General features: G+C 38.4%; 1 long non-coding RNA gene across 2 annotated transcripts; it reads right to left on the reverse strand.

Moving 5' to 3' along the window:
- Window positions 1-20,179: 20,179 nt before the first annotated feature.
- On the reverse strand, window positions 20,180-75,097 carry LOC139078433 (uncharacterized). Of its 2 annotated transcripts, none has more exons than XR_011531364.1 (3): window positions 46,488-46,620; window positions 25,626-25,671; window positions 20,180-20,353 (listed from the first exon to the last, which is right to left on the reverse strand). It is a non-coding gene; the product is annotated as an uncharacterized lncRNA (long non-coding RNA). The 2 variants fall into 2 exon arrangements; XR_011531363.1 differs by lacking the exons at window positions 20,180-20,353; window positions 25,626-25,671 and adding exons at window positions 37,248-37,879; window positions 74,962-75,097 and having other exon boundaries at window positions 46,488-46,782.
- Window positions 75,098-144,179: the final 69,082 nt, after the last annotated feature.

Consider the following 144,179-nt stretch of genomic DNA (forward strand, 5'->3'; position numbering starts at 1 on the left):
TGGCTGTGCTCAGTACACACTTGCAGATCTGATAGAGAATGGAACCCTTTCAGATTCTATCTGAATTCTTAACTAATATGACAAGTTTTCTCTTGTTCTTTAATGGAGTTCTGGCAGAAGACTTTTCCACCTGCAGAGATCACACATGAGATACACCAGTCAAACATTTTGTGCATTTTCTTTTTTGATGTGTGCACGGAAGAAACCTTTTAACATAATTGTAATACCAGGAAGTTTTTACTTATTGGATACTTAATGTGTGCTAGGCACAGACAATATATTATCTCAATTTCTCATCCTCACAAGAACCATGCGATGTGTTTGCTGTTATTCCAGGTTTACAGAAGAAGAAAGGAAGCTCAGAGAAGCTAAGCCAGCTGTGATAAAGAAGCCCACAGTTGTAAGAAGGGACAAGGCTGAGATCTGAACCCACTGTAAGCTGGCTCTAAGGTCCTTAATCTCCCCCCTCTATTGTGTTGTCCTCTTTCTTTTTTATTATAACCTTATGAAAAACTTGAGAAGTAAGGAAAATTGTCTACTATAATTCCAACACCTCATCACAATTTGCTATATACGTTTTGCGTGTTATCTTCTCGTCTTCTCCATTTGCCTATTTTCCATCCTTGATATCATAGTAGACTCACGATTTTGTGACTTGCTTTTTTCATCACCTCAAGTGCTTTTTCACCACATATTTGTCATATACCATGCACCAATTATCACCATTTTTCTTTTTCTTTGAGTGGCAAATAAAATATGTGGCCAATCAAATAAAAATCTTGGTATGTTGTTCGTACTCACCACGTCTTGACCTAATTTGGAAGATATTTTTTCCTTCAAGGAAGAAGGAGAATTCAGGGAAATCATAAATGAGAGCATAGCCGTAGATGGAGACAAGTTAATCTTTATTCTGAACTCTGAAGTGATAGTTTCCTGTCATTGTCTGAATAATATTTTCACCTCTTAAACACTTCTGGGTATCATGCTCTACAGAAAAGCCAAAACGGAACAAACTATCACACAGCACACACACACACACACACACACACACACACACATTGAGATCAAGAGGGAAAGAAAGAGAATAAAGATCCCAACAAAACTTAAAAGAAAAATAGAAACTACTGAATCTGTTGGGTTAGCTCTATTACAAAACTGAACATAAATTGTTAGACACACAAAAGGAAGAGAAAATCTTAATCTGTGCAGCAGGTAACTTACTGAATTATGATTTTTGACTTACATGCACTACTAGGAAAAAATCAGGAAGGCTGCGTGCTCTTTGTATTTTTCCTTTTTTCATGTCAAGACCTTTGATTCAGGGGCATTTGGAAAATAAGAAGATATTTGAGGACAAACTCTTTTCTAGGCTTGGTAAAAAAAAGCCTAAATCTATGGAAGACATTGTGCCAGGAGACGCAGAGAGAGGCAGTGCTCTTCTGGGGTGAGTGGAGGGGAGAAAAGAGTGATGAAAGCCAGACGGTAAAGAGAGAGGAGAAGGGAAGGAAAGGGAGGAGACAGGAGGTGGGACGGAGGAGGAAGGAACGGAGAAGATGCTGCCTTTGTGGTTCTCTACTTTCTTTTGAGCAGCTCCAGTTAATCAAGATCAAAACATGTTCTGTTTTGAACTATATACACACTATATATGTAATTTTAATTTTCATTTTCTAGTAGCCATACTGAAAAAAAGGAAGATGAAACGGGTGAAATTAATTTTAATAAGATATTTTATTGAACCCAAAATATTATCACTTCAACATGTAATCAATACAAAAATTAGCAATTGGATATGTGATATTATTTTTGTCACACTAAGTATTCAGTATCAAGTGTGTAAGTGTAACCTACACAAGATTTCAATTCAAACTAGCCACCTTTCAGAACCACATCTGACTAGTGGTTATTTTATTGGACCACATAGCTCTTTGTAATAGATATCTGAATTTTTAACTCTTAAAATTACCCTAAAGATTATTCTTAATCTAATTATCGCACTTTAAAAGTGAAATAAAGGGGCTGGCCCAGTGGCACAGTGGTTAAGTTTGCATGCTCCGCTTCGGCAGCCTGGGATTCACCAGTTCAGATCCGCGGTGCAGACCTACTCACTGCTTATCAAGCCATCCTATGGCAGGCGTCCCACATATAAAGTAAAGGAAGATAGGCATGGGTGTTAGCTCAGGGCCAATCTTCCTCAGCAAAAAAAGAGGAGGATTGGCAGCAGATGTTAGCTCAGGGCTAATCTTCCTCAAAAAAAAAAAAAAATACTTAGGTTCAGCAATTAGTCCAAGGAGATGAAGCAAGATAGCTTAAATCCGAGAGTCTGGGGCTACTACTACACAAGTCTATTCAACCCTGGAGTATGCCATGTTTGCTTCTCTTTTGCATAAATGCTGCTAATTCCCTATCAAATATCCCTTCTCCTCTTCTTTTTAATAACTAAACTGTAATATTGGGGAGGGGAGAAGTAATATGCTCAGGATAAATCTACATTTCTCAGCTTCTCTCGTGTGTAAGGCTGCTCATGAGACAGTTCTGGCCAATGAGTTAAAAGCAGAAATATGAAGGCAATTTCAGAGTAAGAGTCACTTTTCTGAAATAATGCCTCATCTCTTGTTCGTTATCGTTTTCTCGTTATAGAATGCAGTTATGAGACTAGAGGTGAGGCTGCCATCTTATGACACTGAGATGACCACGGGCCTGAAAGCCACACTCTACAGGTGATGGATGAGAAAGATGGAAGGAGAGTGTCGATGACACGGAGCTGGTGTGCCAGCCATAAACCCTATGCTATCGAACTTCATATTATCCAAGTATAAACCCTTGTTTGGCACTTACATGCCATACACGTAATTCTTGACTGGTATTTTCATTTCAAACATCGTTATTTCAAGATCAGTAGACTTTTACAGTAAAAATTTCAACCAAATACTGATCATTCTCTGAAGGCTAATATTTGTTAGTAAATACGCCAAATATAGGAACAAAAAATAAGAGAAAGATATTATTTTCCCTTTGTAATATACAGAGGTCTCGAAAAGAATTTTTTTAATCCTCTATATTGCTGTAAAGTTTATTAGAACAAAATATGTTTATATCATAGCCGTGGTACAACCCCATGTTCACGGACGTTAATGCTTATTAAAATAGAGAAGGAGCTGTCTTCTGGAATGATGACTGATGGTGTACTAGGAGTGATGTTATCTTGGTTCTTTTCATGGTTCTGTCACAAACAAGTTGTCTTTGGGCAATTCAGGTGTAAGTCAATTTCCTCATCTGTAAACCACAGAGTAAGGTAGCAGCACCCTGAGCTCCTGTGCAGCTTTAGCGTTCTGCGCATCCATAGCGGCATTTCTTCCAGGAGACAGGATTCACAGGCTGATTCCCTCCATGTTTGGCCTTTGGGGCTGTGCTAGTTTAAATTGTTAGCTGAAATTTTTGGCAGTGATAACTCTTAAACATCCACCATTTGCAACTCTGACAGTATTCCTTCTGCTACGGAACCTACCCTTTTAGAAGACTCAACTTATTCAGTATTGCATAAAGCACCTTCACAAAATTTCAAACGAAAAGGATTTCAAGGAAGTCAGATTTAGTACCTATTTTCTCTTTCAGAGGTTCTGGGAAATTATTTTTAGTGAGCTAAGAAAACAGGGACTATTCATACAATTTAACATACTCCGTGTGTGTGTGTTTTAAAATATTAGAATCATTTCTTTAGTTCTATTTACTATTAGGCATTATTGAAAATTCTGCTTCTTTTCATTTGCTCTTAAAAAACCCCCAAAGAGTCTTTTTCCAATTTTAAAAACTCTTGGCTAAATACTGGTGCTATTTTCAACTTAGAGTAACTGGCAACCTCACATTTTGTAAAGTTCAAGAAGAGCAGAAACTCAGCTTCCGAATATGCTGCTCTGTCAGCCAGTTAGGATGAACAGGAAGCAGACAAGGGAAGACAAATTTCTGGAAGCCAAACCTTCCTTTCCTGTGAAGAGCAGACTCAAATGAGACTGGTTTTCAAGTCTCCTGTTTCAGATGATCATGTTGATGGGAGGGTGGGACCCACTTCTATTCATTCTTTTTCCACCCGGGTCATTTATTACACTTCTCCTTAAACCTTCTATTGTACTTAACATTATTTTTAAAGCTATTGCTATCAAAAAACATGTATTTTACCTCACAATATGCCTGCAAACCATGATTCCAAGGAGGCAGAGTTGCCTAATGGTTAAGAGTGGAAGGATAATGGAAAACCAGATCTGTCACAATTAAAGAAATCACTCACTCTTTCCTAACCCTCAGTTTCCTATTTTCCACTGAAAAATGGGGATAATTATAGTCTCATATAGGATGATTGTGATGACTCTGTACGACAATAACATGTAGAACATTCAGTTACTCTTGGTCATGGTCAGTATTCAATAACTGATAAATGTATGTCAGTATCATTATTAGCTTTATCATTATTGTTTGAAGCAGTAATAATATTTCTTAACATAGTTTTCCTTGGTGATACCATTAAATACTTCTCTGCTATTACGCAGAGGAAGTAGATTTCTAGAGTCACCCCAATACATTTAATTTTAGTGAGTTTTTCCCCCCTTTTTGGCTTCCTGAAATAGTCCATGCAGGATTCTTGAGAGTGTGGACAAGGTTGTGTTCATCATCGTATGTTCAATGTCCAGTGCAGAGCCTCATGAATAAACGTTCATGGAACAAATCCCTTTTGGGTGAGAAGCAATAGAAATGCTTTCTGGTGGCAACCCTCTGCATTTTTACTCTATTTCATAAAAAACTATCTGTTGAGGGGCTGGCCCCGTGGCCGAGTGGTTAAGTTCGCGCGCTCCGCTGCAGGCGGCCCAGTGTTTCGTTGGTTCGAATCCTGGGCGCGGACATGGCACTGCTCATCAAGCCATGCTGAGGCAGCGTCCTACATACCACAACTAGAAGAACCCACAACGAGAAATATACAACTATGTACTGGGGGGCTTTGGGGAGAAGAAGGAAAAAATAAAATCTTTAAAAAAAAAAAAAAAAAAAAAAACTATCTGTTGATCCTAAAGTAACAAAATGTTAAATGGGACTCTTTCATTGTCTTATAACTGACGCAAAATCTCCAAACCGAGAATAACACATACTAAGTACCTCCTCATTCGCAAGAGAACAACGATCTTAAAAACATCCTTGGAGTTCTCATTAAAAGTAACAAATCTGATACTGTGACCATTACTGCCTGTCTTCTCCAAGCCTCTGTAAGAGACCGTACAGAGAATCTGAGAGAACGCTAAAGGCTTGAGTCAGAGTACCAGGGCACATGCACTTCCAGGAGGAGGGTCCACACCTCCCAATAAGCCGAGGGAGAGGTCTGCAAGGGACTTACTTGCAGCGACTGATGTTTGCTAGAAGGTGAAATGGGCATCTCATTCCCTGATAGGTGTCTGCTTAAACAGTGGACCTTCTGTGCCTTCCTCTGCCCTATGAGAGAGAGAAAGAGGAAAAAAATAGAGATAAACTGTAGGGCGAAGTGAAAGAGGAGAGCAGCAGGCTCCATTATCACCTTCTGACAAGACAAGGCATAGGAGTTTCCCATGAACCAAACGGGCCCCTAGAAAGTGACCCACCTTGAGCCATCTGCTGATGCCCCACTCAGGAGGGCTCCAACTGTAAAAATTGAGAGTGGGGAGTTTCTCAGTGACCTGGAGCTGAAGAGGGTGTCTGAGGAGGACAGCTGGAGAGCATAGTCACAACAGGTCCTGTGAAGGAAGTGACCATTCTGAGGAACCCACCTCTGGCAGCTGCCCCTGCCAGAGAAAGCAGCCCTGGGATGCTGCCCCAAGGGGAGCACCAAGTAGTGAAAGACTGGCTCTTTGCTTGAATCCTCCTGATCTAACCCCTCTTTCAGAGGGGCGGGCAGAAAGAAAAGAAGAGGCAGAGAGCCAAAGGGCAGGGAAGAGAAAAGGCTTGAATTGGCTGTAAGATGGAGGTTTTAAGACTGGACTGGAGTTTTTTCATACTTCAGTATAAAACGATGAGACTTAACCAAGGATGACTGGCTCCTTATGGAACACGCTCGATGTTATCAAGGGCTGTGGAAAGTTCGTTCAAAAAGAGCAAGGACGAAGGCAGTGATGGAAGGAAAAATGAATCTCTTTCCTATGTACCCTTGTGTAGAAAAGGCTGTGCATTGCACCATTTACATTCACAACCCTGTGAAGTAGCTAGGTGGGTAGGCAGGCCAGTCAATGGTCGCTGTGAAATGCACCCCCTATCTTTACAAAGTGAGTTAGCACAAGTGGGGATTCTGAAGCAGAACCTCTGATGGTGCCGAGTTCTCTTTGCACTGAGCTGCCCTGCCTCCTCTGTAAGAGCTTCGCGTCTATCGCACTTTGAAATTAACGAAGCGCTTGGGTGAACCACTGCCTTGCCAGGAATGTTTAGTCTGAACAAAATTCTGTTTAACAAGGTGTCAAAACACCCATTAAAGATGTTTCTAAGAGCATTATCTTCACACCGCAGGGAGTTGACGCGATGTAGAGAAAATACAGGATTGGGAATCCGGAGGAGGCAAGCATCCCGGCCACAGCTCAAGGAGAAGCCCTGCAAGAGGGCCATGGCCTTCGGAGTCAGATCGAGATCCAAATTCTGGCTCTGTTATTTAGCAGCTGTGTGACCTAAGGCACAACTGTTAACCTCTTTAATCCTTGGTTTCTCCACGCATACGATGGGGAAATGGCACCTACCTTATAGGACTGCTGGGAGGAAGAATAAGATGAGAGGAAAGTGACTGGAACAGAACCCAATAAATGTCCAACAAGGCATGAGTTTTATCAAATCCTCATCAGTACATTTTCTGCTCTGCCGAACTAAGAGAACTCTTGTGATGATGAAATACAGCAATACATACGAGAAAACTTTTTAAAGCGAAAGTTATTTTAAAATATTTATTTTTCTTGTTCTCTTCCTGGGAGGTATCTCTCTTTGAACTACAGGGACACAGGGTGAAGATGAAATGGGGAAATTCCTTCTCCTCTTCTTAGAAAACAAATTCTAATCTCTCAGAACCAATTTGCTTTGTATTTCCTAGGCTACAGTTACTTTTATTAGTATTTATATATAGATATCATTTCTTCTCAATTTTAAAAGACATGCATATTCATTGCAGAAAATGTGGGAAATATTACAAAGTATTTCCTTTCAGTTTTTTTCTAGATAAGAATATTTTTAAGAATTGGGCTTATGTGCGTATACAGTTTTGCATCCTGCTTTTTGAAAGTTAAGCATATGTAATAGGACTTTTTGATTAGGATCATTTGAAACTTGGTTTAGTATCTGAGCCAGTAAAAAATAAAAAGCAGAACTGTAATTCATTAACCAGAAATAGAGAAGGTGAAGACAGTTCTTGAAAGGTGTTTATTATTGTGAATTATACAAACTCACAGAAGAAAATGCAAAACGTATGTGTACAATTTATAGAAATATAAGAAGCCAAACACCCTCTGTACCTGTCTCACAGATTTGGGAATAAAACATCTTTAACTCTTTCGAAGGCCACTTAGATATTTTCTCCCCACTACACCCTTCTTCCGTACAATCCCCCAAGAAGTAACCTCCGGCCTCAAGAATGAGACTCAAAATGTTTAATAAGTATGTGGCATGTCATTTGTCACTGCCAAGGGTGGTTTCTCTCCATCCAGGGTCTCAGAGGCCAGAGGCACCAGGATGTAGGAGCAACCTCCCTGCCACTTTTCCTGTATTTTGGTTTTGCCACATCATTTATTTAAACTTCATATTTAATTGAATTAGCAATCTTTTCTCTATTGCCTCTGTTTCTTTAGGAATAGCTAGAAATGCTTTCTCCACAGCTAGGTTATAAAGGAATTCACTGATGTTTTCTTGTAGTACTTGTATGATTTCATTCTCTATGTTTAGATCTCTGATTGATTCGCAGTGCATGCTGGTATATGCTGCAAGATGTGGATAGAATTTTCTTTCTTCTCAACCATTTGAGATGACACTCTTATTATAAATTAAATAGCTTGGGTCCATTTCTATATCTCCTTTTATGTTCGTTATTATGTTTGTCTATTCATACAGCAATACCATTCTGTTTTAATGATAGGGACTTTATACTATGTTTTAATATCTGGTGGAGCTAATTTCCCTTATTGTTCTTTGTGAGAGCTTTTCCAAGTGATTTTTAAAGTTTATTTTCCATCTGAACTTTATAATCAAGTTTTCTAACTACAAAACAAAACCAAGTGAAAAAAGCAATACACGTTTGTGTTTTATTGAGATTGTGTTAAATTCATATATTAACTTGGGGAGAACTAACTTCTTTGTAATGGTGAGATGCCAACTAAGAGCAAGATAAATCTTTCCATTTATTCAAAGCTTGTTTTGTGTCTTTCAAAGATGTTTTGAAGTTTATGTCTTACAGATTTTATCTATTTCATGTTAACTTTATTACTTAGAATTGTGACTATTATTCAACAGGATTTTTCTTCTGTTATATCTTCTAAAGGGTTATAGTTTATCCATAGTAAGGCTAATGATTTTTTATTAATTTTACAGTATACTACTTAGTGATTTGTTTATTGTGTCTGTTAATTTTGTCATTTATTCTCATGGATTTTCTAGGTATACTGTCATCTCATGTACAAATAGAGATAATTTTACTTCTTTTCCAATTCTCACACCTCTAATTTTTTATACAGTAGTAAAGATAGTCAGTATCCTTGCCTTTTTCTTGATCTTAAGAAAATATTTCTAGTATTTCCCTATTAAATTAGATGCTGGCTTTAGAATGAATAAAGTTAGCTCACACACACATATGCACACACAAATCTGTATACCAATCTTAGATGTGCATATATGCAAAATTTTTAAATAAAATATTAGCCAATGGAATTCAACAATACATTCAACACGTGTATTTTTCTATAAACCAGGAATGGTTCAAATACAGAAAATCCTATGATATATTTACCATACTTATAGCTTAAAGAAAACGGTCATATGATTAGTCCTCTAGATGCTGACAATAAGTTCAATAAAATTCGACCATAATTCCTGATAAAATGACTCAATAAAAATAGGAATTTATGAATACTATCATAATGTGATTAATCTATCTATATCTATAGTTATATTCACAGATAGATATAGATATATAGAGAAATAGGAAAATAAAGCTCAGCTCTAAATGGGGAAATACTAGTTCTCAATGGGGAAATACCACAGACATTTCCTTGAAGTCAAGAATTATTGTTTAACATTGTGTTAGAAATACAGCCAATGCAATCAGATGGGGGGTTATGATATTATTTAAGCCTAAGTAGCTTGAATTTATGGAAATATGAGCAATTATGACTGTTTCATCTGTGGGTTGGTTACAGGTTGGATGATACCATGTGAGTAGTAGTAGAATGGGGATGGATTTATTGTGAAACAAAGGAATGTTTCTACCTTCCACAGATTAGAAGAACAATTCATTCCAGGATCTAAATCACCCAAGGAGCTTATATATATCTGCTGTCGAGTGAATGTTTGTGTCCCTCCAAAATTCATGCTGAAAACTACACCTTAATGTGACAGTAATAAGAGGTGAGCCTTTGGAAGCTGATTAGGTCATGAAGGCAGAGCCCTATGAATAAGATTAGTGCCTTTCTACAACAGACCCTAGAGAGCTCCCTTGCCCTTTCCGCCATGTGAAGACACAGTGAAAAGATAGCTTTTATGAACCAGAAAGTGGGCTTTCACAACATGCCAAATCTGCCAGCACCTTGATCTTGGACTTCTCAGCCACAAAAACCATGAAAAATAAATTTCTGTTTCTATAAGCCATCCAGTCTATAGTTTTTTGTTATAGCAACTCAAATGGACTAAGATAGAAATTGGTACCAACAAGTGGGATGTTGCTATAACAAATACCTAAAAAATGTAGAAGTGATTTTGGAACTAGGGTAATGGGTGGAGGCTGGAAAAGTTTTGATGAGTCTGCTAGAAAGATCCTACATGGCTCTTAACAGAACTTTAAAGACAATGAGCTGTAGAGGAAGCATCAATCTTCTTACAGAATACCTAGGTAATCCTGAACAGAACGTTGGTAGACGTAAGGATCACAAGGCTAAACTGGTGAGGTCTCAGATAGCGATGAGGAACATGTTATTGGAAACTGCAGGAAAGGTGATCCTGGTTATAAAGTGGCAAACAACTTGGCTGAACTGGGTTTGTGTTCTAGTGTTTTAAAAAAGGTCGAACTTGGGAGTGACGAAATTGGATATTTAGCTTAAGCTATTTCTAAGCAAAGTGTTAAAGGTGTGGCTTGGCTCCTCCTGACTGCTTACAGTAAAATACAAGAAGAGAGAAATGACTTAAGGATGGAATTTTAAGCAAAAAGCAAGCAGAACTTAAATATTTGAAAAATTCTCAGCCTCTTCATATGGTAAAAAATGAAAAAGTATGGTGCGAAGACAACATTAGGGGTGTGGCCAAGTGACCATTTGATAAGGAGGTTAGTGTAATCAGCCATCTCAACAGAAGCTAGGAACCATTCTCTAAGACAATAGAAGAATAACCCCAAAGGCAATTCAGAGACGATCAGAACTATCTCCTTGGTTTCAAAAGTAGAAGACCATGGCTTAGTTTTCAACAATCCAGTTGACCCCCATCCAAAGCCATGGGGGCAAGGCTACCTGGCACCTTGAGGGGCCCAGCTCCTGGATGGGTAAAGCCGTGGAAGCAGAACCACTACCCCAGTGGGTCCAAAAGGTAAGACCTGTACCACCATGGGCCTGTAGGGCAGAGCATGGAGTCAAAAAGAATTTTTTTTGAGCCTTAAGATCTCATGGAATTTGCCTTTTAGTTTGGACTTACTTGGGATCAATTATTCCTTTCTTCTTTCCTATTCCTCTCTTTTGGAATGGAAATTTCTACCCTATGCCTGTCCCACCACTGTATTTTGGCAGCTCATAACTTATATGATAGTTTCATAGGTTCACAGCTGGAGAACAATTTGCCTCAGGACAGATCATACCTTGAATCTCATCCATATCTAATTTAGATGAGATTTTGGATTTTAGACTTTAGTTGATAGAGAACAAGTTAAGACTTTTAGGGTTTTGGGGATGTAATGAATGTATTTGCATGTGAGAAGGATAGGAATTTAGGGGACTAAGGGTGGAATGCTATAGGTTGAATGTTTGTGTCTTCCCAAAATTCATAAGCTGAAACCTAACCCCTAAAGTGATGGTATTAGGAGATGGAGCATTTGGGAGGCGATTGGGTCATGAGTGTAGAGCCCTTATAAATGAGATTCTATAAGAGAGACCCTGGAGAGCTCTGTCATCTCTACTGAATTGTAAGGACACAGCAAAAAGACAGCCGTCTATGAACCAGGAAGCCAGTCCTCACAAGACACCAAATCTGCCAGCACCTTGATCTTAAACTTCTCAGCCTCCAGAACTGTGAGAAATAACTTTTTGTTTTTATAAGCCACACAGTCTATGCTATTGTTATAGCAGCCCCTAACAGAATAAGATAATGTCTATATATCATATGTCTCATATCTGCAAGTACAGATTTCCAGACCTGATCACTGAAGAAGTAGGTCTGAGAGGCTACCTTGGAAGACCTATTCTTACTGTGTATTTCAATGGGCAGGCATGGTTTTAAATACCATTATGCTACAAAGCTTTACTTATTTGATTGATTGTTTGTTTATTTCCCACCTCGTTTCAGAATCAATTTAAGGTGGCTTACTGGAACACATAAAACATAGCAAGATCAATTTAAAGTAAACTTAAAGAGAGAGAGAGAGAATTAAAACTATGAAGTGAAATGTTGGCATAGATGAAGCTAATACAAACATGTCTACACCAGTGAACTAGAAGTACCAGGGTTATTTGCAGAGGTTGGGACACAAAGCCAATCCTCAGGTGTTGTGTGGAATAAATTGCATGGCACTCTCTCTCTCTACAACTTGTAGTGTTTGCACGTGCATAAAATGGTTTAAAATAAAAACCAAGAGGGGGCATAAAGGTTTATCACAGTCTGAGAAGTGCGTGTGTGAAAGACTGGAGGAAATCCCCAAACCTTGGTTGTTAGACAGGGGTCTGGAGCCTGGATCGTGGGCATAACACCTTAGATTTTTATATATTCAGTGTTTTAATGTGGGTCAGCAGGGTCAACTATTTTATCTCCAGGGTCTGTATCTATGAAGCTTTATTTATTATCTGTGCCCTATGGATACTATACAGAATTTAAAGAAGGTTAAATGACAACAAGCACACAGACGCATGTGTGTATATATACACTTAGAACACAACAATTAATATACAGATGGGAAAAGCAATCAGAAATCATTAAAGCAGGGGGGCCAGCCTGGTGGCATAGTGGTTCAGTTCTTGCACTCTACTTCGGTGGCCTGGGCTTTGCAGATTCGGATTCCAGGTGTGGACCTAGCACTGCTTGTCAAGCCACGATGTGGCATCATCCCACGTAAAATAGAGGAAGATTGGCAACAGATGTTAGCTCAGGGCCAATCTTCCTCACACACACAAAAAACAAATCATTAACGTAGGGAAAGCCAGAAAAATCTGCTAGATATTCTTCATACAGTTTTGACTGCAATTGATTATTATACGTAGGTTTTCATTGGCTAGCCACTAAAGACAAAAGAGAAACGCGATAGAGATTGTTCTTCTCTGATAAAAAGAATCTCGAATGTCTTTAGGAAAGAGTTTTTTTTTTTCTCCTATTAAATCCTAACAGGAATTTATCAAATGGAGTAATCCATGAACAGTATGGCGGCATAGTCCTATAGCCTTTGCCACCCTCCAACATATTAGGAGACTGGCTTTTATCACACTGGTTTCTAGTTGGGCCTTTAGTTAGTTCATTGCATGTTTCTCCTTATTTAGATAAGAGCTCTCTGAGAATCAGAATATGTCTGTTCATCTTCCCGATGTTGCACTTTTCTTGATATAGTGTCACTACTAAATGCTTATCAAATGAATGAATGGATAATGAGTGAATAAATGAACAAGCAATGCTTTCTGTGTCCAGCCAATTGCACCTTTCAGCCCTTACCCAAAGAACTGGGCTTGGGGGCGTTATTGAACAGCTCATTTATTTACCAAGCCTTTATTGAGCACCTATTGTAAGGCAGGCACTATTTATACTACTAGGATGTGGACAGTAAATGAAAGAAGTTTAAAAAGTCCTTCATTCATAGTGCTTATATTCTAAGATGGGTTGGGGAATACGTAAATGATTAAAAAAATCTAACAGGTTAGGTGGCAAGAAGTGCTCTGGGCAAGAAAAAACTGACAATGCAGAAAAGAGGAATAAGAAGCTCTGGGCTCTGTGGAAGTGTGTGTGTGTGTGTGTGTGTGTGTGTGGAGATAGAGAGAGAGAGAGAGCCGTGTGGAATAGAATCCAGGATAAAAGGCATTACTGAGGGATCCTGGCTTCTTATGGAGACTGATCTACATAGGAATAAAAACATAATGAGTTAGCTCTAATTTTTCCAAGGCAGGTAATAGTATTGATGGAAAGAGGTTTAACTTATATCTAGAAACAGAGGATTATGGGTATTTCTTACTTTGATGACCAGAGAGACTTTGCGTATATTCAAATCATACCAAGCTGGTTAAGTGCACACATTCTGGAGAGCAGGCTGGAAAGAGTGGCTAGGGTGAAAGCTAAGAGGAAGAAGAAATTCTTGGGCACATGAGGACTCCTTGCAGCTCTGTAACAGTCATCTTTTTCAGGAAAGAACTTGAGAATTAATTTCCAATTGGAAGTCTAAGTGTAATTTAGGTAGGCAAAAAGTAATTTCCTGGGTTGGATGTGGGCCAGGGCATTGGAATTAACACCTCATCTCTTACAAAAATTGCCAGGGGATCCTTACTAATCACAAGCAAGGCTGGCCTCAGATTTACAGCTCCAGTGTAGGCTGATATCTTCAGAGAGCAGAGCCACTTAGCACTCTGAACAAACTCCAGGTGATGAATGACACCTAAATGCCACTTACTGATTTACATGCACTCTGTGCTCCCAACAGCCCCTGTATTTTTCCTAGAGAGCTCCTGTGCCTAAGGACCACCAAGACTTTGCTCTGTCAACTAATACATGATCAGATCAACTGATACGAAAAGACCTATGCAGCTGAGAAAACTAAAAAATAAAAATAAGTCCAGCAATTCTTGCCGAGGTGATTATTATTTTTAAGCAGGTAAATACATCAATTTGAATATTGCAAAAATAACACAGGTGGTGAACACTGAATTATGAATTCCAGACTGAATTTCATCTCTCCAACTATGAAACTATTTAAAATCCAGCAAGTCACTTCACCTCTTGGAGCCTGAGCACCCTTGTCCATATTCACCAAGGATGAAATCCAAGCAACTTCCTTGTCCTAAAAAACCACCACCTGATTTATCACCTGATGGTCTCTCTAACTTTACAAGCTGTCCCTATTCCCCTCTTCCTGTGATCCCAGCCGCACTGGCCTTCTTTCTGTTCTGCAAATCTGCCACACTTGTATGGAATCAAGCACTCACTTTTCTTGCCATGTGGAACTCTTTCTTGTATATCTTTCTCACCAATCTATTCCCAGGATTTAGGACAGTATCTAGTGGAGAGCAGATCCTTAGCAAACATGGCTGAATAGAGGAGACCGGACTCCCTGATGTCTTGGGCCAGCCCAGCTCCAGGAGTCTGGGGGCTCACACATCTCTAACTTGGATAATTCTTAGCTCCAGGCAATACCATGGAGCTAGGGAAGTTGTTTTTAGTTCTTTCCCCACCTGTCTCCACCCCCCACCTACTCTAGATGTAACCTCTTTCTCCCGGAGGCACTGTTCTCAGTCACACAGAATGGAAGATTATGGGGTGAGGGTAACATGAGATGGAATGAATTAAAACACCTAAAACAGTGCCTAGCTCATTGTAAGCACTCAATTCCTCATTTCTCTCGACTTAGCAATGGTGACATTTGACATAAATTTTAAGTAAAATGTAGAGTAGTTGAGTATGTTTTCATAAAATAAGAGTGAAAACTTTATGATAACTTTCAAAATAATGAATTTCTAATAGATGATTTTCAAATGCCGTACATTTCTCATGATAGTATGGGGAAAATAGCACTTGAGGAAGAATGAATGGGGTTGAGAATAAGGGACAGGACATAAGGGTGGTAGGGTATTAACTGACTGGGGGGTGGGGTAGGACCCATGAATCCATGAAATTCAAGGCAAGAATGTGACTGGTCATAGTGGTGGGAAGGGTGGCAGAGCAACAATGGGAATACGGAAGACAGGCAGGTGATTGCTTCTTGCCAAATGGAGCAGTCAAGGAAAGGTCTCGAACTGGCAGCCCAGAGGGTCAGATTTGGCAACGGTTGTGTTTGGTGTGACTCATATGGAGTTAAAAACAAAAATTGAATTACCTCTAGTCAAGGCACATCATTTTATCAAGATCCCCTCCACCACCTTTTCACTGACTTCCATTATTTATTGTGCCTGAAGTTAGTTCCGATTGTAACTATGCGGTTTGAGAGTGGTGCAATGGCAAGCCAGCAAGAGCAAAAGTCTTACAGTCAGGCACCTCTGAAGGCTGGAGATGTCAAAGGAGTGAGATAAGACAACAACAGCCACTGTTTCCATTAATGAGATTTCTGGAGCAATGCTGTCTTTTTAAGCAGTTGGTCTGAATATCTAGCCTTATCTCTGTTCTGTCTAAATTTGCCTCCTTCGTCTTAAAAAGACACTAATATCAGATGGGTTCTAACAGATTTAAAGTGAAGTCACAAGAGACATTTTGTAGGGAATAGGAAAGAAAGCAATTACATCTTTGAACCCACCTGGACAACTTCTTCAGCTAAGGGAACTTCCATATGCCCGTTTTATTGGTCGGAGGCCATCCAAGAAAACAAAGCTTACCACACTAGGTAATTCAAAAGGGTTACTTGAATCTGGGCAATTGCTTACTACAGGTTAGAAGAAATGGAAGATCAACCAAGAGAAAATGAAGGAACACAGAGATGAGCAAATGCAGGATGTTGCTACCACCTGAGCACTGGAGAGTCGAGGCAGTGTGTCTGGAGCCCAGGATCCTAGGCCATAGATGGATGTTGGAACCATGCAGATCTGTGGCATGGGCTAGAAGGTGAGCCAGAGGTGTGTTGTGCTACCACCATTGTTGGATAAATGCCCGAAGCAGAGAGAAAAGAAAAGAAATCTGATGTCTATCTTCTTTCTGTTGTCCAGCCTCCAGCCAGTACTCCCCATGCCCATAAGGAGGCAGACACTAGCTGGTAACAGAGACTGGGAAGCATAGCGCAGGCGGTGAATCCTTATGATACAGTGGAAGAACAGGAAACAGATCTGAGAGCTATCAGCTCCCACAACGGCACAAGAGAAGGCTGAAACACTGGCTCTAGTTCACCAAAGCGTAGTCTGCCCACAGTTGGCTGCTCCATCACCCCTCAGGTGTTCTCTTTTTTGTTTACTTGTTTTCATTTATAAGATGCTTTTTGTGGGTACGCTGTCAGCACAATATTGCCATCTCACTTTAAAAGTTTCCTTCTCACATAAGTGAAACCATTCAAGGCCATTCTACCTAGATAGGTAGTTTCTTTCAATGCCAATTTATTTTCATAAATATATATGCATTTGAAACCAGGGAAGAAAAGAAAAGGAACAAATTGAGAAGAGAGTGGAGTGCTAACACAAACCAGAAATCCATTACAGTGTACTTTGCAAATACTGTAGGTAATTAAAGACTTTCAAGGGCAACTACAGTATTATTTACTTGACAGCGGAACTCTTACAGGCTATTATGTAAATACACATTGAGCACATTTTAAAAGTGCATGCTATTTACTATTCATAAGTGTTGTTAATATGTATTTCATTTAACCCTAAGGAGCCATTTCAGTCTCTTGTGTGAATTTACATTTATGAATGTTTTTATAAAATGCATACTATTTACCCAATAGGCAGCTCTGCCATAAGAAATGCTAGAGCTGATTGCCAATTTAACTTCACATGAGTTTCCATGCAATTGTTCCTGAGGTCTGCCTGCATGGCTGGGCATCCCTAAATAGCCCTTCCTTTCAGAATCCTGCAAGTCAAGACCCATGAGCTGTTTGAATGAAGGAATTTTCCAGTCTGTTTTGGTGGTTCCGGGGATTTTAGTATCACATAAAAAAGGCCAGGATATGTTTCATCTTAGAAAAATAAAAATTTCAGCACTGAAGATGGCAGTCTATAAAGTATATGTGTGCGATCACCTTTTTTGCTCTGTGCACTGATGTCAACAGCCACAAAATAAAGATGAGCGGGCTCTAGAATGAGATACTAAAAAAGTGAATTTCTTTCCTTCCTTCTTTTCTTCCTTCCCTCCTTTCTCCCTTCCTTTTCCTTTCTCCTTCCTCCCTTCCTCTCTCCCTCCCTTCTTTCCTTCTTTCTCTCCTAACAGGGTGGAATCCTTCCTGCCCCAGTCATTCTCACTGAGACACCAATATGATCCGCCCCCCCCACACACACCATATGCGGAATTTACAAAGGGAATAAAGGTTCCCTGCCAATACACACACCATATGCAGAATTTACAAATGGAATCTGTTCCATGACTCCTGCACCCCTCAGCCAGATCAAAGACATTAAGAAGGATCGGAAAAAAAAATGAAAGGGAAAAAAAATTAGGAGAGAATCTCTCTAAGCTGAAAGTCCCTACTCCTTCCTTTGAGAGAAGAGTGGATGATAGCGCCACTTCCTGACCCAAAGCCTGGAGGCACACACTGGAAGCTTTGAAATTTGTCCAAATGGGAAAAACAGAGCCTTGGTGCTATTCTTCTGACCAATGAAGCTAACATAGATTGAGAACTGAGGTCTGAGTCCCATCCAGGAAATCTAGAGGGCAAGAGCAAGGCTGCTGAGCTGTTTTGGTGGCAGATTCCAGAGACTGTTGCTGTATTGAGATTGTCTTGCAGTTTTGGAATTTGTAGAACAAAGACAGGGTAGTGTATTCTACCGACCTGATGGGGGCCATGCTGCAGAGAGAGAGCAGGTATCAGGCTGTCTTGGGCTCTATTCAAGAGGCTAGAGCTATAAAACTGGATGCCTGGGGCCAAAGGAGAAACTATAATCAACTACCCACCCTACAAGTGCCTCTGGCCAAGGTCAAGGATGAGAGAGATCCCTGGTAAAAATAACCACTGAGGGGCCGGTCCCGTGGCCAAGTGGTTAAGTTCGTGTGCTTCGCTGTGGCGGCCCAGGGTTTCGCTGGTTCGGATCCTAGGCACGGACATGGAACCACTCATCAGGCCATGTTGAGGCAGTGTTCCACATGCCACAACTAGAAGGACCCACAACTAAAATATACAACTATGTACTGGGGGGATTTGGGAAGAAAAAGCAGAAAGAAAAAAAAATAGATCGGCAACAGTTGTTAGCTCAGGTGCCAATCTTCAAAAAAAAAAAAAAAAGAACCAGTGAGGGGGACCAGCCTGGTGGCGTAGTGCTTAAGTTTGCGTGCTCTGCTTCAGCGGCCCAGGGTTGGTGGATTCAGATCCCAGATGCAGACCTACACACTGCTCATCAAGCCGTAATTTGGTGGTGTCCCACATACAAAGTAGAGGAAGACTGGCACAGATGTGAGCTCAGGGCCAATCTTCCTCACAAAAATAAAAAAAGAAAGAAAGAACCACATGACTGTGTCACATATGAGTCAACTTTAACTATCTGCCAGATCCAGGCAAAGAGAAGCCACCTAGCTGAGTAAACACCCATCCCCACACCTCTCTTCCCTCCTTTTTTGACCCTGGCAGAGAATGTATAGTAGCTAGAGAAATGAAGAAAATATGAGAGGGCAAAAATATTGAGTAGAAGTTCAAATTCTTTGTGGTAGATTGTAAAATTGGCTGCATATCCTCCCCCTTGAAATGCAATATTGCAAATCCTCTTATCAAAAGGTGTGGTCTGTTTCTCCACATCTTGAATCTAGGTTGACTTGCTCTGGCCAAGTCTGGAAGATGCATAAAGCATTTGCACATCAGGGGCTTGTCCACTCTTGCTGGTCTTGGAAATCCTGTGATCACCAACCCATGAATGAACTTGAGTCAGTCTGTTGGAGGATGAGAAATATGTATCACAGTGCCCCAGCCAATAGCCAGCCAACAACCAGATGTGCAAGTGAAGTCATTGACCACCAGCGGACGGCTGACCCATGAGTGAACTCAGCTGAGAACGTAAAAGAACCACATCACTGAACCTCGTCCAAACTGCTGATCCACAGAATTGCGGACAAGTAATGATTATAGCTTTAAGTCACCAGGTCTTGGGTCAATGATTATGCAGCAGGAGGTAACGGCTAGAGCCTCTCTCTCTCAGGCAGATTTTCAGTCTAAAGCAGGCCTGAACTGGGTAAAAAGAGAAGTTCAAAATGTTTGTGGGTCTACATATTTGAATTTCTGAATTGAGACTGTGTTATGACTTAATGTGACTGTAGGAGCATCTATTATCCTGCATGAGTTTTTGTGTACGGGCAGGGGAAAATCAGTCCCAGTGAATAACGTTCAGAGTTGCTAAAACACAAACTTAAAATTGCATTTTGATGAAAATCTACATGCAAGTTTGTTTGGTACCTTGATTACACTTTAATGAACATGTGTTACATGCCCAATATAACATATTCTGCATGACTTCAGAACTAAATGCATGGCAAGTCAGAACTTCATTAAATTGAACAACTTCATCATTCACTTACTGTTTATCATGAGGACTCAAATATGGACTTTTCTTCAAAGATACTGGAATTAAAATGGACTGTGTAATATTTGACATTAAGGCTTTCTAGCTTATTATCTGGGTACTTGGTAATAAGAGAGGTATCTCCATCTACAGCTTTTAATGTAAGGATTAGAGTAAGCCACATGGAATCGTCATTTTTATAAATCAACAATGTACAGATATTAGAAATTTTATATGGTGCAATCTAATATAATACTAACAATGCTTAGGTTGCCCAACATGAGAAAAAATAGAAAAGAAAAAGAAATGAGTGAAATTTGGCAGACATTCTTCATTTGTTGATTGGTAATCCAACACTTTCCCAGTATTTCTCCACCTCTTCCCTCTCACACTTCCTACAGAGTTTGGAAAAGAAAATTTACCTTTTCAGCCATAGTCAAGTAGAGTCATATGACATTTTTCTGACATATACAACATAAGCTGGGGCTTCTGGAAAGACATTTGTTCTCTTCATAAAAGGGGTGGATGAGGTTGGTACCATGCTGTCCATTCTCTCGTCTTCCTATCCTGGGTTTGATGCTGTAGCCGTCAGCTAACTAAAAGGTTAAAAATGCTATCAGAAGGATAGAAAGAAGCTGGGTCCATGATCGCATCATAATACCATCACTCCTGCCCTGGGCTTTCTACACCCAGACTTTTGACATGTGAGAAAAGCTGATCTATATTTACTTAAGCTATGCCTGCCTGGGTTTTCTGTAACATACAGAGGAAAAAAGTCCTAACCAATACAGTAGTAAACATTAATGTGTATGTAGACACACACAAGAAATTATCAGGGCCTGAGTAGGTAATTGGAGACAGGTTTGTGTGTCTAAACATATCACACACACATACATATATATCTTGTATATTTTATAAAGATTCTCTTTAGACCAAACCATTTTAATTTTCAGGCCACACTAGAATTTCTTCAAAATGAGAATTTGAAAAGTAAATCTCAGCTTATTAAATGCCTGTAATAGTGACACCATCCTTGATGAGACATTGAATGGCATTTTATTGGTTATTTATTAATTTGTATTAAAATACAATAAATATTATTAAAGTGGGGTTTTAAAATAATACACTTAGTTTTGAAAGCTGTCTGGAATGTCAAACATAATGCATTTTGCATTAGTTCTATATACATTTTCATTGAAATCAAACTTTTAAATAAATCTTCCAATATCGAATGCATCATATTATCAAAGCACAAAAACCATTATATGATTATAAGAAGAACCTCAGAACTCACTGTCTTCAAATTTAATGGACTCCCAATGCTTTTCTTCCCCCTGCAAAGACTGTTTTTAAGACATTTCACAGTATTTTATACATTATAAATGGATTCCATTCTTGGCTTAGTAATTCACCTAATGGACAATGGATACAAAAAGCTGTAACTCCAGGGACATTAAATTGGTTCTAAACTCTGAAAATTACAGCTTTTACAAAAAGAAGAGAATACTAAAAACATGTCTAATGCAACACTGCATCTAATTTTCCACTACCTCCAGATTGTGTCTAAAAGCTCCTAAACTTCTTAATGACACAATATGTTAAAATTGCGTTCCTGTATATTTAGATCTCAGAAAGATCTCATCCATTTTATAACCCCAAGGAGGGCTTCCCAGCAAGAAGGGCATGTGTGTGTGTGTGTATGTGTGTGTTGGGGGGCAGAGAGAGGGAGGAACAAGTGTGAGGTGCCACATCGACCCCAGAGACTGTGAATTCACATACTGAGGTAGGAAACTAGCACCCTTGTATGGCATCCTTTCACTCATCATGGCAATTACAAATCCAAATTCCTATTTTAAGCACCGATCAATGGTATCTCAGTAAAGGAAGAGAAAGGGAACAGAAGAAAATGCTTTTCTAGACATACCTGGTGATCAACGTCAAGACTTAAGACCAGCTTCTAATCTGATGATTCTGTCATTTAGATCCTCATCCGTTCAGAGAACTTGAGCAATTCTCTCTGAAGCTAAACAACACATTCTAGCAGTGGGGGTAGTTACTACATTGAGCTTAAAAGCAAAATGCTTCACATTTTGTGAATTCACATTTGACTAGAATAAAATATGGCTAGCATCTGAATGCAGAGTCTATGAATTGGCACAGATTTTAATAATGCTTAGCATTGGGTTAGTTAGCTAAGTTCTTCTAATTTTTTTTTTTTTTGATGAGGACGATTAGCTCTGAGCTAACTTCGTGCCCATCTTCCTCTATTTTGTATGTGGGATGCCACCACAGCATGGCTTGATGAGGGGTGTTGAGGTCCCTGCCCGGGATCCAAACCCACAAACCCTGGGCTGCCAAAGTGGAGTGCACAGACCTAACCATAATGCCACCAGGCTGGCCCCAAGTTCTTCTAATTTTAAAGAGGACACTTCCCCACTCCCTTTGACCTCTCCCTGTTGAAGAAACAAGTGAACAGAATATTATCACTGTAACATAACTCCCTCCATTGAAACCATTTATCTTTTTCTCTACCTTATTTTGGGATTAGGAAGTTTCTTTCTGGATTTCTCCCACCCTGTCACAGTTAACATAGGAACAGTATGGAGCGATGCCTGTCTTAAATGTTCCTCTGATATCTTGGGCACTTTACATGGATTAACTGTGTTTTAGAAAGTGCTGTTTCGTTCGGGTTTTCACTCACTCCATTTTAAGCGTTGATGGATCTCTGCCAAGGTTTGCACATTTTTTAGAAAATTGGTGTTTCTTTTAAATTAGTGCCTTTTGACCATCTAAGTAAATAAAAACTTCTCATTGCCTAACACCTTTTATTACTCCAAATCTGACCTATTCTAACAGAAATTTACCTCGTCCAGGTCTTTTAGCTGCCTTGACTTCAGTCCTTTGTCCTCCTTGTAATATGTGGATAGTTTTCTAATCGTTTTTTTTTTCATGCTAAAGAAAGAAATCTTGGCAAGCTTTAATTCCCAGCTTCTCTCTTAATTTGTACCTATTCTTTCCTTAAAGGCCGCATATCACCCTCAAGTTCTCAAGGACAGCACTTGATTTTAGTGAGGAATTACATATTTTTTGTTAGAGGCTTACTCTGTTCTTCCCTTGATTTGGTCTGAGAGTTTGCCACAAATGAATTCTTCATCTTGTTTCTTAAAATTTCTTGGATATCTTTCATCATCAGCCACACTTGCCTCAGCTCCACGTTATGTGAGAGAATTGTGGTAAGCGTTTCCCACGATTTTTATAAAAAATATTTGTGTGACAATAGATCTTCGTTTCTCTTTGTTCTCTCTGTGCCCTAGTCCTGAATTCATCACCCATCATCTAACGCTTGCCTGGATTCTCTTGAGTCTAAACGTTTGAAATAATTTCACTGTCTCTCATCACCATCCAACAATGTCACAAAAATCCTGTGAATCCCAGCCCCTGCGTACCTCTAGAATCTGTTCCCTTTGCCCTCTTCCATATTAATTTATGCACCTATAATGATAACTAACACATACTGCTATTATAGTAATGTAGTAAATCTGTTTTATTTTATTCTACATTGTTTTATTTTATTGCATCAAGTCATTCTACCATTACAACAACTCTATAAAGTAGCGAATCTTACTTTCCTACTCTACAGATGAGGAAATGAAAGTACATGTATATGAGGTAATTGTTTGAGGTCCCCAAACCAAGGGAGAAATCAATGTTTAAACCCAGGCCAACTGATTCCAGAGCCTAAGCAACATGGCTCTCTTCCTGCTTGGATTACTGCCAGATGCTCCAAAGGGCTCTTCCAAACTATGGTTTCACCCTCATCCCTTTAATCTTCCACAAAGGTGCTAAGCTGACTTTCTGAAACCTAATTCTGAACAAATCATCCTTCTGCTTGAAACACCTTAGCAGCTTCCCACTGTCCATAGGCAATGCTCAGTCTTTTTGGTGTGCATATGAGGCCACCTGCAATCTGACCTAACCTCTCCCACCCACCCCGTTCATCCAACTCCTTCCACCCCAAACTGATGCTCCAGTTATTGAAAGTGCTGATGCTCCACCCTTCCGTGTCTTTCTGCCTAGAATCTGCCCTCTGCCTCTGAACTAACCTCCTTGCACACTCCTGCTCATAATGCTGCACTCCTTGTGCACGCCTGGTGATAAATGTCACCTCTGCTAGGGAGACTTCCTGAAATGACTTGTCCATCGGGTTGTCTGAGAATTTTCTTCTTAATTCTATTGGAGCACATACTTGTGATCTCTTTCCCTTGATTATGAACATGTCAAGGGATAAGATCACATATTTAAGATTTTTTTCACCTCTCCAGTGACTGCTATATAATGTGGGTATCCAATAAATATCTGTCAAATAGTGCCCGAAGCCTTCTTCATCCCTAACCTTTTTAATACCATTATTTTTTCCTTAAGTAAAAATCATTTGCTTGGAGACATTATCCAGGGATCTTTAATAGAAATACCAAATTTCAGCCAGACGGAATTTACACTCCAAGGGATGCTATTTGATAATTTTTCTCCCTTGGATCGTTTAGAGTTCCTGTGGCCAAATGTCCTGATAACCTTCCAGTTACCAACGCTGCAGCACGGCAGTTCTCAAAGTGTGTTCCAGGGACCACTGAGGGCCCTGAGACCCAGAAGTCTGTGAGGTCAAAACTATTTTCAGAGTAATACTAGGAACTTAGTTGCCTTTTCACTCTTATTCTCTCATGAGTGTCCAGTGAAGCCTTCTAGAGGCTACCTGACACAGGATGATGTCAATCCACAGCTAACAGAATGTGTGCTTGGGTACGCTTGAGTTTTAAAAATTTCTCAGTTTTCACTTCTAATTCAATAAATATTGACAGCTATGCTCCTGCATAAAGAAAATCTCTTTGGCCTCTTCAATGAGTTTTTAAGACTATAGAAAGGTCCCCAAATCAAAAAGTTTGAGAAACCCTGCTCTAGCCATATGCTGACCTACAGCGAACGCTAGGGTGCTAATAAGAATGGCACATAGAACAGAATCAAAATTCTAAAGACTGCATGTACAGTTTCACTGCTTATTTTTAGTGTTGTAGTATTTCCTGAAATACATTTTTATCATATTTGAACGATGTTGCTAAAAATCTACTTTCAGGAAAGCGATTGTGCCCCAGGATGTTGTGCTTTTATAGAGGATTACAAACTACCCCATGATTAGTTCCAGTGTCTGCCCAGGTATTAAAGTTAAATTGGCTTCTCTACAAGTATAAGATGTGTCTGTTATAAAAAATAAGGATGCATGCACATTTTCTTTATTCAGGCTCTTAGAGAATTCAGTAATAGTAGATAGCAGTTCTTTCTTTCTTTTATTATACTAGTTCCTAAACTAGTGTCTGTAATATGTAATATCTGTTTATGCAACAGAGAAAACTTTATAATTTCCAAAGTTTTCTTTCATTTAGGCTAAATGTACAGACTTTTCTCAAGGTTATATCCATTTCAACCAGCTGCTTCAGAGTCTACAATTGTGCACATTTGAAAGTGAATTATCCCGTCCTTGTGTTCTTATGCTTTGCTAAATGTAGTAACAAGAATGAATATGTGAAAAACTATCTATTCTAGGATGAACACGTATGCTTTCTTTCTAATAATCCAGATTAAAAATTTGTGATTTTTCTTATGTAATGTCTTCTTTCACTAAGGCATACACAGAAAGAAGTGCTAAGAAAGATTCCTACTTATTTCTACTTTCTAAAAATATCATGCATGCATTCATGTTGGCTAATCTTTCTGCAAGTAGTTTCAGATAGATTACTTCATAACATTTTAACTGTAATAAAAATCCTTTATGAATTTTTACTGATATTAAACTCATATGAGACATAAAATGCTTACCAAGGAGTGTTTGTTTCCTTTCCAAGTGATCCATTATAAACTTGGCCTACATCAAAAGATAATGTGACAGAATTCAACAAAAATAATGAATAATTAGAAAACCAATGTTTGATATCTTCTGGGATTTGGGGGAGCCATCAAAAACCTGTGTATTGATTCCAGCACAAAAGTAAGAAAATTAATTTCCTCCCACCACCTAGCATTCTCACGGAAATATCTAACTTTTGAAGATGCAGCTAGATAGGGTAGGAAAAACATCTAAAAATCTGAAACCACGTTGAGATAAGTCTTGTCAAGTCTGAGCCTTCCAGGATTACACCTAATTCTCAAGCTCATTGCCGTGGTATACTCTTTCACACATAGCTGCCCTTTAGGGCTCTGCCCAACCCCATATAGACACCCTGTTGTTTCTCACATTTTCTTGTAATTTGGAGAGATAAATGGTGCCAGCTGGCTCCTGTTTAACTCAAGGCAAGATGATATTCAGCTCTTCAAGAACTTGGTACACACCTCAGAAAACTTGCCAGGAGAAATGAGGAGTGATGGGTGTGTGTATTCTATCAGGGAGGGAGGAAGTGTAGAGCAAGAAATACCTGAATCGAGTTGCTGTACTAACATTTTTTGGGGATTTAGTAGCCAGATTAGCAATAATGCTTATAAATCCTAAGTGAAGCATATGGAGATGGACTGAAGTTCAATATATAAATGTGAAAAACAAATATCTAGCATATTTGGGAAAATTTTACATCAATTTTACCTGATTAAATCACTGATTTTCTCAGCTGGACAGATCAATTGGGGAAAGAAGGTGGTAGAGAGCTGTAAGTATGGTAAATCTTTCAATTGCTTTTCTCATAGGAAAATCTATGTTGAAATAAATGAGGATATGTGCAGTCGAATATCAACAAATAATAGCTGACTTCTTGAGTGCTTAATATGTGCCAAGCACTCTTCTGAGGGGTTTGTGTGGAGTAACTAAATCTCACAAACACTCAAAGTGGGAGTAACTATAATTATCCCCATTTCACAAATGAAATGAAGAAATTGAGGCAAAGAGAGTTTTAGTCCTTTTCCAGAGAGTAAAGATAGCAAGTGGCAGCACTGGATTTGAACCCAGGAAATCTTGCTCCAGAAATAATACCCTTAATCACTTCCTATTGTCTCAAGACCATATATAATGTCAAGATAAATTTCTTTTGCAACTTTCTTATAATGTGTTTTATATTCTATAATTTCATATGTTTGAATACTTATTAGTTTTAAATATTCTTTATTGTTCTCATTTTCATCACTCGGATCCTCTTCCTTCTTGTGTTGAACAAATCAAGAGAATAAGCCATGTAAAAAATTCCACAGGAAACTCACAGACTAACTTGTATACAATTGTGGCTAGGAATCCATTTTGTAGTGATTAAATCCGAGCTTAGCTCTCAACACCATTAAACAAGTGTTCTATTATGTCTTCATTCACACGTGTTTTTAAAATTAACATTTAAAAAGTAAAGTTAACGAGTGACGTCAGTGACATGGCAGAGTGAGCTCACCCGGGACCCTCTCCCCTCCAAATTACAACCAAAAAGAGCAACTGCTTTCCAACCAAAAAAAATCCTAATAACAGAAATCGTCAGAGACCCACAGCAGCCAAATGACAGAGGGCGAAGAGGCTGGAGCCACCCAGGGAGGAGGTGGAATGGGGTAAGAGAAAACTTCGCTCCCTCTCCTAGAGACTAGGATCACTGCCTCGTGTGAGGGAAGAAGCAGCAGAGGGGCCACGTGTCTGCAGGATCTTCCAGGATTCCCAAAGACCCTGCAGTGGAAACCCTCTAATGGGGGAAAGCTCTTCTGTGGGGGGACCCCATCAAGCCAGAGCCCCGGGAGACCAGAGAGCAAGAGTTGAACAGAATCCAGATGTTCACGTGAGAGAAGGTTCCCCTCCTCCCCCAACCCACACTTCATGCTGCCATCGCAGCTGAAGGTGGATGGCTCAGAACATGTGGCTCTCAACCCCCATCTACTGACATAGGCTGTAACTGCAACCAAATAATAGCATCATGCACAAAAACCGCTCCTATACCACCCAGCAATTTATAAAAGTTCCAGTCCAAAAAGGAAAACAATAAAAACACAGAAGTATGTCCTGAGGACTTGGAAATAGGTAAACTAAGTGAAAATGAGCTCAGAATAGCTATCATCAAAAAACTCAATGAGGTAAAGGGAAATATAGAGAAACAAGTCAACGAGTTCTGGAGTTACTTCACAAAAGAGATTGAAACTGTAAAGAAGAATCAATCAGAAATACTAGAGATGAAAAATACAATGGATCAGATAATACAGAATATGGATTCCCTGAATGCCTGTGTAGACACCATAGAAGAGCAAATTAGCATAATCGAAGATAGACAGGCTGAATGACTCCAGACAGAGGAAGAAAGAGAACTAAGAATTAAAAAAACTGAAGAAAATCTCTGAGAAATAGCTGACTCAAGGAGAAAATGCAGCTTAAGAATCATCGGAATTCCTGAGGGCATGGAAAAGGAAAATGGAGCAGAAAACGTGCTCAATGAAGTAATAGAAGAGAACTTCCCAAATCTAGGGATTGAGAGAGAAATGTGTGTGGAGGAAGCTTTCAAATCTCCTAGATTTGTCAATGTAAAAAGACCTACTGCAAGGCATATAGTAACAAAAATGGCAAAAATGAATTACAAAGAAAGAATACTCAAGGCAGCAAGGCAGAAGAAAATAACCTACAAAGGAACCTCTATCAGACTTTTAGTGGATTTCTCTACAGAAACCTTACAAGCTAGGAGAGATCGGAATGACATATTCAAAACTTTAAAGGATAAAAATCTTCAGCCAAGAATACTCTATCCAGCAAAAATATCCTTCAGATATGAGGGAGAAATTAAATCTTTTCCAGACCAACAAAAGCTAAGGGACTTTGTTCCCACAAGACCTCCACTACAAGAAATCCTCAAGAAGGCTCTCATACCTGAAAAAAGAACAAAAAGGAGAAAGGAGTCACAAAACACAGAGTAGGGAGACAAACAGAATCAGAATAGGACAGCAAATATGCAACTATAGCATTAGGATAAAGGGAAAGAAATCACCAAAGCAAAGGCAATCTTATCACTCTAACCACAAACTGACAACACAAGTTGGAATAAGAGATGAAAATAATAATTTAGGAGGGGAGAAGGAAAGGGACTGAATCAGTCTAGGCTAAGGAAGTAAGAGACCACCCGAAAATGGACTATGTTATACACAAGACTCTGAATACAAACTTCAGGGTAGCCACTAAACTAAAAAACAGAACAGAGACACAAAACATAAATAAGGAGAAATATAAGAAACCCAGCATAAGAAATTGCAGAAGTCAATGGGTAGGCTAAAACACACAGGACGAGAAACAAAGGAAACACAGGAAAATTGGAAAATGAGCAGCAGAATGACAGCATGAAGCCCTCATGCATCAATACTCACCCTCAATGTAAACGGATTGAACTCTCCAATAAAAAGACACAGAGTGGCAAAATGGATTAAAGAACAAGATCCAACAATTTGTTGCCTCCAGAAAACACACCTCAGCTCCAAGGACAAACACAGGCTCAGAGTGAAATGGTGGAAGACAATACTCCAAGCAAATAACAAACAAAAGAAAGCAGGTGTCACAATACTTATATCAGACAAAACAGACTTCAAGATAAGACAGGTAAAGAGAGACATAGAGGGATAATATATAATGATCAAAGGGACACTTCATCAAGAAGAAATAATGCTTATAAATATCTATGCACCCAACACAGGAGCACCAAAGTTCATAAAGCAACTATTAACAAACCTAAAAGAAGATATCAAAAATAACACAATAATAGTAGGAGACCTCAACTCCCCACTTGCATCAGTGGACAGATCATCCAGACAGAAAATCAACAAAGAAACAGTGGAGCTAAATGAAAAGCTAAAACAGTTGGACTTAATAGACATATATAGAACACCCCATCCAAAAACAGCAGAATACACATTCTTCTCAAGTGTGCATGGAACATTCTCAAGGATAGACCATATGCTGGGAAACAAGGCAAGCCTCTACAAATTTTAAAAAATTGAAATAATAACAAGCATCTTCTCCAATCATAATGCTATAAAGCTAGAAATTAATTACAAGAAAAAAGCTGAGAAAGGCACAAGGATGTGGAGACTAAACAATATGCTATTGAACAAGCAATGGATCATTGAAGAAATTAAAGAAGAAATCAAAAAATACCTGGAGACAAATGAAAATGATAACATGCCATACCAATTCATATGGGATACAGCAAAAGCTGTATTAAGAGGAAAATTCATCGCAATACAGGCATATCTTAACAAACAAGAAAAATCCCAAATAAGCAATTTTAAACTACACGTAACTAAATTAGAGAAAGAAGAACAAACAAAGCCCACACTCAGCAGAAGGAGAGAAATAATAAAAATCAGAACAGAAATAAATGCTATTGAAATAAAAAAGGCAGTAGAAAGGATCAATGAAACAAAGAGCTGGCTCTTTGAGAAAATAAATAAAATTGACAAACCCCTAGCCAGACTTACAAAGAAAAAAAGAGAGAAAGCTCAAATAAACAAAATCAGAAAGAAAGAGGAGAAATAACAACAGCCTCCCCAGAAATACAATGGATTATAAGAGAATACTATGAAAAACTATATAACAACAAAATGGATAACCTAGAGGAAATGGATAAATTCTTGGACTCCTACAATCTCCCAAAGCTTAGTTAAGAAGAAGCAGACAATTTGAACAGACCAATCACAAGGAAAGAGATTGAAACAGCAATCAAAAGCATCCCAAAGAATAAAACCCCAGGAACAGATGGCTTTCCTGGGGAATTCTACCAAACTTTCAGAGAGGATTTAATACCTACCCTTTTCGAGCTATTCCAAAAAATTAGGGAAGATGGAACACTTCCTAACATATTCTATGAGGCCAACATCACACTGATACCAAAACCTGACAAGGACAGCACAGAAAAGGAGAACTACAGGCCAATATCGCTGATGAACATAGATGCAAAAATTCTCAACAAAATTTTGGCAACCCAAATTCAGCAATTCATCAAAAGGATCATACATCATGATCAAGTGGGATTCATACCAAGGACACAGGGATGGTTCAACATCTGCAAATCAATCAATGTGATACACCGCATCAACAAACTGAGGAATAAAAACCACATGATCATCTCAACAGATGCAGAGGAAGCATTTGACAAGATCCAACAGCCATTTATGATAAAAACTCTGAACAAAATGGGGATAGAAGGGAACTACTTCAACATAATAAAGACCATATATGACAAACCCACAGCCAACATCATACTCAATGGGCAAAAACTGAGCACCATCCCTCTGAAAACAGGAATGAGACAAGGATGCCTTCTATCGCCACTCTTATTTAACATAGTACTGGAGGTTTTGGCCAGAGCAATTAGGCAAGAAAAACGAACGAAAGGAATCCAAATAGGGAGGGGAGAAGTGAAACTCTCGCTGTTTTGCAGACAACATGATCTTATATATAGAAAACCCCAAAGAATATATTGGAAAACTTTTAGAAGTAATCAACAACAAAGTTGTTGGGTATAACAGCAACAGCAAAGTTGCAGGGTATAAAATCAATTTACATAAATCAGTAGCTTTTCTACACTCTAATAACGAACTAACAGAAAAAGAACTCAAGAACACAATATCACTCACACTCGCAACAAAAAGAATAAAATACCTCAGGGTGAATTTAAGGAAGTGAAACACCTATACAATGAAAATTACAAGGCTTTTCTGAAAGAAATGGATGACAACATAATGAGATGGAAAGACATTCCATGTACATGGATTGGAAGAATAAACATAATTAAAATGTCCATTCTACCTAAAGCAATCTACAGATTCAACACCATCCCAATCAGAATCCCAATGACATTCTTTACAGAAATAGAACAAGGAATCCTAGAATTCATATGGGGTGACAAAAGACCCCAAATTGCTAAAGCAATCCTGAGAAAAAAGAACAAAGCTGGAGGCATCACAATCCCTGACTTCAAAACATACTACAAAGCTACAGTAATCAAAACAACATGGTACTGGTACAAAAACAGGTACACAGATCAATGGAACAGAATTGAAAGCCCAGAAATGAAACCATACATCTATGGACACCTTATCTTCCACAAAGAAGCTGAGGGCATACAATGGAGAAAAGAAAGCCTTTTCAACAAATGGTGCTGGGAAAACTGGAAAGCCACATGTAGAAAAATGAAAATTGACCATTCTTTTTCACCATTCACCAAAATAAACTCAAAATGGATCAGAGACCTAAAGGTGAGACCTGAAACCATAAGGCTTCTAGAAGAAAACGTAGGCAGTACACTCTTTGACATCAGTATTAAAAGGACCTTTTTGACACCATGTCTTCTCACACAAGGGAAACAATAGAAAGAATAAACAAATGGGACTTTGTCAGACTAATGAGCTTCTTCAAAGCAAAGGAAAACAGGATTGAAACAAAAAAACAACCCACTAACTGGGAAAAAATATTTGCAAGTCATACATCTGACAAAGGGTTAATCTCCATAATATGTAAAGAACTCACACAACTCAACAACAAAAAATCAAACAACTCGATTAAAAAATGGGCAGGAGGCATGAACAGACATTTCTCCAAAGAAGATATACAGATGGCCAATAGGCACATGAAAAGATGTTCATCATCGCTGATCATCAGGGAAATGCAAATCAAAACTACACTAAGATATCACCTTACACCTATTAGAATGACAAAACTAACTAAAACAAATAGTAACAAATGTTGGAGAGATTGTGGAGAAAAAGGAACGCTCATACACTGCTGGTGGGAATGCAAACTGGTGCAGCCACTATGGAAAACAGTATGGAGAGTCCTCAAAAAATTAAAAATAGAACTACCATACGACCCAGCTATCCCACTACTGGGTATCTATCCAAAGAGCTTGAAGTCAGCAATTCCAAAAGTTCCATGCACCCCAATGTTCATTGCAGCACTATTTACAATAACCAAGAAATAGAAGCAACCTAAGTGTCCATCAACAGATGATTGGATAAAGACGTGGTATATATATACAATGGAATAGTACCCAGCCATAAAAAAGAACAAAATCGTCCCATTCACAACAACGTGGATGGACCTTGAGGGAACTATGTTAAGTGAAATAAGCCAGATAGAGAAGGACAATCCCTGTGTGACTCCACTTATATAAGGAATTTAAAAATGTAGACAAACAGAACAGATTAGTGGTTACCAGGGTAAAAGGTGGGGTGGGGGGTGGGCACAAAGGGTGAAGGGGTGCACCTACAACACAACTGACAGAGAATAATGTACAGCTGAAATTTCAAAAGGTTGTAACCTATCGTTAACTCAATCAAAATAAATAAATAAATAAAAAGTAAAGTTGACTTTAGTTTTTCCTAATTATAAAAATATTGCATGTTTATTGCAAAATTCATAGAAAATACTTAAGTGGGAGGAAGAGATCCCATCCTGAAAAAGCAGCCTCCGCTACTATTTGTTGGTGTCTACAAAGAAATGTCTAAGAATGAAGACTGGTCAACAGCAGGTTGAAGAATGAGCTCAATGCTACTGGAAGCAGAGCCTGAGAAGGCAGGAGAACACTTAGCCCATTTGTAGGTTACATAGTGTCCATGGGGGGCTGGTAAACTGATCTCGGGGTGTCGGGAGAATCCTGATTTCTAGTGATTGCTAATTTCCAATGGTGTGAATACTTCCACCATGGCCGATTTCAAGACATCAACATACTGAATGTGGAGTTAGGCTAGAGGCACACATCAGCTCTTGAAAACCAGTACGAGCCAGACCCAGTACAACATGGATAGTGTTCTCTAAGATTCTTGATAACTCAACTGTCTGGGACTCTTTTAGCCAAGATGTTATAGCTCACATCTCCTGATGAAGTTCTTTTCCTTCTCTTCTCACCAGGACCACTGCAGTGTCCTCAAAATTGGTTCACCAACATAAATCTTGTCCTCTTCCTATTTGTCCTTCACAAGGCAATCACAGTGAACTTTTAAATACGCAAACCTGAACATGCCATTTTTCTTGCTTAAACAAACACAATGGCTTCTATGGTAAGCTGAATAATGGCCCCCATTGTCTTCATCCTAATGATCAGAGACTGTGAATATTGTCTTATAGGCAAAAGGGACTTGCAAACGTGACTGAGTAAGGATCTTGAGATGGGTAGACTATCCCGGATTATCTGGGTGGGCCTGAGGTAATCACAATGGTCCTTATAAAAGAGATTCAGGAGAGTTTGGGGTCAGAGCAGAAGGTGATGCGATGACAGAAGGAGAGATTGGGGTGATGCACTTTGCAGATGGAAGAAGAGACACAAGCCAAGGAATACAGGCAGCCACTAGAACAAGAAAATGCAAGGAAACGTTCTTTCCTTCCAAGGGATTCTCCTCTCAGAGCCTCCAGAAAGAACCAGACCGGCCACCACCTTGATCCTAGCCCCGTGAAACTGGCTTTGGACTTCTGACCTCCAAAACTACAAGACACTAAATTTGGATTTAGGCCACTAAGTTTGTGGTAATTTTTTACAGTACCAAAGAAAACGAACACAGTGCTCCTTCCTGGGAGGGAAGACAGAATCCTTTCAAATAGCCTGTGCTCCCCATATAGTTTTTCCTGTACAAACCCTCCCATATCAACTCATAACACATGCTCTTGTGTTCTTTCTGCTCCAGTCCCACTGTATTTGTTTCAGTCCACCGTATTCTCCACGCCTGGCTGTCACAGGGCTTTTTCCTATGCTGTTACTTCTGCCTTGGAACCTCTTTCCTTTAATTTATTTTCCTAATTAGTTAATTTCTAATCTTTGTCTATTCAAGCATCACTTCCTCAGAAGGCATTTTCTCAACTGAGTGGGTCAAACCTCTGTCTGTGTACATATATGATAGAAACACACACACACACACACATGCACTCACACACACATGCACTCACACACACCCCTAAGAGTATCTCTCTCCTTCACTGTATTTATAGCAATTGGAATTTTACATGTGTTTGTATGATTTTTTATTAATTGCCTTCACCTGCACTGGGGAGGGTCCACACTAGTTCTTACCTTTGTATCCTAGGGGCCTGACACGTAAGAGACACTTAATAAATGTTTGATATGTGACTGAATATTTCCCAGCTCATTCCTCTCTAACAACTGTGGTCAATACGCTCTCTGTTCTTTTATCATGCATCCAACCAACATTTACCAAGAGTCAGCTTTACACAAAGCCCTGATCTCATACATTCACACAGTTTCTTAAGAAATTGTAGATTTCTTTTGCAATAATAAATAAATAGTAAAGCAACTAATATCTACTGGGAATTTACTTTGTCAAGCACCACAATAAGTGCTTTAAGTATACAAGTTCATCCTACCCTTGTAAGATGAGTATATTACAATTATTTTCACATCAGAAAAAAATAGTCCTTAAAGCATTTACATAACTTCCAATAGACCATATGGCTAGAACCAAATTTAGTATGGAGATCTGGCTGACTAAACCTTTCTTTCTTAGCACAATATTATCCTTTGTCCTTTCAAGGCCCTGTACTTGTTTACAGGAATTATTTATATATTTGTGCTTATTCATTAATGTATTCTCTTTTAGCCCATTCTCATTCTCTCTCTTTTTTCTTTTTCACTCAGCATTCTGTTTTTAAGAACCATCCATGTTGTTGGAATACACACAGTTTATTGATTCTGTTGCCACATTTTATTCAGCATTATATATTTATCATAATCTTACAATGCCAGAGAGGGCTGGTTCTTTTCCAATATCCATTCCTCCTTCTTCCTTTAGTAGTAGTGGACAGCTGAGAACATGGCTATCCAGCTAGAAACTACATTTCCCAGATTCCTTGAAGCTAGATGTGGCCACGTGACTTATATTCTGAATAATGACATATGAGTGTCAGTAATTTGTCCTTTCCCTTTTCCCTACCCTCTTTCCTTTCCCTCTTCCCACTGGCTGAAGCCAGAGCAATTATTTTAGACCACAAGGCAGAATAAGTCTTGAGATGGCCAAGAATCAAAATAAAAGGAATATTTGCCATAAACACTATGGAGCTGCCATATTAGCCTTGGAGTACTGAGACTCAGATGTCTATAAAATGGACATATATGTATATATATATAAGATACATTCTGTCTTGTTTAAGCCTCTATTATGTTGTCTTTTCTTAGCTCAGTTGTACTGGTATTCAAACCAATACATTTATTCAGTCCTCAGGTGAGAGACATTGAATTTGCTCCACTCCACCACGATACTAACAACACTGTATAACATCTTCATACATTCTCCTTATGAATCTATATGAGACTCTATCTAAGCTAGGTACCCAAGAGTAGGAGTCACGGCTTATAAGAATACTTAACTTGACTAAAAACTGCCCGATTGCTCTTCAGAATGACATTTTGTTCTTAATCATTAGTCTATGCTTCCTCCCTCTGAAATACCCCCTCAACTCAACTCTTTTATTTTCTTTCAATGTACAATGTTAGTAATCCCAACCACTGTTTAGTTTAAGCTCTATCAGGGCACAGGAAAGGAGGAGAGAGTAAAGTTTGTGGGAACACATGAAGAAGCGATAATTTTCAAAGATTGGACATAATTTTTAACAACCGCAAGACAATCAAAGAGACATTGGTTTCTGAGAGTAAATTCAGGTTATAAAATTATAAAGAATTATAAAATTAGCCTGTTCTGATAATAAATAGCATACTCATATTACATATTCCTTCATTATAAGATGCAAATCTGAAGTCCAGGCTACTGGATAACATTTCCCCACTAACCAAATGAGACTCATTTGCTTTGATTGTCTTGGGTTGTTAAAAACTATGCTCAGGGGCCAGCCCAGTGGTGCAGCGGTTAAGTTCACACATTTCACTTCAGCGTCTGGGGTTCGTGGGTTCGGATCCTGGGTGCATACCTATATACTTCTTGGCACGCCATGCTGCGGCAGGAGTCCCACATATAAAGTAGATGGGCAAGGATGTTAGCTCAGGGCCAGTTTTCCTCAGCAAAAGGAGGAGGATTGGTAGCGGATGTTAGCTTGGGGCTAATCTTCCTCAAAAAAAATAAACAAATAAAACTATGGCCAGTCTCCACCAAGAAGATTTTACTCTATGAAACATCACATACGATGAAGATTTGTGGTCTTGGGATCAGACTGAAGAGCTACCCCTGCCTTTGCTACTAAGTGGACAGAGGAACTTAGATAAGTCCCTCCCATCACTAGCCTTTATTTCTCTCCCCTATTCATAACAGAAGCAGACCCAAAAGATCTCTATGCACATATTCATGAATGCTTCACATTAAAAAATAAAATGACCTAAGTGTTCACTAAATCCCAAACACTGTGCTAAGTGCTGGCTATGCCAGGATTAATTTGATATAGCCTCTCCCCTAAATGGTCTTATCATCTAGGGATCAATATAGTAAAATGAACAAGTAATTCAGTACAGCATTGTGTCAGGTATTTCTTGTTCCTCCTCATTTTCCTATAAGCCTCACCTGAGCTCTGATTCAAGCCATGGCCGGGCAAAGAGTTCTATGTAGATCTGTTGTTGAGATCATAGAAATGTGGATTCTGTGTTTCATATTAGTGATCACCTCAGGTCATCCAGTGCAGAGAAGTCATTAATCAGGTACACAGGATAACTCTAGAGTCATCATACATAATACCAGCTTAAAATAAGGGACCTATTTTATGGCAAAGAAGGTGAGCTATTGGGCACGTGATCGCAGGATCCACTAATCCAGCTGTACGCTACATCATCAGAAGGAGCTAACCTATAATAAAATGATGACTAAGGTGCCGGCTTGATAAGAATAGTCTGCAATGTTGGTTCTGTCTTCCAGATGCAGCACAGCTTGAGGCCAATGGCCAATATCCAGCACTCTGGCCCCAAAGGCTAGGCTACATGAATCCAGGAATCAAGGGATAGAGGTTGCCTATTTCGCTGTTGCTCTCAGTCACTTGAGGAATTGCTGCTTCCTGTCCCCACACCTTAGGATCTTCTCAATTAGTCACCATAGGTCCCAGGGAAGGAAGGCTTCCACCAGAAGATAAGGTAAGCATTCCATTGAACCTGAAGTGGCAACTACCACCTGGTCACTTCAAGGAACTCATGCTGGTAGATCAGCTGTCAAAAACAGAACAAAAACAACAACAACAAAAGGAGTTACTCTTGGGTGTAGTTGACACAGACTGTCATGAAGAGTGAGGGTTGCTGCTACAAAACAGGGGCTGACAGAGCATGTCTGGAACTCTTCACAGGGGTATTTCTTGTTTCCATTCCTGGTAGTGGCAATGAGCAATGATTACAGCAAATAAAGTCAAACAATGGCAAAGAATCTAAATGCTCAAACACTTTGGGAATAAAAGTCTGCCTCACCCCACCAGACAAATAACTCAGGCCAGATGAAGCAAGGGAATCTAGGATGGGTAATTGAGGATGGAGATAGTTGAATATCTCTGATGGACTTGGGATGATTTACAGCTGTAGAAACTGGGACTTGTTCCACTAATCCTTGTGTGTAAAGTATTTGCAGAGATTGAAGACTCACAGGCAGATTTGACTTAATGTAAGCATGAATGAGTACGAGCAGTGTAAAGGTTGGACTGTTTCAAACGCCTCTTTACCCTACCTCCTCACTTTGGCCTCCCCTTTGCTTCCAGCCACGGCTTCACTGAACAGTTACATGTGAATTTCAACGAACAATGCAATGACAGCATCTTGCTGTTACTTGGTAAGAGTGATGTGCATCCTAAGAATAGGGAGCAGAAGCCAATGTATATCTGCATTTCCCTTTCAATACTTAAGTGGAAGCTCTGAAAAACACTCTATAACCTTCTCAGAAAATACAGGGAAAATTGATCCCCAAGTGTTCACCATGGTTGTCAACTTGATTGTGCATACTTATGTTGACTTTTCCCTCTTCCTTGTTCTACTCTCTCCATTCCCTCACTCCAACTACTGGGGATCATCTCCAGCACACAAGTTCTTGGCTCAGGCTTTGCTTTTGGAGACAACTCAAGCTAATTGATGAAAGTGTATATAACGAAGGGTCCCAACAGCCCTTATCACTATCTTAGTAATTGTGATCGCCTGTATGACTGGTGATAGAATGGACGTTTGCTGCCAGTGTATTTAATGACTGTTTTCCTAGTGCCTAGAAGCTACCTAAAAAATATTAGTTGAATGAAAGAGTGAATAAATGCATAAATGAATCCTCAGTTTGGAGACAATAACACTCTAAGGAAGAAATACCTCAACAGTTCATGCAGCAGATGAAGCCTTAGATAATCTGGTATGAAAACAATGTCATGAGTCTTGATCCTCCTAGAAGGGGCCAGAGAAATAGCCAAAGCCAGAGTATATGGACTTCAAAGGGCTAGATGGATAAGGCCAAGGGGTTGCTCAGACATGAATTGTATGGAAAGACCACTGAAGACCCGATGAGAAAACAGATCCTCAGGGACACCTGTGTGAACTGAACCACCTGCCCTGATGCTTGGTAAAAAGTCAGTAATCAGAAGTTAGACCCGAATCCAGCAGAATTGGCCATCCATTTGAAAAAAGTGCTCTTTCCTTTGTCTCAGTTTTCTCATCTGTCAAATTGGGAAGTGAGGAAAATTAGACAAAGATTAGAATAGCTCTTAGAAAAGCATCTGGAACATGAGATGATATGTGAGGGTTTGTTAAGTGAAATAAAACATATCTCATTATATCCAAGATATTTGACCCATTCTGTGTGTAATACAATTATTTTAAAAAGGCAATCTAAATTTTATTAGGCAATACAATGAAAGGACCATTTAACTAATTCTTACTTTGCCTCATTCTATTGAGGCAAATAATTATTGTAGTTAAAAAGTTTGCAGGGGCCAGCTCCGTGGCCGAGTGGTTAAGTTAAGTTCGCGTGCTCCGCTGCGGCGGCCCAGGGTTCAGATCCTGGGCGCGGACATGGCACTGCTCTTCAGGTCACGTTGAGGCAGCGTCGCACATCCCACAACTAGAAGGACCTGCAACTAAGATATACAACTGTGTACAGGGAGGGTTTGGGGAGATAAAGCAGGAAAAAAAAAAAAGATTGGCAACAGTTGTTAGCCCAGGTGCCAATCTTTAAAAAAAAAAAAGTTTGCAAATAGTCAAAAAAGTGAGCTATTAATCTAATAACCTGATTTTTATAACATCTCAAACCTCCTAGTATTTAGGAAACAAAACAGTATTTCTGGTAAGTTTGCATTGGGAAGCTAATTGGTTCACACAACCTCCTCAGAGGATGTTTCCACCCCTTCAGGGGCTCAGCATCCCCAAGTTATCATTGAGATGCTAATGCTGGAAGCTAGAGAGGAGGGGATAAACTCCTTGTTAATCTGATCATGAGGCAGGCCTCTGTACCTCATGCCTGCAGTGTCACACACACAGAGCTCCAGTTGCAAATGGGTTCTAATCACTGGGCAATAGGCTGGCTGCTTCTGACTGAGCTTTGCTCAAAGGAGAAAGCCACGCTGGGAGAGAATTTTCATGCCATTAGTGGCCTGGGTTATAACTCAGTTGGAGGTGATCAAATAGACCTTTCTAGGACTGTGTGATAGCCTCCAACATCTTGACCTCATGCCCAAAGACTTTTTTTTTAAACAATAAATAGGATTTGACTCTACCATAAAGCTTCACACCAGCACTTCCCCAAGGCCGTTCAGTGGTTATAAAAAGCTTCTGTAGGAAACCTCCTGTAATAAAAGTTGTGGAAAGTTCTGATTTTATAAATGAAAACAGGCAATTCCTGTCTCTCTCCATATGGAAGGCTCACCTCCTTTGAGCCCCACTTCCAAGGCCCACAGTGATCTGCCATTATCCTCTGTATGGAGGCAGATTTGCTCCTCCTTGCTCCAAATCCTTTCATTACTATTGTCTTGGAATGAATGTACATTTTTTTTTACATTATAACCTTTTTATACCCAGCTCCTGTATACCTTTCCAGCCTTCTCTTGCCAACCCTGCCTGCGACCATTCCTCTCCCACCCCTCCAGCAATCCTAACCAACTTGAGGGTTGTCTCAACTTGCCATGGCTTGACCTTTCTCCCTTCTGAGCCTTTGCACATCATGCTCCCTCTTCCTGGAATGTTCTTTCTTACAATCTCCCACCCCTCATGCTGAGCTCAGTTCTATTTATCACTTGAACTCAGGGAGAAGGGTCACTTAGGAAAAACCACCCAACTCCTACCTGAGTTCTGAAGTGTGAGTCTGAGCATTCAGGTCTCTCCCAACCCAGACAATGTATTAACTCTCTCTCAGCACAAAGGGGTGAATTCTGCTCCAAGCAGAACGTGTCCTCTTTGTAACTGTTTCACGACCAATACAATTGTGAAACCAAAGAAAAGTCTAGTGGTAGATGAACGTTAACTCTTCTAACACACATTCTGAACACCTGGACAACTGTTTTATTTTCCTGCTGAATCCTAAATAAACGTAACACTCAGGCTGATATTCAGCAAGTATGCACTGATATTGAACTACTCCACACCAGTTGGTAAAACCTGCTATCCTGGCCCTGAGTGTCATCCCCCACTGTTGCTTTGGCTGCCTTGACATCTCACTTCAGATACTTCCAAGAACTCTCCTATGGCTAAAGGGTGAAAGCCTGGCCCAGTGGGGGCCCTCCAGAATTCAGCGCCAGGGGCCCTGGAGATATCCATTCTAACTGGTTGGTGCCACATTCCTTGTTAAGATATCTTGAATCTCACTTCTGCAGATCAACAAATTTATTCAAGTTCTGAGGGTGCAATCCCAGGGATACTCTGTTGACAGGCATAATAACAATGCACAAGGAGATAAGCCTGGTCGTGACCAAAAACCAAATTTTCAGCTAGAAAAATATTCAATATAGCATCATGTCACGAGCCAAACGGATCCAAGAATCACATTCGAACTACCCAGGAAAGGCAGCTCGGATTGGGAAAATGAATGTTTTAAATCTCACATCTGAAGTGGTTTAATTGAAATCATCAAACAGGATACATACCTTTCATCAGCAGAAACTTTTATTTACTGCAGCAGTTCACATGTGTAGGTGTTAAAGCACATTTTGGTTTAGTATTTAATAACTTGTCAAATGCATATTGAGCTTTTGTGAATTTAGATGCATCTGGCATACACAAGAGATAATAATTACAGAGAATTTACTATTGGGGCAGTCTCATCATGGGGCTTATTGGCATAATTAAGGATAGTGATGAAAAATAGAAGAGTTGGAGGCACGATGAGGTACAGAAAGATTGTAAAGACAACTTTAAGCCATACAATAACACTTCTGATTCTTGGAGATGTTTAATAGATAATGTTGCTTCCATTGTCATATTATTTGTGAAAAATAGAAAGAAATATGTGACAAATATACCAGAAATGAATAAAATGCAACAATAACACATACACACAGAGAAATGAGATGAGTTGATAAACAAACGTTCTAGAACCCACGTTTATTTAAATGGAATCTACACTGGCACTGGTGGGAGGGGAGCACAATTAGAGGAGTGTGTGAAAGGAAATTTTATCTCAGAACACTATTTTCTGAAAGTGGGGTCTTAGGAAAAAGAAGTCAATGGATTGGTGAAGAGAGGGTGGGACTTTCAGAGCCCAAGAGGACATGTCAATTCTCGGAAGAGTTACTGAGATGCTACTGTGCACCGGGCACTCTATTCTGCAGTGAGGGATAGTAGGATCGTGCAGCACGACCCTCAAAGAATCCTCAATTCTGTAGAGCAGACAAGGAAACACAAATCCTTATCATCTGTTCAGGCTGTAATGAGCGAGGCAATAGAGAGCTATGAAGACACACAGAAGTGAGTCATTCATTCAGAGTGAGAAATACTGGGCAGAAGGGACATTTTGAGTATTGATAGGAACAAATGAGAACGGGCCTTGCTAAGCAGAAAAGGCAATATGTGAGTCAGAGATGTAAAAGCATTTACTCAGAGTGATGGTGAACTAATCCGTCATATATAAAATCTATGCAAACTAGGGGAAGCTTAAAGAAAGCTTTTTTTTTTCTTTTTTCCCATATCATGAGAAAAAAATCAAGGTAAGTTTCAGAGTATTTCTACTATATATTAGAATTAGTGCCATCCAGAGACTAAGTAGTCTCTTTGGTCATAGTCCCTATGGCAGCACTTGCCTGGTGTATCCATCTTCGGGACATCCCCCTACCTTCAGAAGTGCATAGTGGGAACTGGAATCTACAGCACTGGGGCTGGATAGGCAAAGAATGGGATCAGGAGAAAAAGGTGGAGGTGCATCCTCTTCATAGCAAAGAAATCAGGATGGGAGAAGGGAACCCGGAGACTTGAGAGAGCTGGGCTCTGGCATCAGAGAAAGCATAGACTACACTGTCTGATACAGTAGGCACAGACCATATGTGGCTACTTAAATTTAAATTTAAATCAACTAAACTTGAATGAAATTAAAAAGTCACTTCTGTAGTCCACTAACCATATTTCAAGTGTTTGATAACTGCAGTGACTAGTGGCTGCCATACTGATGGGCTCAGATGTAGAACATTTCCATCATCGCAGAATGTTCTATTGGATGGTACTGGCTTAAAACTATGAGTAAAAGAGAAGAGAGTGTTAATAAAGAGATAAGTAGTGATAAAACTGAAAGCAAAACAACCTAAACAGAAATCTTGAAAGAAGTACTAAGATTATCAGACCTCGAGGATGGACAGAACACTAACTGAAGACCTTTTTCTCTTCTTCTAAACTATTGTCAAAGGAGAGATGAGACAAAGGCTAGTATGGAATCAGGAGCACATGACATTCTTGGCCACATCGATCCTGTGCCATAACAGAGGATGGACAAGGGACAAAAACAGGAAGGTGGCACTTCTCATTTCCTCCCCAGGCTAAATTAACTCTGTTTCCTAGCTGTGTGGTCTCAGCCAGACCACTAAAACTCTCAGAGTTCACTTTTTGACTCATAAACTTGTGATAATAACCTCACTTCACGCAAATGGTTTAAAAATCAAATGAGATAATGCCCATGAAAGTTCATTATAACCTGCATGGTTCTACATAAATTTATTGTAACTACTCATTCCGACATATTTTAGTTATTCTTTGGCATCTTTATTAACTTTTTACTTAGGTTATAAAAGAATTTGAGGGCTAAAATGCATTGCAAAGGACACAACCTATGCAAAATTGTGACTTTTACTTTTCCGATATCGTAGTTACTTTTTTCAATGTTTTGTAATCATTTCTTCCTCATTAGATTGTAAAGTGTTTGCGTGCAGAAACTCCAAGACAATTCCTCATTTCTGATAAGGCCAGGTCAATAATTTTCAGAATGTTCATGAAAACTACTTAATTTTAGTTTTAATAATTTAGTGATCCACTTAGTCAAACATTTCAGGGGTACTGCAGATTGGGTTCCTCAGGAAGCAGCCCTGAGGTGGAGATGAGCATGCAGGATGTGTATTAGGAAGTTCTTGTGGGGTGTACACTTGTAGAAGGAAGGGAGAGGAAATATGATTGGACCTAGGGCAAATATGAGCTGCTGCTGAGTTGCTGGCAAACCCCAGAGAGCCAGAATAACTCTTCAGATACGAGGTTAGGGAGTCTTGATGGCCCTGTGTTGATCAGTGTTTGCTTGTAGGCTCTCCCTTGATGAGGCATGACCTCAAGTGAAGCAGTGGTTTGCCACCAAGGCAATGCTCCAAAAGGCTGGCACCTGAGGGCCAACTTCTGGCAGCGCTCACAAATGCTGGGGGGCATAGCACTTCCTTCCTTATGGGTGATCTGGATGGTGCATTGGAGCATTCTCCCCAAGGGAGAAACAGAGGGAATGAAATACATAAAGAAGAAGGAGAAATTGCATTCAGAGATGTTGGAAGAAAATCAGAAGTAATAGTTCTGATTTCAGAATGCCAAAGAAATGCCAAAGAAAGTGAAGCCTCTAAGAAGAGTGAGTGGCAAAGGCATGAGATCAAACAGAGGTCAATAAGGCAAGAATCGGAAAGCATCAATTAGATTTGACGTTAATTGTTGACTTTAGCAAAAGCAGATGCAATAGAAAGGGGAGAATGGAAACTGGATGGCACCAGATGGAGGAGTAGATGCAAGATGCCTATTTTTTCAATGAGGTGAACTGTGAGAAGGAGAGAAATGGGATGGTAATTAGAGGTATTCATAACTTTAAAGGAGGCTTTATTTTATTGTTGTTTCATAGGAAAGCATATTTTATTGGCTAAAGGAAAGAGCCAATAGATCTTATCAATAGATAAGTTGAGGGTAAGGTGTGGAGGGTGCAGTGGAGGTGGGGAGTAGGGCAAAACTGATAGGACAAGGTACCTTAGGAAGACAGAATCTCAAAGACAGATAAATCTCATTCTCTGACATAGGATCCGAGAAGCCAAGAATGGGTGTGGAGAGAGGAATCTGTAGGGGCCAGGGCAAGGAAGGAAATGGGGGTTGTCCCTGCCTGATGACTTCTGCATTCTCTGAGAGTAAGGAGGTGGGGCAATCAATTCCAATAGACTGTGAACTGATGGGGTTAACTGATTGATTGAACACGGGCAGGATATATTTCTTTTTAATCTTTTTAAACAAAACTTCATTCAACCAACTTGATATTTTGGTAAGGACCAAAAGTGATTCTTGTAATAATTTACTCGAGCAAGCCAATTAGCTCTCCAAAAGAAGTAATGTAGCTCAGAAAGTTTGGAAGAGAAGACAGCACACCGAATGTGTCTCTTTAGGCCCGGCAAACAGTCTGTGAGAACGGCTGATCTGCGAATATTGGCCATTTTCACATCGGACCCAGAAAACTGAGGCTGAATCTCTCTTTGCCCCAGGATCACCATCACTTGTCAAAATGGAGGAAATGCATGGGCCAACTCTGCTAATGTCCATTATTTTATACATATAGACATAGCCAAAAATTTATTTGCATGGGGACTGCTATGTGATAAACAATGCTTTTAAAGAAGAAGACTGAAAGTAGACTCCAGATGTATCTCAGGAGTCTCCTAAATCATATATGTGCCTAGAGGTCATCAGGTCTTTCCAATTCCCCACTGACCTACCTCTAACTCATTCTCAAATTTACAGGAAATTGTTTTATCTCTCCACTTAAGAAAGGAAGAAAGCAAAGGAGGAAAAAAAAGGAGAGAGGGAAGAAGGGATGGAGGGAAGAAAGAAAGATAAGCCACAATTCAGGATAACATAACACTATATATTAGCATGAAAACAGCCTTCCTCTTCTCGCCTTTCATAGCCTCCCCCTACAGCTCCACCCCTCACCTACCCACCCCTGCCCCTGCAGCCACCAACACCCAGTGTTGACATAGTACCTTTAATGAGACGTATTTTTACATCTCCTGGCAACAGATCATTTGTATGCCTTCCCTTTTCAGTTAATTAAAATCATTAGATTTTCCCCCATTTTCTGATGGCGTTAAAGTAATAGATTGAACAGTAAAATGAATAAAAATGTCAAAACATTTCTAAAGTTAAAATCTCAGACCTTTCGATATTGTATTAATAGGTAACTCAAAGTATAACTTTGAAATTTGCCCAGAATTTTAAATAAAAATGAATGATGCTTTTAAAAAATGTGACTAATGGGAAAGATAAAACAATTCTTAATTTTTATTCTCAATCATTCTTTCTCTCTAGAGCCCCAAAACAAGCTACTTAAAATATAGCCATAGACTTTGAAACATTTGTATTTAATTCAGAAACTTACCTGTTACATACATTGCTGAATAATTTTTTTCAAGGAATCAATGTCGGTTAGTCTATTTTTAACCAAGTGCTTATACTTTAGATTTCTTTATTACGGAAACATTTGCTTCCACATAGATAAATGTTCCTCTTCTCTACTGTCAGTGACAGCAGGGAGCAGGCAAGAAGATGTGAAGATCACTCTTAAGAGAGTCTGTTCCTTTTCGACTTGGAATGTACGGCTGGTCTTTGTAGTATAAGCTTAATGCTTGATGTCTTCTTTTAGACTCAGGCAATCCCCTAGGAAGAACTTTCTTCTGGTTGGAAACAAAAACAAATGTTGCACTTGCTACTTAATATTATTATTTATTGCATAGTTCAAAACCTTTTGTCACCATAAATCATTTGCATTTTTGTTTTCAACTTCTAAAGCAACCCAAGTTATAAATACTTTAGAACAGGTCTGAAAATTTTGATGGTTGTGCTGCAAAATCACCACATGGCAAGTACATTAACCAAAAGAGCAGAGAAAGAGAGGAAGGATGAGCATGGATGGTTTTCAAAATTGAGGAAAAGCCAACCAAATGAACACAGTGACATCTGTCTTTTTAAATCTTTGGATTTAAACGTCTCAAGAACTGTAGTTTCATTCTTCAAGAATTTTAGGTTTTTTGCAAAAATTCTGAACAAGATCATATTATGGACTGAATGTTTGTGTCTCCAAAAATTCATATGATGAAGCCCTAACCCCCAAGCAGCTGGTGTTAGGAACTGGGGCCTTTGGGAGGTAGTTAGGTTTAGATGAAGTCTTAAGGTGGGATTAATGTCCTTATAAGAAGAAACCAGATAGCTTGCTCTCTCTCTCTCTCAACCTCTCTATCTCCACCATGTGATGATACATCTAGAAGGCACTTGCCTGCAAGCCAGGAAGAAGGCTTCACCAGTAACTGACCGTGCTGGGACCCTGATCTCAAACTTCCAGCCTCCAGAACTGTGAGAAATACATTTCTGTTGTTTAAGCCTCTCAGTGCATAGTATTTTGTTACAGCAGCCCGAGCTGACTAAGACAGGCCACCACTCACCAAGAAGAAGACTTCATTACTTCAGCATATAGTAAAAGTCACAAATGGTGTACATAGAATGACACCTTTAATGATACCAGATCTAATATTTTTTCTGTCCCGTTTTCTTTCCTCCAGGTTCTCATTGGTGCTATTTCTTTCCTTATACACATGTTTCCCTCACTTCTACATGACCTAATGCTACTCAACATCAAAGTCCAATAAAGGGTCTTCTCCTCTAAAGAGCCTTTCCTATACCCCCTTCCTTCTCCAAAGTTTCCTTGTCCTTTTTCTGTGCCTCTCACAGTGTATCTACTAAATGGCAACTTGAGTGTGGTAGGTAGTCTCTAAGATGGCTCCCATGATCCCCACTTCCTAGTATTCACACCCTTGTATAATCCCCTACCCTTGACTGAGGGCCACACTTTGTCGCTTGCTGCTATCAAATAGAATGAGGTGAAAGTGAGGAGTGTCACTTCTGAGATTAGGTTTAAAAAGAATGTGGCTTTCATCTTGCTCACTCTCCCTGGCTCTTTGGCTTGCTTGCTCCAATGGGAGCCAGCTGCCATGTTGTGAGCTGCTTATGGAGACACCCACCAGCCAAGGAACTCAGTCCAGTAAACTGTGAGGAACGGAATCCTGCCAATAACAATGTAAGCTGCATCTAGACCCTTTCCTTACAAAAATTGTGAGATAATAAATATTTGTTCTTTTAAACTATTATATTTTGGGATAATTTGATATATAGCCATAGATAACTAAAACATAGAGCTGGGCATACTAATAGAAAATTATCACTTTTTTTTTTTAGTATTGTCATTTTTTAATCCAGATGTCTTTTGCTCACTATTGGATTGTAGGCATCTTGAAAAGAGGGTTCTTCTTTGATGAAATGAAAAGTCTCAACAGGAGACTGTTCACAATGATCACAAAATTCCCTCCTTCACCCAGCCCATCAAAGTAAATCCTGAAGTTGCCAGCTCAATTTTCTCTCTTCTCACCTTCTCCTCCAACCATCTTTATTCCACATCCATTATCCAAAAAGTGTCTATTTTACCAGAAAGAGTTGAAGATTTTGTAATGCTGCACCAAGGAAGGGCACAGAGGGAGGGACCTGTGAGGCTGGAGGAGGAAGCGAAAGGCTTAACCAAAAGTGTCAAAGAGCTAGGAAGAAGGGGAGCCAGAGAAAATGTAAGTCATCTAGCTGGGAACTGAGAGGGAGGGTGTTGCTGGTGTTTGACAAGAAAGATGCGTTTAGAAAGAAGGACAGAGAGGGTGTAGTAAAATAGCAACAACAACAACAGCCTGTTTAGAATGTTATCCCATGACCCAAACAGTGGACCTTGTTCAACAGCCTCTCTCGTTCATTCACCCAAACCACAGATATTTATTCAACACAGTCTGCCTTCCTGGAGCTTACATTCTGATGGGAGAGAGTGAGAACAAATCAATAAAATATTAATTTATGATATAATCATATAGACATATCTACGTAATTTTATCTTTTGCTGCAACCAATATAGTGCTTTGACATAATAGAAGATAATGTCTGTTGGATGAATGAATAAGTAAATGAGAGCCTACATTTTCATGTTTTAGTAGGAAAAACTAAGCCTTCATTTATTATTATTTAAGAAGTCTCATGCTATACGTAATAGCTTACTCGGACTACCATAACAAAGTACCACAGACCAGATGGCTTAAAGAATAAAAGTTTATGTTCTCACAGTTCTGGAGGCTAGAAGTCCAAGATCAAGATTAAGATGTTGGCCAACTTATTTTTTTCTGAGGCCTCTCTCCTTGGCTTGTAGATGGCCATCTCCTTCCCATGTCTTCACATGTCTTCCCTCTGTACACATCTGTGTCCTAATTTCTTGTTATAAGGACATCAGTCATATTGGATTAAGGCCCACTCTAACGGCCTCATTTAAAATTAATTATCTCTTTAAAGATCCTATCTCTAACTACTATTACATTGTGAGGTAATAAGTGTTAGGAGTTCAACATATGAATTTGGGGGGAACATAACTCTGTTCGTAACGCTATATGAGATGCAGTCATCTATCTATGACAAGATAGACTAATGGTTCAACTTAGACTCTGGAGTCAGCCTGAGTTTCAGGACTGACTCCATTAGTGCCTAGCTGTGTGATCTTAAGCAAGATAGTTAAGCTCTTTGTGCCTTGGTTACTTCACCCTTAAAATGGGACGACAATAAAGATTTTATGAAAAGTAAATGAATTAATCACTAGAAGCTGTTAGAAAAGTCACTGACCCATAGTAAGAGGTCAATAAGAGTTAGCTCTTCATTATCTTATTTTACCAATGGAAAGTTGAGATATAAAAAGTAAAACGACATGTCAAAATGTAAAAACAATTAGTGACACAATAAAGAAAAACACTGAGTTTTCCTAACCCTAAGAGCAGTGCTCTTTCTTTTCACCGGAGCTCATTCGTCATGGTTTTCTGGCAGGAAACACAAGAACCTCCCAAGACCTCCGAATGAGAGGCTGGTTTATAGTGACTTTGAGGGTTAGATTTCAATTTTCATCTTATCAAAATCAGCTTAAGAGATGTGTCTGTAAGTATTCACTCCCTCCAGTAGGAAGTAACTACTAAATCTATTCGAATCTACTCCCACCTTCTTTCCATCCTTCCTTTGTACATTTATCGAGCACCAGATGTACGACATGACACAGACTCAGTGCTATAGATACGAGTAAGATACACTGTTCTTGCCTTTAAGGCGCTTAGAGGATAATGGGAAAGTGGGCATATGAGCGTGTAATTGTAGCACAGTGGGGTGAGAATGATCAGCAAGCCATGAAAGGGAGAAAGAGACGGCACTGAGTCAGACTTAGGAGGCAAAGCTGTTACCAATAGGGCCTCATTATGACTTTCATGGGTCCTAGGCACTTTTACCTTCATGGGTCCCTTCTTCCATACATATATATAAAATGATAACTTATGACTGTGTATGCATAAATATGAATATATGGGCCCTTGGCACTGTGCCTACTGCTGATAAGCTGGTCCTGGCTACCTAAAGGAATGACTCTAGACTTGAATTTTGAAGAATAAATAGCTGCCTAGAGCAGTACTTCTCAAACGTTATAGAATATGTAAATCACCCAGAAGCTCGTTAAACTTCAGATTTAGACTCAGTATGTCTGAGTGGAGTCTGAGATTCTCAATGCCTGAAAGTTCCCAGGTGATGCTACTGGCGTGGGGACCAAACTTGAAATAGTAAGAATCTACAGCTATGTTGTTCAATATAGTAGCCACTAGCCATGTGAGGTTATTTAAATTTTAATTTAAATTAATTAAAATGAACTAATATTAAAAATTCTGTGCTTCAGTTGCACTAACCACATTTCAAGTCCTCAATAGGTATGTGTGACTAATGGCTACGTTATTAGGTGGTGTAGGTATAGAACATTTCTATAATTGCTATTGGACAGAACTGATCTAGAGGGAAACAGTGGGGAAGAAATAGGATTTGGGTGCAGGGAGAAGTGCAGGGAGAGGAAGGTAGGATCAGCCACATGATTGAAGCTATCAAGCCAAGCGCAAGGATGTGTTTTTTGTGAAGTAAAGCAACATTACAGGCTTAAATAGAATAGAGTCATCTCAGTTCAATCTATTTCTCTACTTCTAGTTGAACCATTGCCACAGATTTGTTTCTTGTTAATGCTAATAAATGCTCACTCTTAGAATTAAGATACCATATATGCACTGTCAGATGCCCCAGAAATGGAAGTTTAATCAGCCTAAACCATTAGACTTCAGGATTCAGTTTAAGGTAACACAGATTTGAAGCAGAGATAGATGACCCCAAAGGCGACCCATGTGTGTTTGTGCACGCATATGTGTGTGTGTTTAAAGACTGATAGTTTCCTCCTTTGAACTCTGTTTCAGGAAAGCTAAATGTCCTTTCTGATGGAAGTGAAATGAGCTGTCCCTGTCGGCAGTCCTTGTGACTTCCCATGCTCGTTTCTCACATTTGTCCCACAGATGTGTGGTGCTGATGAAGAATTTTTCACTTGGTGACTCATTCGTTTAATTGCAACCTCTGTTCTTTTTCAAGTTTATAAAGGGAATCAGGATCTACAAGGAAAGTGTATTTGATGTAGTCAACATGACAGAACACATCCAGAGCACTCATCCCTCTGATTGCTCACACTCTAGGTTTTCATCTAAAGCAGGACCTAACCATGCAGAAATCTCAGTCCTCAACTCCTGGGAAGCACATCAAACAGCACAACTACCCCTTAAGGGTTGCTAGGACCTCAGATTAGGTTGGACATCTCCCTGTGCTGCTAATTGTCTTTGTTTTAAACATCCCACAATGATGAGGTGTTAATTTTATTTTTCTCATATGGCTCATTAAATCCAGCACAGATAATAAAACCCAAAGGCTTTGTGCTTTACATAGTGTCAAGTGAATCTGATCACTTTACAGTTCATCAACTTTAAAGATTGCAAGTCTTGGTTGGCCCTGCTGGGGAAAATTTAAAAAATCAAAAACTCCAAAGGAGTATGATAGCATTCTTTGGCTGCAGGACATGTGTGAACACAAAGAACACACTGTCTTCTTCCAGCTTAAAGTGCATCTGGCTGGGAACTTCTGCTGCAGAAGCTCCAATTTATCACTAAAATACCTATGAAGAAGCAGAATAAGATGAAAATTCATGTCTTCCAAAAATAAAGACTGATAGAAAACCTGTTACTTAAGTCTAGAATTTCCAATTGCTACTCAACTCTAGGTGTTGGATTAAGAAAAATACACTTGTAGCTTTACAAGCAATGTTTTATGAAACAGAAAATGAATAGGGTAAGAAGTTATTTCATCTCCCTTACTGTCTGCTCCATGCCAAACAACAAAAGAAGGTAGACATTCCTCCACTTTTAGAAGTAGACAGAATTCTGCCACTCACCATTAATCTTTCTACACTCATTCCAGGACTGAAATTGTACAAAATAATAGAGAACGTGTGTTTGGTTGGTGAAACACTGGGGGCTTCAGAATTACATCAGTAGTTATTCTATCCTCAAGTATTAAGTACAGTCATGCGACACATAACATTTCTGTCAACAGTGGACTGCATATACAACTGCAGCCCCATAAGATAAGTACCACATAGTCTAGGTGTGTACTAGGCTATACCATCTAAGTTTGTGTAAGTATACTCTACGATGTTCACACAATGACAAAATCACATAACGACACATTTCTCATAATGTATCTCTATTGTTAAGCAATGCATGACTGTACCGCAAATGCAAAAATTTTACCAGTTTGGAGTGTTACAGAATCAAATACAAGGATAGGAGAAAAATCCTACCTCATCCCTGTGGTATTCACAAGATGAATACCTATTAGACATTGGCAGTTGAGGTGCAATCTCTACAGAGCTACCATTGCTTAAGCCAACATTAAATAGAGGATGTGCCCTGGTCCAAACAAAAAACCACACCCCATGCATAGGAACAAAAGTAATTAATGGAAACTGTTTCTGAGGAAGCCTAGACATTGGATATTCGAAGAACACTTTAAAGCAACCATAATAAAAATGATCAAGAGTTAAAAAGTACCATGGACAAAGAACAAAAGTAAACCATGAAAATGGGTCTCACCAAATAGAGAATATATATAAAAAGATAGAAAGTTTAAAAAAAAGAAATTCTGGAGTTTATATCTACAATAATTGAAATGAAAAAATTCACTAAACTTGCTCAGCAGTAGATTGGAGAAGGCAGAAGAAAGGATTAGTGAATTTGGAGATAAGTCTATCAAGATTATCCAGTCAGAAGGGCAAAAAGACAAAAGAATAAAGAAAAATGAAGAAAAGAAAAGGAAGGAACAGAAAGAATATTTGAAGATATAATGGCCAAAAACTTCTCAAATTTGATGAAAAACTTAAATCTACACATCTAAGAAGTTCCACAAACTTCAAGTAGGATAGACTCAAAAAGATGCACACAAAGATGCATTATAATCAAACTATCAAAAGCTAAAGAGAGAAACTGAAAGCAGCAAGAGAGAAGCATCTTATTATGCACCAGAGGTCATCAATAAAATCAACAGCTGATTTCTCATCAGAAACCGTTTAGTACAGAAGCCAGTGGGATGGCATGTTCAAAATGCTAGGGAAAAAAACACAAAAAATCCTGTCAACTAAAAAGTCTATATAAAGTGAAAACATTCTTCAAAAATGAATGAAAAAATAATATACTTTGTGTAAACAAAAATAGAAAATTTGTTGCTAGTAGAGCTGCCATACAAGAAATGCTAAAGGGAATCCTTCAGGCTGAAATGAAAGAACAATAGACAGTAATTTGAATCTTCAAAGGGAAATAAAAAACATTGGTAAAAGTAACTACAGAAGTAAATATAAAAGTCAGTATATATATGTTTTTGTTTGTAACTCTCTTTTTCTACATGATTTACAAAACAACTCACAAAACAATATTAAATCTATATTAATGATTACATTAATGTAATTTGCGACAATAACATAAAGGGGGGGCAAGGGCTATATTGGAGCAAAGTTTATGTATAGTATTATAATTAAGGTGTTATTAATCTGAATAAGATAGCTATAAATTAACGTGTTAATTGGAATTCCCAGAGCAACCTTAAAAAATACATAGTAAAAGAAATTAAAGTGAATTAAAATGATACACAAGAAAATAACTATTTGACCAAAGAAAGCAGTAATGGAAGAACTGAGAAACAGAAAAGACAAAAGATGCATGGAAAACAAATGGTGACATGACAAAAGTAAGTTCTTCCTTGTTAGGAATCACATTAACAATAAATGGATTAAAATCTCCAACTAACAAATAGAGTAATAGAATTGATTTTTTTAAAAAGCACCTGATCTAACTATAACCTCTCTAAAAGATACTCACTTTTAATCCAAAGAGACAAATAATTTGAAAGAAAAAACATTGAAAAATATATTCTGAGCAAATAGTAACAAAAAGATAGTTGAAGTGGCTATATTAATATGAGACAAAATAGATTTTAAGATGAACATTGATTTGAAAGACAAAAAGAATACTATATAAAAAGGTCAATTCATCAAGAAGACATGGCAAATAAAAACACATGTGAATATGACAACAGAGCCACAAAATATATGAAAAACTGACAGAATTGAAGGGAGCAACAGCCAGTTCAACATTTATGGTCAGAGACTTCAATAATGACCAAAACAACTAGACAATGATCAGCAAAGAAATATAAGACTTGAACAACACTATACCACCTAGACTTAACACTCCTATCTACCTAACTATCTGTCTATCTTATCTATCTAAACTAAAACACTCCTATCAACAACAGTAACATGCACATTCTTCTCAACTGCACAAGGAACATTCTCCAGAATAGACCATCTGTTTGGCTACAAAATAAATTACATAAATTTAAAAATACTGTAGTCGTACAAAGTATGGACTCCAACCACAACGGGATAAAATTACAAATCAATAACAAGAGGAAATTTGAGGAATTCACACATATGTTTTTATTAAACAACACTCTTAACTATCCAATGGGACAAAGAGGAAACCACAAAGAAAATTAGAAAATATTTTGAGATGAGTGAAATGACAACAACAAAATATACCAAAATTTATGGGATGTAGCTAAAGCAGTGCTCAGAGGTAAATTATAGCTTACATTAAAAAAGACAAAAAATCTCAAGTCAATAACCTAAACTTGCACCTTAAAAAACTGGAAAAAAGTAACAAATTTAACCCAAAACAAGAAAGAAGAAAATAGTGAAAAGTAGAACAGAGATAAATAAACTAGAGAATCAAAAAACAGAGAATCTTTGACAAATATGATCAATTATATGCCAACAAATAAAACAACCTAGAAGAAATGGATAAATTCATACAAGCATAAGACCTACCAAGACTGAATCATGATTATACAGAAAATCTGAATAGAGTGATTACTAGTAAAGAGATTGAATTAGTAATCAAAAGCATTCCAACAAACAAAAGTCCAGGACTAGATGGCTTCACTGGCAAATTCTACTAAGCATTCAAAGAAGAATTAGTACCAATCCTTCTCAAACTCTTCCAAAAAATACAAGAGGTGGGAACTCTTCCAAATTTATTTTATGAAGTTGGCATTACCCTGATACCAAAACCAGACAATGATGCCACAAGAAAAGAAAATTACAGGCCAATATTTCTGATGAACATAAACGCAAAAACCCTCAACAAAATACTAGCAAACAAAATTCAACAATACATTAAAAAGATCATGCACCATGATCAAATGGATTTTCTTCTAGGGATGCAAGGATGGTTCCACATTCACAAATCAGTCAATGTGATGTACCACATCAACAAAATGAAGGATAAAAGTCATATGATCATCTCAATAAATGCAGAAAAAGCATTTGAAAAAATTCAACATCCACTTATGTTAAAAGACTCTCAACAAAGTGGGTATAGAGGGAATGTACCTCAACATAATGAAGGCCATATATGACAAGCTCACAGCTAACAACATACTCAATGGTGAAAAGTTGAAAGGCTTTCCTCCAGGATCAGGAAGAAGACAAGGATGCCCACTCTTGGCACTTTTATTTAACATAGAATTGGAAGTCCTAGCCAGAACAACTAGGCAAGAAAATGAAAGAAAAGTCATCCAAATTGAAAAGGAAAAAGTAAAGCTGTCACTATTTGCAGATGACATGATATTACATATAGAAAACCCTAAAGATTCCATAAAAAAACTGGTAGAACTAATAAATGAATTCAGTAAAGTTGCAGGATTCAAAATCAATATACAAAAATCTGTTGTGTTTCCATACGGTAATTATGAACAATTAGAAAGAGAAATAAAGAAAACAATCCCATTTACAATTGCATTTAAAAAAAAAAAGACCTAGGAATAAATTTAACCAGAGAGGTGAAAGACCTGTATATTAAAAACTACAAGATTTTAATGAAAGAATTTAAAGAAGAAACAAATAAATGGAAAGATAGTCTATGCTCATGGATTGGAAGAATCAATATTGTTAAAATGTCCATACCACCCAAAGCAATCTACAGATTTAATGCAATCCCTCTCAAAATTCCAATGGCATTTTTCGAAGAAATAGAATAAATAATCCTAAAATTTGTGTGGAATCACAAAAAAATGCTGACTAGGCAAAGTAATCTTGAGAAAGAACAAAGCTGGAGGCATCACATTCCCTGATTTCAAATTATATTACAAAGCTGTAGTAATTGAAACAGTATGATAATGGCATAAAAACAAACATATAGATCAATGGAAGAGAATAGAAAACACAGAAATAAACCCATTCATATATGGCCAATTAATTTATAACAAAGAGGTCAAGAATATGGAATGGAAAAAGGACAGTCTCCTCAATAAATGGTGTTGGGAAAACTGGACAGTCACATGCAGAACAATGAAACTCAACCACTGGCCTACGCCATACACAAAAATTAACTCAAAATCAATTAAAGACTTGAATGTAAGATCTGAAATCATAAAACTCCTAGAAGAAAACATAGATGGTGAGCTCCTTGATAGAGGTCTAGGAGATGACTATTTGAATTTGACACCAAAAGCAAAAGAAGCAAAAGCAAAGATAAATAAGTGGGACTATATCATACTTAAAAGCTTCTGCACAGCAAGGGAAACCATTAGCAAAATGAAAAGGCAACCTACCAAATGGTAGAAAATATTTTCAAGTCATACATCTGATAAGGGGCTAATATCCAAAATACATAAAGAACTCATATAACTCAATACCAAAAAATAAAAAAACTGATTAAAAAATGAGCAGAAGATCTAACTAGACGTTTTTTCAAAGAAGATATACAGATGGCCAACAGGTACATGAAAAGATGCTCAACACCATTAATCATCAGGGAAATGCAAATCAAAACTACAATGAAATATTATGTCACACCAGTTAGAATGGTTATTATCAAAAAGACAAGAAATAGCAAGTTGGCAAGGATGTGGAGAAAAGGAAACCCTTGTGCACTATTGGTAGGACTGTAAATTAGTACAGCCACTATGGAAAACAGAATGGATTTTCCTCAAAAAGTTAAAAATAGAACTACCCTATGATCTAGCAGTTCTACTTTTGGGTATTCATACAAAGAAAATGAAAACACTAACTCAAACAGGTATATGCATTCCCATGTTCATTGAGGCATTATTTACATTAGCCAAGATACAGAAACAACCTAAGTGTCCATTGATAGATGAATGGATAAAGAAATTGTGGTACAATGGAATATTATTCAGCCATAAAAAAGAATGGAATCTTGCCATTTGCAACAATATGGATAGATCTCAGGGGCATTATGCTAAGTGAAATAATTCAGACAGAGAAATACAAATACCATATGTTCTCACTAATATGTGGAATCTAACAACAACAACAACAAAAACCAAGCTCATAGATACAGAGAACAGATTGGTGATTACCAGAGGTGGGGGTTGGAGTGAAAGAAATGGGTGAAGGGAATAAAAGGTTACAAGAAAACAACAGAGATGGTCAACAAAATGAAAAGCCATTTCTTTGAAAAAAATCAACAAACCTTTAGCTAGACTGGGAAAACATGAGAGAAATAAAATTGTTAATATCAGGAATTAAAGTGGGGATATTACTATCATCCTTACAGAAATTAAAAGATTATAAGGGAATAATACGAACAATTGTATGACCAACAAACTTGATATCCTAAATGAAATCAAGAAAATTTTCAAAACACATAAATTACAACACTCACTCAATAAGAAATAGAAAATCTATATAGATCCACAATAAGTAAGGAATTGAATAAGTAATCAAGAAACTTCTAACAAGGGCTGGACCTGTGGCTGAGTGGTTAAGTTTGCATGTCCTGCTTTGGCAGCCCAGGGTTTGCAGGTTAGGATACTGGATGCAGACCTACACACCACTCATCAAGCTGTGCTGTGGTAGCATCCCACATAGAAGAACCAGAACGACTTACAACTAGGTATGCAACTGTGTACTGAGGCTTTGGGGAGAAAAAAAAAAGAGGATGACTGACAACACATGTTAGCTCAGAGCCAATCTTCCTCACCAAAAAGCATACCTTTAAAAAAAGTAAACTTCCAACAAACAAAAGCCCAGAATCAGATGTCTTCACTGGTAAATTGAAACATATGAATATGAAAATATGAAACATTTAAAGAAGAATTAAGGCCAATCTTTCCCAAACTCTTCCAAATCACAAGAGCAGGGAATACTTCTTATCTCATTCTATGAGATCATTATTGCCAAAGATGACAAAGATAGGACAAGAAAAGAAAATTATAGATCAATTTTTCTCATGAATATACACACAAAAATCATCAGCAAAACACTAGCAAACAAAATACCTCAGTATATTAAACACATGACCAAGTGAGATTTGTCCTAGGAATACAAGGATGGATCAACATAGAAAAATCAATGAATATAATACACCATATGAACAGAATAAAAGTGATTTTACAAAACCCTACACGATCATCTCAATAGACAAAGAAAAATCATTTGACAAAATAAAACACTCTTTCATAATAAAAACAATCAACAAACTAGGAATAGAAGGGAACTTTCTCAACTTGATAAAGAGCATCTATGAAAAACCCACAGCTGACATTGTACTTAATGGTGAAAAACCAAAAGCTTCTCCTTTAAGATCAGGACCAAGAAAAGGATGTCCACTCTCACTTCTGTTGAATATTATATTGGAAGTTCAAGCCAGGGCAATTAAGCAAGAAAAAGATAGAAAAAGGCAGCTAGATTGGATAAGAAGAAGTAAAACTATCTATTATGAATAGATGATCTATTAGGAATCAGGTAGATGGCATGATCTTTGTGTATTTAAGGAATCCACTTAAAAAACTATCAGAACTAATACACAAGTTCAGCACAGTAGCAGGATATAAGATAAATATATAAAAATAATTGTATCTCTGTATACATGCAATGACTAATCTGCAAATGAAAGTAAGAAAAAAATTCCCTCACAATAGCATCAAAAATATTAAAATATTTAGGAATAAATTTACCCAGGTACATGTTAAGATATGTAGAAAACTACAAAACGTTGTTCATGGAAACTGAAAGAGACATACCATGTTCGTTGATTGGAAGACTTAATATTGCTAACATGGCAATACTCCCTAAATTTATCTACAGACTCAATGCAATCTTTATCAAAATTCTAACCTTTTTTTTTTTTCAGAAAAGGATAAGTTGATTCTAAAATGCATATAGAATTGCAAGGAACCCTGAATAGCCACAATAATCTTGAAAAAGAAATAGAAAGTTGGAGGACTCACATGTCTCTATTTCAAAATTTAATACAAAGCTACAGTAATCAAAAGTGTGGTACTGACATAAGGACAGACAAAATGAGCAATGGAATACAATTGAGAACCCAGAAGCAAACTCATACATCTATGATCAATTGATTTTCAACAAGGTTGCCAAGACCATTCATTGAGGAAAGAATAATCTTTTTAATAAGTGGTGCTGGAACAATGGGATATCCACAAGCAAAGGAATGAACTTTGATGCTAAACTCGTATCATATATAAAAATTAACTCATAGTCTATCAAAAACATAAATGTAAGCACTAAACCTGTAAAACCTTAGACGGAAACATAGGTGCATGTCTTTGGATCAGCTGTTTCTTAAATATTATACCAAAAGCACAAGGAAAAACTAAGTTACATATATTGGATTTTGTCAAAATTAAGAACTTTTGTGCTTCAAAGAACACTATCATGAAAGTGAAGAGATAATCCATAGAAGGGGAGAAAATATTTGCAAATCATATATCTGATAAGGCTCTAGTATTGAGACTATATCAAGATATCTTACAATTTAATAACAGAAAGACAACTAATAAATGGACAAAGAACTTGAAAAGAAATTTCACCAAAGAATATGTACAAACGGCCAATAAGCACATGAAAAGATGCTAAACATCATTAATCATTAGGGAAATGCAAATGAAGACCACAATGAGATATTATTTCGCATCCATGAGGATGGATATATTTTCAACAAACAACGCAGAAAATTGCAAGTATTGATGAGAATATGGAGAAATTACATTGCTGGTGGAAATATAAAATCCACTATGGGGAACATTTTGGCCTTTCCTCAAAGACTCAAATATAGAGTTACTACCACATGACCCAGGAATTCCGCTGGTCCAAATAGAGCCAGAAAGTAGAATAGTAATTGCCAGCAGTTGGGGTGAGGGGCAGATAGAGAGTGAATGCTAATAAGTATGGGGTTTCTTTTTAGGGTAATGAAAATATTCCAGAATTAGTGGTGATGGTTGCACTACATTATGAATATGATAAAAACTACTGAATTGTATACATTAAAATGGTTACGATGATGACTTTTATGTCACATGAATTTTACCTCTATAAAATGAATGAAGAAAAATTCATGAAAAATAAAAAGGAATAGTGTTTCTAATTAAAAATAAATAAGAAAAACACATCTCATTCAAAACAGTAGCAAAAAATCACAGAAATAATCCAAAGAAGAAATGAGCATCTTTTTAGGCATGTTATCTTTTAAAGTATAGGGAGGTAGAGGAATCATTGTCAACTATTCCTTAATTCTCAACCAAATTACTAGTGTTTGCCTCTCCCACCATCACAGAAATAGAATTTGGAATGATCTTCCTAGGCAATATTCTCAAAAAATTTGTTGGGGTTTCTCCAATACTGAGGGAAATACTGAGTCAACACTAGGGGAATAGAAATATTCCCAGAATGTTAGCACCCTAAAGATCTCCTCTTCTCAGAACTGATAAAATTTCAGATACTTGGGAATATAATTCAGGAAGATAAATTGGGGGATATTCCTGGGTGGCCAAAACAGCAGTGGTGGGAAGTGGTGACCCTGACCAGACAAACCCTTGGTGGGGTGAAAGGCTGCTGTTTACCCAGCTGTGATCTCAATGCAGCCCTTGGCCCCAGCTGTTCTCTTTCAGTCATAACAAATTAATACTCTTGAGGGGCAAGTTTATACATGCCACCTACAAATTGTCTCTGAATATATCCAGCGGAATATAGTCTTTAGTTCTGCTCCCTGTCTCCCTAAATGTGATATTTTTCCATCATATAATTGTATACTTTTATTGACAGAAAAGATGTTGGGTTAGGAAAAACCTGCTGTTTTATTGATTTCCAACAGCATTTCTCATAACTAAAGTCATAGGGTAGTTTTCTTTCACTCAACAAAATGAAGCTTTGAAAATGGATTTGTTTGGCTGAATCGGATGCTATCATTAAGAATAATCTCCATCATAAAATTAGTGGACTTCAGACGTATTTGTCTATTACTTATCTTATAAATTTAAGTGATAAGAAATTCTCTCCTGAGATGATCAGGCAACAAGTGGGACTTAAATGGGACAGAGGAAGAGGTTTTTTTTTGTAATGAAAACAACAAAAAACGGTGAAGAAACATTAGATGTCAAAACAGAGGAAGGTAACATTTTTTCCGCTAGAGGTGATTTTTAATTTTCGTATCTAAAATGTAAATGGTATAGAGAATTTTAAAGTAGAGTATAAGGTGCTATAAATTATTTTCAAACACAGTATCTCATTTAATCATGACTCTTTTTCAAAATGAGAAATGGAGCACTCGGAATGTTTATGATTTACCCAGCATCACACAGCCGATGAGTGATGGAAGTGGAACTAAATGTGGTCATTTGAAGCAAGCCCAGAATTCTTTAGAAAACGTTTTTTTTTTTTTTACAAGAAGATTGTCATTTCATACACTTAAATGACTCAAATCTGTATAGACCAATATTATATATTATCTCATTTCTATAATTCTGGGTGTGGAAATACATACAATAAACAGAAAACTGCGTAAAATATCAAGGCAGAGATTAAAAGTTATTTTAATTATAACAGTTGATTTTACCTTCTTACTGGGCCATGTCCTGTCTTATCCTTTTTGTAGATTAAAGGTGGTGATACCCATACACTTAGGAAAGAATATTACAAACATCATATTTTGAGTTTTAACTGAAGAAGAAAATGAGCACATATTAATTTATTCCAAACTAATGACTAAAACCACTGCTATTCTTCTTGTAAGCTTTATCTATAGCAGTAAAGTAAGTTTAACCAAATATTTGTACCTGGTGTCAGTAGCATTCATCTATGAAGTCATGGAATAGTATTAGTTATTATACATGGGTCCACCCGTATACAAGCAATGTCTGTCACATGTTCTTCATAATCTATTCATTTAATTGTAAATCAATAACCCCTAGATGTATTTCTCTCTGTGCACTCATGAAATATAATCTAAAAATGCTGGACAACTTACTAAAGATACCACCAGACGTAGACAATTAGAATGCTTTCTAACTCATAGATTATAGTTTTACGAAATCCTACATTAAAATGTCTCTTTCAAATAGTTCTAAAAGAAAAATGCTAACCATTGGATGAAAGTCAACCAATAAATTCCTACAATTTCAACTTCTCTGTCCTTTTTTTGAGTTTCTCTTTCCATCAGTCCAAACATGCCTGATTATCAAGATCTTTTCCCCGTTTCTATTGTAAAAAATCTATTTACAGATATGGTATGATTTTAAATAATTTTTAATAAAGTAAATTTATGCAGATTGCACTTCAAATTTGAAATAAAGCCATAAACAAGAGAGAGCCTGGGGCAGTGATGCAGGAAGGCAAATGGAAAATAACAGACAAAATGACATCAGACCTGCTCACTAAAAAGGCATACAGAGCAAGAGAAAGATATCTTTGGCTGTTAGTAAAAGAGAGACTTTCAGAATGACAAAGAGGAAGAGATACTACCTGCTAGGAGAATAATGAAAGACTCAAGTGTGGGGATTTCAACTCTACAGGATTTATAATACCTTTGTAAATAATACTAAAAGTGTATTTAATAAGTGGGACTTTGAAGGCTTGAAACCGGATAACAGAAAGCTGAGAGAAAATGCTCAAGAAAAGTTATCACAATCAAGTTGAAAAGAATATATTTCAAATCATTTTGTGCTTTGAATTTTTCTTTGTAAATCCTTGCTTCACTTGGTACTATGAGTAAAATGTATTTTTTAATAGTAAATGTACTTATCTGCATTTTGCTAGATCATGCTAAAATAGTGGCATTTTATTCCTCTGTGATAGTTTTCAGGGCACATTTAATTCAGTCAATTCACTCAGCGAAATTTTTGAGGTATCACTTGTGTGCAAGACACTTTGCTAGATGCTGAAAGACATGTAAATTTACAGGGTCCCCATTTTACAAAAAATAGTAATCACGTTTTTCAATAGTCAAAGTGAGACGTGGACCCAAATATTCTTAGTAAAATAATGGTACAGGACAAGACCATTGTCGATGTAATGGAGGATAATAAAGGAAGGAGGAACCTTTACTTGATGGTCAGAGATGGCACCAATGAGATGACACATGAGACAGTTTGAGAAGAAATTGGTTAAGTAGAAGGTAGGAGGAGACTGGGAGCAAAGAGTTAAGGAAAAGAATAAGCAAGGTCAAAAGTGGCAGAGGGGCCCTGCTCATATCTCTTGGGCATCCTACTTCAGTGGTCAACTTCCAACCACCAGTATCTTTATCCCTTTGCTTGAGTTCTTTCTCTGAAGTGGCAGAAGGCCACTCTTCCCACAAATATGACTGTCCCAAGAGCTGGGGAGTTAATACCTCCTGGAGTTGGTGTGGAAATGTCCAGCTCCTTTGCCTTTGATGATTCCACACTACCTCTCAGAGTTTTCGCAGTGGAATTAAGCTCTAGTTGCCTGCGATAGAAGAGACTCTCTAACTCTTTATTCATAATCCTTTATTGGCTGCCTTCTTTTCTCTGTTTCACTTTTCCATTCTCCTGGTGATATTTCCTGCACCTCCCAAACAAACTTGAATCCTTGACCCAAGACTGTTTTGGGGAACATAAACCAAGGAAATATGAATCTTCAAGAATGAGGAAAAATTCAAAAGGGTAGGGGAGCATGGTCCATATTGGAATATCACAGAAGATATGACTGGAAAGATAGGTTGTACCCATTGGTCCATGATTCAAGCATCGTATCTACTATATTACTAGCCAAAGACGTCAGACGTTAACTAAGGGCAGGGCATATAGGTAAGAGCAAAGAGAGGATGAAAAAATAAAAGACTTCTTTTACTTCAAATCATAAGAATGGCAACAGCACTTCTCTCTCTCAATGCATCAATGTTTTGCCCTTGATGAACTCATACCCGTTGACTTAAGGAAGGTGGGATGTGGGAGTGGAACGGGGTTTGGCGCAAGGCTATTAGAAGATGCTTTCTTTGATTTCAGTTGGATTATTGGTACTTGTTTTCCAAAGAGACCTAATATCTGAACTTTCCTTTCGTTACTTAATAGAGATATGCTTTACACAGTGCTTTGAACATAGCAGGTCCTTAATAAATATATTCTTAAAATATTTTTTTAAAAATGGTTCATTTTTCTTTCTAAGGTCTACGACAATGTACCTTTATTTCTTGAGACTATCTTTTAGGCATCATGGTATCTCCCAACTAGGTAAAACATAAAAAGATAGATATTCATTTCCTGTTATGGTTACTGCCCTTAAGCCCTTGAGCAAATGTATGCCCTCTTTGTTAGACTTACATGTTCAAATTTAATTGAGTCTTTCCCAAAGGTTTGATTGTATCTTAGTGTTTGATAAATACTAAATTAACATCCATTAGCTCCTTCATACATATGCATCAAAAAATACTGTCAAGTAATCTGTAGATATTTTCCAAAGTGATCGAGGAGACCATAAATGATACCTCAGCACTAAGTGGAGATTGGTTTCTTCAAGAGCTGCTTTTCTTATCTTCAATTTTAAACAATTCTGAAATTTCTCTCTCAGAATTTTCAACATTCTAGGAAGGAAATGAAAACAGCAAAATGCCTAGTCTGGATTCATTTTAAACTCTTACAAGAAAACAATAAAAATGAAAGCTGCTTCATCATTGTACCGGAAGCTGCAGGTGTTGGAGCAGCTAAAGGAACAGCTAAAAATGGTGGACTTGAAACTTTTCCAGAAAAGCTCAGACTTGGGGATATGGAAAGTTTGTGTCATTTTTAAAATAGAAATGTGCAAGCTTGATTTACACAAACAACATCTTCGAAAGAAAGCCACGGTCGTTAGGAGGAAATAAACCTAGGAAGCTGCTTCTTTCTGTTTCAAAAGTCTCCTCCTTTCCCTCTCTCCATTTTTGACTGCTCTTAAAGTCAGTTAACAAATAATTGTATATATTTCTAAAGGCCCTCTCTCTAGAGATGACTAACATAAAAGAGGCTGTGTTTAGTCTCAGTTCTAGGCAGTGACTTAGCATTTCAGAGCCACAAAGGGAGTGGAATTGAATTGTGCTTACCCTATAGAATATATAACGGAAAATCTATTTGTTTTCTGCTTTTGCTTCTGAATTTTGTTTATTTTATATTTAAGTGCTTCAGAATCAGGTATAGCAGTAACAGAGGCAATAACTGATGTTTCCTTCCATCCTTATTGCTTGTGGGCATCATTAAAACCAAACAGGTAAAGAAAAACACTCCACTTCATCCTGTTCATCATTTTGGAAATGAATTACATGACCAAAGCCACAGCTGCTGACACCAAACAGATATGTTCTGTCAGAGCCTGACTCTGGCATTGCAAGTTCAACTTACCCTGAGTTTATTCTCAAGGCATAACAGGAATAAATTGCTACATTTATGATAATTTCTTTCCAGAAGGGAAATGATTTTGAATGGAATTGAGTAGAAAATTCACCTTCGGGGACTGACAGGATAGTGACAGCACTAGACATCAAAGTCAACCCCTATATGAGGAAAGGCATTTCTTGAACTTAAAAATGAAAGATAATGTGCCAGGGTTCAGTAAACACCCATTCCAACCTCTTTTTTAATGCAGAAGAAGCTAAAAGTTACATTTCCCATTGAGTCAATGTTAACATTCTTGGATGTGTTAATGGTATTGTGGTTATGGAGGAAAATGTCTTTGTTCTTAGGATATTCATGGTGAATTACTTAGGGGTAAAGTGTCAGGATGTGTGCACCTTACTTTCAAGCGGTTCTGCAAAAATGAAGTCACGTGTGGAGGCCCTACGAGAGTAAAGGATGCATTTATGAGAGAGAGAAAGCAAATACGGCAAGGTGGTGAAATACGTAAATAATAATCAGGCATTCAAGTACTATTCTTTCAACCTCCTTATAGTTTTCTTTTTTTTTTAAACAAAATTTGGAGAAAAAGTGCTAAATTTTTTCAAAAGCAAGTAAGTAAATAAAAGTATCTTTAACTTCATGTCAAATTTTAATCAATTCAATGCCTCTTTAAGTAAGAGCTCATTAAATGTAAATCATGGCTAACTTCGTTTTGCTTTTTCAGCCTTAGAAAAAGATTGTCCTTCAATTCTTAGGACTATAAATTTTCCACCTAATATACCACACTTCTGAAAAAACACAATATAAAACAAGTGTGATTTTATCAAATTTCTAATTGTTTTGTTTTTCTTTATTTGTGTGATTAGTGTAAGTCAAAAGAGCACTGTGATCGAATAGCATAATTATTATAAAGATTAAATAAAATATTTGTATTACAAGAAAGAATATCTTCTTAGATTCTCTTGTTGCTAGGTTTCTCGATGTGAGTTATGTTCTATCAATTAATGCCCTTGTGTAAACTTTGATTTCTAAAAAAGTCAGGTGAGGAGACAGGAAGCAGCACATCTATTTTGCTGGCACAGAACATGGCAGGTGTGATAAGGCTCTAGGGCTGTCCTAGCAGCTTCCCAATTTCAGTTTATATTCCCGGCCACGGCAGAGGTAGTGTATTTTGCAGTCAGCAGTGGTGACAGCAGCTTCCTGGGTTGTCAGCTTTCTGTAAAAGCAGAGGTAAATTTAACAATTGCAGCAAAAGTAGATCAGCTCTGAACCTAGAAAATGTTCTGTAAATTTAGCCTAGAACCTGTTCACAGCTTTTTTTTTTTTTTATCATTTTGTAGGTTTCCATTTCTTGATTTAAAAACTCCCTTCTGATTAACTAGAGTGAATTCTGTTGTCCGCAATTTAACCCTGATCAATATACCAGTCTTCTTCTTTAGCCACGTAAGGTCAACACTAATTAGAATCTCCAAAACCCTGCCAAATTTACTTTGCATGTATATTCTCTGTCTTTTCCTCAATCTTTCTACTCTGTCTTCTACAAGAATCATTTACATCTTATTTAATTATATGTAAGTTTATTGTTCCCAATTATTTTTCTCCTTCTCTCTTAGAGACATATTTCCCCTCACACACTGGCGTTAGCTTAGCCATCTGATTTGCTTTGGCAATGGAATGTGAGTAGAACATAAGCTAAGCATGAGTAGATGCTTTAACAGCCATTGGCTTGTTCACCACTGCTGTTTCCTCTCTCCCACAAGAATGATTTGCCTCAGATAAGAGATGCTCCCTCAACTTAGAACCCAGAAAAGTGAGGTACAATGGGATAGAACCACAGATGATACAGAGATGAAGATAACGTGAGCAGGATATAAATGTTTGTTTTTAAAAACCATTTTGGGGTTTTAGTGGAAGCTGTGCTACCGTAGACACAACCTTTGAATTTATTCCCCAGTTTCTTCTGCTTTGTCTTCTCTAAAACTCTTCTAAGTATATTTTAATTAAATAACTTAATGTAGAATTTATTGTCAATCCTCTTATTCATAAATGTGTTTAGAAGGGGTCCTCTAGGGGCATAATCAGGGTCTTCTGTTTTGAACAAATAATATGTCAGGGAAAATAAACTATCCATTTCTTTATAAACTATTCTTAGTCTAATAAATATATTTGGCAATTGTTTTTGTCTGCATTTTACACACCTTTGAATCTCCAGCCTCTATCCCAGTACTTGAAAGAAAATAGATGCTTAATAAGTATGTTCAGTGCATGTATGAATGGATAAATTTATTTAATCTAACATGTGTGACAATTGGTAAGATGGCAGGATTTTTGCATCCATTTCTTCTAACATGATCCTCTTATTAAAAGTTTCATGCTGAGTTCAAACCCAAATGACGAAAGAAAACAGAATTATCAGTGAAATGGGATTTAAAATTCAGAAAACTCATATTTTTCTTTCAGTTTCTTTAAATCCCTCATTATGGACAAATACAACACTACATTAAAGATCTTATTCCAACTATCTTCTATCAGCTCTCCCTTTGAAGAAGAAACATGTAGGAGGTTGTAGTTGGTGTTAGGACTTCTTTTGTTTTCTTCTCACCTTATATCGTCTTATCTTTTGGAGGAAGATGGCATGCCATTAAAAATATCAAGCTGACATTCAAGATGTCAAGTTTGTAATTTAGTTCAGTTCTAGAAAAATCAAAGAGAGGTACAGAATAGTGAAAATCAATGAATTATAGGTCCAAGTAGGATTTTTAAAAATGTTATATTCAGGGCATAAGAGGAGGAATGAGAGAGAGGCAATGGTTTGAGAGTGGGGTGCTTACAAATTGAAATTATAGAAGTGCATTTATTGATAATAAAAAAGTCCAGGGTAGGATAATATAATGACTTTTTGAGATTGGATAAAAGATTAAGATATTAGAGGAGAAGGATCAAGGAACTTAAAGTCAAGGTATTAAGAGGAGCATTCCTGGGATTATTCAAATAACCAAGAATTAACAAAAGAGTGAGGTTTCATGGAATGACAATGAGCATGTTGCTAAAATCTTTTATGAATGCAGAAAAGTGGTTTGGATATTCTGTTACTGAAGATGTACAAATTTAAGGGTAAATACTAAAATAATGGAAATAAACGTATAATTTCCAAACTAGTAGAAAGAAGATAAGACTGGAAAAAAGAAAACTCTATCAATCCTATGAAATGCAGGAAAGATAAACCAAAGAAGCAAAGAAAAACATGTCAAATAAAAGAGCAATATAAGATGGTAGAAATAGAAGCAAATATATTAGCAATAACAATAAATATAAATGAATTAACATCATCAGATACAAAGATTCTCAGACTGTTTTAAAATATATATAATTTATGTAGGTATATATTTCAAAAATGACACCTGAAACAAAAATTAAATGTGGGGTGCTTTAATGTAAAGGGATAGTAAAAAACGTACCAAACAAAACCTACCAAAAGGACATTACCAGAAAAATTTGACTCTAAGGAAATAAGCACTGTTATGGATAAATAAAGTCATGACATAATGATAAAATAGCCCTTCATGTGACTGAATTACTCTCACCTTTTGATATTTCTAAGACACTAGCAAAATGTGCAGCCACACTTTTGGCTTTCTCTGTAAAGCACGATTTCCTGAGAGTAAATTTCCTAATGGACGCATCTTTTTCAGTCTGGGATAGACTGAGAACTTCCTAAATCATCCAGTTCTCGTGTGTTTTTGGTTAACAGTTCTTCCTCAATCTAATGCATTCCTCTTACATTTTACTATAAGCAACAAGAAGAAACTAAGCTATACCAAGCAACAACAAGACACTAAGACCCTTTGAGTGGAAATCTTCACAGCTAAATATCCAAGTTAATCATTTACAAGCTTTGCTTTTCACATAACTGCAGGACACAATTCAGCTAATTTTCTGCCATGAAATAATAAGGATCCACTTTCCTCCAATTTCCAATAACATGCTCCTCATTTTATTTCCATCTGAACCCTTACCGGCTGAGCCAGTATTTCAACTAATGGTCTGCTCAGGACGATTTAGGTGTTCTCTAAAACAATATACATTTTGTCTACCATGTTCTTCACTTCCTCTGAGCCCTCGCTAGCAAAATCTTTTACATCCATATTTCTACTAATATTCTCTGTAAGACAATCTAGACTTGTTTTATCAAGCTACCCAAAATTCCTCCAACCTCTGCTCACTGTCAATTCCAAAGCCACGTTCACATTTTAAGGTCATAGCAGCCCCATTCTAGATAACAAAATAGCAAATTTGTATTGCTGCTGTAAGAAATGATCACAAATTTAGTGACTTACAACAACACAAATTTATTATCTATGCGAGTTTATTATTTATGCAGTGTTGGAGGTCAAAAGTTCGAAATGTGTTTCAATGAGGAAAATCAAGGTGTCAACAGAGCTGCATTCCTTGTGGAGACTCTAGGGGAGAATCCATTTCCTTTCCTTGTCCAGCTTCTAGAGGCCACCCACATTCCTTGGCTTGTGGCCTCCTTCCATCTTCAAAGCCAACAAAGGACAGTCAAGTATTTCTCATACTGTATCACTCTGACGCTTTTAAGGATCCTTGTGATTATACTGAGCCCACCCAGATAAAGTAGGATAATGTCCTTATTTTAAGGTCAGTTGGTTAGAAATCTTAATTCTACCTACAACCTTAATTGCCCACTGTCATGTAACGAAACATACTCACAGGTTCTGGGAATGAGGACATGGACCTGTTTGGTGGCAGGACCAGTATTCTCCCTACCACAGACAGGATGTGAGGATTTAAAAAATTAAAGACAGGTTTTATGAAAAGATTAGGAAAACGCACACATACAACCAAGAATGAAGAATGAATAAATCTCTGGATGCAGTTCAGATTTAAAATTTATAAGAGTCTATTATACAAAAATTTATGACAATACAATTAAAATTTGAGATGAAATGAACAGTTTGATGTAACTATATAAAACATATCATGCCAAAAATGACTTAAAAAGAAATAGAAAAACTAAATAGACCCATGGAAAAACTAAATAGATCCACGAAAATGTGCAACACTAGACCTAAAAGGTTTAAATAAATGAACATTGTGGCAAACTTTCTAAAAACAGATCATTCTTATGCACAGTTCAAGAAAAACATAATAGAGGAACAAGTTTTCAACTCATCTTATGACACTATTAAAGTGTTAATACTATTATCTGATAAGGACACTATGAGAAAGGACCATCACAGAAAAATTTTAAGTAATAAGTTAATTTAAATTTTAAATAAATTGTATGCAAAGTATTAATAAATCATCAATGTATAGTAAACAATAATAATAAATCATAACCAATTTGAGTTTTTGTCAGGAATTCAAGTAATTTTCAAGGAATTCAAGGATGGTATTACACTATGAACTATTGGTATAATCTACCTCATTAACAAATTAAAGGAAGAATAACATTATCACCTCAATAGAAGCAAAATACATAATCTAAAAAGTAAATTGAATTTTCTTAACTACTATCCTTAACCTGTAAAGATTATCTTGCAAAAACTTGTAGTAAATTTCATACTCAGATGTAAAATGTTAGAAAGTTTCCTCTTAAACCCAGTCAAAAGGACACGGATGCAGGCTATTACTGCTTCTGTTCAACCGTGGACTAAATATTTTAGCCAGAAAAAGAAGATAAGGAAAAGAAGTAAAATATGTCAGGATTTTGAAGTGCAGCAAACATTGCTTATTGCTCACTCAATGGCTGGTCCTCCACCTTCTTTGCCGCTAGAGTTTGCTTCCCTCTAAAGAGGCAAAATATGCCCTGTGTGTGTTCCCATCATCTCTTGAGGTTTGAGAAAGTTTGCTGAAAGAGTCCCTGGAAGGATCACTCTCTTCATTTCTGTCCTTCCGATTACTAATTACACAACTGTTTCTCAGGCTTCACATCCTTGCAGCTCCTGCAGCATTGAACATCCTTCAACACCCTTTTGGCCATCACAGAATTGATCAAATTTGTTTTGCATCTTACCTCATTACCTCCCTCCCTTTGTGCTTCATTTTTCCCTCTTTTCATCATAAAAAGAGTTTTTCAAAAGGTTTTGTAGTCCAACCTTTGTATGTCTTTCTTCTACTAGTTTTCCAGCTGTACACACTGCAACTTTTTCTCTCTCTGACCCCTGTGGACATAACTTTCATTTCTGCATCTCCTGTCCCAACCTCACTATAAATGGCACACTGTGCACCTCCCTTCCATTCCATGAGTGTTCTACTGGTAACCCAGATTCAGCCAATCAAATTCATAAAATTATACTGAAGATGTGTTTCCTGACATCATTTTTCTATGAATAAGTTACCTCAAGTCCTTGTTTTGCATAAATAGTCAGTACTAATAATACCATAATTGTTACACTATGCAGGCTCAAATCTTAGCTTTCTCCTTGATTTTTCTCTTCCCTACATTCTACTGCCAAACTGATCATCAAATCTTAATTCAACAATAAAATGGTCTGCAACGGCAAAATGGTGTTTTTCTATTTAAATTTCCATTGACATTACATAACTAAACCTTCAATATTGCTTCCTGGTGTAGCTCCTCTCCAAAGGTGGTCACCAATGAGCCACATCTTCTGATATCCACATACTATGTAGTTCTCTCCCACATTGAAACTGGGCTGGCCGGCCCGGTGACACATATTAACCAATATGGCAGAGGTGCCAATTCCAGAACCAAGCTTTACGAACAGGCAAATTTCACTTTCTTTTTCTTAGAATGCTCACTTTTGGGAACCCTGAATGACCAGGTAAGAAGTCCTGATTTCCTGACGGGCAGTCCATGTGGACAAACCATATGGAGAGGCCACGTGGAGAGAAAGAGAGTTCCAGCTATCGCAGCATCCTTGTCAAGTCTCTCGATGACTTCAGCCACAGTCACCTTCTGACTGTTATCACACGAGGGACATCACAGGAGACTAGTGCAAAATCCACCCAGTCAACCCAGAGAATCAAGAGAAGAAAATAATTGTGGGTGTTCTCCTAAGTCGTTAGAGTTAGTTTATTTCACAGTAAGAGATAATGCAAACACTAACCTAAATCTGTATGAAAATGATAACATTTGTATACCTCACTTGAGTAAACAACTGAGGCTGAGAATTGACCAGGGTAAAGTTGCGCTTACCCGGAAGTCCTTTACAGCTTTTATTCCCTAACTATACTGTACTCTCCCGTCCCTAAGTTTATGATCACGCGAGCCTCTGATGGTGAGGTCCTTTTGGCTCCAAGAGTGGCCATCCCCATACGCCAGTCAAAAACCCACCAATCCTTCAAGACCAGATTCCCTGACTCCCCTTTGCTGTGAATCTCCCCCAAAGCTTCCAGAAGAATATGGTTTTCTCCATTTCTTTTGAATCACTGAATCACTATGTCTCTCATTAATGTGGTTGATTTAACTTTAGCTATCTTTTTAATTTTTTTTTTAAGACTAGGTCCTTTCCTGTCTACTAGATCAAAATGCACTTCTTCATCTGTGCCTCTCATCAATGCCTTTTAAAACAGTAGAATATTTGTCAAGGAGAGTATAAACCCTCAATGTGCATTTAATTTTTCAGGGTAAAATATGTTTGTGGGGTAAAGACAAAGTAATTAAGTTCTAGTTGGACAAAGTTAAGAGCAGGCTGAGTGAAATGAGGGGAGAGTCTTTGGGGTGAAAGATAAACTTTCAAGACTATTTTGACACACTTTTTAGAGATTAGTCCATCATATTTATCAAATTCCCTGGAAGTATTTTTCTGATATTATTTCCCATTGCCATACTAAACTATCAAAATACCCCGATTTCTAATATTCTAACATTTTAGTGTCTTGTTCTCCAAACTGCCTTTCATAAGAAGCATGGCAATCTTTTGCCCTACTACCAGTCTCAACTTGTGTTCAAGAGAATACAGTTGCAGAGCAAAGAATAAACTATTTAATTCTTTCTGTTTTATGATCATAAATACTAAACATCAGAGTAATATATAACATTAAAACCCATGTTTAATTATAAATAGAAATAGACTCTTATTTCCTAATACATAGGGGAAAAAAACAAAGATTTAAAATACAGTGTGAAATGCCCCCAAAAGAATCCCAGCATAAAATAATCCCAAACTTAGAATCGCAGCTCTACAGGCGGCGAGGTGGCGCAGGGGTTAAGTTCGCACGTTCCGCTTCTCAGCAGCCCAGGGTTCACTGGTTCGGATCCCAGGTGCGGACATGGCACCGCTTGGCACACCATGCTGTGGTAGGCGTCCCACGTATAAAGCAGAGAAAGATGGGCACGGATGTTAGCTCAGGGCCAGACTTCCTCAGCAAAAAGGAGAGGACTGGCAGTAGTTAGCTCAGGGCTAATCTTTCTCAAAAATAAAAGAAAAGAATAGCAGTTCTATAATAATTATTAGTGAGGAAAATTGCATTAGCATCAATAACACAGCTGTTGACACCTCACAACACATAACAAGCCGTGTTGTTGCACAGCAGTCAGAATGAGCGGGAGCGGGAGCTTAATAAGTGCTATCCCTGATAATAAATTAACATCACATTTTGAATATGCACAAAAAATTGACCAACCCAAGCAAAAATTTTTCCACTTTCCCCAGTGGACTTTTTCCTGGCAGTAAAATAAATGAAATCATCATTTTGACTCTCCTCACCTGACACCAGGGTCAGCTCTAGGTAAAATGCTGCCATATGAAAGCCTCTGGTTTGTTGCTACTTGAGCAGCATATGCATCACCCTGGAGCTTCTTAGAAATGCAGAATCTCGGGCCCACCCAGAACTGCTGAGTCCTCATCTGCATTTGAACAAGGTGCCTCAGGAAATTGGCTTGCACATTAAAGTTTGAGAAGCCCCGCTCTAGTTCATCTCACTTGTTGGTTTTCTCTTTTGATCTACTTCCCTACAGGGTGTTCTTGCCTGGATAAATCATTCTTTGTACAGGGCAAGTAGGCAAGTGGCTATTTTACAGGCAGAACAATATGTTCATAACCTGCCCTTGCTGTTACTTTCTTCTTCTAACATTGTACCCATCAATGGCTTCCCTGAGTCATCACACATGCTGGCCTGATTCAGGGCAAACCAAAAGATTTTCATCTCTTTGTGATGTTTCATCCCCTTTTCACTAGAGCACAGAGAAAAGAGAAGCAATGTTGGCTGCTCTCACTCTTCCTTGCCAGCTTCCCTCTCCCCTGCTGCCTTCAGAAATAGGGGCAATTAACACCCAGGGTGAGTTCAAATAAAGCCCACTGTATTTTCATCCATTTGCAAAATTTTTACAGAAACTTCCCTCTTTTAACAGGTCATAGTAGTAGCTTTAAATAAGCACACTGCTATCCAGAGGTCTGAACTTTTACGGATGCAGAAATTGTTGAATTTCCAGAGCAAAAGACAGTCTAATACCTTCGGTTGTTTAGATGTAAGAAGAACACATGCTATGAATTGTGCTTGACAACTTCCAGTTCATGTAAAATAATAGGGAGTTTAACTAGCTATGATTTATTTTAATACCTCTGTAAGATTTTTTCTCAAAAGGAAATTAACATGCCTCTGATTTAGAAGAGTGAGCTTTTAAGAAACCAATCCTCCCACAAAGAACAATTAATCACCCTGGTCAAAATCCAGAAAAAAAAAAAATCTCATGGGAGGACCTGAAGGGATCTGGAGACTGAAAAGCAGGCATATTGGGGAGGAGAGTTGAAACTTGGAGCACAGAGTGAATTCCTTATTTTGTTACAGCTTTACCCTGAGGTCGGCCACAGTTGAAGTGACGGTTAAAACCATGATAAAACAAAATAAAGCAAAACAAAAACTAATCAGCTTTTAACCCACAGAGAGGAGCCCTAGGGTTAGCACAGCCTTAGAGAGTGATGGAGGAGCCCCAGAATGGAGAGAGACAGAGAAGGCAATCACTGGCTGACCACTGCATCAGGATTGCACAGGGAAGGCTGAAAGCAGTTAAGACCTGGAGCCTAAATAGCTGAACTCAGAAGTGAACCATGGCCCCCACAGGTGTCATGGTCTGCAGTTTTCATCTACCCAAATGAATTGTCTGGCAAAACAAAAATATCAACGTTTGTTGGAGCAATATGACACTTTAGATCACCCACAACACAACATTTATAATATCCAGTATATAATCCAAAAATTACTTGACATACCAAGAGCCAGGAAAAGTTAACCAATTCTAAAAGTAAAAGACAATTGATGCACACTAACCCTGAGATGATTCAGATGCCGGAACAACTAGACATGGACTGCAAAGCCGTTATTTGAACTATGATCAGGTGAGATCAAAGAAAATACATTTATGCTGAATGAAAAGGTAGAAACAGCAATAAGTAGGAAATGTGAAAGAAAAGAAGCAAATGGAAACTTTAATCTGAAAATATAAGCTCTCAAAAAATTCGCCGAATGAGTATAATACCAAAATAGAGATGGCAAAGAAAGAGTTGGTAATCTTGAAGATAGATCAATTGAAAGCATAAGGTTTGAAGAAGAGAGAGAAAAAGACTGGAAAAAATAAGAGTATCAGGAATCTATGGGACAGTTTTAAAAGGTCTTATATACAGGTATTTATCCCAGAAGACGACGAGAGAAGAAAGGGGGAAGAATGAGATATTTGAACACATAATGACAGAAAACTTCCCAATTTGGTGAAAGATATACATTTATAAATTCAAAAAGCTTAGCAAGCCCGAAATTGGAGTAATTCCAAGAATTCATGCCTGGAGATATCACAGTCAAATAAAGGAAAGCTAAAGGAATTTGTCCTGACAAGGCAATGATGCAGCAAATAATAAAGGAAGTTTTCCAGGCTGAAGAGAAATTATACTAGAAATTCAGATCTCTAGGAATGAATGAAAATCATCCAAAATCGTAATAAATGATCACACAGATGATTACAAAAGCATAGGCAACTATAAAAGACCATTTTACAATTTATTTAAAATCCATGTGACTTTAAAGAAAAAGTTGAGGAATTTATAACGTATTCAAAAAGTTAGAGCTAAATAGTCAATGAAAATCAAAATAGCATTCTATAAAGTATTCAGAAGGCAGGAAAAGAAAACAGAGGAAGAGAAAACAAAGCTAACAAACTAAAAACAATATAACAGTAGACCTAAATCCAAACATAAAAATAATTCTATTAAATGCTAATAGACTAAATTTTCCAATTAAAAGAAAAAGATTATAAAAATGGATACAAAAGCAAGATCGAATTGTATGCACAGAAAGTGTTTAAGCAAATGCAACAAAAAATATATGATGCAAACAGAAAGTTTAAGAAACCTGGCCTGTATACATTAATACTGCATAAAATAGACTTCAAGACAAAGAATATTATTGGGAATAAAGAGGTACATCTCATAACGATAAAAGAGTTAATATAGCTGGAAGACATATCAATCATAAATGTATATAAATCTAAAAAGTCTCAAAAATACATAAAGCAGCAATTCTGAGAGTACAAAGCAGTGGTTCTCCATGTAAGATACTGGTTATTTGTGGGGATATTTTTGGTTGTTATATGATTATAAGGTGCTTTTAGCATTTAACAGTCAGAGACTCAAGATGTTGGACATTCTGCAGGTCACAGTATACTTCATACCTGAAGAAATGTCCCTGATCCCACATGACTTCCCAATCTGTTACCAGAAATTCATGTAGTGAAAACCTTTTTTTCAAGTTATCTGAGTTCAGAAATTACCACTAAGTACAAAGAATTTTCAAGCAGTTTTAATTTACAGTGAATTCTCTAAGAATGCAACTACTGTGGAAGTCAAAGGATGATTATGCTTTCATTTGGTTTTTGTTTATTTATTTATTTTTGGAACTTACCAAAAGTTCTATGTGGTTTCATAAACAAATGTCACAGACAGTAATGACTCTTTCCGGATTTAAATCACCAATGTAACACACCTGCATTGGTTTGCATATGTTGCTGTTGCATTCATAATGATTCTATTATAGGAGCTAGTGTATATCTTAGCTGTCTCAATCTATAGTCAAGCTCAAACACTTACAAATAGAAGTAAATATTTTCTTACAAATTACTTTCATTTATAGTAAAATGAAAGGTAAAGCACTGTGTTGATTTTTCAAATTATGGGTGTAGGTGAGTTTCATTTCAGGATAGTAAAATGGACTTGATGAGCCAGGCTGTTGGATATGATAGAGTAGATATCCATCATCTAGAGGGAAGGCAAGTAGACAAATGATTACAAAAGCATGAAACACTTGCTAAAATGGAAGAATGTACATTCTAGAGAAGGTGTATTAGTTTCCTATTGTTATCACAAATTTAGTGGCTTAAAGGATCAGAAATTTATACTCTTGTGGTTCTGGAGACCAGAAGTCCAAAATGGATTTCACTGGACTGAAATCAAAGTGTTGGCAAGGCTGTGCTCTCTTTCGAGTCTCTGGGGGGAGAATTTATTTCCTTGCCTTTTCCAATGTCTAGTGGCTTGTGACCCTTCATCCGTCTTTAGAGCATATCATTCCAATCTTTGTGTCTGTCTTTACACAGCCTTTTCCTCTAATCTCCCTCCCTCACTTTTACAAGGACATTTGTGGTTACACTAAGGCCCCTTGGATAATCCAGAATAATCTCATTTTAACATCCTTAACTTAAGCACATACATCGTATAAAGTAAAATTCACAGGTTCCAAGGATCAGGTCCTGGACATCCTTGGAGGGCATTATTCAGCCTCCCACAGAAGAATGTACAGCAAGGCCTGCCCAAGTCAACTTGGGTAGTTAAGCAAAGCCTCACAAAGGAGGGAAGTTTTAGTATAAGACCTGGTGAGCATTTGGCTTGTTAAAAACTAATAACAACAACAGCTAAGTAGGGGAGGGACCAGACAGAGTTTGGAATAGAAGGGGTTTTCCAGAAGGAAGAAAGCAAAGGGAAACATGTAGGGAGGCATGAGAAAGAATGTCATGTCTGAGGGAAGGGCAGTTGAGTTCAATACTACGGCAACTTGAGAGAAAATGGACAGCAGAATGAGTCACGTACAACTCTGTAAGACATAGAAAACAAAATTTAGTGAATTTTTTTCCTGTAGACAATGGTGAACTATTGAGGAATTCTAAGCAGAATAGCAATAAAATAAAAGTGACTCCAATGAAGGTCATTTAGATAGGAGGCTGGTAACGCATACTGGACAGTAGTACAGGCTAGAGATAATGAGGACCCAAATAACATCCTCTAAGAAAGAATGTCTTTTTGGTTTTTTTCGGGGCTATTTCTATTTTCAAATAATCATCTTATTTACAATCCTGTGTCTTTTAATGACAGACCATAAATTGTGGAGTTTTCTTTTTTAAACTCATTATCTCAGATTTTTAATATGAGGGTCATACACCAGGTCACGCCATCTCTGAGGACAGTCAAAGAGCAGTGACAGGCCAATTCTCAGAAACCTGAGGGAAAATAAAAATAAATCTCTGTCTCAGAAAGATCCACATTGCCGAACCTTTGCCCTACTTGATGGGAAATCACCTTTGAGAAGCTTTAATTTCAGTCCCCAGAGCCCAAAAGGGAGACCGTTTTTCATATCATTGTATTTTTGTGTTGCATTGTTTTGCATCTCAAAAAAGAAAAAAAGAAAAGAAAATGTATTCACAACATTCCCATTAACAGGATCAGAGACTTAAAATATGACTACGTTTGAAAAATCCTCCAGAGATTTCTTTTCCTATTCCTTTGTGAGAAAATTAAGGTTAGAAGTTGGAAAACTTCTTGGCCGAAAAATTTTTCTTTCTTTTTTTTCATGCATTTATTTTATTTTATTTTTTTTGAGGAAGATTAGCCCTGAGCTAACTACTGTCAATCCTTCTCTTTTTTGCTGAGGAAGCCTGGCCCTGAGCTAACATCCGTGCCCATCTTCCTCTACTTTATATGTGGGATGCCTACCACAGCATGGCGTGCCAAGTGGTGCCATGTGCACAGCCGGGATCCAAACTGGCAGACACTGGGCTACTGAGAAGCAGAACATGAGCACTTAACCGCTGCACCACCGGGCCGGCCCCAGCAGAAAAATTTTTCATTCATTCAACATGATATTAAAAAGCACACTTCTGTGTCTAAAGTACAATTAAGCTCCCAGAGCCTCTTTCTTTATCCATAAAGCTGGATGTTTTTTATTCTCCTCAATTTGTCTAAAATCTTATCACTGGGTAGTAGTGGATCATGATTTAACATTCTCAACTGTTTCCCACTATCATTGGAATGTAATTTAATATAAATAAACAATATAGGCCTCCTCACAAAATCCTTTCCTTTCTTCCTTCCTTCCTTTCTTCTTCTTTCACTTCGTGCCCTTTCTCTCTAATTTATCTTTAATTTGACTAATAAAATTAAATTGAATATCAGTTACAGAGGAGGCAGTTTGAAATTGGAGTCATTCACCACTTCTCCTGATAATGTAAAATTTATCCTTGCCCAGGCACTCGCTCTGCCTCCTTCAATGAAATGGCGACAGGAAGGCAGCGGCAACGTCACAGACCAATGGTTCTCAAAACGTAGTCCCTGGAAGAGCAGCACCAACATCACCTGGGAACTGTCTAGAAATGCAGATTTTTAGACCCAACTCAGATTTATTGGGTCAGAAATTATGGAGGTGGGGCCCACCCATACATGTTGTAACTAGCCCTCCAGATGATACTGATACACCCTAAAGTTTGATGAGTGCAGTCATAGACCGCACAAGAAGTCTCTGATTGTCCTCTGCAAAATGAGGATAATATTGACAACCCCACAGCCCTACTGTCATACTTAAAAGGAATGAAGATCTGAAAAGTATCTAGCAATGGGATTGGAAAGTATAACAGGTGCTAAATACATGTTCACTCAGATAATGATAAACGTGTACCTGCTGAGTCTAAGGCACACACGGGAGTAGACATTAAAAGAACATGAATCAGAAACAGACCTCAAGCGATCTTTGGACTGGGCTGGGGGTTGAAGAGTGAGTAACACGCAGGACTATAATGGAAATTAGGAAATAAGTGCCCTGACGAAGGTGCAGATAAAGCACTGGCATGGGGGAAATCAGGGTAGGAGGCCATTTCTGGATAGAAGCCATTTGAGAGAGGCTTTAAAGGGTTGGTAGGATCTGGAAACATGAAGACGAAAATTAGGACACCTCTGACTTCTGAAACGGCTTGTGAAAGATGTGTAGGTTGAAGAATAGAGCAGATATACAGAGAATAAATTAGTTGGCTAAAATGTAAAGGGCATGCCTTAGAGGAGTGGAAAATGTTGGAAGGTCAGATTAGCAGCAGATTGTACAAGATACCAGACTGAGGATTTTGAACTCTAGTATTTAGAGAACAAAAATCCAAAAAAGTTTTGGACAGGAGAGTGACATATACAGGAGAGTTTCCAGGGCCAAACTTAAGATTGGCTTTAAAAAAATAAATTTAAACAGAGATATCGGTAAGTAGGTTGATTTTCCAGTGAACAAATTTTCAGGGAATGTCTACTATTGATTGCGGTAGACTCATGGACATAAAGACTCAAAGTCACAAGACTTGGCTTCAGTGAGTCAACAATCTAGTGGTGAAGATGAACTCTCAGATGCCAAGTGAGAAGAAACTATACGTAGCCCATAAGAGGGATATTTGGCTACTGTAAGAAGTCAGGCAAGGAGAAATTATTCTGGAGCCTTACAAATTAAGGCTGTCTCCTCGCCCTCAATGAGATTGTATTTTCATTCTTTTTGATTACACTGAAATTAAAATCATAAGATAATGAAAATCAAAGTTCAATTATTTCCTAGTAATTATAGTACTGGTTTTAACCTTCAACGTTTCTACAAAAAAAAAGATTTAAAACATTCAGCTGCCTCAACAGTCTCTGGACTCCATTACTCCTATAAGAGTAGATCATGGAGCTAAAATGAGAATAGATTCCAGAGGGATTTCCCTGCTTCCCATAATCAAGTCCCTGATGGGAAGATCAAGAAAATGTTGGAAGGGACATTGTCTTTCTCAGTGCAGAAAGAAAGTATCCACTGTGACTTACAATCATATCTTCTTTTACCTTCTTGGTGACCCTGATAAGCAAGCTTTCCCTTAATCTTTTCTAGAAAAAGAAAAAAGAGATTATATAGGTATCAGAACAGCAAGCAATTAAGCAAGCAAGCAGATAAGTAATGAATAACAGGGGACTCATAGACGTTACACATTCTCCTCCCTAATTTCAAATAGAGAGCCTGTCCCTGGAAAGAGTCAGATTTTTTTATAGCCTTCTTGTGCATAATAATTAAAATCTTTTAATTTGAACTGCTTCCCATGAGAAGGAAAAATGGAGGTCAGTAGGCTCTCCAGCCCCATGTAAGGGATTTTCTGGAGGGTCTACCTTAATAGGAATTTTACTCTGAAGGATACTGCTTCAGGTTCGATAGATAGCAAACAGCTACTTTTTCACCAGCTGATTCCATGCGAAATGCAAGGATACAAAGATGTTTCCAGGAGTGAAGCTCCAGATGCCATAATTTCCATTACTGAAAATATGAAAGGTTAGATGTTTACAGAATCCGCTCATGGTTCATCACAATTAAAAATTTTAGATATTAAAAAACAATACATTCAGTTCACTTCATGGATGAGAGAATGAGAAAGTATGATTAATTCCTCAGAAGCCAAAAATGACAAGATATAATGAATTCACAGAGGTGAGGGTGTGGGGGGGGTCAGAATTGGCCACCCCAAAATGTGTCTCTTTCGCATGAGGATTGTTTTAGGCTGGTTACTTTTAAGAAACTGCAGACAAGGCAGAAGCTCTGAAAAGTAGAAGTCACCCTTTATAAGAGAGATGTACATTTGTAAGGGAAGTCTCCAAATGTAAAGGTGTCTCCCTCACTGTGCCATGAAGAAGGGGGGCAAGGACTTAAATCTGCATAATAACATTACCTTTGTTTACTGTGCTTTTCTGGTAATCTCCTGTAACTGACTCCCCCCACCCCCAACATCCTCCTTTGCCTTTAGCTGAAGATGGTATTTAAGATGAGAGCCTCCACCATGTTGGTGAGTTGCTCAGTTTTCCTGAGTTTCTCCCACCTATACATGTTATAAAGCTTTGTTTGACTTTCTCCTGTTATTCTGCCTCATGTCAATTTAATTCATAGCCCAGCCAGAAGGACCTAGTGTGGATAGAAGAACTGTCTTCCTCCCCTACAAGGGAAATCTGGGGCCAGTGTTTGGTCTGGGGGATGCATCTATTGCAGGTAGACCAGAACTTAGATTTTAATGGACCATCCACTGGGGACTAAAAATAAAGCCTGAGATGAAACAAGGTGCAAGATCAGTTCTGAGACCCCAGATAAATCTAGGCCCTCCCAAATTTCACGTGCCTATGTCTGTCTTTCTCTGGTAGACCCAAGAAAAAGAAATCCATTCTCTGAGAATTACTAACCAAAGCCTGCACAAACGTGGATTTAAGGCCAGAATTTATAACAACTATCTAGTCTGAAAAATCCACTAATGCCAAATTTAGTTTAAATTTGACCTGGGTTGATGATTGTCCTGAGGTGCCTAGCATAACCAAGTAAAATATCTATTTGGAGGAACACACTTAAGACCTGGTCTCAAAGAATTTCCACAGATAACGGTAAAAGGTATATGAACTTTTTATATAGATAGATGTATTGTTCAAAATAATAAAAATATTGGAAACATCCCAAGTGACCATTAACAGTATAACAGATGAATAATTTTGGTGTAGTTATATAAAGGAATATTATAAAGCATGAAAATGAAGAATATTTCTATGTATCTATCTACATATATATATGTCAACATGGAAGAATTACAAAGAGCAAAGAGAGTAAATCATAGAAAAAATTATAGAATGATTGTATGTATAAAAGTTGAAAAGGAAACAAAACTATATATGGGTAGTACATATATACGTATATCTGTGGTAACACGAGCTGCATATATATGTGGTGTATCCATAAATCAAACATGTGGCTCCTTGGGCGGATGGAAAGGGATACATAGAGACAATAAAAGGTGTTTTTAACACATGTTTTTAAACTTCATGGAGAGTACTTGAATATTTATTTTATCATTTTTCATAATTATTATATTTAAATTATATATATAGTTTTGTATTTTTGATATCTTTCACAAAAAGAACACAGGCAGAATCAATTTCTAAATGATGCATGCATAAAATTTATGATGAGCTGTACAAAGTTTTCACTCTAGTTCAAAAGGACAAAAAGATGAAAGTTTAGTTATCACAGTATGATAAAAAATGGATGAATGACATAGCAGTCAGTGTAAATATTCCATTACAAATACCAATTTTGTTTCAAAAAAATACTGGTCATCATAACAAATTTACTGTTGTCATATTGAATGTTTTAAGTCTGTAATATTGCTTTTTTGGGTAATAGTTGCATAGGAGCTAAAATCCTAAGAAATTTTTGCCTTTCTTGGTTTAATAGCTTTGGTTTAATAATTGCACAAAAGCTATAATCCTAAGAAACTTATACCTATTTTTATACTTGTTATTCTTGTACACATTTGGGTCTTATTAGAATAGAATAATTTAGGATAATAAAGAACTAGATGAAGAAAAAAGAAAAGAAACAGGAGGGAGGGATAGAAGAAGGAAAATTAAGAGAAAGAGATGTTTTATGAAAAGATGTTAAGTTCTATTTTACAGATAAAGGATTTGAGGTCCTATTGGGCTGCCTGAGAGAAGATATTTAGTGCACTAAAAAATTTAGGTCTAGAGTTTGGGAAAGAAGTTTGACTAAAGATACAGACTTGCACATTATTCCCAGAAGTGATACAAATGTAGGAAATTGCCTAAGAGAGGGTGGAGAGGGGCAAGATAGAGTCTAAAGAGAGACCATCGGGTGGAAAAGAAGGAGAACATGAGGCAAGAGCCTGCAAAGACAACCCCTGGAGTGTGTATGTGTGTCATGGAAACCAAGGAAGGAGACAACGTTGAAGGTGTGATTGCTACATCTGCTGCCTGAGAAGCTGCCAATTAACCAAACGATTGTTGAAGCATCTTATTCTTTCTTTATACTTTTCTTTGTATGCCTGGTCAAAGTGACTTTCTGAAGATGAAAGCTTATTTCTTTACGGTGAGATGAAATTCAAATATATTTGGGAAAATATATCAGCTGCGGCCAGGTTCTGCCTTATAACAGGAATGCAGCTACCCACAATTATAGCACTCCACAACTAGAAATATCCTTTCCCATAATCCCAACTCCCGGATCCAGCTGTGTCTTTGGAAGATTAGAATAAGATGAATTGCCACTAACAGTATAAAAAGCAAGGGTTGCCAAGCTTGAATATTTTGTTATCGTTAATATGTTTATTGTCATTGTTTTTTCAGGATGATGATGATATGACAAATTACTTTGAAGAAAGTAGACATAGGAAGTTTACCTAGTTTAAGTATTACAGTAAACTCTCCTGAGTGCTCCATCCTTGGATGGACACAGGGTAGGATAAATGACAGGGCAACTTAGGGGCTGTGAAAGTGAGCAAAAATCTGGCAAGAGAATTTAATATGACCTTAGTGCAAGGCAAACATTCAAGAAAAATAAAACTTGAACTCTCTTCAGAGAATGCTGGCTTAAAGCAAACAATTATGATTCAGGAATGGGAGCAAAGAGTTATAAATACTTGCTCAAGATGAAACTTTATGGAGAAAAATCACAAGAAAGAAACCCATAAATCATCATTAGTACTAATGTTTAGAAATAAAACAAAATGTTATTGTCTTCTACACTGTATACTTTATGGCATTCTGATTGCTTTAACTCCAAAGAAGACAGAAGAGCCATAGAGGACAAGCAAAAGAACTTTATGGTAGGCCAAAATGATTTTGTTGTTTTGTTTTGTTTGTTTGTCATGTCTTTGGGGGAAATGATCTCTTTTCCGTTTTTAAAGCGTGTAGTTCTGATAGACTAAACCAGAATTAATCCCATACCATCCCTGGCATGAGGATCTGCTCTCGACCTAGTTCTATCCAATTAGCATTGAATGCCACAGTGACTGGTCCAAGGAGAAACATGGGACACAATTCAGGCCAATGAGTCATCTACATGACTTGTGCTTATGCTGTAGAGAAAGACATCTTTCACTGGGATCACTTACTGGAAACACTAGGGGAGGCTAACGTTGCCAGTGGCTGTCTTTGCCATCATATGGTTATTGCTTAACTGGGAATGAAAGCAGCACACAGATAGGCAGAGCTGAGCGAAATAGGAAAAGCATGAGATTTCTGCTGACATCATTTGAACTCCTGGATGCAGCTCTGGCCAGGATTCCAAATTCCATATGTCAGTCAGTTCCCATTATCCTGACTAATACACTATTTAAAATTAATGATTCTTCAGCCTTCCAAATGGATAAAGCGTAACCAGAAAATCACGAAGGACCAAAATAGTATAAAACTGAACTAGACTTATTTAGGAGATTTTAGAAATTGATGTTACCACCTGAAGCCCCCCCAAAAATTTGAGATGAATTAAACATTTATGAAGAACAAAATAAACACGTGAATTTCATTACCCAAAGAGGTTGTGGTGGCTAAAAATATCTATGTCATAAAAGCCTTAGTTAGATTTATGGATGATATATTCACAATGCTTTAACAAGGGAAACAAGAGTTATTTGGGTACATCTTTGTATAAAATGCTGTCTATAGTCAGAGGCAGAATTTGGGCTGCTGTCATACATTTATTCAGTAAATAATTAAGTACCTACTGTTGTGCCAAGGAATGCGCTTGGCCCTGGAGATGAGTGATGACAGATACATTTAGCACTTTCAAGGGGCCCTCCCTCTGGGAGAGAAGACAGACATATTTGTAATAAGCACTATTGGGTGTAAAGACGATTGAGCAAATACAAGAAATGGTGGTAGAACAAAGAAAGAAGAGACACAATTCTCTTGGGACAAAAGAAGGGAAGTCAGAGAAGGCTTCACAGAAGAAGTAAAATGGCCTAAGGTCTTGAGAAATGGAAAAGTTGGTCAGGCGGGCAGAGCATAAGGAAGGAAGGAGCATTGTAAAATGCTCTACGGCTGGAGAGGAGGGCTGTGGGCAGTGGAGTTTGGGGGAGTCAGGTGGGTTGGCAGCAGAAGTTGGAGAAATGGCCAATGGTCAGGTCACGAGAGGCTGGACACGTCTTGCCAAAAGCATGAACCTTATCCTACACGGCATGGAGTTCTCAAAGAATTTTAATCAGTGGGGTACTCCGAATCACGAGCTTGGCATAACGTGACAGTTCTACTCTTTGGTTGTTTAGATTCTTGCTGCTTCTCCCTCTTCCCAGGAAGTAGGAGTCGGGGATTTTTGCATCTGGCAGTCCCAGCACCTTCTGCAGATCTTATTTTGCGGTATGTGGTTATCTAGAAATGAGGTCTTGATAGTCGACTCCTTCTTTGACTATCTGGAGGGTCTACCTTAGTAAAGCAGTTAAAGAAGATTCTTAGAGTTTGATCAATGTGATCATTGGTATTATATTCATATTGTCAATTAATAAAATGTTAACATGTGTTCTAAGGTTGGCGTTTTCCCCCCAAAGATCATAGTGAGGTTCCTCATGAGTTATGACACTAAACAATTCTGGAAGCACAAACTTGAGGTGGAATGTGAACTGCAACATGGGAGGAGAATATCCCCTGCCTGAAATATTGTTCCTTTAAAGTCCCTGTTTATAAGGGGAGGAGATGGGAAATGCTCTAGTCCTAAACTCATTTCTTCCAACAGTTTTCAGTGACAGAAAGCAAAGCTGGTGAGTATGAAGTGAAAGGGTTCGTCATTAGGCATTTTAAGGTGCCCATGGAGGTGCATTGCCTACAACGTGTACACAGTCTGGATGGGGTAGACAAATTGAGAGGCAGAGATACCAAAGCCTTAGTTCTAGGCAAGCAGCTTCTTCACTCTCCCTCTGCCACCGACTGGGTGAACAGAACTGTATTGGAGGCAGAGGCAATATTTTGCTCTTGACATTTCGAAACAATTTACTCACAGTTTCTTTTAATCCCACCCACTCCTGTCTTTGAAAAAGCACTTTCATGTCATCAGTCTTGACTGACTGGGCTGTTGTGGGCATGGAAGGCCAAGACGATATGCTTATTAGCTCTGTTTTTTCTGTAGTCCTTGCTCTGCTGATAGCTTTTGAACATTCAGACAGTCCTCTGTATTACTCAGAATCAAATTTGAAACTTTACTAACCTTTAATATCCATTGTCTCAGATTAAACTGTTCTGTATTTTTTTTAATTCAGTAAGAAAATACTTTACATGGCAGGAAGAGAAAAGATAGAGAAGTATCTTTTCATTGAGATAAGACGAACAGTTCACGCAAATAAAAACTCTTCCATTTTCTCAGTTTCCGCTTCACTCTTTTAGTTTCGAGTTTGTACAGAATATACAGAGTAAAGTACACAGTGGTAGAAAGATCATAACGGCCCTTGATGAAAGGGAACATGCTTTCAGGATAAGAGATAATACTTTGAGGTACAGACAATGGAGACTTTTTTCCCCTGTTATGGAGATTGTGGCTGAAATGTGGGAAAGGCTTTAACATGGTGGCATATACTAATCCAACTTACTTTTGCTCTGGAAGTAGAACAGGAATTTTCTGTGTCATCCTCCCATCATAGCTATTTACCAGTCAGTTTAGATGTAGTTTTGTAAATTAGTTTGTGCACTAAATAGGGCCAACAGATTTTCATTCTTTCCCCACCTCGCTCTGTGATATGTGACCATGGGCAAGTCTCATTTCCTATCTGAATTTCAATTTTTTCTTCTATTTCATTGTCCTATATGATCTTCCTAGAACGCACTACCCACTGAGAGACTGGACTTACAGACAACGGCCAGACTACAAATAAAAATGGAATTCTGATCCATGACCTGTAGCAATCAGCCCGAGAAGACAAGCTACTATCTACAATAACAAGTCCAAGAAGTCTGATTAGTATCTCTATCAAGGAGTCCAAGAAGCCAAACAATAACCTCCATAACTATTCACCCCAAACAGCCAGGACTTGCCTAACAACTAAGTTTCTCTAATTTTTCCCCTATTTCCACCTTAGGACCAAGCAGAGAAAGTTGAATATGCATCCGTAACCAACCACATAGCATGTCTTGCTTCTAGTTAGCTGCCTAGAGCTTCCCCATGCCAACTTCCTCCAGTCAAGGCATACCCAAGGCCTATGCTTTCTTTCCACTGTACAGCTTTCACACTCCCATGCCTGTCTTTGAGTCTCTGCCAAATGCAAGAGATGGTGACTGACTTCCTTGCTAGAGCAAGTTCTAAATAAAAAGACTTGCTTGTTCTCATTTGGGTGGGTCTTCATTTATTTCCACAGCACTGTTTAGTTTCCAACCCCTTCACCAGGAACTAGTATAATAACCTTATAAGTCGTCTCCCTTCTCTCGGCATTGCTCCTCCAAGCAGTCTTCCATATCAGTGGCCCCGTGATTGTCATAAGCGCAAGATGAATTATATCAATCCCTGTTTTAACACTTTTCATTGGTTTTCCATTGACCTCAGAATAAGGTTTAAAATGTTTAGCTAGAATGATTTGGTTTCTTCATACATGTCCACTTCCTTCCTTTGACATTCAATCCTATGTTTATGTGACATCAAAATTCTTGTTGTTTTCAAAATGTGCCACATTCTCTGTCACTTCGAGTCTTTTGTATGTGCAAACTTCTCTACCTGAAATACTGTTCCATATTTTCCTCATGTGGTAAATTCTTATACTTCCTTAAGGCTAAGCCATCATCTTTTTTGTGAAGGCTTCCATAACCTTGCCAGTCTGCTGCATTCAACAAAATGTGCATTTCTATGTTTTACGTGATTTGCTTAGATGTCTCCTTGTTTAGTTCACTGTTAGTTACGGCATTTTTGCACCTGCTCAATATCTGGCATTGTAGACACTCAGTAAATATTGAAATTATGAATGAATAAATGAATGAATGATTGAGAGAATGAACCTATATATAAATGAGTTACCACATGTGCCTACGTCAAACTTACAGGACCTAATTACTTTTCCCTGGTGGCCATCATAATAGGTATTAGGCAAATTGCCATACATTAACTCCTACAATGGACCAGGTAAGGTGGTAGTTGCTTTATATTCATCATCTCTCTCCTTTTCACAACAATTATGCAGGGTTAGGTGTTATTTTCTCCCATCTGTAGGTGATGATTTTAAAGTTCAAAGAGGTTAAACAACTTGCCCAAGGACATGTAGTTAATAAGTGGTAAAATTGGTATTTGAAAGCAGATTAATCCAAAAATCAACGTTGAGATCTTACGAGGAAAACGAAATTTAGCTTCCTATTTTAAAATCACAGGAATGATAGATATAAATTACTATAACCCAACAATGTGTTACCAGTCAAGAATCATGCTGGGACTAACTCAGAATGAAGCTGGATCTACAGTTGATTCCTACTATTCATGGATTCCATATTTGTGAATTTTCCTACCCCCTAGAATTTCTTTGTAACCCTAAAGTCAATACAGCACTTTTGTGGTAATTCATGGATATGTGCAAAAAGAGGGGCAAAAAATTTGACTCACCTGACACACATTCCCAGCTGAGGTTGATCAATGCAATACTCTGCCTTCTCTCATACTGTAAATATGTCTTCTTTTTTTTTTTTAAATAACAAGGTTCATTTTTCAAAGCAGTTTTAGGTTCACAGTAAATTTGAGGGGAAGATACATACTCCCTGCCTTTCACACGCATCACACACCCCCCTCCACATTATCAATTATCAACATCCCCTACTAGAGTGGTACATTTGTTACAATTGATGAACCTACACTGACACATCATTATCACCCAGAGTCCATAGTTTACATTAGGAATCACTGTTGGCGTTGTATATTCTATGAGTTTGGACAAATTTATAATGGCATGTATCCATCATTATAGCACCATATAGAGTAGTTTCACTGCCCTGAAAATCCTCTATGTTCTTCCTATTCATAACTCCCTCTCCACTAATCTCTGGAAACCACTGATGTTTTTACTGTCTCCACAGTTTTGCCTTTTCCAGAATGTCAGATACAGGCATACCTCAGAGATATTGCAGATTTGGTTCCAGAGTGCCACAATAAAGTGACTATCACAATAAAGCAAGTTGCAAGAATATTTTGGTTTCCCAGTGCATATAAAAGTTATGTTTACACTATACTGTAGTTTATTAAGTATGCAATAGCATTATGTCTAAGAAAACAATTTATATACCTTAATTAAAAAATACTTTGTTGCTAAAAAATGTGAACCATCATCTGAGCTTTCAGCAAGTCATAATCTTGTTGCTGGTGGAAGGTCTTGCCTCGATGTTGATGGCTACTGACTGGTCAGGGTGGTGGTTGATGAGGTTGGAGTGGCTGAGGCAATTTCTTAAAATAAGACAACAGTGAAATTTGCCACATCGATTGATTCTTCCTTTCACAAACAATTTCTCTGTAGTGTGTGATGCTGTTTGATAGCATTTTACCCATGGAAAAACTTCTTTCAAAATTGGAGTCAGCCCTCTCAAACTCTGCCACTGCTTTATCAATTGAGTTCATGTAATATTCTAAATCCTTTGTTGTCATTTCAACAATCTTCAGAGCATCTTCACCAGGAGTAGACTCCAACTCACAGAACTACTTTCTTTGCTCATCCATAGGAAGCAACTCCTCATCCATTAAAGTTTTACCATGAGATTGCAGCAATTCAGTCACATCTTCAGGCTCCACTTCTAAATCTAGTTCTCTTACTATTTTCACCATGTCTGCAGTTACTCCCTCCACTGAAGTCTTGAACCCCTCAAAATCACCCTTGAGGGCTGGAATCCACTTCTTCCAAACCTCTGTTAATGTTGACATTTTGTCTTCTTCCCATGAATCACAAATGTTCTTAATGGCATCTGGATGGTGAATACTTTCCAGAGGGTTTTCAATTTACTTTGCCCAGGTCTGTCGTAGGAATCCCTATCTATGGCAGCGATAGCCTTACAAAACATATTTCTCAAATAATAAGTCTTGAAAGTCAAAATTACTCCTTGATCCATGGGCTGCAGAATGGATGTTGTGTTAGCAGGCATGAGAACAACATTAATCTCATTGTACATCTCCATCAGAGATCATGGGTGACCAGGTGCATTGTCAATGAGCAGCAATATTTTAAAAGAATTCTTTTTTTCTGAGTGGTATGTCTCAACAGTGGGCTTAAAATATTCAGTAAACCATGTTGTAAGCAGATGTGCTGTCATCCAGGCTTTGTTGTTCCATTTATAGAGCACAGGCAGAGTAGATTTAGCATAATTCTTAAAAGCTAGAGAATTTTCAGAATGATAAATGAGCAGTGGCTTCAACTTAAAGTCGCCAGCTGCATTAGCCTTTAACAAGAGATTCAGCCTGTCCTTTGAAGCTTTGAAGCCAGGCATTGACTTCTCGTCTCTAGCTATGAAAGTCCTAGATGGCATCTTCTTCCAAAATAAGACTGTTTGATCTACACTGAAAATCTGTTGTTTAGTGTAGCCACCTTCATTAATGATCTTAGCTAGATCTTCCGGATAACTTCCTGCAGCTTCTACATCAGCACTTGCTGCTTCCCCTTGTACTTTCATGTTATGGAGACGGCATCTTTTCTTAAACCTCATGAACCAACCTCTGCTGACTACAAACTTTTCTTCTGCAGCTTCCTCACCTCTCTCAGCCTTCACAGAATTGAAGAGAGTTAGGGCCTTGCTCTGGAGTAGGCTTTGTCTTAAGGGAAGGTTGTGGCTGGTTTGATCTTCTATCCAGACCACTAAAACTTTCTCCGTATCAGCAATAAGGCCATTTCACCCTTTTCGTTTGTGTGTTCACTGGAGTAGCCCTTTTAATTTCCTTCAAGAATTTTTCCTTTGCATTCACAGTTTGGCTAACTGTTTGGCACAGGAGGCCTACTTTTCAGCCTATTTTGGCTTTTGACATGCCTTCCTCCCTAAGCTTAATCATTTCTAGCTTTTGATTTGAAGGGAGAGATGTGACTCTTTCTTTCACTTGAACATTTAGAGGCTGTTGTAGAGTTAATTGACCTAAATTCACTATTGTTGTTTCTCAGGGAATAGGGAGGCTCAAGGAGAGAAGAGACAAACAGGGGAACAGCAGGGTGGTGGAGCAGTCTGAACACACACAACATTTATCAATTAAGTTCACCGTCTTATATGGACACAGCTTATGGCAAACCAAAACAGTTATAATAGTAACATCAAAAATCACTGATCACAAGTCACCATAACAAATATATTAATAATGAAAAGTTTAAAAATATTGTGAGAATTACTAAAATGTGACACAGAGACATGAGGTGAGCAAATGTTGGAAAAATGGTGCCCATAGACTTGCTCAACCTAGGGTTGCCACAAACATACAATTTGTGAAAAACACAGTATCTATGAAGCACAATAAAGCCAAGTACAATAAAATGAGGTATGCCTGTAGTTGGAATCATACAGTATGTAGCCTTTTCAGTTTGGCTTCTTTCACTTACTAATATGCATCTAAGTGTCCTCCATGTCTTTCCATGGATTGATAGTTTATTTCTTTTCATCACTGAATAATATCCCACAGTTTATTAATCCATTCACCTACTGAAGGACGTCTTTGTTGCCTCCAAGTTTTATCAATTGTGAATAAAACTGCTATAAACATTCATGTACAGATTTTTGTGTGGACATAAGTTTTCAACTTCTTTGAGTAAACACCAGGAAGCATGATTATTGGATTGTATGGTAAGAGTAAGTTTAGTTTTGTTAGAGAATGCTAATCTATCGTCCAAAGTGGCTGTACCATTTTGTATTCCCACCAGCAGTGAATGGGAGTTCCTGTTGCTCCACATCCTCATCAGCATTTGGTGTTGTCAGTGTTCTGGATTTTGGCCATCTTAATGGGTATGTAGATGTGTTTTCTTTTGTGGTCTATTTAGTGCCATATTTTTCTCATTTTATGTATGTTTTGTTGGTGATTTCACTGTTTAAAATATTCCCTAAGCATAGTGCTGAAGTGCTGTCTAGTGTTTCTAGGTACAAAAAGACTGTGATGTGCCTTATGGAAAAAATACATGTGTTAAATAAGCTTTGTTCAGACATGAGTTATAGCCTCATTACCTGTGAGTTCAATGTTAATGAACCAACACTATGTATTAAATAAGGTGTCTTTAAACAGGATCACATGTAAAATAAGGTTATGTATTGATTGGTTGCTGAAAGTGTTGTGCCTAGAGGTTCAGAGGAACCTAACCCCATATTTCCTCTAGGAGCAATGATTCAGTGTTTACCATTTCAGTGTTCCCAGCAATTTTACATAACATAATTACCATGAATAATGAGAACTGACTGCATTCTCTATGGCCTGTCATATAATTTGCAGTATTAAGACTTTATTTTCTCTGTAAAGGAAGGAAGAGTGAAAAATAGGAAACAAAAATGTGTGAATTGTCTTCTGCTTGGAGGACTTGCCTGAGGGAAATTGTCAAAGCTTGCACATCACAGTCCTTAATGCTCTTCAAAAACTATTTCTTCCTGTCACCTTTCCTGAGTTAGAGTAAGATTTTACTTCACGGTCCTGGTAATTGTTGGGATAGTTTGAGTTCTGGAAGGAATTACTTTCAGAAGAATTCTTCAATTGCTCATAGAGACACTCCTGCACTCACTTTCCCTCTGTCAACATGACTTACAATGATCAAGATGGTGGCTCCTCTCATAGCCTATATCCTTGACTAAACACGACATGGAGCACAGCCATCAGTTAACCTACAATGGGAATGCAGCATAAATGAGAAATAAAATTTTGCTCTTTTAAGTCACTGGTGTTTAAGGGCTTGTTTTTTCATGTATTATAACTTAGCCTCTCGTAGTTGATGCAGTGCATTACTCCAGCTGTTCAATGGAGATGGTTGTGCTCTAACGAGAGCCCAAAGAAAAATAAAAGTAAGGAGAGTAAGGGATGAAAAACTATACACCATGCTCTTGGTAAACTCAGAGAACTTTAGTTCAGAGTAATTCTTACTCTTTGTGGGTTTCTTTAGACGTGTCACCTAGATCAGTATTTTCCATATTTTGCTGCCTATCAAAATCACGTAGAAATCTTGTTAAAAATTCAGATTCCTAACTGCAATCCCAGATATTGTGATTCAAGAGGTCTGAAATGGACCACAGAAATCTTCAGTTTAACAGCTCTCCTTTCCTAGGGTCCTAATGCCAGTGATCCATGGACCACACTTAAGAAACACACCTTTAATTATTTTAGTAATTATAAATTATTATAAATAAAATAAATTATGAAGGTCATTTTATAAAGCGTTACCTTTACCACAGATCTGGATGCATAGTGGCTGATGGGACACACCTTTTATACTAGTACTGATATACTTTCCAACTCTTTCATTGAAAGACAAAGACATTTTAACACACTTGTATGATTTCTGCCATCCAATACTGGTAGTCCCTGCTATTAATATGTGGCCCTGAGATGGTTTCAGTGATAAGAGAAGTGAGATGCAGCAAATGTAATAACAGTCTCTACAGCCACTTAGTGAGACTGTTAAAGGAGAGGTAAAGAAGAACCCCTTAACCAATTGAAGTGACAGCAGGGTGAGCTTCAGATAATCAGGGTGTAATTGCATCAACTGGAATTGAGCCAGGAAGTAATGGTCAACAACGAAGGAAGAGAAAGAGTTTGCATGAAATATACAACTGATTCTTTTTATATTTCACTTAGAATTATGGCTCTAAAATAGACTATAACACAGAATTACTGGGAAGGACTTAATCGAGTGTCAAAAGTCCCTTAAAACAGAGAGCTCTGCTTACGGAACCACATATTCTGTTATACTCATACAAGGTAAGACTTCCAAATCACACTTCAGATGAAAGGTGCTTTGGACAATATGTTTTTTCCAATTTTTTTCTTGTTATTGTTTTGTTTTGTTTTGTTTTATTGTGCCTGTATGGCCTAATTCTGTAGAATTACTTTAGAGAAAATGATGACACCACGTACACTGCTTAGTGCCCCTTGCACAAATGTGCTCTGTGTTAAGGATGTGTGAGAGACACTTGTCTCCTTCTTTATTAGGGAGAGTTTCCTCCTTGACTTAGAGGTGCTGATGCCACTTGGTTGTTTTCTTTTCTGGGTCTAAGAGTGGTCCAATAAACAAGAGTCCCCAGAACCTGGAATCGGGAAGGGACAAAGTTGGGACCAAATTTTTATATCTGAAAACACGATCTTATAATTAGAGTGAACAAGAGTTCTTCTGATGGCTCAACACATTAAGATGATTCTGAAACTCTTAAAACACCACCTTCTCTTAGTCCGTAAAGACTACACAAGTGTCCCTCCAAGGTGTTCCCATTACGCTGTGTACTTTATCTGAGCAGAGCAGTTTCACACTGCAAAGTTATTGCCCATCGGTTGACTTCATCTCCATTACTAGATCATGAGCTCATTGACAGGAGTAGTTTCATGCTCACTGTTGTGTTCTGTTCTAGTTAAGATTGTTTTGATTGCAAGGAATGGAAACCCATTTGAGATCACAAAAATAATCATTTACAAAACTCCAACCAATGGAGACGATAAAATGGTAGCCCACAAGGATGTATTTTAAAGCTTTATTCAAGGACAGGGAATGAGATGCTTTTGGGCCTCAGGTGGATTAGAATCAAAAGGCAGAAATTGAGATGACTCTTTTTATACATCTCTGATCCCAACATGTCTAGTATGTTTCTACTCTCTGAGGATCAGCTTCATTTTCCCTTTTTTGATGACATTCTATTGATTATTCATATTGTACGAACCCAGCTTTCCTTAATTCAACAAAACATACTAAATCTAACATTAAATGCTGATAAATGACTTCAAAAGTCTGTTTTGTCCAGGTCCTCTCTGTGCGGAGCCCTATCATCAGCTTGTATACAGTTCCCTTCAGGTCAATTACAATGGAGGGTCAGCGGGACCAGTTACGTGATACATTGCTCACTGCCTGATCAGCAGGAATTGTGGGAATGGACAGATTCTCTGATAAAGAGTCAGAGACCAGGTAATTCTCTCAAAGGTGTCTAGCTCTTATCCTTAATATCTGACACCTAGGGGGCATCAAAATTATGTGTTGAATGAACAAATGAATGTGGCAGACATTGCAGATAACATGCCAATTTCCTCTTTTTCTGCCTAAAATAGCTCCACTTTATTTTTATTTTTACAATTTTTAACATATATATGTATATATATCAAGTCAATATTTTCAATATGATTCAAAATGTCTATGTCTGTTTTACAGCAATTGCATTGTTTTTTCTTTTTACTTTTTGACTCCTTTCATCCATTTCCCCCACCCCTCACCCCCTGCCTCTGACAACCACCATCTGTTCTCTGTATCTAAGAGATGGATTGTTTGTTTGGTTGGTGGCTTTTTTTTTTTTAGAATGCACATATAAGTCGGGTTATATGGGGTTTGTCTTCCTCTGTTTAACTTTTTCATTTAGCATAATTCCCTTGAAGTCCACTCACGTTGTCACAAATGTCAAAATTTCATTCTTATTTATGGCTGAATAATATTCCATTGTGTATTTATGCCATAATTTCTATATTCATCCATCAATGGACACTAAGGTTATTTCCATATCTTGGCTACTGTAAATAATGCTGCAATGAACATCAGGGTGCGTATATCTTTTCAAGTTAGTGTTTCATTTTCTTCAGACAAATAACCCAAAAGTGGAATTGCTGGACCATATGGTGGTTCTATTTTTAATTTTTCCATAGCAGCTACACTAATTTACATTCCTACCAACAGTGCACATGGGTTTCCTTTTCTCCACATCTTCTCCAACACTTGTTATTTCTTCTCTTTTTGATAATGGCCATTCTAACGAGTATGAGGTGATATCGCTTTGTGGTTTTGATTTGCGTTTCCCTGATGATTAATGATGTTGAGCATCTATTCATGGACCTGTTGGTCATCTGTGTGTCTTCTTTGGAAAAATGTCTTTTCAGACCTGTCCATTGTTTTCTTCTGACTTTTTTTTAAAATAACCCCATTTAAGCCGGGTGTTGGGTGGCATTAGGCTCAGGGAATATGGACCCAGCCTGGTGGTGTGCTGGAGATAGCTCACATAGGTTTGTGAGAGCCAGTTATGCACATCTCTTCCCAACTCTGCCTTGGTGAGGTCATGTTGGTAGCTTGAAATCAGTCATGATGAGAGTATTTGCACCACAGAAATCATCCAATGCTGTAGTCAGTGCTTGCTTTTTATCTCTCCGCAGAAAGCAGGTTGTTAAATGTTGACCAGCATATCACTGGCCCAGCCAGAATCGTGGTTGATCTAAGCTAATAATGGAAATCCCAAGCCTCATTTTTCAGGAGTTGGCTAAGGGAAGAGGTTGTAACCCAGTTCGACCAATGGAATCTGGGGGTTCTTGGATCTTCCTCCAAAATAAAAAGAGAGACACTCAGATTTTCTGTCGTTGAATATTGTCTTTTAAGCACACGACATTTGTAGCCAATTTGCAATCAAGACAGGCAAGCATACAAATGAAAACCAACAGGCTTACAATGAGTGACAAGAAATACAGTCCCCTCTTATCCACAGTTTAGCTTTCTGAGGTTTCAGTTACCTGTGGTCAACTGTGGTTTCAGAATACTAAATGGAAAATTCCAGAAATAATTTAAATGTTTTAAATTGTGTGCTGTTCTGAATAGTGTGATGAAATCTTGCACCATCCCACTTTATCCTGCTCAGAACCTGAATCATCCCTTTGTCCAGCTTTTCCATGCTGTATATGCTACCCGCCCATTAGTCACTTAGTATCTGTCTCAGCTAGCAGATCAACTGTCACAGTATCACGGTGCTTGTGTTCAAGTAACCCTTATTTTACCTGCAACGGCCCCAAAGCACAAGACAAATGATCCTGGCATTTCAAAGAGAAGCCATAAAGCGTTTCCTATAGGTGAAAAGGTGAAAATTCTTGACTTAATAAGGAAAGAAACAAAATTGTATGCTGAGGCTGCTAAGATCTATGGTAATTTTTAGTACAGTATATTGTTATAGTTGTTCTATTATTAGTTGTTGTTGTTGTTAATTTCTTACAATACCTAATTTATAAATTAAACTTTATCATGGGTGTGTATGTATAGGAAAGAACATAGCATATATAGGGTTTGGTACTATCTGTGGTTTCAGGCTTCCACTGGGGGTCTTGGAATATATCCCCCACAGAGAAGGGGGAACTACTGTATGATAAATACCTGTTATTTTTCTGATTCTGTTAAGTAATCATACCAAACAAGGAACTACCCTGCCTCGGGGTATCTTGTTATGAGTTAACAAACGACTTATTTCTCAGGGCAATTTTAGTTGAATATTCTACAAGTTGCAGCCAAAAGATTCTAATACAATGGATGGATAGATGGATGAATGAATGAGTGGACCAATGAATGAATAAGTGAGATCATTTATTTAGGTATGTACTGAGCAAAAAACATCTGGGACAATTACATGTATGCACAAGTATGCATACGCATGTCCTGCTGGATTTCTATTTTATCCTTTAGCTTTGTAATATATTATAAACATTTCACATTTTTTTTCTCCCCAAAGCCCCAGTATGTAGTTGTATATCCTAGTTGTAAGTCATTCTACCTCCTCCATGTGGGACACTGCCACAGTATGGCTTGATGAGCAGTCTGGAGGTCCACGCCCAGGATCTGAACCTGTGAACCTCAGGCTGCAGAAGCAGAGCACGTGAACTTCATCACTTAGCCATGGGGCCAGCCCCTCATATTTTTTTATCATGGCGGAACAGACAACTTCTCATTGAAGAAAAAGTATGCACATTCTCTATTTACATGGCTATATACATTTAGGAACCTGGTTAATGAAGGACAAATTGTTCTTCTCTGCCACTCAATGCTCACTAGAAAATATTCTAACTTCAGATAAAAAGATGTAAAATTTATGAGATCATTAATTTTCTATACTAGTAGTTTAAATTCTAAGGCATAATTTGTGTGTGTGCCTGTATGTGCACACAGGTTCGTTGGGAATGATGGTGTTTTTTATTTTATTTTGTATTTACTGCACAATAAGCCATTGTTCTTGTAATAAACATGATTGAAATTCAGCAAACACTAAAGCCATTACATGCGTTGAGGATGATTCATAACACAATTTTTACTTTGACTTTTTTCTTTCTCTACTTTGAGTCTGGAAGATGGGCTTAGGCAAACACAAGTTTTTGGTGGCTAGTGAGAGGTCACTAGCCCCTATTCTACCTGGCCAGCTGCAAGGAATCATTGTTTTCATCCCACACTCTTGTCCATGAATCCGAGTTCTCTCTAGTAACCCCGAGGAGCTGTGATTCCAGAGAAGAGGAAAGGTGGTCCAAAGCATACTTGACCATGGATGCTACCTAAGGGGTATTTAATGAAAGAAAATATGCCAAAGCCTGGCCACTTTATTCTTCAAGGGAAAAACAAGTCAGGTAGCTAAGGTGAAAGGCTCTTTTTAACAACCATTTTCTCAGTCCCCAATTACTCTTCTCAGGACTTGCTATATGCATAACAATAGCAAAAATGTTGTTCTGGATGTTACTTCTTTCAGTTTCTATTAAAACTGTAATAGTGCCTGCTTCCATTATATATTTCCCTGTACGTTTCAATCAAAATGTCACTTAGCCACTGTTCCTAGAGTGCACTTAATATTTTCATTAAAACCAATAAAACCAAGAAATGACAAGGGTGCAGGTGGGTGCATGCAATTAAACTCCTCCTGTATGTATTGTTAAATAGCAGTTGAGGAAAGAAAGAAGCCCCATTGAACACCTGTCCCTTCTCCTTTGAATGGTAGCTAGCAGAAATCCACTTAGCTAGCTATTGTCTGCTTATTTTCATGACAGATAATGTGAAGAACAGGCAGTTAGGGGCCAGTAATTCAGAATTAATTTTTCCTTCACAAGAGTGCTGTGGATATGACTGCAGTAATGGTGCCCGATCAGGATTCAGGGGGGTAAACAAGACAATTTGAGATGATGAGCAGGAGATAAAAGCCCTTTATGGGTCCTCTCCTCTTGGAGATGTGGTTTTTGCTGGCACCTTTTATTATTATTATTTTTTTCACTCTGTCTCAAGTGAAAGTCTAAAGAGTTAAAACATTTGCCTGGTGTGTGCGTGTGTGTGTGTGTGTGTGTTGAAAGGGGAGACAAATAAAGACTCTACAATGTTACTCTCCATCTTTTCCCACCATATTAAAAACGTTAGTGGCTGCAAAAGACAACTGTTGGGCCACACATTGAGATTGTTTATGGAGCTTCCTCCTGTGAACTTCTACCTCAATTGAGAAAATTATATTTCCTTTAATAAACCAGGACCTTTTCCTAACCCACCATTATCGCTTATTTCCTTCTGATAGGAAACACCTACCCCTAACATGTACAGCAAAACTGTGATCCCACCAGATCAAATTAAAATTCTCTCTCGCTGTTATTCTTTCTACCTCTCTCCTGCTCCCTCTCTCCCACTTCTCTTTCCTTCCCTCCTCTCTCTTTCTCTCCCTCCCTCTTCTTTCTAATTCTCTGTTCATAAATGCTAGCCACACAAGTCATTTCACAGACGGGCTGAATGAAGACTGGGGATGAGTTAAAGAGGAGGATTAGACACAACTGTTCTCTGGCCAGCCTTTGAAACCCCATTTGCAGACAAACCGCAGGCACATCTTGTGAATGATCTCCCAGTCATTGATGCAAACCACATAGAATAAATAAGGATCGAAGATAGATTTCCACGAAATTGCTTTATTACTCAGGTAAAATTTATCAATCTGTTATAGAAAGGAAAAAAATAATATAAGCCGAGAGGACAGGCCATGAAAAAAAAATATATATATAAAACGTCCCATAAATCTTCTCATTTCAAATATTTGATATTTAGTGTAGAATGTGTTCTTGGAGAAGTTCATCTTTGCATAGTTTATGTTGTCTGAGAAGAAACAGACAGAACCCAACCGCCTTGAAGCCCATCAGTTAGTTATTAAAATACACACTGATTAAGTATATAATGATCCTAATTTCTAAACCCCAAATCAGGGAACATATTTTGACAAGGCTTTTTTTCCTCCTTAAAAAAATTGAGCAGCATTTTTGTCCATGAAAACATTCACTCTAAATAAGATCACTTAAAGTTATGTCTACCCAAAATGGATGAATCATAGACTTTCTATCCATAAGGGCCAACTCTACTCAACTAATGAACTTAACACTATTTCTTTGTACTCATTCATTTCATGAGCATCTCATTCATTCAGTCCATCAGTCAGCCTTTAATCAATGACTACCATAAGCACGGAACTGTGCTGCTCCTCTATCACTTTTATACTTACCAAATTCCCAAATATTTTTTCAAAAAGTTAAGTTCTGTTCCCTTAAAGAGCAGAAGAAGGTCAATGAATTTTAATCCTGTACATATCATAAATTTCTCTTGTTTGCTGTGATTCTTGGAGAGCTATCCATGGGGCTGGACAATAGGTGCTGAAGCAGTACAGCTCTTCTTAACTGAACTACCCTCAAATTCCTATTCTACAAGTGGAACTTTATTATGTAGTCTCGCAGTTATTCATCAATCCCCTTCTCCCACGTCAAGGTGAACTTAGATTGGTATTTGAAATGTATAACTCGCATTGGTGTATTATTTTATTTGGCTATGTAAAGGCCGTTGGAAATATACTCATGTAAGTATTATCTATCTCAGATTTATAAAAGCTCCCAAGTGGCTGGAAAAGTTTCGTACATTAACTAAGATAACACTATGAACAACCTGTTAAAAGGGAGACAGCAGGCTCAAAGTGGAGTCACTTGTACTAAACCCCAGGCAGCAAACCAAGAATTAATACCTAACCTAATTGTAGTCTAAACCCCCCGAGGAATGTAACCTTTAACCAGTCAACATGGAATTACCTGGTTAGCATGGGGCAGGGAGGGTCGGGGGTGGTAATCCACCTGTTAGGCCCTTCTTTTCCACTTGGGAGGGTGACTTTGCCTGAAACGGTGCATTCTTTGCTAATAATTTCCTTTTTTCTACCCCCGTCTGTCTTTAAAAACCTTCCTTTGCCTGTAGCTCTTTGGAGCTCCTTTCTACTGCTAGATGGGAAGTTGCCTAATTCATGAATCATTGAATCAAACCAATTTGATCTTTATATTTACTCAGTCAATTTTTTGTTATTTAACAGATTTGGTGGCAGTAGTGGGATCAAAGGAGACTTCAGACAGCTTCAGTGACAACAAGAAACACAAGTGTACCTTGTGAAACCTTTGAGTTACTGCCTTTCTGCTGTTTCCGAGGGCCAGGGGTAAGCTCCTCTTGGTTCTGAGTTCTGCTCTCTTTGTGTTGAGCTCCTTATCTAATTGGCTTTCTAGTTAGTTCCCCATTTGTCTGGAATCACTAGTTCCATGTTGGAGTTGCTGGTAGTTCGAAGCATAATCCCCATTTGATTGGAAACCCCAGCCTTTGGTTCTGTCCTCAGATTCCGTGTTGGGAACCGCTGGCAGTGTAGTCTACAGTTCCCCGTTTATTCGGAATCAGCTCGCCCCCATTCTTTGGAGTTTGCTGGTTCAATCCTTTCCCCAATTCCCAGTTCCACATTGGGAATTGCTAGCGGTATGAACAAGGTCTTTTCTTAGCCAGGATTCAGTAATATCTCTTAGTGCTAATACATTAAGGTGCACATGTTTTTCTTGTTTTGTGTGAATAAAGGGTATTGCTAATGGGGATCTCAGAGGCCAAAAAGCTGCAAAAATTGATGGGCTTGGGTTGAGCACTTAAGAGCTCTTAGAGCGCTCACCACCAAACCCAAAGACTCCCTTGTTAGGATAAGGTGGTCACAGAACAGGTTAAACTGACACTTGTTCACCTGCCAACTGCAAGAAAATTCCCGTGTACTGAGGTGCACTGTAAAATACCACACAATCCCCAACACAGTGGTACATCCTTTTAGGCACTAGTTTGGCTCCAAGAAACCCAAAGACTTAGCTAATGGGACCCTTAAACTCTAAAGCGACAAGCATGCCACCTTTTGGAACACCTGCTTCTTTCATGTCTAAAAACTACGGTCAGAAGCTATATCTGCAAAAATGGCAAAATATTACTAAAAATAATCTAGAATTACAAAGGCCATTATGGAGAATGTTCCAATTATACAAGATTGTTTATTTAAGAAGTACACTTGCAAGTAAAGGTTCCCAAATTAAACAAACAGAATGCGATACCTATTTTAATTGGCATGCAGAAGCTTCCGAAAGACTTCAAGATTCCAAAATAGCTTTATTAAAAAATTTGTTACAAAAGGCTAATAAAAAATTAGAGACACAAGAGGTACCTAAAACAAGACAATAGGACCGATGTGACTCCTGCTGCTCCCCTCTCTCGTCCTTTACCTGAGTACTCACATATCAACTTGTACATATGTTGGTGGGACCTGGTGAAGCCCCAAAAATGGATGCAGGGAGCAGAATGGCATAATCCTGAGGATAACACTCAAGATCCTTGATCTCCAATGTGATCCGCTAACGGACCAGAAAAAGCTTGCAATATAGCAGCGGATCTTTGAAAAGCAGTTCCTAGAGTCTTCCCTGCCTACACTGATTGGTCTGTTTTTCAAATAGGCAAACAAAGAAAGATGACTCTGTGGCAGGCTTTAAAGCCCATTTGGAAGCTCTCGTCCTACAGCATTCTGGGTTCCATACAATAAATGAGGTGACCCAACCTGCTCTTCCTTTGAAAGGACTTTGGACCAAGATCACAGACAAAGATCCACCAAACTATTGGCCACAGCTCCAAAGCCAGAAACCTACAATAACACACATCACATCCTCCTACGGGTGCAACACTGGCCCAAGGACCAATCTCATTCATAATCAATTGGAGTACTGGAAAGAAAATTGTCCTTCAAAGTCCTATACAAATTCCCCAATAGCCAGTTGAATGTGCCCAAGGGAGAGCCCCCATATGGGCCCCTCCCAGAACTGATCGGATTCCAAGGGACTCTCCAGTAAACCGCTACCAGTAATACCCTTAAATAGCCAAAGGGAAGCTAAAATTAAAATCAATAGAAAATCTTGCCAAATTCTGGCAGAATCCGGGCTACACTTTCTACTTTAAACCTCACTCTCATAGGACAACAAATTACTCAGAGTGAAAAAAAGTTTCCACAGTAGGGGTATCTAATGAAGTTCAGAGAGAGTTCCTATCTCAACCAGTACAAATGACTCTGGGACATTTCACCAAAAAACTTTCCTTTTTGCTCTGTGTCAGCGTATTAGGTAGATATCTCCCTTCTAAATTAAAAGGCTAATACGGTGGGCTTCCAGTGAAGACCTCACTTTAGAATTTCCTGACCAGCCTGAACCTGATCTTTTATGTTCCTTACAATCTGTCCTTGACATAGGAGAGAAACAATTTCAACAAAAGTCCCTTAACTTAATCGAGGTGCCTGAAAATCTGTAGGCTACCTCTGATACTGACATTGGGAGAATAAAAAGTGTAGAGCCTATAAAAATTGAGATAGACATAACTAAGACTCTTCCCAGATTGCCTCCATATCCATTAAAGCCTGTGGCTATACAAGGCCTCACACCAGTAATCAAAGAACTAATCGCCCAGCTGTTAAGTATTCCCTGTACCAGCCCCTGTAACAGTCGATCTTCCCAGTCTGGAAACCTAATGGGAGGGGTTGGTGATTTGTCCAGGACTTGAGAGCTATTAACAAGATGGCTATTCCTTGTTTCCTAGTTGTTCCAAACCCAAACACCATTCTGTTACAAGTTCCACCAGACTCAAAATGGTTCCCTGTTGTGGACCTTTGTTCAGCCTTCTTTAGCATCCCTGTAGACCCCAATAGCCAATATCTATTTGCCTTTACCTGGAACAGTCAACAATATACCTGGACAGTCATGCCTCAGGGGTTCACTGAGGCCCCTTGTTATTTCTCCCAAGTACTCCACTAAGATTTAAATGCCCTCCAGTTCCCCAGGAAGTCAACCCGTCTACAGTATGTAGATGACTGCTTGCTATGTTCAGTTACCAAAGAGGCATCCATAAAGGATTCCATTTATTTGCTGTAATGGTTAGCTGAAAACGGACACAAAGTCTCTAAGGAAAAATTACAATTATCTCTAGTTATTCTTCATTATCTAGGGCGTAATCTTAATGCTGAAAGAATCCAGCTATCTCCACAAAGAATTAAGCTAATCCAAGAATTTCCTAAACCCACAACTAAGTGACAGCTTTATGAGCTTCTAAGCCTGGCTGGCTATTATAGACTATGGGTTCCTAATTTTCTCTATTGGCTTCCTGACTCTAGGAACTTACTAAAATTTCAGTGCCTGAACCCCTTCCTTGGGAAGACAAATATGAGCAGGCCTTTATAAGGCTAAAATAAACTCTGCAAGAATCTCCTGCCCTAGGGCTACCTACCTATTCAAAACCTTTCACCTTATTTGTACCCGAAAGAGATAACCAAACCCTAACTATGCTCATGCAAGAACAGGGCAGTAAACACGGGCTCATTGCCCAGTATCACATACAGCTTGATTCAGTAGCTCATGCCTATCCCAACTCCCTTGAGGCTATAGCTGCAGCTGCAAAGTTAGTAGAAGCCTCAGCAGATTTAACCCTAGGAAATGAGACATTTATTTACAAACTCCACATGCTGTCCAAAGTCTTCTTAGTTCTGAACTGACTCAACATTTCTCTGCAAGCAGACTAACCTCCTACGAGATCCTTCTGCTTCCATCCCCCAACCTTCATCTTAAATGTTGCAACGTTCATAATCTTTTACATCCTATCCCCTCTAACATTTCTTAGACTATCCATTATTATGTGTCTGTTGTGTTATCATCAATTAACAGAAATAAGTATGAGCTTCATTAATAAGTAGATGGTTAGTTAAACAACAAAAATTCAACTGGCTAAATTTAAAGATCCAATTAACTTTATTCAATGATTTATGATTCAGGGAGCATCCCATCTATAAATGGAAAGGAGCTCCAAAGGAAAGGAAAGGTTTTTAAAGGCAGAAAGGAGTGGACAAAAGGGAAGTATTTGCAAAGAATGCATTGTTTCAGGCAAGGTGGTCCTCCTAAGGGAAAGGAAAGGGCCATATGACTTGCTACATTACTACCCCTGCCTAGTGGGAGTGAGCCCCATGACTGTGAGGTAATAACATCCCATTTTGTGACACCATGTCCTGATTTATGAGACACCCCTTTGGCTAATCTTGATCTAATTCGGTGCTCCTTGATAACAGGATAGCCCTTGGTTGCCTTTTTGTTGAGCAAGGAGGTGTCTGTGCTGCGGCCAACACTACTTGCTGCACTTGGATTAGCACTTCTGGGGAAGTTGAAACTCAGTTACCTAAGAGCACTAGTAAGCCGTTTGACTTAAAAAGGTGACTCCTTCAGCAAGGTTTTTCTCTGACTTATTTGATTTTGATTGGTTTAGGTCTTGGGGACCATGGCTCTGCAGTGTACCCCAAACCTTGGAAATTATTCTGCTTATGATAATCATAGTAATCTCCCTGGTGCATTGTATTCTCTTAAAAGCTTTAAATGCGTGTTGTCAGCCACTAACCACCAAGCAAATGATCTCCCCAAGACTGGAACATCAGAAAAGGAACGAAGAGAATGACCCACTTAAAAATTGTGAACTTGAAGTTGTGGCCTACGAATACCCCAGAGACGAAATAAACAAGAAAGTCATGACCTGTGGATACCACAGAGGATCAGTAAAAGCTGTGACAACTACAGCACTGGCTGAGAGCGGTGCTAGTGCCTTAAATTTTGATCACATCTCTCAGTTAAGCTGAGAATCTGATCAAAAGGAAGGAATCCTTAAAAAGGAGACAGCATGCCCAAAGTGGAGTCATTTGTACTAAACTCCACATCAGCAAACCAAGACCTAACACCTAAGCTAATTGCCATCTCAAACCCCGCCCCCCCCGCCCCACCCCCATGCCGCCCCCAGGAATGTAATCTTTAACCAGTCAACATAGAATTGCCTGGTGAGCACCGGTGAGGTGATCTGCTCCATAGGCCCTTCCATTTCCCTTAGGAGGACAACCTTGCCTGAAACAGTGCATTCTTTGCTACTACTTTCCTTTTTTCACTCCTTTCTGCCTTTAAAAACCTTTCCTTTGCTGCAGCTCTTTGGAGCTCCTTTCTATTGGCAGATGGGATACTGACCAATTCATAAATCTGGAATAAAGTCAATTTGATCTTTAAGTTTACTCAGTTGAATTTTTTGTTGTTTAACAAACCATATACCTGTTAATGAAGTTCACATTTCTATTAAATGATGATAAGACGATAGATGCATGATAATGGAAAGCGTAGGAAATGTTAGAGGACTCTTCACAATTAGGTGAAAGAAGCTTTAACAGTGGAAAGAATGAGAAAGTAAATCCATGAGAGAGTTACCCTCAAGCCTGATATGTATTCAGGACATTATTATCAGAAACAATTGCGTAAGCAGCTAATTTTATGTGCCATCAAACTGTGAGGATATACGCATATTCTAACAATACTGCAGAGTCAGGAGAGCATAGCACATGACAGTCATCACACGGAAGAGATTATATACCATCCCCAGTGGGCAAACAGTACCCGCCACTGATTTAGAGATCAAAACTCTCTCTCAACCCTACTAGCCTGCTGACGTATGAATGATATGATAAAAATCAAGATGAAACAAAACGTCTCTAAATTAATTGTGGTTCCTTATGATGTTACTTTCATAGTCCTTTCAAGAATCTTAAAATTGTCTATAAATGAAATGTGTCATACTTAAGTTAGAAGGAAATAGAGCATGTGGAATATCTTAAAATACAGTATCCATTCCCCCTTACATTTCTAAGTCAGTTAAAAAATATAGGCAGAAGAAAATTCCGAATAAATGCAGGAAAAGGAATTTAAAACTTTTATATAAATTTTATAGTAACATTGGGCCATTTTTATGTAACATTGTCTGCTATTGGTCATGTTTATTAAATCACATTTCAAATGTAGAATATAAAATTACTAATGTATAGGTCTTAGAAATTTCTGCTTTCCAGAATTCTATCTAAAAACCGTATATTAGAAAACTGTAGATTGTGAAATACTTGGTGATTAAGCAGATTTTAAGAAAAACTGTTGAACCGTAAGTGACATATTTCGTTTGTACTTAATAATAAATCACTTTCACAGCTTCTCTTTCTAAAAATGATGATGATGAAAAACTATTGTCTTCTAAATACATCCTTCCAAGCATCAACATACGTTTTATTTTGGTAAAGAAGAAACAATAGGCTATAAACCTAGAAAAATAGTTCATCTTAATATGAGGATTAATCTCATCCTTAATTTCACCTTTGTTTGTAACACTTGTGTGATATTGTGATTTATAATAAGAAATATACGTTTTGCTCTTCTCCACTGGTTCTTGGCTCACAGCTCCCCAAACCCTTGTAATTTCCTAAGTGATTTGAGCAATAGGGGCATCTTTTAATATAATATTTGGTTTTAGCCTCAGTGCCTAAAATAGCTTCAGAGCCATAAAGGTGAAATGGGTGTCTGTTGCTATTCATAACAAGCCCCTCTCATCCACACCTGAGTTTATGTTAGTGAGATGATTTTTGGAAAGCCCCTCAGTCTAGGTGCCAGGAGAACCAACCACACGATTAGACAGTTGGAACTTTCAGCCCAACCAAGACCTTCGGGGAGGGAAGGGGGCTGGAGGTTGAGCCAATTACCAGTGGGCAATGATTTAATCAATTGTGCCTACATAATAAAGCCTCCATAAAAATCCCCAAACTATGCGGTTCAGAGAACTTCTGGGTTGGTGAACTGGTAGAGATACGAGGAGGGTGGCACACCCGGAGATGGCATGGAGGCTCTGTGCCCTTTCCCACATACCTTGCCCTATGCATCTCTTCCATCTGACTAATCTTGAATTATATCCTTTTATAATAAACTAGTAATCTAAGTTAACTGCTTTCCTGAGTTCTGTGAGCCACTCTAGCAAATTAATCAAAACTGGACAGGAGCTTATACAAACCTTTGATTCGTAGCCAGTCAGTCAGAAGCACAAGTAACAACTTGGACTTGTAACTGGCATCTGAAGTTGGGGAGTGGAAGCCAGTCTTGTAGGACTGAGCCCTAGATCTATGGGACCTGATGCTAACTCCAAGCGGATACTGTCAGGATTGAGTTAAATTGTAGGACACCCAGCTAGCATTGCAGAATTGCTCGGTGTGTGGAAAACCTACACATCTGGTGTCAGAAGTGAAGTTGACAGTAGCGGAGAAACACAGGAAGTGAGGGTTCTTTTGTTGTTTTTCTTTTTGAGGAAGACTGGCCCTGAGCTAACATCCATGCCTGTCTTCCTCTATTTTCTATGTGGGACGCCTACCACAGCATGGCTTGCCAAACGGTGCCATGTCCACACCCGGGATCTGAATCGGCGAACCCTGGGCCGCCAAAGCGGAACGTACGCACTTAACCGCTGCGCCACAGGGCCAGCCCCAGGAAGTGAGTTTTTCCTTAGAACTTGCATCACAGGTGGGTTTTCCTGGGGAAAATGAAAACATGAGTCTATACTGAAATCCCGTCAATTTTTTCTAATAATAAAATGTAGTATCTGGATATTTATATCTGTATTGATCATAAGAAATAACTTCGCTTCCATTCCTGAGGCCATATATCTGTTTCAAGAGACAGATATCTCTAGATGAAATCTTATGTGATAATTCTATCTGATGAAGATGGGAAAGACAGTAAAAGAAGAGAAGAGCAGAATCTTTGCGAGAACTCATGACTCTAAGTGTAATTACATAAAAGATAATTCGTTTGCTTTCTCTGTGTGTGTATGCATGTGCGTGTAATTTACCTGAGAGTGCCCAAGACGCTCAGACAATGAGTACAGGAGACAGAGAGAGGAGTCAGTTGCTGCATGGTTTCTAGAATCCCGCTCTTAATTCATAGAAACTTCCAGGAGATTGGTCCCACAGTTTCTCATTTCCACGTTTCCTTCACAGAGTTAGCAAGTTATACATGCAAACCAATGTTTATCTGGAAAAACTTGGTTTATCTACACTGTTCAAAAACATGTCAGTGGGAGAAAGACACAAAACGTCAAAGCATGCTTGAGAGCTTACAGATTTAATGTTTTCCCTTTTACCCCTAATTCGAAATCTCAGTCATGATCATAGCATTTTGATCACTGCCTTCTCCTCAAACACTTCTGAACCCCTTGTCCCTTCCCCTTTCTCATGGCCCCAAGAATTGCTGCTTCTTCTTTATTATTTCTGGATCAAGTATCTTTCTGACCAAGAATTTTTCTTCTTCTTGACCAAGGCCTGGTTGTATAAATTAAGTCAGTAAATGACTTAATAAGGTCTACTTCTACCATCAAAACATAATACAAAATATTCCCACATTGACATCAAATATAGAGGCTTTCACTATAAAGGACATTTCCTCTGCATACCTAAGCTAAAAGTTTTCCCCATTTCAATGCAACACTAGGAAGTTTGACAGTGAGCTTTCACATGTGAGCAGGGCTTATGGATGGCGGGTCATGTCAAATCCTCTCAGGTAAAGGCTGGATCTTTCCCTTTACCCTGACATGACCCGCCATCCATAGCCCTACTCACATGTGATAGCTCACAGTCCAACTTCCTAGTGTTTCAGTCTCATGCATGAGTGTTTAACTAGGTGGATTATTCAGAGATGCAAAGTGATCTGAAAGAAAAACAAACCTTAATAATATGACACATTATATATAACATGTAGTATAATTACATATTTAACATATAATATATCTGATACACAATATATAATATATTGTAATTATATTATTATTATATTATAATATTATTATATTATAATAATATTATTACAATATTATATAATTATTATTTTTAAAGCAGAAAAAGAAATGGAGGCTATGTGGGAGGTAGTAAAAGTGGGTTTAATTGCTCATCTTTTATAGCACAATTTAAAGAAAAATCATAAATTTGTAAATCAACGAATAGTCTTAAATGTGAGCCTATTATTTAAAAGTATGGTGATAAGCACCAGACTAACTAAAAGGAGATAGAGTTAAAATGGTTACAATTTAGGAGTGGGCATGAGCGTGAGGGAGATGGGAGATAACGTAGTTTGCATTTTATACCCTTCTGTACTATTTGGACTCTGCTACAAAAGAAAAAAGAATTACATATACTTATTTATGATTTCCAAAAAGTTAAACTAAGAAAAGCGTAATCACTTCAACTAAATTTTGTGTGACCTGATAACGAGTTTACACTTACTCGTCACGTGTCACGCTAGCTTTATTGCCAACTTGAAGTCTGACACTGAATTTGGCTTCACCCTCATTTGTGAAAGGTCATCAGCTCTGTGATATCCACTACACAGGCTTTCCATGAGAAAGGAGAAGACACAGATTATTTCAGCAGCTGTGGGATAGTGGAAACAGCACAGATCACGGATTCAGAAGTTTCGAATTCAAGCTTTGGCTCTCGTGTGCAGCACCCAATTTGTCACTTAATCTCTTCTAACTTCACTTTCTTTTGTGTAAAGCAAGTGTAATATCACTCAGAGTTGTTGACGGGATTAATGGAGGCAATAAATAGAAGAGTGTTTTTTACTATCAGTAATGAAATAATGTTTAATATAACAGCTTGCATGTCATTTGTTTTCCGTGTAACCTGCTTCTTGCAATCACTGCAGCTCTTTGGCGCTGCCTCTGATCTCTCCTGCTCCCAATACCAGCCTAACAAGCAGCTTTCTCAGCTCAACCACAGCACTGTTATTCTTCCCGTTTCCAGCATAATACAAGGGAAATGACTGCTTTTCTTTTCTTAGACAGCCCACTTCACCCATGTGCAGAGAGAAAATTTGTTCTTTATCTCGTTACATTTTCAATCTAAATGATTCACATTACCTAGATGAAACCTTGCTATGAGGGCATGAAAGGTTCATTCCTTTCCCTTAGACAGAGAGCTGGCCACTGGTTTGAATTATTGACCGGGAATGGCTTTTAAGGGTCATCTAAACAGTAAGTTGTGAATTGTAGCCTCCTGGTCTGAGCCCAAAGTCTGGCTGTCTTCTTAAAAGTGGTTAAGTGGAAGTTATTGATGAGATCTCGAGTGAGATTTGACATCAGGCTTTAATTATACCTTGAAAGGCAAGCAAAATGGAAAATGAAGGCTAATTCAATTGAATACTTGATCACTAAGCAATAATCACAACAAAAAAATGTATTTCCATTTCACCCAAGTGCTGCCCACATGGAAGATTAGTATCAGTAATTAGATTTATGCTACTCTTCTTAAGATATTTTATTTGGTCCAAGAGAGGAATGCTTTATTCAACCTATTTGAAAATGTGTTTGCATGGACGTGCAGGCCTGGGATTTCCTTAAAATGTAGAAGAATGGGACTAAAATGCCTACATTGTTTCAACCCTCCTGAAACCATTAATCTACAGTTCCTAGTTGGCACTGTCTATATTAGAAATAGAATGCAAAACAGAGAGACGCCACCAACCAAAAAATCATATTTAGAAGGATTTTACCTAAGACCACAATTACCAAACATGTTAATGGTATATTAAAATATACTTAACACAGGGGAAGATCCAAGATGGCGCCGTGAGTAGTCCTCTTTGTCTCTCCCCCTTCGAGTCTACAATTATTTGGACACTTATTGCTTGACAAAGGATATCCAGACAGCATCTCAGGACGTCTGAGACACCCATGCGACTATACATCGGAAGGCGGACGGACTTTCCTCCGGGAGGATGTGGAAATAGGTGAAAACTCTCCGACCCCGATGAGCAGCCTAGTACCCGCAAGCAGCTTTCTTCCAAAGGATACCCCCAGAGGATCTACACACATCTAGGGCAGGAGCGAGAATGCAACAGAGGAGTGACGGTGGAAACAGGTGACCAGAACCCTACCTAAACCCCCCGCAATTACTCCTAAACGCAGAGGGAAACTTTGGAGTTGCACACCTGAGCCCGCGGGCAGAGTCTCTCCCCGCCATTGGCGGGGAGACCCCGCCTGGTGCTCGCGGCGCCCGGAGGGTCCCAGAGAGAGTCGCGGAGGGTACGGAGGTCTCCCAGCTGCCGTTGCCCGCCCCGTGGGACTAGGGATTGCCGGAGATCTCGGAGAGGACCGGGGCTGGGGGAACTTTCAAAGGCCGGCTCTGCGACCCGGACGGGAAGCGCCGGAGTTCCGCCCGGGCAGCAGACAAGACTCTCTGTCTCCCATTAGCAGAGGGGCCACGCCGAGCATTCACGGCTCCGGGAGAGGCCCGGAGAGAATCCCAGAGGGCGGGGCGACCCCCAGCTGCTGTTGCCCACCCCGTGGGGCTAGGGATTGCCGGAGATCTCGGAGAGGACCGGGGCAGGGGGAACTTTCAAAGGCCGGTTCTGCGACCCGGACGGGAAGCACCGGAGTTCCACCGGGCAGCAGACAAAACTCTCTGTCTGCCATTAGCAGAGGGGCCACGCCGAACATTCACGGCTCCGGGAGAGGCCCGGAGAGAATCCCAGAGGGCGGGGCAACCCCCAGCTGCCATTGCCCGCCCCGTGGGACTAGGGATTGCCGGAGATCTCAGAGAGGACTGGGGCTGGGGGGAGTTCCAGAGACCCAGCTTCGTAGCCTAGGGGGAAACCCTACAGGCTCACAGCAGCCTTAGGAAAAGCCACTGCACAGCACCAGTAGAAGGCACCCAGCCGCCAGCCACAAGGCTGGAAGCCCCCAGGGTAAAAGCAGCATAGCTAGGTGTACTAACCACAGACTGTAGAAGATGCCAATAGCTCTCCTGCGACCCATAGAGGACAAGTGAGATTTTGTGGGTGCCGACAGCAACGGAGCGACAAATATAGGTGATCCCACCCCTGGCCGCTGGAAAAGCCCATAACACCGTTGCAGACCCCAAGGAGAGAGCACATCTAGGTGGGCTGCAACAGTAGGCACCTGCAGCCTGAAGCCCCCCTGTGACGGCCCCCACGGCAGAGAAGGGAATCCAAAGGGCCACTGTGGCTACGAAGAGGGGCCCAGGCCCAGTTAGCAACTATGGACAGGGTTCCTGGTTGGTGCAGTATAAACAGCTGCTCCCCCACTGCAGCAGCTGAAACAAGTGAAAGGAGCAACTAAACTCTATCTCCATGCGGAGGCACAAATCAACATCATCAAGCAATATGAAAAAATACGTTAAATCTCCAGAACAGAAAGAAAGTAACAAATACACAGAAAACAATCCCAAAGAAAATGAGATATATAACCTAAATGATGATGACTTCAAAACAGCCATCATTAAGATTCTCAATGAGTTAAGAGAGAATTCTGACCGACAACTCAACGAGTTCAGGAGCTATGTCACAAAAGAGTTTGATACGATAAAGAAGAACCAAACAGAAATATTGGAAATGAAGAACACAATAGAGGAGATTAAGAAAAATCTAGATGCTCTGAACAGTAGGGCCGATAATATGGAGGAAAGAATTAGCAATTTGGAAGATGGCAATATAGAATTGCTGCAGGCAGAGGAGGAGAGAGAAGCAAGACTTAAAAGAAATGAAGAAACTCTCCGAGAATTATCAGACACAATTAGGAGATGCAACGTAAGGATTATAGGTATACCAGAGGGAGAAGAGAAGGAGAAAGGGGCAGAAAGCCTATTCAAAGAAATAATGGCTGAGAACTTCCCAAATCTGGTGAGGGAGATGGATCTTCAGGTGACAGAAGCCAATAGATCTCCAAACTTTATCAATGCAAGAAGACCAACCCCACGGCATATAGTAGTGAAGCTAGCAAAAGTCAACGACAAGGAGAAAATACTAAGGACAGCCAGGCAAAAGAAACTAACCTACAAAGGAACCCCCATCAGGCTATCAGCAGATTTCTCAGCAGAAACTTTACAGGCTAGAAGAGAGTGGAATGATATATTCAAAAATCTGAAGGACAAAAATCTACAGCCGAGAATTCTCTACCCAGCGAAAATATCCTTCAAATACGATGGAGAAATAAAAACTTTCCCAGATAAACAAAAATTAAGGGAGTTCATTGCCACAAAACCTCCTGTTCAGGAAATCCTCAGGAAAACCCTCATTCCTGAAAAATCCAAAAAAGGAAAGGGGCTACAAAACCAAGAGCAGAGGAGATAAGTAGAAGGACAACAACAGAGAGTAGCAGCTCTACATCAGAACAGATTAAACCATGGGACGAGAAACAAAGGAAATTGAAGAAAACCGGAAAACAAGACACAAAATGGTAGTGGTAGGCCCCCACATCTCAATAATCACTCTAAATGTAAATGGATTGAACTCCCCAATCAAAAGACACAGAGTGGCAGGATGGATCAAAGAACAAGATCCAACAATATGCTGCCTCCAGGAAACATACCTCAGCCCCAAAGACAAACACAGACTCAGAGTGAAGGGATGGAGAACAATACTCCAAGCTAATAATGAACAAAAGAAAGCAGGTGTCGCTATACTAATATCAGACAAGGTAGACTTCAAAGCAAAACAGATAAAGAAAGATAAAGAGGGACAGTATATAATGATAAAAGGGACTCTCCACCAAGAAGACATAACACTTATAAATATATACGCACCCAACACAGGAGCACCAAAATTTGTAAAGCAACTCTTAATAGAACTAAAAGAAGACATCAACAACAATACAATAATAGTAGGGGACCTCAACACACCATTAACACCAATGGACAGAACATCCAGACAGAAAATCAACAAGGAAATAATAGAATTAAATGAAAAATTAGACCAGATGGACTTAATAGATATATATAGAACACTTCATCCAAAAACAGCAGGTTACACATTCTTCTCAAGTGCACATGGAACATTCTCAAGGATTGACCATATTTTGGGAACCAAAGCAAACATCAATAAATACAAGAGAGTTGAAATAATATCAAGCATCTTTTCTGATCATAATGCTATTAAACTAGAAATCAACTACAAGAAAAAAGCAGAGAAAGGTGCAAAAATGTGGAGACTAAACAACACGCTCCTCAACAAACAATGGATCATTGAAGAAACTAAAGAAGAAATCAAATATTATCTGGAGACAAATGAAAATGAGAACACGACATACCAAATCATTTGGGATGCAGCAAAAGCAGTCCTAAGAGGGAAATTCATCACAATACAGGCTCACCTCACTAAACAAGAAAAAGCTCACATAAGCAACCTCAAACGACACGTAACAGAACTAGAAAAAGAAGAACAAACAAAGCCCAGAGTCAGTAGAAGGAGGGACATAATAAAAATAAGAGCAGAAATAAACGATATTGAAACAAAAAAGACAATAGAAAGGATCAATGAAACAAAGAGTTGGTTCTTCGAAAGAATTAACAAAATTGACAAACCCCTAGCCAGACTCACCAAGAAAAGAAGAGAGAAATCGCAAATTAATAAAATCAGGAATGACAGAGGAGAAATCACAACAGATACCAATGAAATACAAGAGATCATAAGAGAATACTATGAAAAACTATATGCCAACAAATTGAACAACCTGGAAGAAATGGACAAATTCCTAGACTCCTACAATCTCCCCAAACTGAATCAGGAAGAAATGGAGAATCTGAATAGGCCAATCACAAGTAAGGAAATAGAAACGGTAATCAAAAACCTCCCCAAAAACAAGAGTCCAGGACCAGACGGCTTCCCTGGAGAATTCTACCAAACATTCAAAGAAGACTTAATACCTATTCTCCTCAAACTGTTCCAGAAAATTGAGAAAGATGGAGAACTCCCTAACACATTCTATGAAGCCAACATCACTCTGATCCCCAAACCTGACAAGGACAACACAAAGAAGGAGAACTACAGGCCGATATCACTGAGGAACATAGATGCAAAAATCCTCAACAAAATTTTGGCAAACCGATTACAGCAATACATCAAAAAGATTATGCACCATGATCAAGTGGGATTTATACCAGGGACACAGGGATGGTTCAACATCCGCAAGTCAATCAACGTGATACACTACATCAACAAAATGAAAAACAAAAACCACATGATCATCTCAATAGATGCAGAGAAAGCATTCAACAAGATCCAACACCCATTTATGATAAAAACCCTCAGTAAAATGGGTATAGAAGGAAAGTACCTCAACATAATAAAGGCCATATATGACAGACCCACAGCCAACATCATACTCAATGGACAAAAACTGAAAGCCATCCCTCTGAGGACAGGAAGAAGACAAGGGTGCCCACTTTCACCACTCCTATTCAACATAGTACTGGAGGTGCTGGCCAGAGCAATTCGGCAGGAAAAAGAAATAAAAGGAATCCAAATAGGTAACGAAGAAGTAAAACTCTCATTGTTTGCAGACGACATGATCTTATATATAGAAAACCCCAAAGAATCCATAGAAAAACTATTAGAAATAATCAACAACTACAGCAAAGTAGCAGGGTATAAAATTAACGTCCATAAATCAGTAGCATTTCTATACACTAACAATGAACTAACAGAAAAAGAACTCAAGAACTCTATCCCATTCACAATCGCAACGAAAAGAATAAAATACCTTGGGATAAACTTAACCAAGGAAGTGAAGGACCTATACAATGAAAACTACAAGACTTTCTTGAAAGAAATTGGCGATGACATAAAGAGATGGAAAGACATTCCTTGCACATGGATTGGAAGAATAAACATAGTTAAAATGTCCATACTACCTAAAGCAATCTACAGATTCAATGCTATCCCAATCAGAATCCCAAGAACATTCTTCACAGAAATTGAAGAAACAATCCTAAAATTCATATGGGGGAACAAAAGACCGCGAATTGCTAAAGCAATCCTGAGCAAGAAAAACAAAGCCGGCGGAATCACAATCCCCAATTTCAAAACATACTACAAAGCTACAGTGATCAAAACAGCATGGTACTGGTACAAAAACAGGTCCACAGATCAATGGAACAGAATTGAAAGCCCAGAGATAAAACCACACATCTATGGACAGCTAATCTTTGACAAAGGAGCAGAGGGCCTACAATGGAGAAAAGAAAGTCTCTTCAACAAATGGTGCTGGGAAAACTGGACAGCCACATGCAAAAGATTGAAAATTGACCATTCTTTTTCACCACACACCAAAATAAACTCAAAATGGATCAAAGACCTAAAGATTAGGCCTGAGACAATAAGTCTTTTGGAAGAGAATATAGGCAGTACACTCTTTGACATCAGTTTCAAAAGAATCTTTTTGGACACTGTAACTCCTCAGTTGAGGGAAACAATAGAAAGAATAAACAAATGGGACTTCATCAGACTAAAGAGCTTCTTCAAGGCAACGGAAAACAGGATTGAAACAAAAAAACAGCTCACTAATTGGGAAAAAATATTTACAAGCCATTTATCCGACAAAGGGTTAATCTCCATAATATACAAAGAACTCACACTGCTTAACAACAAAAAAACAAGCAACCCAATCAAAAAATGGGCAGAGGACATGAACAGACATTTCTCAAAAGAAGATATGAGTATGGCCAATAGACACATGAAAAGATGTTCATCATCGCTAATCATCAGGGAAATGCAAATCAAAACTACACTAAGATATCACCTTACACCCGTTAGATTGGCAAAAACATCCAAAACCAAGAGCGACAAATGTTGGAGAGGTTGTGGAGAAAAAGGAACCCTCATACACTGTTGGTGGGAATGCAAACTGGTACAGCCACTATGGAAAACAGTATGGAGATTTCTCAAAAAGTTAAAAATAGAAATACCCTATGACCCAGCCATCCCATTACTGGGTATCTATCCTAAGAACCTGATATCAGAAATATCAAGAGTCCGTTGCACCCCTATGTTCATCGCAGCATTATTTACAATAGCCAAGACGTGGAACCAGCCTACATGCCCAGAAACTGATGATTGGATAAAGAAGATGTGGTATATATACACAATGGAATACTACTCAGCCATAAAAAAAGACAAAATTGGCCCATTCACAACAACGTGGATGGACCTCGAGGGTATTATGTTAAGCGAAATAAGCCAGTCAGAGAAAGACGAACTCTATATGACTCCACTCATAGGTGGAAATTAGTATACTGATAAGGAGATCTGATCCGTGGTTACCAGGGAAAAGAGGGGGGGGAGGGCACAGAGGGGGAAGCGGTGTACCCACAATAGGACTAACAAAAATGTACAACTGAAATCTCACAAGGTTGTAATCTATCATAACGTTAATAAAAAAAAAAAGGAAAAAAAAATATACTTAACACATTTATACAAAATTTTTGACTGTCTAGTCTTTGCATTTTACTCATTGAAACACATAAGTGTGGGCAGCTTGTTTGCAGTCTCTGTCATTCTCCTGCCAAATGGAGCTACTTATATCAAATATAGAAATGTTGTCTTGACATCCACAGAATTTAAGAAACTCTTGCAAGATTGCCACAAATTTACTACGTTGAACCATATGATATGGCCAATATTCAACCACTTTTTACCTATAAATATGGTAGTGTTACATGGTTCTATCTAGTAGACATAGTCAAATTGTGAATCAGATTTCTCTAATTCTTGCATAATGAGTACTAGTCAAGGTCTCCATGAGCATTGTGACCATTGCTCAGGGAAGCACTTCTTGGTTGAAGAAACTCAGTGGCATTTATCTTTGACTATTAAAGATGAACATTATAAAGCTGTGTTAATTCATGTGGCTGTTCCCTTCTGCTACAACAATTTCAAATGAAAAAGCATTGACACTAAAAAAGCATTAACAGTACTTATCTCTTTGGATATAGGTAGATTCTTCTCTTTATATTTTGCCATATTTTTCAAATTTCTACAATGAATAAGTATTTTAAAATCAAAAATATGTTGTTTTTAAGAATTAAAGATGGTTGAATTTTAAATATCACATTAAAATCTGAAGAGAGCAAGTTGTATAATAAATAGGCCTATTCCTTCAAACAAAACACCTACGAATAATTCTGAAAAATGACTTGTTTATTACCACCACCACCCCAATTCCTCCTCCTGTTGACAAGTAGTCGGGGTAGTTGACACTTCCAGTTTCACTTGAGCTGATTTGTGACACTTATTAGTCAACCAATTTAGGAGCACAACGTGCTTTGGTGGTCTAATGCCACCTCTGGTCACATATTAACCTCATTTTGGCTTAAATGCTCCATTTAAATGGGAAACCCCATCCAGCTGGCAGGGGAATAGCACTTGCTTTAAATTGGATATTATTCTGAATTACAGTCAACTCTGTAATTCAATGTGATGTGGCTGCTAAAAAGCCAAGGATCTTAGACTGCATTAATAAAAGTGTAATTTCTGGTTTATGGGAAGTAATCGTCTTTCTATATTCTGATCAAGCCACAGCTGGAGTATTATGTTCAATCACAGGTCAACATTTTAAGGACCATGGCAAATTAGACTATGACCAGGAGAGGGAATCAGGATGAGGAAGGGTCTGAAAGCCGCTGTCGTTTTTGAGGAACAGGCAATGGTAAGCAGACTAGATGGTACAGACGACACAATAGCTGTCTGTACTAATCAAACTGGTTGCATATTTGAACGGGTAGAATGTAAATAAGAGATAGAATTCTGCTTTGTTCAGAAGCAACATGAATATGGTTTTTTTATGAAGGTGAGAGGATATTAAAATGAAGCTTGTTTTTAATCTCCCTTTTGACTGAGATCACAAAAGCTGGGAATAAACCACTAAGTGACAACTATTTCCACATTCCAAAGTGAGGTGCCTGACCATCTGAACTCAACTTGCAAAGGAGGTTACCCAACACAGCTTGACGAGCCTAATACCAATTGAAGGATATAAAAGGGTGAATATCATAGAGTCTGAGAGCAGAAGTTTTTTTTAAGAGACAGAGGAGGAGTTGTTGGGGTGCAGTGGTATTTGCCTACCTTGCAGGAAAGGGAAGGGGTGCCAACCTTGCAGAGGAAGCAGAGTGAGACAGGTGGAAGCACTTGGAGAACTTGATTTGTGTCTCTGGAGTATCAGGATCACAGAGACTGGTGCCAGACCCATATCAGCAAAAGCTCAAATATGGTAACTATGCTGGTTAGTCACTCTAACCTCTGACAATAGAGGAGTTGCACTAGCCTACACTTGGTCTTCTAAGTAGAAGTTGCATGGTGTGTGTGCTGCACAAACATGCTTGATGGAGATGGCAAGTAGAGACTCTGATCCTCAAGAGTGGGTCCACATCTGCCCACTCAAAAGGGTGCATTTTTCTTTGCACAAAGGCACTGGTGACTTGCCAAGCCATGTGCTCTGTAAGGCTGCATCTTTCTAGAGGGTCACCTTTTCTAATTCGTAGAAAGGTACCATACAGGCTAGAGGAAGCTCTAGCAGAAAGATAGTTTTCTCATGGACCAGATGTGGGCCTCGCAGAAGAGAAAGTCAGCTTGGACTCATCTTAAAACGAATTTGTCCAGGATAGCCACCTAGTGAGGAGGTGAGACTCTAGGAGAGGACCTGAGTTAGTTGAATCATCAGATATCTGGAGAGTTGTGAATGGTCAACTAGAGAAAATACCTTCTGTGCTAAGAGAAGTGCAAGTAAGAAACTCCTAGTAATAGTACAAACTCTAAATACTTGGCGGAAGCCCAACTTAAGAGAAAAAAATCAGCTTAAATACTCTCCAAACAAACCATCAATACTAAACCATAATAGTACCTCTTAGGCAAGAACCTTCCTGCACTTTTCTGCTTCTCCTTCCTCTGGATCCAATTCCAAAAGTGTCAGCTGGAGTTGGGGGAGAGGAGAAATTCAAGTTGGAGAAAGAAAGAAAAAAGCAGACGGTTCCTCTTGTCCCTGTTGAAGGATATCAGAGCCCAGGGCAGCCAAGAAGGTGGGGGACTGGAGGAGCGTTAATTTCAGAATTTTGATTATTGCTTGAAAATAGATATTTAACTACTGAAATGAGACTTTTAGTGACCAATAATAACCAGAGGGTGTTTTTATTTCTACAAGTCACCAAAAAATTACAGGAGCTATCTGAAATGTCATCCAAGTAGTAAAAGAAGAACTGGCTTCATGGCACAGGTTGAAAGGCCAGAGGCAGGAAGGAAGAATAAAGCTGTGTCACTTACATCTGTGGCATTTCACAGTAGATTCTCTCTCGCTCTCTCTCTCTCGCACACACACACTCCATGTAAAAGGCATAAAGGCATAGATTTTATAGCAAAATAAGCAATCTCCACCTTTAGACTGCCTATCAACAAAATGGGCTGCCTCAAAATATTCCCCCTCCGTCAGTGAAACTTGGGAAGACAAATGCCAGGGATTGTAGATCTCTGAGGATGCCACCATCTCTGTTTCTATGGCGCAGTGAGAGTCCACGCTAATGGAAGAGAGACCGGGAAGAGACAACCTAGGAAAACTATGAATCCCCAGCTCCACAGTAGTGCTTTTTATTCTTGAAAGCCAGGAGATTCTCAAGACACCGAGTGTTCAGTTGTCTCTCCTATCCTAGGCGCCTTCTGAGTACAGATCTATTCTCCTTACCCTAGAATGTGGTCATTCAGGGCAGAGTGTCACACTCCGAGTAACAATGCATAATCAAACTCATGGATAATTGAGATGTGACCCTAACTTATGACAATTTAATGAATTCAATTACATGAAGGTTTTTAAACAATTAAACTTACTAACTGCCATGTTGGCCCAACTAATTTCAGAATCATTTTCTTTGTTCTAACCTCTAACCTCTTCATTCAGCCTTTAGATTTGCCTGACCAATGTCATTTTCTAGGATTGAACTTTGGTAGATAATAGCCTTCTAACTCAGAGTCCCTAAACTGGAGGGAAGAAGAAAAAGACTTTACAAACTTTTTGTTTGGGTTGCTTGGGGGTGTAGGGGTAAAAAAGCAGAGAAATAGATACAGACATGGATGATTACAGACTTGGTTCTGATAAATGTCCCTCCTGCCTGAACTGAGCACTTGCATCCATATGTTTTTATTTGTGATCTCCTGTAATCTTGCCAGGAGATAGAGAGCTATCAACCTAATTAGGATGGCAAAGATTTAGGCGTGAGACCCAAAATAAATTAAGCCATGATGAAATAGGAATTCATTTATTCAATTTCATTCATTCAATAAATGTTCATTGGACACTTATTCCTTGGCAAGTACTGTGCTAGTCACTGGGGATAAATTCATGAGTGAAACAGATGCAAATCCTCCTATCACAGAGCGTACAGTACAACTGAGATTACAGCATCAAACAAGGAATTACAGGTGTGACGAGGATAACAAGGGTAATAATGGATTATAATAAAATTAGACATCACTGAAAGACTGGTATGATTTAAACTTGTAACAACATTGGATACAGATATGATATGCAGAGATAGGGAGAGAGTGAGGAGATTGGCTAATGAGCCACTCTCCTACGTATAGCCTGATCGGACCAGTTTGGCAAGCCTCTGAAGAAGCGATACAGGATCAGTGCTGAAGTTCATCAGTGAGGTCCACTCCTTTACCACACATCTGTGTTTTGCTTTATCAAGGCAAGTTTAGGGAAACATTACAACATGTATTGAGGTACCTGAGAGGCAGTCTGTCCTTTCCCTGGAAATCTTTCTTGTTGCGAACACTCATCCGTCCTCACAAAGCAGTGAGTGAGGACAGAGGTCAAAGACCTTTGCTCTCCTTGTGTTGTGTTGTCTTAGGCAGCTTGGGGTGTCATCACAAAACACCATAGACTGGGTGGCTTCAACAACAGACAGTTATTTTCTTACAGTTCTGGAGACTGGCAGTCTGAGTTGAGAGTGCCAGTGTGGTCAAGTTCTGGGGAGGACCTCTTCCTGGTTTGCAGATATGTCCTCACATGACACAGAGAGAGAGCTGCGGTGTCTCTTCCTCTTTTTCTAAGGGCATCATCCCTATTAGATTTGGTCCCCATCCTTATGACCTCATTTAACCTTTATCACTTCCTCCCAGGCTCTATCTCCAAATATAGTCATATTGGTGGTTAGGACTTCAATATTTGAATTTGGGGGATGAGACATAATTCAGTCCATAGCATTTATGAAAAACGGAACAAAAATATACGGCCTAGAATTTTCTGAAAATGAACCCAGATAAACAAGCATTAATTAAAACCAAAAGAAACAAGTGTCATTGCCTTGCCCTGAGAGTGGGGCTGGGGAACTGCTCAAGTAATCCATTTGTGGCAACAAAAACAGAAGCCTTGGGCCCAAAGTAAAAGTCTGTCCAAATGCTCCAGCTCTTATTAATCACAGTATCTTTTTGGTGGGAGCATAAGGTGGAGGGTGGAATCCAGGTGTAGCATCTCCACGGAACCTACCAGACTGACCTCATTGCAAAGGCCTAGCATGCACAGTTCACCCCATCTCCTGCATGATTACTAGTGAGCTGTGAGCTACAACAGATTTTCTCTTCGATAATAAGAGCAGACGATGAAGACGTCTGCTTTTAAGTATGATCAGTGTGTAACAAAGCACTTCATTTCCCCGGGAAGCTAGAGTCATTAATAAGAGTAATGAACTGGGAGCAGGCACAATTTAAGGAAGGTGGCTGTCCATCTCTCCATCATGCCGTGAAGCCACTCTGTGTGCTTTTGTGACTGGTTGATGCTGGTGTGCACTAGACTGGGAATATACAAAGCAAGAGAGAGACTAAGAAAGGTTTAAGGAGGGTGATAATTGATTAATCTGCAAGGAGACAATGCAACACTTGGAGGTCAAATCAAGAATTCATCAAGCATGCTTTTTAAATGGTTTGTTTTCTAAAAACTGAGTGATATAAACAATACTGCTACAATGATCAACAGCAAAAAAGAAACAAATTGCTTCCAATCTTGCAATTATAGCAGATCAATTCAACGTCTCCTTCTCTCCTTGTCCATTTGAACAAGGAAATGTCATATGTCCTGGAGCATAAGTTTTGGGACTGGCAAAGTAAAGGACTTCTGTGCACTGGGAAATGATGTAATAAAGAAAGATGACATTGGATAGTGGACCTACTGTAGCTTAGTGGAACCATGTGCAAGACTGACTTCAACTTATTTTAAACCTTGAGAAATTACTGTCAGGCAAGTAACTCTGACCTCAGTCACTACTGTGCTTGTGACAGTGCATAAATACCTACTGGAGCGCCAGCTGTTTAGCCATATGTCCCGGGGTCACCATCATGCTTCTGCAATTTTAAAGGACTTCACCATGCTTCAATTAATCCGTGTTTCACAGTGACACCAAATGGTGATGAGAGAAACAACAGCAACAGAACATGTGATCCTTTGGATGATTAGACTTACTAGTTTGCTTGTGGGGTTCTTTTTCCCTCCAGCTTTATTGAGATATAATTGACATACAAGATTGTGTAAGTGTAAGGTGTACATCTTGATGATTTGATACACTTAAATATTGCAAAATGATAACCACAGTAAGCTTATTTAACACCTCCATCACCTCGTATAATTACCATTTCTTTTTTTGTGGTGAGAACATTTAAGATTTACTCTCTCAGCAGATTCCAAGTATATAATACAGTATTGTTAAGTGTAGTTATCATGCTGTATGTTAAGTCCCCAGAATTTATTCATCTGAAAACTGTACCCTTTGACTGACACCTGCTCATTTCCCCCACATCCCCTTCCCCAGCCCCTTGCAACCACCATTTTACTCTGTTTCTATGAGTTTGCCTATTTTAGAATCCACATATAAATGAGATCATACAGTATTTGTCTTTCTCTGTGTGACTTATCTCATTTAGCATAATGCCCTCAAGGTCCATCCATAATGTCACAAATATCAGGATTTCATTCTATCTCATGGCTGACTATTATTCCATTTTGTGTGTGTACATATATACCCCACATCTTCTTTACCCATTCATCCATAGATGGACACTTAGGTTGTTTCCATGTCTTGGCTACTGTGAATAATGATGCAATGAACCTGGGAGTGTAGATATCTCTTTGAGTTCTTTATGTCATCTCCTTTGGATATATACCCAGAAGTGGAATTGTTGGATCATATCGTAATTCCATTTTTAATTTTTTGAGGAATCTTCATAATGTTTTCCATAGTGGCTGTATCAATTTACATTCCCATCAGGAATACACAAGTGTTCCCTTTTTTCCATATTGTTGCTAACACTTGCTATCTCTTGTCTTTTTGATAAGAGCCATTCTAAAATGTGTGAGGTGATATCTCATTGTGGTTTGATTTGCATTTCCCTGATGATTAGTGATGTAGAGAACCTTTTCATGTACCTGTTGGCTATCCATGTCTTTTTTTTTGAAAACTGTCTATTCAGGACCTCTGCCTATTTTTTAATTAGATTGTTTGGCTTTTGCTATTGAGTTGTATGAGTTCCTTATATATTTTGGAATCTAACCCCATCAGATATTATTTGCAAATATTTTCTCCTATTCAGTAGGTTGCCTTTTCATTTTGTTGATTGTTTCTTTTCCTGTGCAGAAGCTTTTTAGTTTGATGTCATCCCACTTATTTACTTTTGCTTTTATTGCTTATGCTTTTGGTGTCCTATCCAAAAAAAAGAAAGAAAGCAAGAAGAAGGAAAAATCATTGCCAAGATAAATGTCAAGGAGTTTTTCCCCTATGTTTTCTTCTAGGAGTTTTACAGTTCCTTATATTTACATCTTTAATCCTTTTCAAGTTGAGCAGTATAAGATAGGGGTCCTATTTCACTCTTCTGCATGTGATTATCCAGTTTTCCCAACATCATTTCTTATAGAGTTTATCCTCTCCCACTGAGTATTCTTGGCTCTCTTGTCAAATATTAGTCAGCCGTAGTTGGAGAGTTTGTTTCTGGGGCCTCAATTCTGTCCTACTGGTCTATGTGCCTATTTCTAAGCCAGTACCATACTGTTTTGATTAATGCAGTTTTAGAATATCATTAGAAATCAGGAAGTGTGATGCTCCCAGCTTTATTCTCAGGATTGCTTGGGTTATCAGGGTCTTTTTTAGTTCCACATGAATTTTAGGATTGTTTATTCTATTTCTGTGAAAAATATCATTGGGATTTTGATAAGGATTGCATTGAATCTTTAGATGGCTTTGGCTATTATAGACATTTTAACAATAGTACTTCTGATCCATGAACATGGGATGTCTTTCCATTTATTTGTATCTTCTTCAATTTCTTTCACCAAAATCCTATCATTGTCAGTGTACAGATCTTTCAACTCTTTGGTTAAATTTATTACCAAGTATTTTATTGTTTTGATACTATTGTGAATGAGATTGTTTTCTTTACTTCTTTTTCAGATATTTCACTGTTAGTATATAGAAACACAACTGATTTCTGTATGTTGATTTTGTATCCTGCAACTTTACTGAATTTATTGATTACTTCTAAAAGTTTTTTGGCAATGTATTTAGGATTTTCTATATATAAGATCATATCATCTGCAAACAGAGATAATATTACTTCTTCCATTCAAATTCGAATGGCTTTTACTTCTTTTCTTGCCTAATTACTCTAGCTAGGACTTCCAGTACTATGTTGAATAGGAGTGGTGAGTGTGGGCACTCTTGTCTTCTTCCTGATCTTAGAGGGAAAGCTTTCAACCTTTTATCATTGAGTAAGATGTTGGCTGTGGGCTTGTCATATACGGCCTTTATAATGTTGAGGTATTTTCCTTCTATACCCAATTTGTCGAGAGCCTTTATCGTGAAAGGATGTTGTATTTTGTCAAATGATTTTCTGCACTCAAGTCACCATGATTTCTTTCCTAGAAAACTGAAAAAGCTTCCTAACTGGTCTCCCATGTTCTTTTGCTTGCCTATCTTCTGTTTTCAGTAGTGTGCCGGTAAATGTTTAATGGAGAGGAAAAACCTTGACTTGTAGCATTTGCCAATTTCCATGGTATAAATATTCCCCCTATGGCCAATTTCAAGAATGACCGTGTTCAGCAAAGGGTTAGCAAAATTCCCGAAAACTTAAGAATAGACTCTTTGAGTCTGTGAGGCCAGCTCTAGCACACCACCGTCCACTCTCCAAAGAACACTGAAAGAGATTTTTGCAAAATGTAGACCAGATGACATCATTCCCTGTTCTCAACTCTGCCATGTCTTCCTATCACTTAGGATAAAATCTAAGTCCTTATCTCTGCCTTACAGAGCTCTTGGGTTTTTCTCCCTCCCAATCTTATTTGTCATTCTGATTTCAGCTTAAATATCTCCTCAGAGGAGCCTCGACTCACCACTCTATCTAAAGTAGTCCCCTAATAAATTATGTATCACATCATTCCAGTTTTATTCTGTACATAAAATGCATGCTATCTGATATCTTCCTTATTTATTTATCTACCATCTAAGTCCCTCACTATAATTGCCAAGAGTGCAGTGAACTTGTTTGTTTTATGTATCTCTGAAACCCCAGTGCCTGGCATTCCTCTTTTTGTTGTCATTGTTGCAAGTTCCAACTAGATCCTCCTTTTGAGATTTCTCCTTAGTAAAGTCTGGGTCTAAACTTGTGATCTAGTCCTTGTACTCACTTGCAAAGTACTGCTAGAGAAAACCACATGTAACCATACAGGCTGATTCTGCTGAAGATGCCTTTGTGTTAACTAGGCATCATTTATGTAAAACACAAAACTATGTGACAAGTGTTCTGTGCAAGTTCACAGGAGATTACAGTGTCAGTATCAAGCAAAGCTAAATCTGAATCCTATCTCTACCATTTACTAACTGTGACGTCTTAGGCAACTTACTCATTAAGACTGAGCTTTAGTCTCCTATTCTTAGTTTCCTACAGAAACTGGTTTGAAATTTTCAAGACAAATGTAATTACTTGTTTTCCTTTCTTTTCTTCTTCTTCTTCTTCTTTTTTTTTAATATCAGGCAATAATATTTAAGACTGTATCTCTGGCAGTCAGTTTAAGAGTCAGCTGCATTACTAACCAGATGTGTTACCTTATATGTTTTTAGGGATGTGAATGATAAAAAGACTATATTAGACTTTTTTCATTTTCTCTGTATGTGTCATATCCACTTAATCAGATTTCTATGTGAATTTTATGCTAATGTTTTCTAAACAAAATATTGATGTATCAATTCAACTTTGTATTCTAATTCAATGATTTCTGTTTTATCAAATTCTCTTTAGATAAGTTTACTATTTTTTAAAATAACTTCTTGAATTGAGTGTTTTAATCACTTAACACTTTATTTTCAAATAATGAAAACACTTAAAGCTATGCATTTTTCTTTCTTTGCCGTTTTGGTCACATCTCATACATTTTGATGCGTAGAATTTAAATTTATTTTTCTAAAAGTATGTATTTCTAAATTCAGTTTCTTTTTGCCCCAATAGTTGTTTAAAATTGTTTGTTTTATTTTAAAAGATTCACTTTTGGTGTTTTATTAGTTTAAACTTTTTTTTGTTTATTTCGAATTTAAAATTTTTTAAAGACCTATACATGTCTTGGTGGCCTAGTGTATGATTAATTTTGAAATGTTTATAGAATCTTGAAAAAAATATGTAGTCTCACTAGGTACAAATGTGTGTGTGTATGTGTGTATGTGACAGTGCAGATACAAAATTGTTACTCAATTTTTTAACTCCATTAAAATCTCCTGTAAAGTCTCCTGTAAAAGCTGGCCACATGGCTGAGTGGTTAAGTTCGCACGCTCTGCTTCGGCAGCCCAAGGTTTCATGGGTTCGGATCCTGGGCACGAATATGGCACAGCTCATCAGGTCGTGTTGAGGTGGCATCTCACATGCCACAACTAGAAGAACCCACAACTAAAATATACAACTTGTACTGGGGGAATTTGGGGAGAAAAAGCAGAAAACAAACAAAAAAAAGAAGATTGGCAATAGTTGTTAGCTCAGGTGTCAATCTTTAAAAAAAAATACAGTCTTATCCTATATAAAGCTAATTAACAAAGTAAAAAATGATTATCCTCTAAATAAAATGAGGGATTTACCAATTTTTATTTCTGTCTGCAAACTTTCCTTCCTTTTCATAATCTGTATTAAAATAAATAAAATCTGGAGTTAGAATCTAATTATAGTTTCAAATTATTTTTCCATACATATGTGTTCTCTTAAGACTGATTTTGAAATTAAAACCATATTTATAATTTTTAATCTTAATTCTATTTTAACTGGCTTTACTCCTCACCAGACAAATTTTTATCAATGTTGATTCTTCTCTTAGTCAATTGTTTTTCATTTATACATTATTATTTCACAAATCTTTCAGGGGTGGGTATAGAGTATACCCACCTCTCTCTGCCCCACCCATTTCTAAGAATCTTTCTCTTTCCCTTATACATGAACAACTACTTGGTTTGGTAAGAATCTTGGGGTTGGTATTGATGCTAGAAAAAAACAGTGCATTCTGCCCTTGTAGAAAGTATTTTCTTTGCATTGGGAAGACAGCCACCCCTTTTTCTGGATAATATGAATGACAGATCTTGCCTTTTGAATTCCAGGAATAGGCAGTCTCTAAATAATGAAAGATCTCCTTGTTGTCTTTCAAGATAGCGACTATGCAGCAGAAGCCACCAATGATGTGTCCGTTCCATTCCATGGACCTAGTTGTATGTGGGCATCCCTCCTGCAGTAGGTTTGCTGTTCCTCTCAGTTGGAAGAGTGCTGCAAATTTTATCTTTTTTTCCTGTGTTTTTAAGGGTGCTTCATTTAGAATTTCAGAGACACTGCACCAACAATTGATAACCTGGTGCTATTTTTCAAGACATAGTTTTAGCCATCTTTGAATCCTGGTTGTCCAGCAGAGCACCTGTGTCCAGGAGAAGCTTCACTTCCCCAGCCCCCTCTTCAAGCTTCAGAGGATAAGAAAGCACCTGGGGTCCTAGGCCTGAGCCAGCTGGGGAAAGTGTCCAACTACTAGACGAAGACCATATTTAGAAATGTTTCCTGGTCAGTTAAACCAGAATCTTTGCATTGGAGTCAACGTTAGGAGCTTGAAATAGTGAAAACAAACTTGAAGATCAAAGGGGCTGTTACATGTTCATAGGAGGTTGGATTAAAAACCGGATAAGAAACTATTTACTTAAGAGCAGACTGGAAACAAGCAAGTTCTGGGTAGTCCAGAATTACTGCCACAAATGTAATGTTGGAGCACCCTCATCTTAACTTGATTAGTCAGTGCATAGCTAGTGAGCAGTACAGTAGTATTTTCAAGTGCAGAGGTAGAGAGAAATACCTGGCCTATGGTAGTAGTCCAGTATCTCAGCTCAAGTTTTCAAAAAGCAGACCCTGAGATGAGAGCACCTGTGCCAGCGGTTTGTTAAGAAAGTGGTCCCGAGAGATTTCAGTGGGGAAGTGGTGCGACTGAACAGGGAGAGAAGACAAGACGTCATATAATTCGGGATAATTTCCAGACCCAGCCTAATTCCACAAGAAGATCTGAACATCGATGATATCACAGAGTTTGTCTTGCCTCAAGGCAAGAAGATGGACTTTCAAACGTGACATTAGTCAGTCATTTGGCTACAGGCTGCCCTTGAAGGGTTGTAAATTCCAAGGCACTTCCAGCTGTGTCTGAGAGAAGGTGTTCCACTGACCCAAGGGTAACTTTGGCAGAAGTTTGCAGGTACAAGGAGCTTTTAGTAAAGCGGCAGAGTTTGGAGGATGGGTGTAAGGAACAAGTAAAAGGAATCTGTAGGCCTCTGGGATAATATAGGGAGTACACTCTTTGACATCGAAATTAAAAGGATCTTTTTGAATACCATGCCTTCTCAGACAAGGGAAACAAAAGAAAAAATAAACAAGTGGGAATTCATCAGACTAATGAGTTTCTGCAAGGCAAAAGAAACTAGGATCAAAACTAAAAGCCAACCCACCAACTGAGAGAAAATTTTTGCAAATCATATATCCAATAAGGGGTTAATCTCCATAATATATAAGGAACTCACACAACTGAATAACAAAAATCAAACAGCCTGATCAAAAAATGGGCAGAAGATATAAACAGACATTTTTCCAAAGAAGATATACAGATGGCCGATAAACACATGAAAAGATGTTCAACATCACTAATCATCAGGAAAATGCAAATCAAAACTACACTGAGATACCACCTTACACTTGTTAAAATGGCTATAATCACTAAGACTAAAAATAACAAATGTTGGAGAGGGTGTGGAGAGAAGGGAACGTTCATGCACTGCTGGTGGGAATGCAAACTGGTGCAGCCACTATGGAAAACAATATAGAGATTCCTCAGAAAACTGAAAATAGAACTACCTATGACCCAGCTATCCCACTACTGGGTATCTAGCCAAATGACTTAAAATCAACAATCCAAAGTAGCATATGCACCCCTATGTTCATTGCAGCACTATTCACAATAGCCAAGACATGAAAACAGTCCAAGTGCCCATCGACTGATGACTGGATAAAGAAGATGTGGTATATATATATACAATGGAATACTATTCAGCCAGACAAAAGACAAAATCATCCCATTTGCAACAACATGGATGGACCTGGAGGGAATGATACTAAGCGAAATAAGTCAGACTGAGAAAGACAAACACCAGATGATTTCACTCATATGAGGAATATAAACAAACACATGGACAAAGAAAACAATTCAGTGGTTACCAGGGGAAGCAGGGTAGGAGGGTGGGCACAGGGGGTGAAGGGGAGCACTTATGTGGTGACAGACAAGAAATAATATACAACTGAAATTTCACAATAATGTAAACTATTATGAACTCAAATTTAAAACAATTAATTTAAAAAATCTGTCCTTGAGTCCTAGAATTTATTTAAAACAATATTAATATCCTCCTAGGGACTTAGACTAAATCCACTTCCTCTATAATTTTTCTCTTCTTTTTTTATGTCTTTTCTTGCAGTCTACCCAGTCAAAGCACATCTTACACTGAAAAATGAAAGATTTTCTCTCTACTTGGGGCCTTGCATCACCAAGTCATTATAGGTTGAAATAGCTAATTATTTTCATTCATTCATTCATTCACCTATTTACTCATTCAATAACAGATATTTATTGAGTCCCTGTGTGAGACAGGGACTAGGAATATAACAGCGAATGGGGCTTGCTCCTCTCTCAAATTGCTTACAGGGACAACTTGTTTGTCATATTCTCAGTGACTGGGAAAACTTCACAACCTCTTTAATAAATTTATTGTGCATGTACTAGATCAAGACTGTGATAAGTGCTATGGGAAATACAAAATCAATCCATCAGGAACGTGGCTCTTTAGGCGGTTATAGCTTATTTGGAAGTCTGAGAGTGGTAGCCAAGAAGTGTTCACTCTTCCCAGCTCAATCTCTAACAGATAAGTTGATAATTAAAGGAAATGGGATAGTGGAGTTAGTATTTTTTTCTACCATCAACTGTATGCCAGGTTGTGTCAAAAAAAGAACCCTTTACATGTGCTTTGTCATTTAATATTAATAACCTGCGAATGAAATTATTTTTTTATCCCCATATAGTAAATAAGGGAACAAAAGCTGAAAACATAAGCCATCTGCCCAACTTTATCATATATGTGGCTAAAACTGTCTCCCAACTGGGGTATTGGCCCCATCCCATGTTCTTTCTAACACACCATGTTCTACAGAGACTATTTGAAATAATATTTTTTTCCATCCCACAGTAAGAAAAAATAAATCTTTCTGTTAAGAACTCTCTAGAACTAATTGGGCTGAAAGTTTATAATAGAACCGCCAAAAATACATATATATGGAAATGGGATTTACGAATGAGCTAATTATGGGGTTATATTTGACCAGAAAGGCTTGAAGAAGGAAAACAAACACAGTGCAGGAACAAGGAAAAGGTCTTCAGTGCTTCCCCCTGGTGCATGCACACTCTTAACGAGCATCCAGACTTGAATACTCGAAATTCAACCAAAGCCCCGAACTTTCTGAAGTTCAACTACTACTAATGATTAGTGGGGCTAATAAATATAGGGTCTGGGTTATCGCCCCACAACTCTGGAAGAAAAATCAATAATATCAGCTTCATATTAAATGAAAGCCCTTTGCCTCTCAAACACAGCCTAAGGGTGAATGTGTATATGAACTGGAAGTGTGATGAACTCAGTGTTGATTAAGGGGTCATCCGACTCAAGATATTCTGGAAACACCACATTGTTTATAACTTTCTACTACACATATTCTATGTAGGTCATAAAAAAATTATATCAGCAACAAACAATCCAGCAACCCTTCATGGAGGAACAGGTCAGAGCGTGTGTCCTTTAAGTCTGAATTTCACGTAAGAACATTTGAGTGCATCAAACATTATCAAGCACCTAATATATGCTCAACTTTGTGCCAGGCTCTGTGAGACACACCATAATATATACCCTTTCGAGGCTTATAATACAATTGCGAAGATCAGTGTAAATATCAAAATTCCAGATTTTTCTAAGATATGTATAATTTCAAGCATTTTGCCCCATTGATGAACAACGGGTCCTCATTTTTGGTTTAGAATATATGAGCAGCATAGAGATTATTTATATATATGAAACAAACAAAGGATTCAAACCGCACAATGTATGTTAAGTGCCAAGTGGCCCTACCTCTTTTTAAAAACCTCTTGAATCCATCCATTTGTCGCCATCTTGATTACCAGAATTCAGCCTGGCCATCACCAATTGTTTTACCTGCATTGCGGTAATAGACATCTTTCTGATCTCCTCACTCTTAAAAAACATCAAAACCATTTTTTTATTCTGTAGAAAGATCTTCTAAGCATGACAATCGTTACTGAAAAGACGTCCCTTTGCCTTTAGGATAAATTTTGAACTTCACAACCTATTTTACAAACCCATTCAACAGTCCTGCCACTGCCTAACTCTTTAGCGTTCCCTGGTGGTGATCCACGTTTCTCAGGACACTCCCGTCACTGAACTCTTTGGGCTCTTTCGTCATTGATTTTCCTGTCATTTCTTAGTATGTACTCTTCCCTCTGCCTGGAAATGCTTCCCTTCCCCACCCCTTCACCCGAACATACATCTTTTAGACAGCACAGACATTTTCTAGATAACTTCCACTCATTCATCAGATCTCATCTTGAATGTCACTTACTCAAAGAATTCTTCTCTGTTTTCTATGTTCTGTTAAGCTACATGCAGCGTGCTTCCTTAATACCCATCCTTTTCCTTTTCAAAACAATCATCATACTTTAATTTCATTATTTGTTAATTCTGTCTTCTCTCTGTGGGGGTACGAATCCTGTCTGTCTTACTCAACAATATGTTACCAGCATGGCCTCTGGCACATTTTAGGAACTCACTAGTTAAATGTGTTGGCAAGAGTAGAAGATATTCAAAATACTGAATGACTGGTTGGGTATGAGCACCACCTCTTTGATGCATGGGAGCATCACAGAGGAAAATCAGCCCTAAACACACGACCATAAGGAGTTACGACTACATCACTGCAGTTTAGATTGGTTAGGCAAGATTTTATGTATAACAAAACGTCTTTCTGTTGTAAGAGACCTGCATATGAACATGAAGAGTGTGGGCCCTTTTTTCCAGGTCACTGGCAGGAGGTTGGGGGTCAGCAGGGGAGCATTTGAATGAGTAGCTAAATGCATGACACTCTGGATGCAGAAGTATTATCTGGAGGGTGGCCAGGAGTCCATGTCCATGGTGAGCTCTTCTGAGGAGTAACAGACACACTTCCAGGAAGGAAGCCCAAGCATCTTTTCCCTCTGTCCTCTTGGTCAGCACCTTACCAACTGGAACACACCTGTATCCCCCATCCAGTTATCTCTTCAGTGCTCACCAGCATACACAGAATATCTAGCCAAACCCTTGACTCTACAGCCTGAAGAATTTGAAAACATTGTTTGTATCTAATTTGTCCTTGGATTGGAGCAGCTGGTACACTTTGCTGAAGTCTTGTGGAAATGTGTTTTTCTCTGGGATCTTCATTGACTGAACTGGCTGTGATATTACCATTGCTCAAAGTGGAAGAGAAATGGAACATGAGTCTTCGGGGAACTGAGAATGGGGAGACACCAATATTCCAAATGAAAGTTCGCTCCTAACCACTTAGTTTTGTCTTGGTGGAGTGAATACGTGGGAATTTATTTTTTTAAATGAGCAAGACAGAAATTGACCCAAGACATCAAGTGTTTAAGGGTTAAATAAAGGGCTCATTATTGAATTAGAAAGCTTACTTGATTATAAAAATCTATACAACTTTAGGCCTCTAAGTGCAAACAGAGAAAACAGTGCTTCTCTCAGTATTCATACAGTACGTCTGTTTGCAGATGCTAAAGTGAATTTAACATAATGGTAAGTAGTTCAAACAATCTATATTGCTGGAAGCTTTTTCTCACAAGAGATTGATTTTCCAGCAGCAAGTCCAGAAACTCTCTTCTTTTGTTTACCATCCTGTCGACCTGGAATGTAGTGTTTCACACTGTCTGGTGACATTAAGCAAACTTTTAGACGTTTAACTGGAAAAGTTGATGAATTATTTTGCTCTTCATTATAAAGTGACTCATCTTGCTAAATAGCTAGTCACTAAGAAAAGTTTGCTTTGAGTAACCAGGAGAAGGAGAATAACAAAGATAGCTACATTCTATTATTGAAAGTCTGCTCAGGAAGACAGCACCTTCCTATCTGAATCTGAGTAGAGGGACTTCAGTACTGGGGACAAGTTCCCAAAAGTCTGGAAGGCCTGGAAAGCCTTATCATGAGACAAGTGACAGAATAGCAACAGTAGAAATCCCTGCCACTCCTAGGGCTAGAGAGACAAAATGAGCAGGTGTGGTTACCTGAGCTGATGAGTTGAGGCCTCCCAGTGGGTATTGGGACCATAGCAAGAGCTACCCAGTGGGAGCTGTGATCATAGAGGAGATGGTAGCCACCTGGAGCAGAGAAAGAGAGGAACCCATCCTCTGGCTTCTTCCTTCCTCCAATATCCCAACCCTGTCTCATATTAGCTGCTTTCAGATGGAAGCCAGTGGACTGTGGAGCCTGAGAAATCTAGTTAGTATGGCCCAGTCCCTTGTAAGACAGAGCAGAACGGGAAAATGGAGCTGAGCGCAAACAAGCGTATGACCTGCACACCACAGAAGAGTAGATGAGAAGACAGCATCATGTTGAGAATTCAAAGTCAGGCCCCAGATAGATACTGGCTAAGGAGGGCTGGCCATAAGTCCAAACAAATGCTTGAAGTCAGGCCGTTGATAGCACTGCGATTTTTGTTGGGTCACTGAGATTGGAGCAGGACCCTGGACAACAGCTAAGGATAAAGACCTTAATGAGAAAGAGAGAGAAAGACATAAGCTGGGAGTAGGAGGAGATATGCCATAGGCTCCAAAAGTAATTGGTGCATACCCAGAAAATCAGGTATATTAAGAGGAAGAAGTTTATCCATTAAAGTCTTTTAACTAGAGAAGTGACAGGAACAGAGCCGTGTTTTGGAAGGATCAATCTGATGGCATCATCTATCCAGGATGGAGGGGCCAGGAATTGTTCCGGTGACAAGAAGTCCAGGACTTGTTCTTTTGAGGGCCTATCCCACTCCAGCTACTCAGAGTAGAGATGCAGACCTCTTGACAGTGGTGGTGGGAAGTCTCGGCTCTGGTGTAATTCTTCATCCCAGTTGGCTGGCCGCAAATTAAGTCCAATTCTGCAACTATCACACTGGATCTGATGGGCCTTGTTAGTCAATCCCTGAACCATCACATAACTGAGGGTGGTTCCACAGGCAGAGGCAGTTCTCTGCACGCCAGGCTCTGGTCTCCCTGTCCCACTGGAGCACTTGGAAGTTCAGGTCTCTATGGCATCTTAGCAAAAGGGAAAAACAAAGAGCATCACTAATTTCCACCATCAGATTAGAATGTAACTCAGATTTATACCTGGAGGTCGCTGTCTCAGTGGTCAGCCCCTAAGTGTGGTCCTGTAGCTGGGAGATATTTATCTTGTTTATATTCACATGGATTTAAGAAAACATGTTTTTCTCCCTAGGGTGTTTGTATAATAAGCTTTATATCCAATTACGGCATGATAAGCTTTATCCTCCAAGAAATTTTAGGAGAAGAAAGAGGAGATATTTTTGGAGGCAAAGGTGTTTAATGTATAAGCCTAGCTCCTTCCACAAGTCCTGGGATGAAATTGCAGACCATTTACTGACTTGAACATTGTATTCTCAACTCACATTATAACAATAATATTATATTCATCCACTAAATTTTCATTCTCCACTTTAAATTTTCAATATAAGGAGAAAACCAAAAGAATATTCAAAAGAAAATTCTTTTCTTAAAGACTGACTTTTTTTATAACCTTTCCTTGGAAACTTCAAACCCTTTGCTGTCAGGGTGTGAAGAACTTTGGTGAAAGAGGCTAATTTGCTGAAAGCTGTTGCAAGCTTTTACAATGGCTCTAAGTTCATTTCAAATAAAACAGAAGGAAGGGAAAACGAAAAAAGGGGAAGAACTTTAAATAAGTTCAAGGGTCTTTTATGGTGTCCCGAGGTTTGGGGCAATCATATTATATGTTAGAACAGATTTTGTTTTTTAGTGAACATCATGCTGCACAAGAAATACACACATCAGACAGATTTATCTCCATGATGGAGGTGCCATCCTCACTTATTGGAATCCATACAGTTTTGGGCTTCTCAACACATTTCATGTATACATCCTATCACTCAATTGAGTGACTCAATCTCATGATAATACAGAATGTTCTGCAAACATTTCTGGGTGTGAAAATTGTGTGAAGGAGCTCACATGTGTATAGATACAGGTATTACTCATTGTTAATAGAGTCCTACTCTAAGAGAAATATAATTTATTCGCTTTGCCCCTAAGAAATCTGGGTATTCGGGGCTCTACATTTGGACTAACTTCACGATGCTTGAAAAGTTCTCCTCTTCCTTCTTTCTTCTGTCTTTTCTCTGTTTCTTCCTTTCTTCCCCTTTCCTTTCTCCATCTTTTTTGTTTATACTTGTCTTTGTTCTAAAACATGTAAAAGGCAGTTTCATAAATACACAATAGCATATTCGATAATATATTATGTATTGTTTCAATAATAATATATTGAAATAAGTGGATACAGTATTAATAAAACAAAAGGAAAATGAGAGTAAGAAAGAAGTAATAAAAATAAAGAGATGAAGTGCACATTGCAAAGCGTCATTCATTTGCTGAAAGATGGTCATGAATTTGACTCTGGATTTTCTAGACATCTGTACAAAGAAGGAGTCAAAACCAGTTGTGAATCAACAGGAAGACACAAAAGAAATTTTCTCCCATTGATTCTTAGAAGAATGTCAAGTTGTATAATGAACAAATCATTCTTACAATAGAGGGACAAATCTTATTGAATTGTTTGTGATGACTTTCCTCAATCTGGGCTAGTGACATAATACTGAAGACTAATCCTGAAATGAGCAATTCTATAGGCATATTTAAACTCATTAGGAGTATGAGCTTTAACTTGAGTTAAGAAGAACAAACTCTTTCCCAGACCAAGATTGACCAGTACGTAGTACTAGAACCTGGTCTGTAAATAGATATTAAACGGTAACAAAGGAAAAGATGAACAGTTGGAGACAAGGTCAGTTCTTTCTTTATTTGTTAAATGTATTCAACTAAAGTTCTCAAAATTTGAATGTTGCATAATTGCCTACCAAGAATTTCAATGCTTCTGAAGACTCTTTATTTTATTTGTGTGTTTCATTTTTTTATTGAAGTAACAGTGGTTTATAACATTATACAAATTTCAAGTTTACATCATTACATTTTGATTTCTGTATAGACTAGATCATGTTCACCACCCAAAGACTAATTACCATCCATCATCGTACACATGTGCTATCAGCCCTTTTGCCCACTTCCTTCCCCTCTTCTCCTCTGGTAACCACTAGTCTAATCTCTGTATCTATGAGTTTGTTTGTCTGTGTTGCTGTTTTTTTTTATCTTCTACTTATGAGTGAAACCACAGGTATTGGACTTTCTCCATCTGACTTATTTCACTTAGCATAATACCCTCAAGGTCCATCCACGTTGTTGCAAATGGCAAGATTTCATCTTTTTTTTATAGCTGAGTAGTATTCCACTGTGTATATATGCCACATGTTCTGTATCCATACATCCATTGATGGGGCACTTAGGTTGTTTCTGAGTCTTGGCTATTGTGGATAATGATGCAATGAACATAGGATAGACTCTTTATTTTTAAAGAGACATAACCTGACAATTCGCAACTAAAATCTAGATCTTTTCATTTAAGTGGATTTACATGGCTCTCCGCATTCATTCTTATATTTTGAAGAAAAATATGTACACATTCTAGGTAGGAACTGTCAGTTACACTCTGGACCTATTATCTGTTTCTTACCTAAAAAATTAACACTGTGAACACAAATAGGAGTCAAAGCAGTTAGATAAATATCAACATCTAAGTTAAGATCCACTAGCTTATTTCAATTCTGTTTCAGTGAAATTGCTCCCTTCCTAAGGATCAAGGTCTTCTTTAAATTATATTGAATTTCTACATAAAACTTTACATCTCAGTTAGGAAAGCAAGTAATATTAGTAATATAAAAATAATACAAACAATTATGCAGCGCCTACTATATACTAGGCACTGTCTAAAAGATTTACATATTTTAATTGTTTTAATTCTTACCACAGCCTATGAGGGAGCTGTTATTAAAATGTCTGTTTTACAGATTAGGAAACTGAACCACAGAGTGGTTAAGTAAATTGCCCAAGATCACATCACTAGTAAGGACAAAACTGGTATTCACCAAAGAATATCTGATTCTACAGCGTGTTCATGACCCTCGTTGCTATTTACTCATAAAGAAAATTTTTCAAAGTATTTCTGTCCAATGGCAGTACTAAGATTTAGTTATGACAAAAATGCTACCAGTAATTATAAAAACATTCAAACTGATTTTTTTTTCCACTGAGGAAGATTTTCCCTGAGCTAACATCTGTTGCAAATCTTCCTCTATGTTATATGTCAGCTGCCACCACACATGGACACTGTGCAGTGTAGGTCCACACCTGGGAACCAAACCCAGGCTGCCAAAGCAGAGCACATCAGGCCACTGAGGCTGGCCCTCAAACTGATCTTTATAAGTATTTACAAAGCATAACCAAATTTGCAGTATCCTTATTCCAATAATGTTATTATATTTCAGAGATTTTTCAGAAACATTTAATCTACGTCTAGTTTATTCTACAAAACAGTTACTTTTAGCCATTTACAATTATTTTACCAAAAGCCTTTTGATGCAACTTTATTTCCAGTACCATTTATTAATCTTTTCTTCAAATACTTTCTGGCTGTTTCCAAAAATATAATCTACCTCCAAAGAAGTAAACCTGGCAATCATCAATACCACCCAAAATTATAGTGCCGTGTTTCGTGCATCAGATATTTACTTGGCACTTGGGATGTGACAATCCCCACGATGGGTGATGGGAACACTGAAATGAATAAAGAATAAGAACTTCCTAAAGTCATTATGTGATTAGCACCTCCTCGAATCCTAAGAGGTCATATTTTATTGGTCTTGGCAGGCCCGGATGATTCCTGTATATATTGTAAGTGATATAGACATGAAAACAGTGTGGAAACATTGTGGGAAGATATTAACTTAAAGTGAGGAACGGAACAAGAATATCAGGAAAGGCTTCCCGACAAGATACTGCCAGAGCTGGATTTTGCATGATGCCTAAGACTTGGCCAAGCCAAGGCAAGGAAATCGGCTCACTTGTCAGGATGCCACCTGTGCAAAACGCATGAAAGCAAAAGACAACTTGATGCTTTTAGGGAACCCTAGGGCACAAGACAGAGTTCTGATGTGATGAGAGAGAAGCAGAGGCTGGCCAGATCACAGAGGACCTCGTGTGAGAAGTTTCAGCTTCTGAAGCTTAGAGTCTGTGAGACACTAGCCCAAAGCTGTAGGCAAAGGAATGAGATACAGAGGCTTGCATTCTAAAGAGAGAATTCTGGGGGTGGAATGAAAAAAGAAGAAAAAGATGGTGGGGGAACAAGACTGGAAAATGGAGGACATGTTTGGAGGCTATGGAGGCAATCCAGCAGGAAATGATAAGGGTGATTCTGAGTCACTTCGAAAAGAATTACCAAAGGGCCGGCCCCATGGTTAAGTGGTTAAGTTCAGCACTCTCCGCTTTGGCGGCCTGGGTTCAGTTCCCCTGGATGTGGACCTACACCCACACGTCAGTGGTCATGCAGTGGTGGCAGCCCACATACAAATTGGAGAAAGATTGGCACAGATGTTAGCTCAGGGTGAATCCTCCTCAGCAAAAAAAAAAAAAAAGAAAAAGAACTACCGAGAATGCTTTGAGAAATGACAGTCCTATTGACAAACATGTGGAGCTCCCCTGATGAGTACTTTTAAGAATCTGGAGCTCATTCAGAAGTGTGTGCAGGCATTTTTGCATGTGTAGCAAGGACGGTTTTCCAAACAATAGTCCTTGAATAGAAAATTTACTCCTTGGAATGTGCATGATACTTATCACCATAGAGATCACTTTCTCTAAACTCTTCAAGAAAGAAGCTACTTCATCCTGAAAGTCCTTTTACAAGCTCTTCTGTTTCTTAAGCAGATGCGTAGAGCCCCAGAGGTTGGCAGAGTGGGATGTTCTCTTTGATCTCCATCCAAAATTCCATTTAGCGGCACCTGAGATCTACCCGAGAGCAATGGCAAGAATCGAATTCAATTGACTTCTGCCCTACCCCACAAAGAGGACCACTCAGCCAACCTGCAGCTCAAACCCACACTGCAAATTTGCTCAGCGCTGAGA

The sequence above is a fragment of the Equus przewalskii genome, chromosome 22 (genome assembly GCF_037783145.1).
Source record: "Equus przewalskii isolate Varuska chromosome 22, EquPr2, whole genome shotgun sequence".
Taxonomy (NCBI): domain Eukaryota; kingdom Metazoa; phylum Chordata; class Mammalia; order Perissodactyla; family Equidae; genus Equus; species Equus przewalskii.